General features: G+C 37.4%; 8 protein-coding genes across 9 annotated transcripts; 4 read left to right on the top strand and 4 right to left on the bottom strand.

Annotated features, from left to right (window-relative positions):
• Positions 1–9,214: 9,214 nt before the first annotated feature.
• On the bottom strand, positions 9,215–10,212 carry LOC138402316 (uncharacterized). Its single transcript, XM_069498535.1, has one exon. The coding sequence runs from the start codon at positions 10,180–10,182 to the stop codon at positions 9,394–9,396; it is 789 nt and encodes a 262-aa protein (XP_069354636.1). The 5' UTR covers positions 10,183–10,212; the 3' UTR covers positions 9,215–9,393.
• A 9,566-nt stretch (positions 10,213–19,778) lies between these two features.
• On the top strand, positions 19,779–22,326 carry LOC117982173 (prothoracicotropic hormone-like). Its single transcript, XM_034968473.2, has 4 exons — positions 19,779–20,121; positions 20,574–20,621; positions 21,774–21,890; positions 22,082–22,326. Exons 1-4 carry the CDS (start codon positions 19,825–19,827, stop codon positions 22,232–22,234), a joined length of 615 nt encoding a protein of 204 aa, XP_034824364.2. The 5' UTR covers positions 19,779–19,824; the 3' UTR covers positions 22,235–22,326.
• A 3,553-nt stretch (positions 22,327–25,879) lies between these two features.
• Positions 25,880–37,173, bottom strand: LOC117982694 (uncharacterized). 2 transcript variants are annotated; one of them, XR_011236727.1, is made up of 10 exons: positions 36,904–37,173; positions 35,204–35,295; positions 33,882–34,164; positions 33,041–33,275; positions 31,496–31,747; positions 30,726–30,873; positions 30,358–30,424; positions 29,617–29,760; positions 28,707–29,113; positions 25,880–28,674 (listed from the first exon to the last, which is right to left on the bottom strand). XR_011236727.1 is itself a non-coding variant. In XM_034969071.2 (9 exons), exons 1-9 carry the CDS (start codon positions 37,045–37,047, stop codon positions 28,877–28,879), a joined length of 1,602 nt encoding a protein of 533 aa, XP_034824962.1. In that variant the 5' UTR covers positions 37,048–37,173; the 3' UTR covers positions 25,880–28,876. The 2 variants fall into 2 exon arrangements, 1 of the variants encoding a protein (XP_034824962.1); XM_034969071.2 differs by having other exon boundaries at positions 25,880–29,113.
• A 217-nt stretch (positions 37,174–37,390) lies between these two features.
• Positions 37,391–66,200, top strand: rictor (rapamycin-insensitive companion of Tor). The gene is made up of 25 exons (XM_034969070.2): positions 37,391–37,596; positions 37,746–38,022; positions 39,043–39,174; positions 39,397–39,527; positions 40,460–40,561; positions 41,013–41,235; positions 41,623–41,776; positions 42,370–42,474; positions 43,779–43,904; positions 44,408–45,073; positions 45,533–45,721; positions 46,024–46,232; positions 46,740–47,133; positions 48,182–48,405; positions 49,206–49,398; positions 50,104–50,368; positions 51,211–51,766; positions 52,513–52,631; positions 54,020–54,110; positions 54,547–54,687; positions 55,456–55,614; positions 56,843–56,952; positions 57,480–57,881; positions 58,588–58,703; positions 59,173–66,200. Exons 1-25 carry the CDS (start codon positions 37,560–37,562, stop codon positions 59,407–59,409), a joined length of 5,358 nt encoding a protein of 1,785 aa, XP_034824961.1. The 5' UTR covers positions 37,391–37,559; the 3' UTR covers positions 59,410–66,200.
• Positions 66,201–69,006: 2,806 nt separating this feature from the next.
• Positions 69,007–70,326, top strand: LOC117982695 (uncharacterized). Its single transcript, XM_034969072.2, has one exon. It carries the CDS (start codon positions 69,140–69,142, stop codon positions 69,818–69,820), a length of 681 nt encoding a protein of 226 aa, XP_034824963.1. The 5' UTR covers positions 69,007–69,139; the 3' UTR covers positions 69,821–70,326.
• Positions 70,327–73,768: 3,442 nt separating this feature from the next.
• Positions 73,769–77,692, bottom strand: LOC117982696 (zinc finger matrin-type protein 2). Its single transcript, XM_034969073.2, has 3 exons — positions 77,441–77,692; positions 76,979–77,220; positions 73,769–74,671 (listed from the first exon to the last, which is right to left on the bottom strand). The coding sequence occupies exons 1-3, from the start codon at positions 77,553–77,555 to the stop codon at positions 74,432–74,434; spliced, it is 597 nt and encodes a 198-aa protein (XP_034824964.1). The 5' UTR covers positions 77,556–77,692; the 3' UTR covers positions 73,769–74,431.
• Positions 77,693–78,213: 521 nt separating this feature from the next.
• On the bottom strand, positions 78,214–98,949 carry LOC117982546 (keratin-associated protein 16-1-like). The gene is made up of 8 exons (XM_034968910.2): positions 98,810–98,949; positions 94,747–94,941; positions 92,705–92,902; positions 84,134–84,316; positions 83,587–83,790; positions 82,176–82,349; positions 81,228–81,448; positions 78,214–79,929 (listed from the first exon to the last, which is right to left on the bottom strand). Exons 1-8 carry the CDS (start codon positions 98,865–98,867, stop codon positions 79,810–79,812), a joined length of 1,353 nt encoding a protein of 450 aa, XP_034824801.2. The 5' UTR covers positions 98,868–98,949; the 3' UTR covers positions 78,214–79,809.
• Positions 98,950–99,961: 1,012 nt separating this feature from the next.
• On the top strand, positions 99,962–104,041 carry LOC117982545 (uncharacterized). The gene is made up of 5 exons (XM_069498591.1): positions 99,962–100,063; positions 100,371–100,990; positions 101,871–102,536; positions 103,430–103,642; positions 103,727–104,041. Exons 2-5 carry the CDS (start codon positions 100,801–100,803, stop codon positions 103,789–103,791), a joined length of 1,134 nt encoding a protein of 377 aa, XP_069354692.1. The 5' UTR covers positions 99,962–100,063; positions 100,371–100,800; the 3' UTR covers positions 103,792–104,041.
• The last annotated feature ends 40,138 nt before the right edge of the window (positions 104,042–144,179 follow it).

The following is a 144,179-nucleotide window of genomic DNA, read 5'->3' as shown; positions in this document are numbered from 1 at the left end:
GAAACGCGAGATTTATTTGTAATAGAATTTATTTAATAGGAAGATACAAAAACAAAAATACCAAACTTATTCTAGAACATAAAAATTACAAATCGAAAATATCATCTAAACCACCGCAACGAGGCAGGGTGCCCAGAACGCTGGCAGCGTTACCTCGTTGAATGGCCAGACTAATATGCTGACCTGGTAAAAGGTAAAGGTACCAGGTAACAGGTAAAATTCTGTACATTGAAGATATTTTGAAAATTTTTTTTCGAGGGCACTCTATAATCGATACTGAACCAAAAATTGTAATTTTTTTCATTTTTGTCTGTCTGTCTGTCTGTCTGTCTATCTGTCTGTCTGTCTGTCTGTCTGTCTGTCTGTCTGTCTGTCTGTCTGTATCACGGCCGCGCATCACGCTGAAACTACTGAATGGATTCCAATGAAACTTGGTACGATTTGAGGTCATACTATGAGAAAGAATATAGGATACTTTTTATCCCGAAATTCAGCATGGTTCCCGTAGGAGAGGGGATGAAAGTTAAAATGTATACTGAGTTGTAATTCATTAACGCGTAGTCCCATTTCATTCATTCTTTTTTTGTTAGAAAGGGGATATTTTAAAGATTGTTCCGTAAATATTTCAAGGTCATCGGTTTTTAACCGACTGTCAAAAAGGAGGTGGTTCTTATTTCTACATCGATTTTTTCGAGGTTTCTGGACCGATTTGCAATTTTTTTTTCAAGTCAACAAAAAAAGTTTTCGTGGTGGTCACATAAAAAATTCTGGATTCAACTCCTTAATCCTGATGCTGCAGGGTTACTGTCCGCCTGAGTTATCAAGATTCAGGAAGTGTTCATAGTGAATTCATATTGTAGGTACCAAGCAACGACTTTATTCTCAGACTTCAAGTCCCAACTCCTCAACCCTGATGATGTAGGAACCTGGTACCTGCCAGCCCTCCGGTCCCCCGTGGATTCCGCGAGACGGGATGAAAGGTCCTTAAAAAAGGATCTAGCATCCTCGCCCCACGAACCCATGGTCTCCACCCCAAAAGGCACAAATATGAAACTATTTTCTATATTCTCATATTTGCGCCTCTTGGCCCTTTCTGCCTTAGTAGCCGCCGCTCCGGCCGCCACGGAGGTCGCCTGTACGTGTGACAGCGCCAGTGTATCCACACACGTGGCATCCCACACAAGCGACCTACCTTGCTTCCACGGGACAAGAGTCATACCGTCTGGTCTCTTGCCATCGCTACGTGCCAAACCATTTGGTTCCAATACTGCAGGCACATTAGCCGTGACAAGAGACCTACGTATGACTCCGTTCAAGGAAGCATGACGGGAAAAACGACCGGCACTTTTGGCACAAGCAAGACCGTGACCATATGCGTCCACTGCCTCGCCACAATGACAAAGATGTGGCTGTTGAATCCTAGCGCCAAGCCGAAGACCAAACGCGATAGTAAGTGTAAGGTGGTCTAAAAGAGTGCCTATATGTTTCGAAGGGAGAGCTTGAAGCCAATAGCTCGATTCTCTCGTAGACACTGCGAGGAGACGCGCGCGATCTCTTGCAGAAGTTGATGAATTTATCAACTCCTGCAAAACGTCTGCACAAAGCGCGTCATCCCACCCTCTTTGAGAAAACAAAGATACCGGCTCATTACTAAGACATGCTAAATTGAAAGCTTCTCTAGCCTCTGCCAAATACGAAAGCTCTATAGAACCCAAAGATGGATTTATAATATTGCCAAAGAGCTTTAACGTACTATACGCAGAAGATAGAAAAGCTGGTAATGATACACTGCTAATTTTACGAATGCCTAAACCACCGTAGCGAACCGGGAGTGAAGCTTGTGTCCATGTCGCGCCATCAAAAGGACAATTTAGAACTTTGGAAAGTGTGTTTCTGATAATATTATCCAAATCAACCAATAAGGGAACGAATTTCCATAATGGTGAGCAACGAAGAAAATAGGTAAATTTTGGAACGAAAAGACAGTATTTAATGATAAAAAGGGCCATGTGAGAATTTATTTGGTAAAGGCGCTCCGAACAAAACGCGAGATTTGAATTTGGGCGAAATAGCTAGGTAGGTACCTACTTATGGGGAAGTTACTAGGAAAGTCTTTTATGAGAATGAAAATAAAATAATTAAGTAGAGCTAGAGACGACTTTTCATTCATCTCCTACCTACCTACCTACTGTAGTAAAAATGCGTGGAAAATGTTTTGATATGATCAGTGAAATCAGCCCTAAATGGCAGCAGGATGAACAGAAAGAGCCGTCACGTTTGCCTCTCTGTCCGCTTAATTTATAAACCACTTCTTTTTTTCTGTCTGACCTCCTGTCCTGTCTCCTGGAAATTCGTCGCGACAGTCTTACAGACGTGCTATTTTCAACAATATTGCCCAATAAGACCGCTTTTAACTAACTATAAACAGGCCTGTAAAATTTACGTGCGGCTGTCTGCATGCATTCCGTGCATTCATTATTGCTCAATTATTTTAATGGGCTAAGAGCCTGCGAGGGCCAGACCTTCGTTATTGTATAGAGGCTGAAAGTTTATCTGCGTATTGTTCCCAATAATGGAGGAATGAATAAAGTTTTTATCAGGGTGGCTTAGGGATAAAAGGTAACAAAGGGGTAAAAAATCTTATCTACGTCACTTATAAAGTGTATTTTTTTTATATTTTCTTCGAAATAGTATTAGAGATCACGTCATGCATTGCCAGACACGTAGTGTCGTAGGAGCCCCCCGTCAGACACCCTTAAATTTTAATTAATTGAATACCTACTTCTTTAGTATTTAGAAATATGTAGGTATGAAAATTTAGAATTAAGTATGTATGGTTCAGGATAGGATAGCATATATTATACCTACCTACGTGGTTTAAGCTGGAGTCAACAATTGTAACGTGTTGTAATTTTTTTTGCAATTTTGAATAATACCTAATCATAAATTAATGGTAACGTATGTACGATATAAACGCAAATAACTCTTTTTCTATTTACTTACCTCATACGGCATACCGTAGAGTCTGTGTGCAGTCTGGAACGCGCAATATGGAGATGTGGACTTTTTGTGTGTTTTTTTGTTTGAGGATTGTAACATAGCAAACTGGTGGTATTAATGTCGTCAATGTCAAGGTTACCTTCGCTGAACTGACCTACGGAACCCAAATTGCTCTTGAACTCGCTCGCACACTGGCCTCAATTGCGCCCCATCTAATGTCCCGGTTAACAACCTCTGCTGCCAAGGTGCCTGTTGTTGTTTGCAGTCTTTTGTGGCAGTCTTTTCACAATTTAATTGAAAGGACTCCATTTAAACGGACTCAAAAACCTGAGAACAAAAAACTCATTTTCGTGTCCTGCGTTTAACACTTTTTTCATCCAACTCATTTCTGGTTTCTTTAACAAAGAGAGGTCACTCACTCGGCACTCAACTAAAATAAAATAAATTCTGCATTTATTACGACAATTATTAATATAGATTAAAATTTAAAACTCCTTTGCTATATATACCTAAGTATAAGGAACACTGTACCAATATTAAGTACTTATGTAAGTACTCGTAAAATCTTTTTTATCAGTTACTACAATACAATACGTACCTACATAAATAGGTAGGTATCTATTGCAGGGGTGTACAGTTTTTTTTTGCAAAGATCGAGGGTGGTCGAAGCATGCGGGTTCTGCTTTCAGCTGCAACAGATATACTACCTATACTTAGCTAAGCATTAAAAATTTTGTTCTATAGATCATTGCAATTTGCAAAGTGCTTTATGATAGGCGGATGCGCTTAAACTTGCAGTTTGAGATATCTGCAATGTATCTCAACCAATAAAACGATATAAACGAACAAACATAAGTACACACTAACCTAATAGCTGCCAAGCACTATACTTTCCTGTAGGTGGTTAATCGGGTTAGAAGATGATTTTCTGCTGTAAATAAGTAAAATTTAAGTACCTACGTTAATTCAGTATGTTCTTACTAAATTCTCCGTATTATAAAAGTACAAAGCAAAAAGTAATTACCTTGCAATAGTAAGAACCGATGAAACGATATAAACGAACAAACATAAGTACACACTTACCTAATAGCTGCCAAACACTATATACCCTCAGGTTATTAATCGGGTAAGATGGTTATCTGCTGTAAAATAAGTAAAGTACGTTAATTCAGTATGTTCTTATTAAATTCTCCATATTATAAAAGTCCTAGACGGCTTGATCTCAAGCAATTAAGGCGACTTCGAGCAGCCAAAACAATCGATCGCTCCAAATGGCGGCTGTCTCGAATCTCGATACGCATTGCGCACACGCAAGTGAACATCTACATGTAATGTACTAGATTTTACTCTGTATTATCTTATGTACGTGTATGTACATACACTGTTCATGTATATTTTTATCTTCTTCGACTCAAGCGAGGAATAGTTTAATTTTTTAAGTCTAGACTTTCAAGTACCTAGTACCTAAATATCGTCACATGGCCATAGTAATTATAAGTATCATCATTTATCAGCCAACATAAGGTTGCACTTGTGTCTATAATTAATTCATTTATTATCCTATGTCAATGATTTATACCTATTCATGATCAACAGATGTAGCGGCAGCAATTTGAGTGCTATCATTTCGTAGCTGAGTAAAAATAACAACACAATTTACTTTTAGAAAATTCTCTTGATACACTAATCTCCACATAGTGCTACGTCCTTGCTTCAAACGATAAGAAAAGTTATTTTATATATTTTATGAAAATGTGTAATTCAAATACAAATCAGTCTGGTATTCCTTCCATAATATGATTCAACTAAATACCTATTATATAATTCAGATGCAATGAAATCTTTAATCAACGATTTTTTATTTTAATAATTCGTGCTGAGTGTGTGCTGTGGGCTCTTCTTAGACTTGGGCGCGTTTGGCACCCTCGTAGCTTTAGTTTTAAGTACATAATTAATTATCGCCACTATATATTATCATCTTACAAATAAACAATTTTGACTCTTACGAAGTGTAGCATGTTACCTATTCTAAATAAATAATTTGACTTTGACTTGACTTTGCTATCCATCAATAATTCTATGGCAAACTATATATCTTATGCTTCCAAACGTACTATATACTTACCTACAGCTGCAAAAAATACAGACTAACAATAACAACCGTATTCTGCATGTGATAACATTTGGGTTATCTCAAAATTGAGTAATTTATTAATTTAAATTGGTGCGCTATTATTAATATTGTTGGTCTTTTAAAGTAAGATAATTCCATTTCAACCGAAGTATCTCGTACAGAAAAATGTAAGTGGAAACTAGAAAAGCGCAGGTTGCTTGATGCTATCCTTATCCTAGTTTTAGTCATATTTTATGGAGTCGATAGAAGTAGCTGTAACTCATACGACTTTGACTCTATTTCGCTTGTCATGTGGCTAATAGATAAGTAGGTAATAGGATTCTGAGACCCCATTCTTCACCACAAAATATTACGCTGAAATTACAATTTATAACCATGTAAGTAGTCTGCAAAAAGAAATACCTACATATGCATCTTTAATGGAAATACGATTCTTTTTCCACACCACCAATGAGGTAAGAACCACAGGTGCGTTTTTTTTATAGAGGTATCCCCAATAGGCCTACTCCTCTACTCTGCATAATGGATACTCTTGGGCAAGAATTTAGACTAAAATTGAACTGTCCGTGTCCATGAAAAATCGGATATGGCCAAAATCGAGGGAACGTACGTAGATAATTAGGTAATGTGTCAGGAATTGTGTCACCCGGTACGGAGGCGGTGCGTTTGCACGTCGATTACCTATGACTACGAGTCGAGGGCAGTGGTTGTTGGCGAACTGGGACTGGGAGACAGAGAGACGGCATACGACGACGACGCCTACACATCGTTCTTCCGGCAACGAAGTTCAGATCATTGGGTGCTACATTTTGTTTATTATTCTTTATAAAGTTCACTACTATCTCTTAACTCTAAAAGTTTAAAAGTATTAAGTTCATAGTAAAATTATTATATTATCTATATAATGAGGACAGTTTTATCAAATACCAATGATTTGCTTTTGAAATTTTGGTTTTTTCCCTTATCGGGACAATAGAGTTGAAACATAAATTTATCCAAAATGTTGTTAATTTTTTGTCAAATCCCGATACTACTAGGTACAAAACCTCTTTTATTACCTAAGCATACAAGCGAGACCAATAATTAATCTATGTACCTAAGTATCTGTTAAAATCAATAAGTATACCTTCCAGTTAGGAAGGTAGACTTTTGGCATTTTTTGTAAAATCATTTTACATGAAAGAATCAATTGGTTTTTGACTAGAGATTAGACACTAATCCTCTTTTATGCCTATTCTATTTATTGCTTATTATTATTTATAAGTATACATCTCCTCACCTATATCTTAGATAGGAATTAGGCACACTTTACACAAATTACACTTTGCAATAATACAATAATACTTAAGTAGGTACCTATCTTTAAAAATATTGTAAACGTTACATAGCTTAGGTAGGTAAGTTTTACATTAATTTTGCATAGAAGCTTAAAAGTAAAAAATTGTAGGTATTAGTTAATTACTGTGAGGCAGTCTTTTACTCCGATAACTTTATTCGAAACAGCAAAAGGTTTTGTGTTGGCGGCCACGCACCTTTTAGCATAATCGATAAAATTATGGATAAACCTTTCACAAAAACATGCATCCACATTCACAATTTGTTCATCCATTTAACTAACATCTGTAACAGGTATATTACTTTTAAGCAGCTTTGTATTTTGATTACCTACTACATATAAAAAAATTATTACGCTATAAACTAAGGTATACATCATAAACACTTATCTTTTTGTACGTCATTTAGGCTCACAAAGCCATAATCTATCTAATGTTAGAGAATATACCTAGACAATGAATCCGGACTGGAAAGCGATATCTGCACTGAGCCCTGTCATTCGGTACGGATGACCTATCAAAAGAACTCGTGAATACCAACTACATTATCGACATTAATAAATATTCTAAAAATAATGAACATCTAAGTAGGTACTCATATATTATTATATCCCGCATTTTGTATTTAACGTGTTATTTAGGTTCATCATCATCAATCAGATGCCGCCTTCAAATTGAAGCTTGGTTTCGATGAGGAAATATGATGATGTGAGCATGCTTGTGATGCTTTCTTCTCTCGATTGGTATAGATTTCGTTCGGTTATCAAATGTACGTTAGCATAATTATATAGGTAACATTAACTTTCAGACTTTAAAACGAGGTAACCCTGACTCTTGATTCTTGACCGATTTTCCTTAGGCAACTTACATTTTCTTGTTCCTTATGCTTCTTTATCTCGATTGGTGTCGGATTCATTGTTATCAGATTCAGAGCCTAAAAACATGCTCGAAAAACATCATTGAACAGTTTTCTTTCCTAGGCGACTCTACATAATATGTTCTTGTTCCTTATGATTCCTGCTTTCAGTTATTTAATGTTGTATAATTTGTTTAGTTATCAAACGGTTTTTGGTGATTAGGTATCTACCCTAACTTAAAAATGAAATGGTTCCATTAGGCAACTCATTCGAGGCATGATGGTTCATGTGCTATGTTTCATAAACTACACCTTTTATCTGGTTCAATTGATTAGATGGGAGCAGGTCTATCAGATAGGATTGCATAGAGGCATCTTAGACTGACTTACGGCGCTTATGAAGAATAAAGACTCTACCGACGCGCGCTCAAAAAGCGGATCCTATTGAAGATGAACTGACAAGTAGGTAAGTATCTCATTAGTTAATTTTTGTTTGTAGATTGAAAATAGAATAAAACTTTAGCTACCTACCTATGGTACCATAGGAGGGTTGTTATATTATAAAAGTTCTAATAGTTGTTAAATTCTAGGTATAATAAACGATTTGAAAATATTATGATTGACTACTTATAATATTATTACCAGAGTTGCTGTTACTTTGTATCACAGTTGTCTAATTAGTGGACGTATTCGCAATGTCGGAGACGTTAAAACGTCGTTAAGTGGTCGTTATCAATAGCGGTCGAAGCTCCGGTCGCTTAGTAGATCATATATTTACATGCTCTTAGATAACCTCCGTAATGTATTACAATGATTGCAGTTTACCTTTACTGCTTTGCTTCTATGTCAGTGTTAAAAAAATAATAGGAAGTTTTATTCTACTAAAACTTCCTATTAATAAGTAGGTACTATACTTATCAATAATAGCATGAAGTTATTTATAGACGATGAAGATTACGAGAATTGGTGTGTCCAAGGTTCAGCAAACGTCCATAATATTAATATTCTAAAGCTGTTCTATGCAACCGCGATAGAAATCTCAAAGAGACAATGGCCTTAAGACATGTCTGATTCGAAACGATCTTTTGCTAATTAAAATTGGCAGTGCGTATGACGATCACGGAGTGCTTTATCCACTTATAAGCTGCACACGTGCCTGTCAATGAACTTTGTATACCATAATAATTATTATTGTCACGCGAATGGTTGTTCGCACGTGTAGCCCAACACCATCGTGTCGCTACAGGCCAACTTCCGGTACCTTACCTACTGTTTTAACTTTTAATGATTTTTGCCGATCATTAATTTAAATGCACAGTGACTAGTGAGACACTCAGAGCAGATAGAGCTATCGCTATGCTGACAATTCTTGTAACCAGTGTTTCCATATGTAAATCGAGAATTACCGTGTTCAAGGGTTAAAATTACGGTGTTTCTAGATTAAATTACGGTGGATTAGCTAAAAGAATACCGTGTAAATTACCGTGTCATTTTTAAAAGAAAAAACTTCACGAATTTGCTTTTTAATCAACTATTAATATTATTCTGAATCTGACTCTCCTAGCATAGCAATATCTTTTTCATATACGGATTTATTCATATTTGTTAAATCTCATTAGTTTTACATTTTACTCCTTCCTAATTGCTTGAATATGGACGAAAATAGATTGCTGAGATTTGATGCTTAAACCGAGAGCAAGAGAAATGTTGCCATTACGAAATATGCTTAGGTGACTGAGATTCGTACTCGTATTACGCAGTATATTATGAATTTTAACGTGATTTTGTATTACGGTGACACGGTCAAGGTAATGGCCATATTACCTTGACGGTAGATTAGGGCTGAATTACGGTGCATCTACGGTAATTACCGTGTACATGGAAACACTGCTTGTAACCTACTTAAACAGAGTCACTTATTAATTAACAGATGTATATACATATACATATCTAACTATATAGGTCTGTATTTGAAGGGGCATCGAACTTGGCTGCTTAGGCTAGTCAAGTAATTATAATTCGTACTGAATTAAATCAAACAGGGAACTAACAATAATCGATCAGATGTACTAACGGGCAAATACGAGGACATTATCGGTGCGGGCGAGGAAGTCGTCCTGCTCGGTGTGAGTGACGAAGGTGCGCGAGAGAGCCGGCGCGTCGGCCTGCACGCCGGCCGGCGGCGGTCGGCGCTCGAAGCGCTGCATGAGATCTGCTGGCACCCGTGGCAGCTGCCGGCCAGTAGTGTTCGGCGCCTGCGCGAAGCCGAGCTTGGCCAGCAAGCTCTCCCGGATCACCCGCAGGCTGTGCTCGCGCGCGTTCTCGTACGAGCGGCAGGAGGTGCAGACGACGTGCGCCGGCGGCAGCTCCTGCGGACAGGCGACGTCGGCGGCGACGGCCGCCAGCCACGCGGCGAGCAGCAGCAGGCTCGCGGGCCTGGCCCGCGGCCCGCGCGACGCGCCCAGCGCACGCGTGGTGCGGCAGAGCGGGGAGGCGGCGGGCGGCTCGGCGGAGCGACGGACGGTGCGCGACCACAGGCGGCGCGTGCGACACTGCGCCGAGCGCGCCGGCCGCCGGCCCGAGCCCGCACCCGACGCTCCGGGACCGAGCACGGCAGCCGCCCGCAGCCCCCACGCCGCCCACCCGCGACTCCCGACGTGATTCACTGCCACCACCGCCGAACGAATTCCCAAAGCACTGCACTGCACGGTGTGCACACTGCTCGCTGACTCACTCAGGGAAAATAGGAAAATGCGCGCCCAATGTCGCTCGTCGTCACACCGCGCCGCCCGCCCGCCCCAATCCGTTGCCCTTTGGTTGCTATGCATACTTAGTGCATACCCACTACAACAGGACATTTTGCCTACAGAATTATTTGTTTGCGTAGCACATAACACTGTTTGTGTACGGTTGATAATTTCACATAGCTTAAATAATAAGTATAATACGCGACATCAATCGGGGAGGGAACACCCCGTACAGCCCCCGCTCCAACCCGGTGCGGGCAAGCGCGGGTGACGTGTGGATGTGCGGGGCGTCCGCCCGCCTCATACCCCGATTGCCATCTCAACCTGTCTGTTGATTTGATTTGATTTTTTGATTGAATTGAATTTTCATCATGGTCAACCCATGAATCGCCGCGCTGCATGGCCAAGTGCAAATCAAGTGCGAATTGAACTTTACCTAATCAAATATTATGAAATGTCGCAATTTGAAGTAGGTAGGTATGCGTGGTGTGGATAGGTATAGCATGTGGTGTGTTGCGGCGCGTCGCTTGTAAACACGTGCGTAACAACGCCTGGGAACTTGTCCCACTTAGTTGACGGGGCGCGAGTGAGTGGGGGCAGGTAATTATGTTGCACCCTGTCCCTTAGTTGGTTCGTTGGTTCGTTGGTTCGTTACAGCAAGTGACCGAACAGGTGTTCGTTTGGCTTGCTGACTCGCTAATATTATGGGCTGGTTGGCGTCCCGTCCTGTGCACCCCGGTCGTGCACCTCTACCGCGACAGGTAGACCTAGCGTAGGTACTTGTCGTGACGAAGAATGGATACTGGATGGTTGTATTAAAATAAAAGACTTATTACGTGTACCAGTGCTCTAGACTGACTGACTTTATTTCGCTCAACGAGTGGTATTTATACAGAAAAATATTGAAGCGAGTTGAATATTCCCACGCCAATATGCACACTATTTTAGAACCCTCTTTTAACACTTAGTTTTACCCATAAAATAGGTTGATTTACAATACAAAAACTACAAGCTAACATAAGTGCCTTCTAAATAATTCTACACTACTTTAAGTCCAAATTCTAAGAGTAACACAATAATTCATTTAGTCAAGCAGGTAGTGGTCGCTAAGAGTCAATAATTTTAAACGTACCTACTTGAAACGCACCCTTTTTTTTACCAAATGACGAACCATGGGATTTTAATCTACGCATAGGTACGTCGTGTTCTGAATAAACTACTTACTTTAAAACTAGTCGCTAACATCCTCCCCCTTGTGCGTAGCACCAATCTTCGGATATGGCGATGCTACTATCACGACCGAATCTGGACGTCGCAGCTCTCCTCCTCCTTGATCTTCTTCGGTTTCTGTGTGAGTTGCTTCACGTCCACATGGCTGTCTCTTCTGGTCCAATAGTGCATAAGCTCCACACGTGTCTGCTTGCTTATTCAAGAACTGTGCCAGTAACACAAGATCTGCAGGTTCTTGATTTTCATGTTCATCAGCGTATTCATACCAATTGAACTTTAGGTATGTTGGTAACTTTTCGACTATTTCTCTCACCATTACTGGAGAACACAAGTACTGAGGTTTCTGTAGACCCTGAATGGCTGAGACGCAGTTGTGTATATCGCTGGCAAAGGCACAAATATCTTTTGGTGTCGCTGCTATCATAGGGAGGGCCTTTACTCTATCTAGTTCTTCCATAACAAGTGAGTCTGGTCTTCCATAGCGACGCTGAAGCGCTTTCATAACTTGGTCTGGAGTGGCATCTGAATACAAAAGGCTCTTGAAATTATTTCTTGCCTCTCCTTTTATGGCTTTTCGAAGTCTTGCCATGTTCTGCGTCGGTGTGAAAGATTTCGATGTATCATCATAGACTACTCTGAAAGCTACCCATTCGGAGCTGGTTCCATCGTAATAAGGCAGATCTTGATAATAAGATGGCAGTGGCAGTTGCACAACTGCTGTCGTGTGGCTGTCAAATGCTTCTCGTATAGCACCTGCTAAAGTTTGGACCTGGTTCGTAGACATCAGGGGCTGTTCATTCTTTACGATCCCTTGGTTTTCTTGAAAATCTTGTTCTGGGATGATATCTTTCACATCTTCCAAAGGTGACGTCTGGATCCAGTTCTGAACATGCGAAACTCTGTCGTCCTGTTCCTCATCCAAATCGTCTTCTGAAGCTCTGGTCGTTTCCACTATGAAGACTGGCAACTTTGTATTCATTATCATTCCTTGTTCATCATTTTCCCTCTTCAATTCATATTCTGAATGCATAGCTTCACTCGACTGTTCTGAGCTTTCAATCTCCGAGTGAAGCAGGGTCCCACGTTTTTCAGGAATGATGTCTTCTGTTTCTTCCAAAGTAGTTGCCTGGATACAGTTCTGAACATGAGATGTTCTATCTTGTTCTTTATCCAGACAAACTACTTTATCTTCGATTCGTAGTTTCTCAAGTCTGATACGAGCCAGATAAGCTGCTGCTTCAGCGCGCTGCAATTCTAAACGCGCCAGTTCTTCTCTTGCTTCTAAATCTCGTAATTTGGCTGCAGATCTCTTAGACCGAACTGACGTGCGGATAGAACCCCCTGATACAATCATCTTCAAGGTTCCGTTCTGGTTCTTCCGCTCAGCCATCATCTCGTCAGCGGTCCTCTGTTCTTTGAGTCTAGTCCTGTTTTCAACCATCTTCGTTACTTCTGTCGCAGTGGATCCCGAAGATTCAATGTTTGAAGTTCTTAAGATCGTGGCTATAGCTTCGATAGATGTGGTCCCTTCTGATCTGCACACATTCGCATTTTCTGTTCGTTGCGATGTCTGTTCTGCGCGTAGGGGCACACCCGTTTCCTTCTGGAACCTAGTGAGAGTCATGTCTCTAGGTCCCGGTTCGTAGCTTCACCTTCAAAAATCTTCAATTTCCAGTTCTAGGAATCCATATTCGGGAATCCGGTTCGAAGGACCATTTGTTGCGGCGCGTCGCTTGTAAACACGTGCGTAACAACGCCTGGGAACTTGTCCCACTTAGTTGACGGGGCGCGAGTGAGTGGGGGCAGGTAATTATGTTGCACCCTGTCCCTTAGTTGGTTCGTTGGTTCGTTGGTTCGTTACAGCAAGTGACCGAACAGGTGTTCGTTTGGCTTGCTGACTCGCTAATATTATGGGCTGGTTGGCGTCCCGTCCTGTGCACCCCGGTCGTGCACCTCTACCGCGACAGGTAGACCTAGCGTAGGTACTTGTCGTGACGAAGAATGGATACTGGATGGTTGTATTAAAATAAAAGACTTATTACGTGTACCAGTGCTCTAGACTGACTGACTTTATTTCGCTCAACGAGTGGTATTTATACAGGAAAATATTGAAGTGAATTGAATATTCCCACGCCAATATGCACACTATGAAGAACCCTCTTTTAACACTTAGTTTTACCCATAAAATAGGTTGATTTACAATACAAAAACTACAAGCTAACATAAGTGCCTTCTAAATAATTCTACACTACTTTAAGTCCAAATTCTAAGAGTAACACAATAATTCATTTAGTCAAGCAGGTAGTGGTCGCTAAGAGTCAATAATTTTAAACGTACCTACTTGAAACGCACCCTTTTTTTTACCAAATGACGAACCATGGGATTTTAATCTACGCATAGGTACGTCGTGTTCTGAATAAACTACTTACTTTAAAACTAGTCGCTAACATGGTGATTGTAAAGTAATGGTAATAAGCAGCGATAGCGTAGTGGTAAAGACTTTTATGGGAGCTCCTAATGCTGGGGTCCAAGCTTCGATCCTAGCGGGCACGCACCTCTAAATTTTATAATAAACTAATTTAAAAAGCCTTTGAAGCTCATTTTTTAAGGTTCCGTACCTCAAAAGGAAAAACGGAACCTTTATAGGACCACTTTGTTGTCTGTCTGTCTGTCTGTCCGTCTGTCTGTCAAGAAACCTACAGGGTACTTCCCGTTGACCTAGAATCATGAAATTTGGCAGGTAGGTAGATTTTATAGCTGACATTTGGGGAAAAATCTGAAAACCGTGAATTAGGGTTAGATCACACAGAAAAAATTAAATTGTGGTCATGAACTAATAATTAGTATTTTCAACTTTCGAAGTGAGTGACTATATCAAGTGGGGTACCTATCATATGAAAGGTCTTCACCTGAACATTCTAAAACAGATTTTTATTTAGACACTAGCTGACCCGCCCCGGCTTCGCTCGGGTGGAGTATTTCGGACTGGGAGTGTCATCGTGAAGCCGTTGCTTGATACCTAAAATATCAATTCACTATCAGAAATTCTAAAATCCCCACGATTTAGGACTTTAGTACTTTGCAGCATCAGGATTGAGGAGTTAGGGTCCGAAGTTCAATGATGTAGCCTATGATTGGTACCTAAAATAATTTTGCATCATCCGCAGTTCCTGAAACATTATAGTTTAGGAGTGCTGTACCCTACATCATCAGGGTTGAGGAGTTGGGACTTGAAGTCTGAGAATAAAGTCGTTGCTTGGTACCTACAATATGAATTCACTATGAACACTTCCTGAATCTTAATAACTCAGGCGGGCAGTAGCCCTGCAGCATCAGGATTAAGGAGTTGAATCCAGAATTTTTTATGTGACCACCACGAAAACTTTTTATGTTGATTTAAAAAAAAAAAAATTGCAAATCGGTCCAGAAACCTCGAAAAAATCGATGTTGAAAAAAAAAACCACCTCCTTTTTGACAGTCGGTTAAAAACCGATGACCTTGAAATATTTACGGAACAATCTTTAAAATATCCCCTTTCTAACAAAAAAAGAATGAATGAAATCGGACTACGCGTTAATGAATTACAACTCAGTATACATTTTAACTTTCATCCCCTCTCCTACGGGAACCATGCTGAATTTCGGGATAAAAAGTATCCTATATTCTTTCTCATAGTATGACCTCAAATCGTACCAAGTTTCATTGGAATCCGTTCAGTAGTTTCAGCGTGATGCGCGGCCGTGATACAGACAGTTTTGGGTTCAGTATGGATTATAGAGTGCCCTCGAAAAAAAAATTTCAAAATATCTTCAATGTACAGAATTTGACCTGTTACAGTTTTATTAAAAGTAGGTATATTGATATATTTAATTTAATTTAATTTAATTTAATTCTTTATTTAATAAGGCAACAAAGACCCATATTTTGTTAGTACACATGTAATGCTTAAAAAACTATGTTAGTATATTTTGTTAGTATAATGCTTAAAAACTATGTTAGTATAAACATTTTATTATTATTTTATTTTTACAACAGATATATTGATGATTGATTGATATTGATGATGATTGCGGAATTGACAACCCATTGCGCGAGCCTGACTCGCACTTGGCCGGTTTTTTGGAAAAGCATTGATGAAATAGGCAATAAGTTTTATTTTATCCAATGGCTTCATCCAAATCTTCTAAGCGAGTTAGTGAATTTCCCAGCTGAGATGAAACAGTGTGCTAGCAAAGTTTCCTGATGTAGGTATCTACCGTTTAAATTCAGACGTTCAAATATTTATTGCTTCATGTAGGTATCTAGAACAAATTGCTTCACCTGGCCGCTGTTAAAATAAACTTATTTTAAATGTAGGGAACTGCAATAAATAAAATCGGTCAAGTGCGAGTTGAATTCACATACGATGGGTTCCGTAAACAGGAAAAACACATTAAATTTTTTGTGATCTAACTACAAAAACATGGTTTTCAGATTTTTTCCTCTAGGGCACGCACTGCATCCGTGAAAATACGTTCCGAAGTAGTTTAGAACTATGTATATGTATGGTAGCTTACGCACTAACTCCGACGTCCGTCATCCAAGTTCTCTCCGACATCCGTAAAAATATCTCGGATATGTGCCTCGGATTCAAATCGGAGACAAATGACATAGATAGATATGTCTAAGATGTCCATTGAATAGGATTTCGATCAGAGATCGGATTAGTGCACAAGCGAAATCCGAGTTCGGTCCGAGTTTTTATATTCGTGTTTTCACGGACTCGGATCGGATGAGTGCGTATAACCGCTCTACTTGTATGATACTTTGCTACTGGCAAATTTCTAGGTCAACGGGAAGTGAGTACTGGGTACCCTATAAGTTTTGATTCCTTTGACGGGTCTTGACAGACACGACAGACAGACAGACCACGAGGTCTATAAGAGTTACTTTTATACCCATACGGAACCCAAAAATTAATATATATTACACTCAATTATCTCAGAAATAGGTGGTGTAAATTGATCGGGGCTTGGTTATTCTCCTTAAATAAAAAACCGGTGTGCAAGTCGGACTAGCAAACAAAGGGTTCCGTATTATCGTACCTACAAGAAATGACACTTTTTTATTTATTTTGAATTTTGTGCTAATTTGTTGTTAGGTATAGCGGCCATAGAAATTGGTACATTTTGTGTGAAAATTTCAATTACGATTCACGCCAGACGGACTAACGGACGGACGGACGGACAGCGGAGTCTTCGTAATAGAGTTCCGTTGGCACCCTTCGGGTACGGAACCTTAAAAATCGGCACAAGTATGGCAGTCGAGATAACTATCAGGGAGGGATCGCCCCGCACACCCCCGCGTTCCCCCACCTCATACCCCGATTGCCATATCAACCTCCACGGAATATAGCTGTTGCACCGCCTGCCTTGAGTGCCTCGTTGATCTAGTGTATATTAGCATGTTCGACTGCGCATGACGATTGACGAGATCCTGGATTTCCAAATTCAAATCAAAACTTCATGTAGAACTAGTGTGTCTTATGTTGCGTCCGTGACTCTACCACCCAGTTATGCAGATTCGAGTTCGATTCCAGGGTCGGGCCAAAAATGGTTAGGCACCTGTTGGATTTTTAAGAAATGCTCAGTACTAGCCCGTAGTTAGGAAGTAGGCGAAGTCACCCCCGTGCCTCGGAGAGCACGAAATGTCGTTGGCCCTGCGCCTGATCTCTCTGTGGTCGTGTAGAATTTCCATCTCATCGGGCTATGAGAGTGAGGGAATAGAGAGTTAACCTATGTTTCCACACACCCACACAGTGTTTGTACACTATGCCTTGTCTATACCTATGCCCTATGGAGATTGGCCAAGGATGGAGAATGGAACCGATGATCCGATAAAAAGCCGTGGCTAGTTACCACCCTACCGACAAAGCCGTGCCACCTAGCGATTAAGCGTTCCGGTACGGTGCCGTGTAGAAACCAAAGGGGTGTGGCTTTAATAAAAAAACTGCCATACCCCTTCCAGGTTAGCCTGCTACCATCTTAGACTGCATCATCACTTACCACTAGGTGAGATTGCAGTCAAGGGCGAACTTGTATCTGAATAAAAATAAAAATACGAGTAGGCACTTATCTACTAAAAAATATATAGGTGCTTACTCTTTATATCTACCTAATGATTTGTTTTAGGTAGGTAGGTACGCCCCGTAATTGAATAACTGGTTCAGAAGATTTGATGCTAAGATTTGAGGACTGATGGAACGTCTAACTAGACTGGAAAATATATTGTGAAGACTAATCCTTCTAGATACCTACTGGGTGTTGTATTTCTAAATCTATTCATCCCTTGTTGAAATATACACGTGGGTTACAAACAATAACGTCTTGGTCATTGTCTACGCTATTTGGCCCGAGAGTATGTGGGAAATAATGAGGTAGTGCTTGATAAAAGTTGAAAATTCCTAAGATGGTTCTTTTCCGCTGCCTGAGTACCCATAGTCCTCGACAGGTTGAGCTGGCAATCGGGGTATGAGGCATGGACACGCCCCGCACACCCGCACGTCACCCGTTTGCCCGCACCGGGTTAGCGCAGGGGCTGTGCGGGGCGTTCCCTCCCCGATAGCCATCTCATCATCATCGTCTCAGTATAGGTACATATTGTAGTCCCTCAAGCTATTCGGTTCCTAAACTTATTTGGTTGTAGTTTCCTTAGTTGAGAACCATTTATTGAGTTTTAACTATCAGCATTTATTAAGCATCGTCGTTGATCATAATCTCAATCCGTCGCCAGCCCATTACTGCGACGGGTTTGCACTCTCCTCTCAGTATGAGAGGTCTTATGGCTAGGCAAGTACAGATTGATAGACTTCACACATGTTTAAGAACATTATGAAGAACTCTCATCTCAGATGATTACCGAGATTTCCTCAAGTTTCACTTCACCGTTTAAGCAAAATCAAGCACCTCCTCATAATTTTTCTCGGCTTCTCGAGCCTCATGTGATACCTGATAAAATTATGCGGATCGGTTACTATCTTAGGGAGACATTTTCTTTCACGCTAATGGAACTATTCATGCGCCTTTCAATCAAACCTACTTCGTAATATATAAAAGGCGGGGAAATAAGCCCAGGATCACTATTAGTTTGGAAGCCGAGAAAATATTACATCATGGTAGGTGATTTTTGATCGTGAAAAGCTCAAACATCCTTCAATTATTCTTCTCATAGCTAATTATTTATTTAACTCTTCCCGGTTTTCACGTGATTTTCTTTTCTTTTTGTTATGTGCCGATTTATCGTATGTGCATACTTAGGCCCACGTGTAAGTTCCTCTACATATGATATCTAATTTAATATTTATTAATCATCATGATCAACCCATCTTTGTTCCACTATTAACCACGGGTCTATTTTAGAATTAGAAGGGTTTGGCCACAGACCACAGTCTATCCCGGCCCAGTGCGGATTGGCAGAACATTATGGAGAATTCTCAGACATGCAGGCTACTCAAGGTGAATTTTCCTTTACCGTTAGAGGAAGTAGGTAATATTGGATTGCTTTAAAACGCACATAACTCCGAAAAGTCAGAGGTGCGTGCCGAGTTCGAATCCCGGACTCCCCCGAGTGGAAGGCCGACGTAGACGACCACTAGGCTATTTTTGAAACCCCACCTAAACCCTTCTCAGTGGTGGGCTGACGATTTATTGATCATGATGACTTACTCATCAGCAAGAACGGATTTTATACGCCATGTACCTAATATAATATAATATAATATCTATGGTATACCTAATATCACTGCGATCTTTAAATTGAAGCGCACTGTATGAGCCACCGAACGCAACGTCCGACGAGCGAATTTGCAAATAAATTCAAATCGAGTCGTTTAAAAATAATTATGATCTCACGGGTCAGAGGGATAACATTTGCTGCACTTTGAAGCACATGATAACTACGAGTTGTTGATGTCCGTTTCGGTAGGTACCTACTCGCAGTTGCCATGAGCTTCAACGTAGGCTATTCGCGACAAAATTTAAAAAACCGCCCCTTTATATCTACGAACGCAACTATGTACAACAAATTGGAGAATATTGTTATTAATTAATTAGTAAATAAATTAAGTAAATTACAAAACCTGGCGTGAGCCTGGGCAAGCTTTCCCTAAAGCACGGTTTAGGTACCTATGCAAAAGTGGCAAGCGGAGGAGACGTGGCGTGGGCAATGTTTGACCAGACTTGTATGGTACCTATTGGCACGTTAGCTGACTTCCACGTATCCATACTGTGTACACTAGTATAGAATTTCTATGTATAGTAACGCACCCCGCACAGCTCCCGTGTTAACCCGGTGCGGGCGAGCGCGGATAACCTGCGGGAGTGCGGGGCGTCCGCACGCCTCATACCCCGATTGCCATCTCAATCTGGCGCGGACTATAGACACCTTGCTAATAAAATATAATAACTATTAACTTATTAAACTGGCCTTTTACAGATTAAGTTGTCTCTTGTTCTACTACCAACATGTACAGCGGCACTGCTCACCATGCAATTACTGTTGGCTCCAATCCTGGCTTTCAAGAAATCGTCCAATGTGGACGAATTTATGGTCGAGAATCAACGGACGCGCATGAGACAAAACTACGTTTTACAGAGAGCTCTGAATAACGACATGGATACGAAAAAAATAGGAATGACGTATGTAAACGACCCAAACCCTGAAGAACTACCCGCCCTTATAGTGGACTATGCTAATATGATTAGAAATGATATTATACTGCTGGACAATTCTGTTGAAACACGTACCAGGAAAAGAGGAAATATCAAAGTGGAAAAAATCAATGTGAGTTTAGAATAGGTACAAGTGAAAAATTGGAAATTTAAGAAACCGACGTCAGTCATTCCTCTTGTTTAACCGTAAATGACAGAACTTTATTTTGGTACCTACGTAATGCGAAAAATTGCTTTAAAATCGGCCCAGTAGTTTTGAGGAAAATGGGAAAAGATACAACGACCATGTAAAGAACCTCTTACTTTAAACGTGTAATGCCAAAAACATTTAAATATACTCGTAATTGGTATACAGTACAGTACGGTATGGTAAGTAGGAGCGCTCAAGGAGTCGTACGTATGAGCATTGAGCACTCACAGGATTTGAAAGATCGTATCGGGATCGTGCTTGCACATTCGTACATCCAAATTTCGTACGAACACGCATGTGAGCGCGGCCTTACTTTTAAGTAATCGTCCACATGCTTTCCTAAATTAAAAATAATGATTACTAATTTATCACAGCAGGTTGGTCCCGTAAACGAAGTACCTTGCAGATGCGAACTAGAAACGGTTAGTAGACTGAAATGTTATTTAATAATTAGCTTATTCCCGCGACTTCATCCGCGAGGATTTACATTTTTTTAAGATCACGCTGGGATTTCTCAAAATCTTTCCTGAATATACGTCGAAGGGAGTCAAGGAATACTATTTCTTCCAAACAAATCTATCAAAAATCTATCTAGATATATCTAAATATATAAAAGGAAAAGGTGACTGACTGACTGATCTATCAACGCACAGCTCAAACTACTGGACGGATCGAGCTGGGCATGCAGATAGCTATTATGACGTAGGCATCCGCTAAGAAAGGATTTTTGAAAATTCAATCCCTGAGGGTGTGAAATAGGGGTGAAATTTGTGTAGTCCACGCGGACGAAGTCGCGAGCATAAGCTAGTCTACTTATAATAAAACTGTAATTGGACGACTTCTGTACGATATACTTTGAAAATTTTAATTTGAGGAATCATTATTATCGATATAGACCCCAAAACATTTTTTTTGGAATTGTTGTCTGGCTGTCTGTAAGAGCATCACGCTAAAACTACTGAACAGATTTAAATGAAAGATATAGTGGTAGCTGATACCTACACCGGGTTAACATATAGGGTAGTTTTTATTCCGAAAAATTAGAAATTCTTCGGGATAAAGGATCAAATTTTTTATCGATTTTACTCCACAACTCCGTCAAGTTTGAACCGATTTTCACAATTCCTTTCTTTTTACAAAGGTCAGGTTGATACCATGTAAATTTGGTGAAGATTTGATGTACAGTTTCGGAAATGGAGGACGGATCTCCACAACGGGTAACAGCAAATTGATCGCAATCAGTATAATAGCTTAGGTAAAAAGTAGACTCTAAAGTTTATACTGACGAAAGTAAGGCGCAGCCTCTTTTTGGTAACAACTCAAACTAAGCCTTATATGCTTTGTAATAGCGGATCAGCCTTTGACTTGAGTCTCCTAATTCCTGCGTATTTTGTTTTAATCATGGAAATTTCAACAGGTCTCAAACTTTGCCCTCCACTTACGGCTTTGGTATTACGGTTGCAAGAACATTATGATTCACCTACACGTAATAAGATTCCCATAGAGACACAGGTTCGAATCCTGCAATTTTTAATATGTACCTATTTAAAAATTATCTATGTCTCTGTTTTTAGAAAGAACCTATGTCTCTGGACGCTGGCGCTGACCATTTCCCGAGCTCTGTTGAAACTAGAGTGTGCGATGCTAGCCTGTGTCCTAATCCATACAAATGCCATCCGCGATTACATAATGTACGTAAGTCGAACAAGTCGGGCCCAAAATTGAATTTGAGTAAAGACTAGTGTTATACCTATATAGTGTATCAATGTAAATGAATGACAACACTTATAAGCATGTTACTTAACGTGGATTTTCAGCTCACAGTAAGCAAATGTGATTCGAAAGTGTCGATATCATAATAATATTATCTAAACCTTTACAGATAACGGTATTAAAAAGAAATAGGAAGTTAATGCAAACCGATGAATTATTTGAAGAGGAGTTACCAGAAGACTTCCCAAAGCACTGGGTGGCGATTAAGAAACCCGTTATAGTTGCTTGTTTATGCCTAAGAAATTATGATGGTAGAAGCTAAAATTCAAAAATGACTTTTAACGGAAGGAAAAATATTTTAGACCTTTTATGATACTACCTACATCTCTAGTTTAATAAATTTTTCATAAAAGCAATTATTTATTGTTACGCCTAACTAAATAAAAAATAGGAGTAGATAGGCAGATATTTATTTAAATTGTTTTATTTTATAGTATTCCTTTTATATAGGAAACTAGAGGATGTCCGCGACTTCGTCCACGTGGATTTTGGAAAAATCCCGTGGAAACTCTTTGATTTTCCAGGATAAAAAGTAGCCTATGTCCTTTCCCGGGATGTAAACTAACTCGATCGTAGGTACGATGTATGTAATGAAGTAAGAAAACAAAAAGTATAAAGTTACCAATAGGAAGTATGTGCATTAATTTTATCTGCTTGACATTTTTTAAAGCTTTTTATTAGGTTGACTCGTTCGTATGTTGTCATTCCGTCGAAAATGGTTTGGCTACTTCCAATTGTTCACTTGAGTTGGAATTTTATCAACACGTGTGGTTTGGGTCAAAAAAGATGATTAGTGCCTTCCAATAAGCGTCTATGATGACGGACTGTGCAAGGTGGACATTGGAACTCTCTATGGTATGCCGTATGACAGTCGTATTAGGGCTCATTTGCTTTGTTTCATGGCATCATCATCAACCGATAGACATCCACAGCTGTACATAAGTCTCTTGTAGAAATTTCCACATGCCACTGTCTCCCTTACAAGACCTTCGCTGCAGTATCGAAAGCAGTCCTTACTATCGTAACTACAAGACAATGTGGCTTATTCCGTTGTACTACACAATCTCTAAACTAAACTAAAATGATACGTCTATATTAGAGGTGTCAAATACAGGTTCATGTGTGTATCACAATATTATCACGTGTTACAGACAAATATTTAATAATTATTAACGTTACATTATTTTGTTACAAAAAAAAAATTGCTTGAACCGTGAGGCGCAAGCAGAAAAATGGGTGCAATCGATTTTCGACCTTATTGACATACGTCAGAAAACAGCATTTTAGCAATCTATGAATTATACTGAGCAAGAATATGACAAAAAACAACTTTCTCATAACCGTCAATAAGGTCGAGATTTGCTTGCACCGATTTCACCATGAGGCGCAAGCAGATAAATGGGTGCAATCGATTTCCGACCTTATTGACATAGGGAACAACATTTTAACAATATATGAATGATACCTACTGAACAAGAATATGACAAAAAACAACTTTCTCATAACCGTCAATAAGGTCGAGAACTAGGGTATAGCTTGTATTTAACTCGATTGATTTAAATTTTAAATTTTACTCTTAATAGGTACCCAATCCATACCTTCGCGACAGGTCGAAATGGCAATCGGGGAGGGAATGCCCCGCACACCCCCTGTGCTAACCCAGTGCGGGCGAGCGAGGGTGACGTGCGGGTGTGCGGGGTGTCACCCCCGCCTCATACCCCGATTGCCATCTCAACCTGTCGCGGAATACAGTACCTAGTACCTACCTATGTATGTAAAAATAAAAACAAGTAGAACGATAAAGCAATGTCAAGTAGATACCTACAATACAATAGGTAGGTAAGTTTACCTAGTTACCTATAAAAAAATCTTTTTAGTAGGTAACTACTATATTTATTATCATACATTTCTACATATTTATTATCATACGAACTATAAAATGATGATGATGATTTCTAAAAAGAACAATACCACTTCACGTACCTAACCTATTACCTATAATACTTAAATGTATGATAATACCTACACTTTGAAAAACATTTTCTCATACGATTTATAAAATGACGCAAGTATTTCCAAAAAGAACAAATCTACTATAATAGGTATTATTAACGCGCGACACAAATCTATCACAACACAAAAATGTACCTAATCTACATTATTTTGCCTAATCTACATTACAATTATTCGCATTAAATATTTATCGACACTCAAGTTCACAAATAAATAAAACTGCATTCAAAATTTATTACGAAACAAACAAAATGATAAAAATACTAGCCGCATACTCGTATCATCACAGTCAACATGTAACAGGCCAATACCGAAAATTCAATGTAATAATTATTCACCGTCGAATCGCGACGATATTTGTATTCAGCTGTACCTACCTAATATATTTTATTCTAATATCGTCGCTCGGTCGCGCCGCGCGCGGCGTATCAAAGATCGAACGCCTGAGTTATTTTTTAGGAAGGATTTTCTCAAATTTTCACTAGGTACTTATTATATATTGTATTCAATTTTGTTTTAATCTAAAAACGAATATCTTGAATACATTTATATATTTAATAAATTTATTAGGTACATTATTTTTTGACACCTCTAGTCTATATCTAGTGCTATCCCTATCATAATGTCGCTTGCGGAAAAGGATAGCACTAGATTTAGACCTGTTGATTTAGTTTAGTTTAGAGATTGTGTACAAGAGAATCCTAACCTAAACCTAAAGAGTACCTACCTGCCAAATTTTATAATTCTTAAGGTCAACGGGAAGAATCATATAGGTATTCTTGACAGACAGGACAGACAGACAGACGGACAGATATACAGACAACAAATTGATCCTTATAGGATCACTTTGTTGGAGGGTTCCTTTTTTCCTTTTTAGGTACGGAATACTAAAAATTAACGATTAAAAAGTTAATCGCGATTAACGATTAAAATTAATCGTAATCGAAATTTTCATAATTAAGATTAATTAATTTCAATCGTTAATTGCGATTAAAATATATGATTAAATATATATCTATTGTTGTAAAAGTACAACAATTATTTCTAACCGACTTCCAAAAAAGGAGAAGGTTCTCAATTCGGCTGGCATGTTTTTTTTTCTACACCGATGTACACCGATTTTTCTGAGCTTTCTGAACCAATTTTCATAATTTTTTGTAATCGATAGAAGTTTGCGAGATGGTCCCATAAAAATTCTGGTCCAACTCTTCAACCCTGATACAGCATACCTGCTACAGCGGTGCTGCCCACCTAAATTGTGGCCATTTTTGAAAGTCCGATTATGAATTTATATTTTTGTACCGTGCAACATTTTCTATATTGTAAGTGCCAAGCTGCATCGTTCAGCTCTCAGCCTTGTAATTTTTTTGTTGTTTTAAAACTTACCTCAATCTATCAAAAATATTAATAAAATTAACGATTAATCATTATTTTTATTAATCGCAATTACGATTAAGTTAGCGATGAAGCGCGATTAGCTATGACGATTGATTTAAGTTTAAGATTAATTTAATCTAGTTAGAATTAATCAAATTAACTAATCGATTAAAAAAATAATCTAACACTGCTACAATATATACCTACCTACCTTTTTAATTTTTTTAAATTTTCATACCGGGTTTAATATAAACTGCTATGCGCCTTCCAGGTTAGCCCGCTTCGATCTTAGACCGCATCATCACTTACCACCAGGTTTACTTGTCATCTGAATAAAAAAAATTAAAATAAACCCCTCGCAATATTATGCCTTCAGCCTATCAGATCTTAATTTAATCATTCTACGATTCTCTAATTTATGATATAAACACTTTTGATAAGCATTCGCATAGACCACTATAAACTAGATTGCATAGCTAGATCGCAAGAAGTAACTAACAAATAGAAACGCACAAAGAATATTATTTAAACAAATCATTTATTTACTTTCAAAGATAAAACTATGTACTAAATGTACAATAAGTATTCAAATTAAAACTTGCATTTCGCTGTATACAAAAAAAAAATATTAACATTATCTAAAATAGTTACATCCATGACTGTAATATAAGTTTTCAGTTAGCATAAAATGAAACAAGGTAGATTTATTTATCTGTTAAATAAAACTCCTCAGTATGCAATATGCATGTCGGAGCAAAATCGTAGAATTAACACCACATAATGCTTACACACACATAAACACCTTGCTGTTTTATTGCAATGGTGGCATTTCATATTATGGCCAGACTACCTACTGGCCATATTGATAACATTAAATCATTTACGATTTAGCCACCAACGATTGTCATTTCAAAAATATAAGGCGCCCGTCCAAGATATAAATTAATAATAAAGTTATGCATAAGATATATTGTGAGGAATATGGCCCAGAACGAAATCTGAGCACCCCGACTCAATTGAGTAGTCTTACAAGGAACAACTTTAATTTTAGCGTTTAAACTATCGTGAGAGATTTCCATTATATATGTCTGCCAATCCGCACTTGGCCAGCGTGGTAGACTATGGCCAAAACCCTTCTCACTCTGAGAGGAGACCTGTGCTCTGTAGTGAGCCGGTGATGGGTTGATCATGATCATGATAATATCTCTCGCCGGGCAGCGGCGCGTCTTAGCGCGACGCGTGCGCGAACTGACTTTGAAACAGGACCCCGGATGGGTTCGAAACTTGTCGGGCTAACGTCGACTAACCACGTGAGTATAGCCGGGTGAGAGATATTATATATAACAAGTTTAATTCCCTAAATCCCCCAAAACAGACAAATCTGTATGGTACCGCCCATCCTCCCACTACTAAACATACAAGAAAATCAAGCATCCAAGCAATAAATATGTATCACCTTCAAACAACACCACACAAGTCTTCTACAACACACTCAATATATCTACATGTAGTTTTAATTGTTAGTTGTAAGAATCATTGTACTTTTAGCTTATTGAGTAATTAATTTAATTATTATAGATTTATGCAAGGAATGTCTTAGTTTAAGTTTTACTATTTAGAAGTTCTAGATTAAGCATGTTGAGTTAGCCTGTAAGTGAGTATACATTGATAGTCCTAAGTTTATATAAGTCGTCATAATTAGTTTTCTTTGTATACCGTTGGCTTCCTATAAAATAAAATAAAATAAAATAAATAATACTTCCGTTCACTCTGACACCCTCCTCGGGAGATGTACTCTACAATCCGTTCTGCATTGTAATTAGAAATTCTTTGATTTTTCGGAACAAAAGCTAGGCTATGTCTGTCTCCTGGGCGCAAAGTATTGTAGTACCAAATTTCGACAAAATCGATTACACAGATTATCCGTGAAAAGGTGGGTAGACAAAAACAATTTCGTATGTATAATATTGGTATAAGTTTGGACAAGCATTATTTAAAACTATTTAAATGTATAATACATTACCTGAAATGCCACCATTTCAAGAAGAAGAAATGTCCCGGGCGCTTTATGATGTGAAATTCTATGACCATTCTACGACATACACATAAGCTTGATGTACTAACGTTAAAGATGTCATTAATACACAAACGCTTATTTAACATGGTCCAACATTATATACAATACAGTGAACTTGAAAATGAGACAAAGGGTCTAATAGGTGCTAACTATAAAACCAAAAAAATATACACTTTTTTTAAATTATATTTTCCATTGAACAAAATAAGGTCTTGTTTCACCCTATTTCATATTATGCTCTTACGAAGATATATCCTGTATAATATGTATAGAGAAAGCAGAAAGTTTGTGTGCGTACTGTCCCCAACACATGGAGGAACGATCAGCGACTATGAAGTTGGATGATGGCGGTGACTTTGAAAGATTTTTTGTTGTTGTGCCTTATCCGGCGATCAGTCGATGGACTATGAGCAGATTGGTTGGAGGACAGGAGGAGGACTTTGAAAGATAACATGTAATAATGTAATAAAGATGTTCCTCCCTGTGTTGGGGACAGTACACAGGTAAACTTTTATAAAATAAGGAAGGTCTGGCACGCGGTGGCTCTTAGTCCAGTATTGAAACTATCCATAAATAATACAATACACACTTCTCTATCACGATTTTTTCAGTTAACTTACATAATAAATTAATACATAATATAATTTTTAAACACACTTCTATCACACTTACAGCCATTAAAGTTGGAAAACAAGGCGGTCCAGACGTAAAACATAACGAGACGTATGTGGAAACTGTGTTAATGCCCTGAGAATACGATTTTTTTTAAATTTCACACGCGGTCATTGATCCTAGCTAAGACGCTCAAAAGTCTGCAAGCGAGAACACTCGCGTCACTGCTTATAAGGAAGAGACAAACATCGGTAATTTGACGTAGCAAACCATTGCAAGTGCAAAAATTGGAAAAATCACGTTCCGTCAAGAATCACGATCTGTGAAATGTCGATGATTTACAAGTAGCAAAAATCATCATCATCATGATCAATCATCATCGTCGGTTTACTACAGAGCACGGGTCTCCTCTGAGTGAGAAGGGTTTTTGGCCAAGTGCAGATTCACAGACTTCAGACACCTTTGAAAACATCATGGAGAACTCTCAGGTATGCAGGTTTCCTCACGATGTTTTCCTTCATGGTTAAAGCAAGTGATATTTAATTGCTTAAAACGCACATAACTCCGAAAAGTTAGAGGTGCGTGCCCGGGATCGAACCCCCGACCTCCCATTAGGAGGTGGACTAGCCTAGTGGTTAGAGTTAGGAACTCTAACCATTAGGCTATCACAGCTTTTTCCAAGCAAAAATGCCCCTCTTTAATTGTAACACTATAGTCAGAGTAAAATGGACTTAAAGAACCTTGTTTTAAAGTTGACATAATAAATCGGTAGTAGGCGGCAGCAGCGGGTGCCCGCTGCCAGCATGCCTGGCTCCTCCTCACGCGTTAAGCGTTGTAGTCGGACGTGTGGTGCACGGTCTCGTGCGCGGCGGGCGCGGGCGCGTCGCTGAGCTGCGGCAGAATGTGCGCGATGGCCTCGCCCGCCTCAGAGAGCATGCCCAGCTCCTTCCGCAGGATGTCCTCCGTCACCGTGTGGATGGACTTGAACTTCAAGTTTATGCCGTGAACCTTAAATACGTGGTTGTTAAGGTTCACTTTGTAACTGAAGGCCACGCTGCACACCTGAAATTAAAACAAACCGTGAGTGTCGTGGAACACCCGACAGAAACGAACTTAAAAATAGTGTTGTGATATGATTCAATGAACCCATTCCTACAACTCTATTGTACAATGAGCTCGCACAACAATTGGTATTATATAAATACATACAGTGCGACAAGGCTACCTTGGCGCGTGGCGAAAATCGGAACTAACGTTGCCGTCAAGTGTCCCCTTTGTTCTTGTTTGAATATTCCAAGCCTTTGTTCTCCAACAGCGCCCCCCTGTCAATGTCATTCAAGTGTCAAGAGGGCCTTGTCGAACTGTACGTATGTACATATACTTTTTAAAAATAGAAAAGTGACACCCAGACTCAGAACTGTGTTAACTAGATGAGTCTGAGGTTAACTCACTTCACACTATTGGGGCGTTCACCGGTGTACATTCATTCGTGGTTCTGCAGCTGGTGCTTGGCGTCGAAGGACATTGCGCAAGTGGTTAACTATATGATACTGAGGTTGACTCACTTCACACGTATAGGGACGTTCACCGGTGTGCATTCGCTCGTGGTTCTGCAGCTGATGTTTGGCGTTGAAGGACATCGCGCAAGTGGCGCACTTGTACGGCTTGTACCCGGCGTGGATGCGCAGATGGCGGTTCAGATCACACCGCTGAAAAATAACGTACATTTTCATTAATCTCCTACATAATCTCCTTTTAAATAAAATCACAGAACAGGTCGTACTTTTACCATAAGACTTGGTAAATCCAAGGTTCTAACGACTTCACCGTAATTCGGGCTTTTACAGTAGCACATATCTATAGTAAAAACGGAAATAAACTATCAGACGTTTTCGTAAGCCGTGGCAGATAGGTGTGCACAGTCGTTTGGGATGCGACTTGCGGACCTCAAAAACATCCAGTGGGGCAGAGTTCTATCGGACGTCCGAGCGCATGAGACGCCCAAAGTTCCGTCCGATAGTTTGCACATTGCATCTATAAGACGTGGCGGTCAGCCGCATCCGATAATTTGTTTCAGCCTGCAGTTATGACTCATTGAAAGGATATTATACACAAGCTTAGTCGCTGTATTGTTGATTACGATCCTAAGTCATGCTTGCAAACTGGAGAGAGTTTATTAGTCTATGTTTAACTCAGATTTTAAATTGATTCATGGTGATATTATTTACATAATAAATTATCAAATTAACATAGCAACTGACAACTATGGGTATATTTGACTTTTAAATAAGAGAATATTTACTTACTGCGATGAATTTCTTGGAACATAAATTGCATTGAAACGGTCTTTCTCCTTTGTGAATGAGGTTATGCCTGCAATAACATTTTAAAGTACATATTTTACAAATTAAATATAAAATACTTGATATTTTTTTAACAATACCAAATGAGATAACCTAGATTCTATATCATCAATACCGATATTCCAAATAATATTAATGATATAAAGTGTGTCTGACTGTGTCCAACTTAGTTAGCAACATAATATTACCCTGCAGATGAATGCCCATATTTTTAGAATGAAAACTAAAAGGAAACAAGACAATCCTAGAGCCTGAGAGCTGAGCTGTCATATAACTATAGTTATTCAAGTTTGATTCAAATCATTAGCTACCTGACCAAAGACTTCTGCGTATAAAATCCTGCACCACAAATTTCACAAATATGATCCTTTATTCCTGAGTGCTGTTTGAGGTGAATTAACAAATTGCTTTTTTGCACAAAAGACCTTGGGCATTCAGAACAGGTGTATTTCTTCTTTTCTGCAAAATGACAACAAGTTACCAATGGCGAAACACGTTAACATAATATATAAACGCATAATAATAATATGATATTAAGCTATTTACTATGTTTTATTTTAAACTATTACATCTCTATCTATAAAAATGAATCGCTGAATGTGTTGCTAAGCGCAAATCTAGAGAACAGCTGAACTGATTTTGCTAATTCTTTTTTTATTCCTTGAAGTACGAGGATGGTTCTTACGGAGAAAAATTTAAAAAATTGCCTGATAAAGTCTAAAAACAACACTTTTCTATATTCCCATACAAAAGATTCGTAATAATACTTGAAAGTCAATTTGAATTTTAATACCATACCATAAAGTTTAAGTGTTAGTGTAGGGGTTCTGGGAAGGCAAAAGTCTAAAAACAACGCTTTTCTATTAAAGAATCGACTGCTAGGCGCTACGAAGTTCGCCGGGTCAGCTAGTTTTTTTTTAATATCAGTAATTATAATACTATCTGTTTTATTAATTGTAATTTATCAAGATATGTTCAGGAAAAATAAACGAATCAGTTTTTTTGGTAGGTAAAACTCTGTGTTACAGTTTATTAAAACTTATAATTATGTAAATATTAATCTTTAATTTATAAATAGTACCTTCATGAGTAGCCATATGATTTCCAAGAGCATAAGTCAGTATACCACAGACAGGACACACAAGCTTTTCCCTTTCCTTTGATATAGGTTTTGCGTTTTTCACTCTTCGTATATTTTCGCGTTTCATACCTCTATAATCAGATTTCGAGCCATTTCTGTTTTTGTAATTTGGATGAATCTTTAATATTGTCGCATCTTTTGGTCTCCTTAACAGAATAGCAGGGCCTTTTGCACCATTCTTCATAATCGGATCTAGAAATGTATATTTTTTTAGAGTTCCGTACCTCAAAAGGAAATACGGAACCCTTATAGGATCACTTTGTTGTCTGTCTGTCTGTCTGTCAAGAAACCTACAGGGTACTTCCCGTTGACTTCAGAATCATGACGTTCATTAGAATCATGAAATTTGGCAGGTAGGTAGATCTTATAGCTGACATTTGGGGAAAAATCTGAAAACCGCGAATTTAGGGTTAGATCACACAAAAAAAAAATTAAATTGTGGTCATGAACTAATAATAATTATTAGTTCATGACCACAATTTAATTTTTTTTTTGTGTGATCTAACCCTAAATTCGCGGTTTTCAGATTTTTCCCCAAATGTCAGCTATAAGATCTACCTACCTGCCAAATTTCATGATTCTAATGAACGTCATGATTCTGAAGTCAACGGGAAGTACCCTGTAGGTTTCTTGACAGACAGACTTATTAGTATTTTCAACTTTTGAAGTGAGTGACTATATCAAGTGGTGTATCATATGAAAGGTCTCACCTGTACATTCTAAAACAGATTTTTATTTATTTTTATGCATCATAGTTTTTGAATTATCGTGCAAAATGTCGAAAAAATACGACTGTAGTACGGAACCCTCATTGCGCGAGCCTGACTCGCACTTGGCTGGTTTTTTAAACTAAACTTGACTATAATAAAAAGAGGGATATGGGATAGTGATCAGGCAGGCCAGTTCGGGTCGGATTGCAATGCAAAAGTTCGCCTGCTATACATTTTATATGAAACTGCGTCAACTAGAAGCGAGGCGGGATGGATTACACATAGGTACATATAGTACGCGACAAGTCGATATGGCGATCGTGGAGGAAACGCCCCGCACACCCTTACAGCCGGCCCCCGTGCTAACTCGATGCGGATGCTGATACTTATATATATAATAAAATAAGCCCCCCCCAATAACATTTTATTTGTAACCACAAATTCACAGGTTTCAGATTTTCCCCTCTTATGTCTGCTATAAAACCTACCTACCTGCCAAATTTCATGATTCTAGGTCAACCTTTAGGATTCTAGTACCATGTAGGTTTCTTGACAGACGACAGACACACAGACAGACAACAATGTGATCCTATAAGGATTCCTTTTTCCTTTTGATGTATGGGACCCTAATCACACAAACTTATATGCTGTTATTTATTAGGTATGCAATTCTTAAAAAAGCAGAAGTCAAAACTCTAAACAAAGACATCCAGTATGCAAAATTTCACATTTGTGCTTGACAAGTCAGTCAGTTTTTTTTTGTAATTATACTTACAACAAGTTATAGTTGTTGATTTCTTGTCATCAATGACAATAGTACTTGACTCTCCATATGGATTTTGCTTGTATTGTTTTATGACTTTGACTTTTTTAACAATTGGTTTTTTTCCCTTAAAAACCTTTATATCGGACAGTTTTGGTTTCTTAAACTTATTTTTCGGTTTCTCTGTAGGCGGCACATAGTCATCGTCATCATCGTCATGATATACGTCATCATCTAAAAAGTCATTCTGAAATGAAAATAAGTACATTTTCATTTAATTATTGAGATATCATTGACGATAATTATTTCATTATTAGTATAATCTATTTTATGTAAATAAATAATGATTTAATCATCAGACATTTTTAGTTTTTACCTAAGTATTTAACTGTATTCAATCCAATGGTTTTTAAATCAGTAACTAACGACTTAGCCTTACCACCCTGTTCAGCTTCTAAATTTTTATCTATAACAATAAAGAGCCTAAGACTAGCTAAACATGTACCGAAGTTATGACCAGCACCCTAGGCTATCATGATGATGCCCTGTCGTCAACCGACAGATGTCCACTACGTCCACTGCTGGACATAGGTCTCTTGTAGGGACTTCCACAAGCCACAGTCTTGCGCCGCCTGAATCCAGCGGCTCCCTGCGACTCGTTTGATGTCGTCCGTCCACTTAGTGGCGGGTCTGCTAACGCTGCACTTTCCGGTGCGAGGTCGCTATTCTAGCACCTTGGGAACATCTATCGGTTTTACGAATGTATGTATGTATGTAACCTGCCCATTGCCACTTAGGCTTTGCCAATTCAAAGTTGAGCTTTAAAAAATAACTTTAACATACTTTTACTTACATCAACATCAATATTATCATTCGATTTGGAGTCAGCGGAGCCCACCTTCCTTATAACAGTATCAGCAATAACTATATCTTTAAGATCTACAACGTCAACATTCGCTGGTGGCATATTGATCCTCGATGTATCTATTTCCATTTCCCATTTCGGTTCATCCTTTATAGCCAATGGAGCAATTTCACTTTTAATGTCAGTGAATGAATCAAAGGCAATCTTTTTGGTTGCCACATTTTTACTTTTACTGTTCCTCGCACACAATTTTCTGAGCTCACGATCTGATCTGTATTAAAAGGACACAGCTAATGAATAAAACTACTATGTATTATTACTTACAATTTTTAACCATCTTAAAAAATAAAACAAGGTTTAAGACGATCAATGATTTAGGGGAGAGGTAATCCAAAATGTTGTATGTTCAAATCACAATCTGTGCTCTATTGGATAGACTAGTTAGAAAGATATAGTAGGTGGGGTCGACGCGCACCACATATGAGCATTTGTTCATATAAAAATCTGTTTCTCGTACCGCTACCGACACACGCAGTGTTTGTCTAGTTTTCATCGTGAATCGTGATCTGAGCTGCAGTACAAAACGCAAAAATATGCTGAGCGATTGTCCAGGGAAAAGGAATTTCCTTACATGAGTAAATTGAAAATCTAACGCTATTGCGAACCATAATAGTAAAATAGGTTTGTTGTACATAATTTTATCGATAGCGTTTTTTTCTTGATAAAGACTGTTATGTGATTGTATCATTATTTCAATGAAACATTTTCTATCTCATGGCTTTACAGTAAGTTTAGTACAAACTGTTACCTAAGGAGGGGGAAAGCTGCCTCCCCAACCATGGATCGAACCACTGACCCCTAAACATCTTAACCGCTAGGCCTCCTTCACCATCCTCATTCTAACATTTAATTATTCTGTGGTCATATCTATTCCTGACACAAGGAAATATTATCATATCACCAACCTACTACATAAGAGCAAGAAACTGTTAATGTTGCAACTTTATGTGGTCTATATCCAATCTGTGCTCGCTTAACATTTGTGATACAAACTGCTAAGGTATGGAATGCTCTTGGCATCTGTCTCCTGCTATGTATAACCTAAATACCTTCAAGGCAAGACTGAATAGGCATCTACTAGACAAGCATGCTCCAACCTAGGACCTCATCATTGTTTTTTATTGAGCATGATTGTCATCTAGTGCATGCCTACCTCACTATAAATAAAAAAATGATCATACTTATTGGTTAGTAGTTATTGGAAGTATACATTTTTTAAAAGAATTTTAGTCAAGTCGGTTAGTGCTTACCTTTCTGCAACGGTTTTAAGAACATATGCTTTTTCTAATGCTGTACAACATTTGTTGCAGATCTTTTCTGGTAGTCCATCATTGGCCGCCACCTGGTGACAGGATGTGAAATTATTATTTATTTATTTTTTGTTATAATTGTGTTCCCTCATTGATTAATCCTATAATGATAGTTCCCTTGTGATATTAATGTGGTGAGTTCCTAGATCCTTTCACCTACAACTCGTTCCACATACAACTCGACTAAGAGAACGAGATTTCGAGCCTTAGGGTAATTTACAGTTATTATCAGATATTACTGATAATAACACCAACTATTGTATTTAAATTATGGCTACAGTGGTAGTTAAAAACTTAAAACTGAATTCAAAAACAAAACAATGAGAGTTGAGAATGCTGAGATTGTAGTGGTATGTAGATAATTTGAAAGGCAGTTTTGAAAATAAAGGTTTTTAAGTGGAAAGTGCTTACATTTTCATCATGCAAAAATGTAATAAATAATTAAAGTTAAACGTTTTTAACACATTTTTCAAAGAATTCTAATATAGAGCTTGACAAGTCATATTTAGTGAATTAGATCGGCCTTTCAGAGAATCAGCAGTTGCAAAGTGGAAAAGGGTAAGGCTTGTTCAAAATACAGAAGCATTTGGATTAGCTGGGTATGGACTATCGAGGCTCTGTTGTACTATGAACCAGACCTCCATGCATCATATTTTTCACACAGACTTCGTTTTTCAGTACTGAAAATGTTGCTGTACGTCTTGGAGATTGACTAATGATCAGTTTAATTTTGTAGAAATAACAACTATATTACAGGTTATTGTAAAGAATTTCATGTTTTACTTTCTTAGATGTATACGCATTAGTTGTTTATTTATTTTAAAACAAGATACATTTTGAATAGGTATTACATTACTGACTATTCTGGTGCATCAAAAACCTGATCACATTAATTGTCCATGCACTGGCATTCCTTGTGTTCGCTCGTTGCATACATTATCCATACTAATATTATAAATGTGAAAGTGTGTCTGTCTGTCTGCTAGCTTTTAACAGCTTAACCGTTCAACCGATTTTGACGAAATTTGGTACAGAGGTAGCTTGCAACCCGGGGAAGGACATAGGCTACTTTTTATCCCGGAAAATTTAAGAGTTCTTACAGGATTTTCAAAAACCTAAATCCACGCGTATGAAGTCGCGGGCATCAGCTAGTTATATATATATTAATGACTATCTATTTATTTTATACGAGAGGATGCCCACAATTTTATTTACAGAGATTTGGGTTTTTAAAACTCCCAATAAGTATTAAGTTGAAATTCTGATTTTCCCGGACCGAAAAATAGCCTATGTCCATCTCTATTTGTCAAAATCTGTTAAAATGGATGGGACGTGAAAAGGAAGCAGACAGACACATTTTCGCATTTATAATATTAACTAGTATTGTTTTATAGTTTTCAAATTAGTATAGTTTTTAGATACTATACTAATTTGGAAACTATAAACAGTTAACAGACTAAATACTATAAAAGTATGAACTGATGCCACTACCTACCACTATATCTAGACGTTACAATTTAGCTGATAATTAGTAGGAAAACTAAACTAATGTACAAACCATTTGTTCGATTCCTGCCGGTTCGCAGTTTTTGATGTGTATTTAAAATTATTTAGAAACCATTTGTATTCAAATTACGTACCTTAACGTCTGCAATTGCTGTAAGCATTTCTGCATAGTTCCCAGATAATTCATATCTAAAAAGCGGGCACAGTGGTCTCTTGCTCGACAAACATATACGACAGCTCAACATAATATTATTGATACCTCTGCTAGGTTCTAACATGTTACAAACTAAAAACTTTGAGCTTATAGTGATGAATAAAATCCGTAAGTTTTTCGGAGAATAAATAATAATTGATGTTGTATAGAGAAAAGAAATTATTGGATTTCAACAATGGACACCACTACACCAAAGAGTATTATTGTACGTAAAACGTAGTGATTATATTCTCTTTGATTGTACGTAAATATTATGTACTTTGTAGTGATTTCATTATCTATAGTGATTACATACTCTTTGGTGCACTTATACATACTCTTTGGAGTCTTTGGTATCAGTTAAATCCATAGAGATTGATCATAGAGATAGAGTAGGATGTATATTATGGTATAATAAATCTGTCAAAATTGCAATGCAATGCGTCTCACGATAACAGCAACGAGCAACGAACTAAAGAAAAATCGAAATTTTCATGTCTCGAATAATAGAATTTAAAATCTAAATGTCATCCTTGCATTCTTCGGACTTATTTATGTTTTTGAATTCAGCTCGAACTGCTCCGTAAAGATGTTATAATGGCCACTTTGGAAAATAGGTTGAGTCGCAGAAAAGGTAAATAATCTTTAGTGCATCGCTTCGTAAATGTTTATGCAGTCGTGTTGTGAAATTCTAGTTTTAAAAATGTGATATTCATGTCGATACGTAAACATTGCAAGTCAATGCAGTGAACTAATTTATGCAAAGAATCAATAAAATTGCAGGTAAACATGATGGCGATACTTATAGGTTAGACACTAAAAAGTCTCCAGAAGAGAATATAATTGAAATTCTAAAAGGTCTGTATTCAAAAAAGCCTTCCCACAGTGATACTTCCACCTCTCCAACAAACAGAAATGTGCTTAATGAGAGATTAGGATTGAGATCTCAAAAAAGTAGCTCTGACAGCTACAGATGGTCTTACTTAGAGGCATTAGTCACTCTACTACATAAAGAAGACAGGAATAACCTAGGATTTACTCCAGATGAGCTGATGACTTGGTAAGTAAGATCATTTAAGTAGTAATAATATTGTGAGCCGAGTAGGGATCCTTATTTGTTCCACAATAAGCTGATTATTTTTGAGATTTACTTACCTGTTTATAAGTGTTATAATGTAAATATATTCATGGACAAACAAAATGTTTGCGACTGCGACTGACTGCTCTATGAACACACAGCTCAAACTACTGTAACGATCTGGCTAAAATTTGCCAGATAGCTGTTATGACATAGATATCTGCTGAGAAAGGATTTTTAAAATTCAACCCCTGTGTTTGGGGTTGGATTAAATAGGGGTTTGAAATTTATGTAGTCCACATGGATGACGACGTGGACATAAGCTAGTCTATCTATATTATTACTAGCTAACCCACCCCAGCTTCGCACAAGTGGAATTTTTTAAATCAGTGAGGCAGTGGGATATCCAAATAACCTGTGGACTTCTCCATTTTTGCTTAAAAGCTCAAATATTGAATTTCATGGATATAACTTGAAAAATGATCAACTTCTATAGAAACTTTCATCCTCTAAAAAAAATCCAAAAATCCTTTCTTAGTGAGTGCCTTTGTCATAAACGAAATCTATACTGTCAAAGTTTACCGTTTCTAACACTTGTTTCTAACAGTTGTTGAAACTCAGGATGGTTTCTGATATAACAATATTAATATTTAATATGTGGCATGAGCTGCTAACATAAAAGGCACTGTAAACTGAGCATTAACTAGTTTATTTATATATAAGGAGAAAAATGCTATACATAGAAAGTAACTCTGACAGAACATAGTAATTTACAGTTCAAACTGCTGGCTCTAGAAACTTGAAATTTTGCATGTCAGTTTTCTGTAGGAAGTAGACCCCCTAAAAAAAGATTTTTCAGAAATTCTGTTGAGTGAAGCTTGGCAAAATTTAGGGGTAAACACCAACCCTTGTGCAAACTTTTATTTGATGATTTTTTCATGGCGTAAAAGGACTACATGCATTGTCAGGTTTGGACTATTTTTATTTGTTATTTTATTTCAGCATCCGGATTAGTTTAATTGATGAGTCTATGGTTATAAGAGCAGCAGCGTTAAGAGTCTTGCGCTATTTAATAAAAACGGAAACGGATGTTGCCACATTCAACAATTTAAAGCTGCCTTACCTTGTAATAAGGTATTTGTATTTTTAATCATCAAAGTATTTACTGACATAATATAAAGTATTACACAAATCTCAGAATAAAGAAACTATGTGATGTACATGTTGCACTATCCTTTTCACAATATATCCAACAGGAAAGGGTAGCGCTACTTTTTTCACTTACTTTTGAACCTGCTATTAATATTGTGTACAACCAAACCAATAAGGTACCAATAATATTTAATTTAAAAAAAGGTCAATGGACTTGATGCTCCGTAATGAAGAAGAGCGCGCGCAAGCTTTGAAAGTCGTACGTCGTGTGATTGCTGTGGTGGGCGCTGTTGAACAGGGACACAGAAAACATCGAGCCGCCTTCATTGATCAAGGTATCTCTCTCTATGCATCGTTACGTCGTGTGATTGCTGTGGTGGGCACTGTTGAACAGGGATACAGAAAACATCGAGCCGCTTTCATCGATCAAGGTATCTCTCTCTATGCATCGTTACGTCGTGTGATTGCTGTGGTGGGCGCTGTTGAACAGGGACACAGAAAACATCGAGCCGCTTTCATCGATCAAAGTATCTCTCTTTATGCATCGTTACGTCGTGTGATTGCTGCGGTGGGCGCTGTTGAACAGGGACTCAGAAAACATCGAGCTGCTTTCATCGGTCAAGGTATCTCTCTCTATGCATCGTACTCCTCACTCTGAGGGTCATTAGTGAGTCACTTGATGATAGCAGTTTTCATGGGGTAATAATGTGGTGGGTTCTCAGATCCTGCTTCATCTCTTCACAACTCGACTAAGAGAACAAGATTCCGACTCTTATGTTTTACAATTTATTTCTGTTATTATCAGATGTTAGTGATAATAACCGGCACCAACAGCTTTGCCCTCTGAGGCACAGAGGAACTCCAAAGGTGCTCACCCATCCAGTTACCAACATGGGCCAATGTTGCTTAACTATATAATTTGATTGATATATATTGTCACAACTAGGCCACATGACCCTCGTGTAGCGATATCAGGCCCCTGCCTATAGAATCATCCAAATGAGATGGGATCCGATAGGCAGTCTGGCAGCGCAATAATTGACAATGCAGCAGGCGATGATTCATCGATTTAAAAAAAGTCATATAGGAGTTCAGACACACTGGGCTCTTCCCGCGCGCTGGGAAAGTTGCCTGTGAACGCCAATCTGGCTTCCAACCAATCTGCTCATAATCGGCCAACTGATCACATGATAGGACACCAATAAAAAATGATTGTGTTGTATATATACAATTTGGGTGGTACATTAAAAGTAATTGTTCATTCAAGGTCTTCTACGATGTCTCGCGGCAGTAGCCAGGGCCGGCAGCGCTGGGGATGGCAGTGGGGACAGGTTGTCCAGACCGGCCATTGCAACTCTTGCAGAGATATGTAAGTTCCAAGCATTAGATTACAATGCAAATCAAACAAACATCCATCCCACCCAACAACCATCTGCTAAAGTTTTTTATTTTATTTAAAAAACAGTAACTGTAAAATAATGTATTTATCGCAGTTCTATCGCTAATGCCAATAGCAGCGGATTCAAGGATATCTAGTTTTTAAAATGGGCTATGCCAAAAGAGAGTCGCAAAATGTAAATATTATATGTATCTAATTTGATTATAAATATTTTTTAAAAAAAAGATCATAATGCAAAAGCCCCCTGATTGTGTAAGAATAACCATTTCATCGCTATCGCAATCGTCAAGAAATTCTGCCCTTTGATTCGCTATTTACATTTTTTCACAGCCAATCAAAGGCAGAATTTTTTGAATATTGCGATAGACATGAAATTGTTATTCTTACACAATTGGGGGGCTGGTCTGTTCCCTGTTCGTAGGCGTTCTCAACCCGGATCTATTCATATCTTGCGGTGGAGTGACGGCAGTGACGCGGCAGCTGGCCGAGTGCGCCACTCCGCGGATGGCGGAGGCGCTCTGCGGGGTGCTGTTGCATACGCTCAATGACCCCAAGTCGCGAAACGCAGCGCGGATTGACCTCACGTGTCTCAACTCGCCGTATTGCGATTTCCACTTCAGACCCGCTGGAACAGATACTAATAGGTGAGTCAGAATAGCTGTTAACGAAAATTAATACTATTAAGTTATTATTATTAGAAGAATCGGTTTATTTAGTTTAATAATCTTTAATGCAAAAAATACCTCTTTAATTGCCATGAATAAAATACGTTAAAGTTTACAGCACCAGGTCATAGCCGGTATACAATACATACTTATTAGGCTAGCAATAAAAATTCATTAATTTGAAGACTATGATCATATTGACGACGACAATACGACCCTTTGCTAAAGTAACATTATTTCATTTGTGAGTGAAAGGTGTGGAAAGTGAAAGCAGGGCTTCACTCACACTTAGACTCACCATCCTGCTGCTATTCAAATGCTAATGAAGCATTTGAATAGTGGATACTAGAGATTGCTTCGCTTCAGGGATGAGCGCGAGATGCGGTTCACGTGTAGCCGGCTGGCGCTGCTGTGCGTGCTACGCAGCTGGCCGGGCTTGCTGCACTTCTGCCACCCTTGCAGCGCGGGCGGCCTGCACGCGCTGGTCGCGGCGTTGTCCCTGCCGCGGCTGGAGGTCCGAGTGAGTATACTAGGGGTAGTGCACTGTAGTGCTTCACTTCAAGGATGAGTTCGAGATGCCGCTCATGTACATCCGGCTGGCGCTGCTGTGCGTGCTGCGCAGCTCGCCGGGATTGCTTTGCTTCTGCTACCCTTACAGCGCGGGCGGCCTGCGTGCGCCGGTCGCGGCGCTTTCGCTGGACGTCCGAGTGAGTATACTAGCTTGAGTATACTAGAAGTCTTCTGCCACAGGTGATGCCTGGAGATAACATGACTGAAATCGTTAAAACTTGATCGTGTTATGTGAGATAAATAAAACAGCATATCAGAACGCAGTCCCGCAGTGCGGAAAGATCCTTACCAGCTATGTGTCTTGAGTCTGTAGTGTTTTTTTCGTTCGTTGACTTGACGCCAAAGTGCGCCGAGCTGGTCGATTCCGAAAAACTGCACCTATCTGTGGTATTGTTGTTACAACAATGCATTGTAGCCAATAGTGAGCGAGTGTCGGCCAATGAGAGGTGTTTGCGATCGTCACACCGTAACTGTCAAACTATCGCGGCAAAGCCCCAGCTTAAAGATTAAAATATTAACGTGACATTTTATTATATCTTTTAGAAAGCAATTTTGGACTTGCTGTATGAATTGGTTGGACTGCCCCAACCAGAGTGGACAGATGAAATTTCCGTTGCACTGGATGCTGTCGATCCATCTGACTTTCAAGTAAGTTTTATCAGAGGGCTTATACAAAATCCATTTTCTGTAAGCTGTAGGGCCGTGGGCGGTAGTGCGTAAGCGCACTGGTTCTATCGGAAACTGAGAGAAATACGATCCGAATTATTAGTTTCCATTTTCCTCCGACGCTCGGGGAGCATGTTAAACCGTCGCGTCGGTCCCGGTTATTATCACTAACATCTGATAATAGCTATAAAAACATAAGATTCAAAATTTCGTTCTCTTAATCGTAGCTTTAGTTTTAAGTTTGCGTAATAATTATCACCACTATATCTTACAAATCCAACAACTGACAGTCGAAAAGAGTAATTTATTACCTATTTTGAATAAATCATTTGACTTTGACTTAGTCAAGTTGTATGCGGAAAGATCTGGTGCCCACCACATTATTATCACAAGAAAACTTCTACCATTATGTGATTAATGTAAAAGAGTCACGACCCTCAGCAATGAGTAATACGACGCACAGAGAGAGAGAGAGAGAAAGATAGATCAGTAATCTGATAGAAACACAGCACCGTCCCGCGGGGTGATTACCTACCTCGCGACAGGCGTAAATCTCGCGATGATTGCTGTCAAACGTCTGGCTTGAGAGAGACAGCAATAGCCACAAAGCAAAATAAGAAGAAGAAGAAGAGAGACAGCAAATGAACTGCTGGATTGCTACTGCTGTCGCTACTGCATCGTTTTACGTAATCACCTCGCCGCTCTGCTTTAGTAGACACTTATTTTGTACAAGTTTTTTTTCGGATTGATATCGGGACAAGATATTACTGTAGTGACAAAGTTGCTCTTTGTTTTTAAGTGTAGATATTCTGTATTTTTGTCTTTGTAATATTGTAGTTAGCAATAAAGATGTCTAAATAAAAATAAAAATTTCGTTACCTGCACAATTTAAGCTGAAACTCAACTTATGGAAACAATATTTGCTAGAGAATGCAAAATTCAGAAGTGCTAAAGAAGCGTGAGATTGTTGTACAGCAAAACATCAGTGTGCGCGTTTTAAAAACATACGTGAGAGAGACAGACATAATATTAAATACAACATTTACACTAAAATTTATTTTTGTATGAACAAGTTAAAATCTATACTCCGTATCAATATTATGTAGGTCCCAGGAAAGCATTTAATACTATTTCTATCTGTGCCTAAGGGTCTATGGACTAAAAATGACAATATATTTTGATCTCTATGCTTACCGTATTGCTTGCAGAGAGAGAATAGATTTTGTCTATAAGGCTGTTAACATACTTTTAAATGTTACAATCAAATGACATGATTATTGTATTAGGATTCTTGGCGACTAAACGAAGGTTTCGTAGCGGCTGAAGGCGTTGCAATTTTACCTCACTTGAGTGCTACTGGCCCAGATATAATTGAAATCCATCTTGCACTGCTACTTCAGTGTTTCTTAGAGGTACGTTAAAAATCTTAGTGAAAATATAAAACAAACATGTAATAAAGAACAATATTCCTGGTTTCTGAGTTGATTTCTGCGTTCCACGTTCACTAATATTCTTTATATTATGTAAAAAGAAAAAGTGACTGACTGACTGACTGATCTATCAACGCACAGCTCAAACTACTGGACGGATTAGGCTGAAATTTGGCATGCAGATGGCTATTATGACAAAGGCATCCGCTAAGACAGGATTTTTCAAAATTCAACCCCTAAAGGAGTAAAATAGGGGTTTGAAATTTGTGTAGTCCACACGTACAAAGTCGCGGGCATAAGCTAGTAATCAATAAAAACAAATCAATTAATTAACGGTCATTTATTAACACTAACTTTTGTGTGTTTAACGAAATCGATCGAAAGATTACAAATTACTGTGAAAACAGTATGTTGAAATCCTTACTTATAAATTGTACATTTTTGCTATTTAAAACTTGTCTTTTATTTTGTTTATCATATTTCAGGCCGGCCTTCTGGATGGATTAGCAGAAGTAATAGTGACAAGTGACACATTTATATCGGTCAGAGCCACCGTACTGTTAGGCCAACTGTTGCATTTAATACACCTGTTCCTACCGCCTCAAATATGTAATATAACTCCCGCACTGCCCTCCCTCATATCCCAGGCGTCGGCCGGGAAGCCACAAGCTCTCGCGGCCGTCGCGGCGCTCAAACGACTGCATTCGATGTTCGAATCGCGGCCCGCGAGCAACAGCCTGTTCCTAGATCACATTCTCCAGTATTGCAGTGGTGCATTTAAATCTAAGATAGAGGATACCTCGAAGAGTCGAAAGGAGAAAGACAATAGAGCGAGTAAAGCCAAACCGATGTGCGCGTTGGACTTGCACAAAGATAACAGCATAGAGTTCTTAAATGAATCGGACACCGAATGCGAGCCGAAGCGACACAGCATCGGTTCGAGGGCCGATGTTGCGATCAGAAGAAATGTTAGTGCTCTAGTGAAAAGTACGAGTGTCGGTTCACGGACTAGTACCGCTGTGACGAAGACCGCGAAGTTCTTCAGTTTTTGGGATCGAGGGGACAGTGATAGTTTAATAAAATCTTCCCTCGTCCTACAAAATAAAGATGGCAATACTTGGAATTGGGAAATCATTAGGACTATTTTAAAGGTGAGATTTAATATCATAAAAATTAAAAACGTAGTTTCGCAGACTATTTATTGGACCTACAGTATACAGCTTTTACTACTTAGTATAAAACAATTTCCTTTATTTTTAAGCATATCCTGTATTTTTATTCTTTGTCATAGTATTCAACAATAAAGATGTTTAAAAAAAAGTCACTCCACTCCACCGTTCGCGCTTATCTCAGAAACTACTGTATGGATTTTGATACGGTTTTCAACAATGAATTGACGGATTCTTCGAGAAGGTTTAAATGTATAACTAATGGTCCGATTCTGAAAATTCATTCACTGATAGATTTTATCCCCGAGTGCTATAGGCTATACAAACGGAGTCGCGTGCAAAAGCTAGTTTGTAATATTTTCACGTCCTGTCGGATGTTTGTTTGTTTATAGTATGTTTTCGGCTCTATTTATGAGTTGTTCTATCTTTGTGTTTTTTTAGGAAACAAACAGCACGCCTTTGTTGAATTTGAACGACAGCGGACACAGAGACTGGGCTAGTCGCATTGTTAACTACTTGAAACCGTCCTCGAATAAGTATTCTCACACGGATCTATCGACCACGTGTAACGGACACTCGCCCACGCGTGCCGGATGTCAGCTAATACGTCATCTGTTACGTCACAATGATGTGAGTACGGAAGTTGAAATAGGGAATATATAAAAAGAAAAGGTGCGTGACTGACTGACTGAATGACTGACTGACTGATCTATCAACGCACAGCTCAAACTACTGGACGGATCAGGCTGAAATTTGGGATGCAGATAGCTAATATGACGTAGGCATCCGCTAAGAAAGGATTTTTGAAAATTCAACCCCTAAGGGTGTGAAACAGGGGTTTGAAATTTATGTAGTCGTAGCTTTCCACCAGACCAGACTAGAGGACAAGAACTCTTTTACAATAGTGAGAGAGCATTTGCAATTTTTTGTAGGTTGATACACAGAGGATGCTAAAAGAGCTGTTCACGGACGTGAGTCGTCAGATTGAGGCGATAGAGACGGGTCGGAAAGCGCACGAGTGTTTGTTCAGCCCGCAGCATATGTGCAACACTATGTGCCAGATGTACTTCCTCTTCATTGGGCAGTTGTGTCACTCGCACGCTGGGCTACGGCTGTTCAAACAGACCGGGCTGTATGAAAAGTAAGCTGTGACTAAATCCCTTAATAATAAATTGTTAATATTCTTTGTAAAAAAAAAAATTGCCCTGCCGGTCGGTCACAGCGTCCAGTCTACAGAAATTAGCCTCTGTAAGGGAGATATTGTACACAAGTGTATGTGCAAACACAGGCGCACTATCTCCCTCGTCCGCTGGGATGGAAATCCGACATGACCGGAGAGAGATCAGGCACAGGACCGACGCATTACCTGTTCTCCGAGGCACGGGGGTGAAACATTGCTATCATCCTAACTTTGAGCTAGTGCTGTAAATTTCATGTCGAAATACCTAGTTTTTGTGGTCGGGAATCGAACCCTAGACCTCGTCATCTGCACGTCAAACACTCTAATCACTAGACCAACAAGGCTATAATTGTTATATTGTTTACCATATGATCATTTCCTTCTAAATGCTTCCTTCACTAAGTGTTTTTCTTAGTGTAATTGAATTCTTCGTTGAAGGTTTAATGACCATTATTCTCTTGTTCACAGTCTCCTAGAACTATCTACTAAGACTCACCATAGTTGTTACGTAAAATTAGTTATATCAAGTTTAGATTATACCATGGATTCGAGTCCACGGGACGTACTTGCCAAAACACTAACATGCAATATCCTAGCCTCAAGATTGTATGCAACTCAGTTCCTAAACGTACTCCTAAGAGCCTCGCGAAAGTCTAGAGATTTGGTGAGAAAAAAGTCCAAACTCAAGAAGCATGTTGTACCAGAATACTCAAAGTTCACGCAGAGAGATGAAATTGAAGTGACTGGCGGTGTGGACATGGATACTTGGATTTTGCAAATGTTGGTCGGACAAGTCAAAGATGAGTCGAAGGCTGTTGTAAAGTGTGCTTTGAATATTCTAGAAGAAGCTTATAGCGTACCGGTTAGTAATTTTACTAGTACAGTTCTTGCAATTCACGAAGGCGAGTGGACTTTACTTGTGGTTACGTCGTATACACGAACATTGCGTAAGTGTGCGTGCACGTCCGACCAATCAGTCGCGAGTAAGCGCTAGCAAACGCACACATTTACTGTACCTTACGTATAAGTTATAACGATACGACTTACACACAAGCATGAGTCACTCGCCCTCGTGAAATGCAAGAACTATACCGTACTACCACTTTTATAAGTTACGGCAGCCTACGCAGAAATAGAGCCTCAATAGCTCAACCGGTATAGGAGTGGACTGAAAACCGAAAGGTCGACGGTTCAAATTCCGCCCTAATACTCTTTAAAAAAAAACTTATTTTGAATTGCGTGAAATCATCTTCAATGAATAAATCAGCCTGTTTGCGTCCACTGCTGGACTTAGGCCTTCCCAAGAGCACGCCACCACACACGATCCTCCGCCTTCCCCATCCATCCACTTCCCTTCATCATCATCTTGGCCATAACGTGCGTCCGTCCGCTAGTGGTTGTTGCCTACTTGCCATGTTTTGGACGCGCGAATCATTAGCGGATAGAACAAGTGTCAATTGTTCTTCTGTTTAAAATCTTAACATCAAGAAATAAGGTCTGTATTTCATTGGTGTACATTCAGTTTTAGTCGGCACGGCGTTAAGTTGCGAATTTTGGCGATAAGACTTATAAAGATGGTAATATTGTACAGTAGCCGGCAGAAAACATTGTACATTGTACATCTTTAGAAAGAGGTTTCGGCTTCGTAGGGCGTTGTCTCCGCCACTCATACCTATCTGACCTTTTAACGGCCTAACGACAGACACAACGCTCTACGAAACCACTATCTCTATCTAAAGGTTGGTGTACAATATTTTCTGCTCGGTACTGTATATGTTAATTCTCTAAGAATTTGTTAGATGTTTTCTAACTTAATTAGCTGAAATCAGTATCAGCTTGAATTCAAGCGTGTTGTTATTTTGATTCGTTTTTTTATAACTTCAAAAGTTGTTATTTTCAAATATCTGCAGATATTGTTCGAAAAGTTAATGACAATGAGGGATGCCCTCGCTCAGAGCTGTCGACTAGACAAAGCTGCCGACCCGGCTGCTTTGGACCTATCGGCGGTGGGGGACCGAGGGTACCTGCTATGGCTTGGACTAGAAGTAGCTGCCGCGGCTCAAAAAGTCGATTCTAATGCTATCACGTTTGTGAAGAAACACTTGGATTTCTGGAACAAGTCTTATAACTATAGGTAAGAAACTAAATTCACTTTGTCAATGTGACATGTCGGCAGATGTACTCTTATTATCTCACGAGAGATTGCGGAAGGATTTGGGAACCCACTGCATTATTATCCCACGAAAACTACCATTATGAATAACTAGCTTACGCCCGCGACTTCGTACCCGTGGATTTAGGTTTTTAGCAATCCAGTGGGAGTTCTTTGATTTTCCGAGATAAAAAGTAGCCTATGTCACTCTCCAGGTCTTTGACTGTGCCCATGCAAAAAATCACGTCAATCCGTTGCTCTGTTGCGACGTGATTGAAGGACAAACCAACAAACAAACACACTTTCGCATTTATAATAAGGGTACTGATGGAAAGAGTCACGACTCTCAGCAGTCAATCTGTAATGACACTAATATTATAAAGGTGGTGTGTGTTCGTGCGTGCGTGCGTGTGTGGGTGTGTTTGTGTTTGATACTCTTTCACGACAAAACTTGGAGATAGATTGGATTGGTTGGACTTTTTAAAAAATTCATGGTTACCGCGGGATTTTTTAACATATGTAATATGTAAAGACAGACGAAGTCGCGGGCACCATCTAGTCTGTCGATAAATTACCCAGCATCGTACTTCACTCTGACATTGTTGTTATTTGTTGAAAAAGACCAATAACAACGTTGCTAAGTAACCTCTTGAAAGATGACAGATTAAATTATATTATATTATTATATATAAGTTGTACATAATACGACTAGCACAGCATTTTGCTCGGAGACCCACAAAACGCGTTCTTTCTATTTTATCTATTTATTTGTGTGGCAACAGATACGTGCGGCTGGTGGAGGCGGTGGTGCACGAGGCGCTGACCCTGGCGGAGGAGTCGCGACGGCCGCGCAACGCGCGCCGCGTGGCGCGCCCGCCGCCGCACATGTACGCTGCGCTAGCGCGACCCACGCACGCCGCCCCGCCACCTTTCACCAAGGGCCTGCTTGCTGCCGTCTTGCCGGCACACTATAAGGTAAATGGTTAGAGATGGGCATTCAAAATCAAAAAATCAAAATCATTTTTTTTCGACAATGTCAATCTTATGCTACGTCTGTGACTCTATTATTGGTTCGAAATATAGATTCTACTGAGAAGAGCCAGTAAGAAACTCAACAGTTGCTTTTTTCATAAAAAGTTACTTGTGGGTAACTTAAAGCTCAGCTAGTTGTGTTCACTGAGGAATAACCTAAGTGTGTTTTTACACAATTTTTAAATGTATGTAATGGCAAATCTAAATTATTGGTACTCTTAAATAATTTTCATTTGGTATTTTTGCACTTAGAATAGTTTGCTACATTAATTTATATAGATGTGCTTCTCTTTCTAACACACAGTGATGCGATTGTTCTCGATCACACACTCTTTAGCGTCTTAGCTCGGGTTGATGATCAAGCGCGCTCGAAATTTAAAATATGAAGTGGGATTATCCATACTTAATATTATACATGCAAAAGTGTGTCTGTCTGTCTGTCTGCTTGCTTTTCACGGCTCAGCCGTTCAACCGATTTTGACGCAATTTGGTACAAAGATAGCTTGCATCCCGAGGAAGGACATAGGCTACTTTTAGCCCGGAAAATCAAAGAGTTCCCACGGGATTTTTAAAAACCTAAATCCATGCGGATGAAGTATATGATCTAGTATGTAATAATTTTCAAACTTTGTAAAATTTTGCGAACAGATTCTACAGAAAAAGAAATGTATTACGGAGCAAGAGGTCGCAGAATTGAAGGCATCATTATGGGCGGTGGGTAACACGGGCGTGACCCCGCAAGGCCTTCAACAGCTAATCAACTTAAGCAACGGTTTTCTGGAAGATTCTGTACCCGTCCATATCGTGAGTTTGGCCAGATACAGCCCAGTGTATTCGGTACGGGCGACCGCTTTCTATGTTCTGGGTCTAATTGGAAGTACTTATGACGGTGCTAACTTACTTGCGGATTTAGGTAAGTTTGGCTAGGATTAATATTTTGTATGGTAGTTAAATAATGTGTTTCTTTAAAGCCTCATTCAGATTCAGATATAACAGCGATGCGTTTTGAAAACGCTGACTTGTTAATAGATACTTTTGTACTATTAAGTATTCTGTGTGCTATTATATTATATCTGCGGAAAGAAGTTAGTATAGCGCTCTCTCTGTTACGTAATCCCATAAAGGAGATAAAAATCTCAGTGGACGTTAACCATTTTGAGTCACAAACGTGTTTCCAAAAACATTCGAAATTAGATTAGAAAACATAGTTTCGTTTGTGAATGGTTGGTGTCTCAAAATGGTTAGCGCCCACTGAGATGTTTGTCTCTATCAATTTGTATGGGATTACGTAACAGAGAGAGCACTATACTAACTTCTTTCCGCGAAAAGAGTATAGTTGCTGTCATTATGTACGCAACTATTAGGTAACGCTTATTAAAAAGCTTTCGTGCGTATATACAAACTCTGATATTGGAATTGTAATATATATTATTAGGTATATCATTGGATTTGTCTATGAAAATCAGGATAACGAACTGTTTTCAGTTTACAAGAAAATTATTTATTACATAGGTTTTATACCTTTACAACTTATTTAAACACAATTGCGATTATTATTAAGTTAATTTTATACAATTCTGCAAAAGAATAACAACTTTAATAGCGGAACTCCATTACGAACTCATTTTGAAATTTTAGTACTTTTTAATCAAACCAATGAGGCAACGGTCACCACCGCATTCGGCCGTAAATTTCGATTCTCCCTAATAATATATTATGGAATTTAATTATAATAATATATGTCTTATATTATAGGTTGGTTATGTGTCCGACATACTAGACATGACCAGTTCCCAGTAATACCCGACGACACTTTACCCGACCTGTTAACAAAAGATACAACTAACGCTTATATCACCTCGCCCGATCGACGATTTAACGCACTCGATATAGATTTGAGCGAACAGTCCGACCATACAGACCAGAGCACGGCAGAGAGCTTACACTCCGAGCATGTCAAATTAAACAGGACGATAGGTGCAATATCCGTAGACCATACGGAAAAGGATCAAGATGTGGTCGACCATAAAGTTGGGTTTATTGAACGACGCGAGGACAAGAGAAAATCTCACACACTCCCAACACAAGGATCTAGTTCACACGAGCGTTCGCTCACAGAATCTAGAACTGTCGATATACTTCGAGACTGTTCGAGTTATGAACGCGCGCCTCACCGAGTCCATATGGAGAATCGATTGGGCAGGATGAACTCCCTGGATCACGGGCGTGAAGGTCGTGTGAGGAACACCAGTGAATCCAGTACTAGTGGTGTGAGCAGTTGTGATTCTTTCCTTGGAAAATATGCTATACCGTAAGTGTTTAGTTTTTATAAATGTCTTTGTCCTATTAACTTAGGTTAAAGTACAAATAAATAAAACAGTTTGGCAGGTTAAGATGCCTCTTTCAAAGACGTCTTTCGATCGTTTAGAGCTTAGCTTAGACAGTAGTATATAAGTACACATACAGTAAGTATTATTATAGGTTTTGCTTGTACCACTAACCAACATGTTTGTCCTCGCCTGTTTCTGGGATCTGCTTAATATGCTCTTCGACGAGGAGTGTATTTTTATTGTTGCCAATAAAGAAACAAATTAAAAAAGGCGAGATAATCATTGTGATCAAATAAATCAAAATGACTTCTCACGCGCCATTCTAACTCTATGGGCAACTGTCATGTCAAAAGTACAGTTCACCTTTAAAATAAGGACTGGAAGGAAGAAAATCGCGTGGGATCTCTTTTATTTTCCTGGATAAAAATTAGCATACGTCCTTCCCCGGGATGTAAGCTAACTCTGTACCAAATTTCATCAAAATCGGTTAAACTGTTGGGCCGTGACAAGTTAGCAGACAGACAGACAGATGCACTTTCACATTTATAATATTTATCTTTGTTGTAGCTATATTCTTCTTCCTTCACAACCTCTCCCGCTAGCGAGGGTCACAGGTAGAGATCTTTTATAAAGATTAGTGCTTTCCTGTCCACTTCTTATCTTTTTAGTGTTACTATTTTTGGGTACAAATAAAATAAATAGTGCTGAAGAAAATATAATGTTTTAGTGATCGAGTGCTGAAATTGAGTCCCATACCGAGTTCGTCGAGTCTGTACGGAATGAAGAGCAGCAGCAGTTCGCACAGGCCACGCCTCCCGGAGCCGCAACGACGGACATCTACCTCGAGTAAGTTAAATTGAGTCCCATACCGAGTTCGTCGAGTCTGTACGGAATGAAGAGCAGCAGCAGTTCGCACAGGCCACGCCTCCCGGAGCCGCAACGACGGACATCTACCTCGAGTAAGTTAAATTGAGTCCCATACCGAGTTCGTCGAGTCTGTACGGAATGAAGAGCAGCAGCAGTTCGCACAGGCTACGCCTCCCGGAGCCGCAACGACGGACATCTACCTCGAGTAAGTTAAATTGAGTCCCATACCGAGTTCGTCGAGTCTGTACGGAATGAAGAGCAGCAGCAGTTCGCACAGGCCACGCCTCCCGGAGCCGCAACGACGGACATCTACCTCGAGTAAGTTAAATTGAGTCCCATACCGAGTTCGTCGAGTCTGTACGGAATGAAGAGCAGCAGCAGTTCGCACAGGCCACGCCTCCCGGAGCCGCAACGACGGACATCTACCTCGAGTAAGTTAAATTGAGTCCCATACCGAGTTCGTCGAGTCTGTACGGAATGGAGAGTAGCAGCAGTTCGCACAGGCCACGCCTCCCGGAGCCGCAACGACGGAATCTACCTCTAGTAAATTAAATTGAGTCCAATACTGAGTTTGTCGAGTCTGTACGGAATGGAGAGCAGCAGCAGTTCGCACAGGCCTCGCCTCCCGGAGCCGCAACGACGTACATCTACCTCTAGTAAATTAAATTGAGTCCAATACTGAGTTTGTCGAGTCTGTACGGAATGGAGAGCAGCAGCAGTTCGCACAGGCCACGCCTCCCGGAGCCGCAACGACGTACATCTACCTCTAGTAAATTAAATTGAGTCCCATACCGAGTTCTTCGAGTCTGTACGGAATGGAGAGCAGCAGCAGTTCGCACAGGCCACGCCTCCCGGAGCCGCAACGATAGAAATCTACCTCTAGTAAGTTAGACCGTGTTCTATTCCGTATAACGTATTTTATAGGCGCCCATGTCGACTTTTTGAAAGGTCTTTAAGGTCTTAGATCATATAAATTGGTTCATACTGAGAATGATTTTCTTTTTCTTGTCTATATTAATATGGAAGCCATTTACGGCATTGTGTATTATTTTGTAATAGGGTTTCCGAGACGGTCAAGCGGCTTGATGACAAACTTGTAATTTTGTTTGTTGCTTAAGCAGCTTGATCCGCTCGATTGCTAACTGACGCATGATTGAGCTATGCTTGATCAAGCCGGTCGCGAATACTGACCAAACGCCCGCCAAGCCGTCGCGACAAGAAATAAACAAAATCGCATCAATCGCGAGGTAGGCAAGCACACCCTTAACTCAAGCAAGTCTTCGTGCTTGCCATCAAGCTGTTTGACTGTCTCGGAAGCCCTTTATGGAATACGTAAATTGGCCTATAGGTTTTGATTTTTTTATCAGGTTACACAACACCGGATATAGGCAGTTCGCCTCCGACCCAAAAGGACATGAGTGGGTATGCCACAATACAGTCGCTAAACAAACACAGAAGGTATGTCAAAGTTAATATTGTAAATAGCCCCCAAATTGTAACCTGTTTTAAACGTGGACACTGACAAACAAAATTTTACTGTTTTCGCATCTTTTCCTTTCTAATGTAATAAGGAAAAGACAGTCAAACTTAATTTAATTTAGAACTGTCAAACCTCGCGACTTTAGGTGCCAGTCGAATAAGTCTATCGTATATACATAAAAGGAAAAACTGACAGACTGACTGACCGATCTATCAACGAACAGCTCAAACCACTGGACGGATCGGACTGAAATTTGGCATGCAGATAGCTATTATGACGTAAGCATCCGCTAAGAAAGGATTTTTGAAAATGCAACCCCTCTAAGGGGGTAAAATAGGGGTTTGAAATTTGTGTATTCCACGCGGACGAAGTCGCGAGCATTAGCTAGTTTATAATAATCCGTTTGTTTTGTAGGCCTCACTATGTATCAGAGAGTGGAGCCAGCGACATCGACGTGCTGACCTGGTTGCCGCACGACTCCAACCAACGGCCGAAGCCGTTCTCCTCCCTGCGAGACCGGGCCAAATCAACCCGAGAACGAATGACTAAGCTTAGGTATGCAAGTTGTTTATTGCATTTTTTGAAAAAAATTCTACCCCTATTAAAAACGTGAAAGTGTGTTTCTTTATTGGTTTGTCCTTTCATATACAAGGAACCAAAAGCTTAATTTGCTATAATCCGCTGAAACAGATCAAATCTCATATAGATTTGCAACATGCAGCATGCACTTCCGCAACATAACGCCTGCTTCTATACAAAATTTAAAATCGGTTTGTCCTTTATTACGTCGCAACGCAACAGATCGATGCATGGATATCTAAAGGTGACTGACTGACTGATTGACTGATATATCAACGCACAGCTCAAACTACTGGACGGATCGGGCTGAAACTTGACATGCAGATAGCTATTATGACTTAGGCATCCGCTAATAAAGTGTTTTTGAAAATGCAACCCCTCTAAGGGGGTAAAATAGGGGTTTGCAATTTGTGTATTCCATAGCGAGCATAAGCTAGTAGTAATTAAAATACCTGGAGAGTGACGAGCGTGGATTTAAGTTTTTGAAAATCCTCTGCAAACTTTAATTTTCCGGGAGGAAAAGTAGTCTGTGTCTCCGGAATGCAAACTATCTCTTTACTAAATAGACGATAACAACGTAGGAACTCTTGATTTTCCGGAATAAAAAGTAGGCTATGTCTGGCCCAAGATGCAAACTATGTTATCTGTACCTTTCGTCCGGATTGGTTAAACGGATGGTCCTTGAAAAAGTAGCAGACAGACAGAAAGATACATTCACATTACAATCGTATGTTTTTGTTACAGTCTCTTAGAATACGACTGGAAACCTCTGACGCAAGGAGAAAGTTCCCAAAGAGTTTTTACGCCAACTCGTTCAACAATTCAAGTCGCACCGTCCGGACCACGATCGCCTTACTATATAGGAATATGCTTACCGCGTAATCTTATGGAGCTTTTTCCTATGTGAGTATAAGAGTTTTCATATATTAAGGCATCTAGATTATAAACGCGACATCGCGTAGTTCTAGATTTTTTACAATACCTTAAGGACTCTTTGATTTTCTGGGATAAGAAGTAGTCTATGTCTGTCTCCAGTAGGCAAGCTAGCTTTGTACCAAATAGAGAATTTAAGTTTTTTTTTAATTCTGAGAGAACTCTTTGATTTTCCGAGACCAAAAGTAGCCTATAATCCATAGAAAATGACTCCTCACGCACCATTTTAACTCTATGGGTCAACTGTCATGTCAAAAGTACGGTTCACCTTTAAAATAAGGACTAAAATCGTACTTTTGACATAAAATTTGACACAAGGTGCCTGAAAAGTTAAATTTTACGCGTTATATATCGTTCCTTAGGACGCAAGTTATCTCTGTAGCAATTTACATCAAAATCAGTTTAACGGATGGCCGTAAATAATTAGCAGACGGACAGTATGGATGACCGCGACTTCGTCCGCGTGGAAATGGGTTTTCAATTTTTTTTGTTGATATTTTGTTTCGTGCAACAAACAACAAAATATATTTTTCCAAGATAAAAGTAGGTCTTCAGGATGTAAGCTATCGTTGTGCCGATTTTCTTTTGTAGTCCAATCTGTCAATAGTCCAATCTGAAGTTGCAACAAGCTGGTTTGTGTACGTCGTAGACGGAAGGATGAAATACACAAACCCGGCTGAGATCTGTTTATGTACAACGCGCTGTGATACGCCTCGTACTCAGATTGGACTATTGGTTTTGCGCGAACCTAAAAGTCGAAATCTCGTTCTCTTAGTAGGTATGCGGGAGGACTGGGAAGCTACTGTATTATAGCATCCCAAGAAAAATCCTATCGTTATAACTATGAATAATGGATAGGAGTCACAAACCTCAGCAATAAGATGCAGAGAGAGAGAAAAGATTGATAAACATATTATGTTTTATAATCCAGATTTCCATACTATAATATGTCTATTAGCTTTTTACGGCCCATCCGCTTTGACGATTTTAATGGGTACAATACAGAGATAGCTTGCATCTGAAAACGGACACAGGGTTTCTTTTTATCCTGTAATATCAAGAGTTGTCTGGATAGGATTGAAAAAGAAGCGAAAAAGACAATTAAAATCTAAACAGATTCACAGGCATAAATAGAGTTATGTTAGTATAAAATTATGGATGTCTTATAAATATTAATTTGTTTTAATATTTCGTATAGGGATAATGATCCCAAAGAAAGTGTAGTGGAGAGCGATAAGGGAAGTAACAGAGTGACGTCTCTGTTGGCTGACTCCACTACGCCGGACCACAGTATAGGTTTTACCAAGAGTGAGTATTGCACGCTTTCTCGTATCGATATGTAAATAGTTATAATTTATTGCTTCGTTGCTCTAGTGGTAAGCATGTTCAACTGCGGATGACGAGGTCGCGAAGTCGATTCCCGGGTATGACCAAAAATAGTTAGGTATTGGTTTTACTGTTAAGAAGTTCTCAGTACTAGCCCAGAGTTAGGAAGTTGGCGGTGTTTCAACCCCATGCATCGGAGAGTAAAGCCGTCGGTCCTGTACCTGATAATATGATATCAAAATAACAGTTATCTTTTGTGCCAATTCGATGCGCCCCACCAAGCGTACCGGAAACTAAAATTGACAGTTTGTGTCAAATGGTCCTCATGTTGAAGGTATTGATAGATTTCTAGCTATATCTGGTTTTTTCCGCGAGTAGCACTCGGGGATAATGTTGCTATATGCCGGTTAAGAGTTTTTAGACTCGGATCGGATCGGAGTTCCGGAGATTATCCACTATATCCAAACTTACGAACTTACAAAGTGTCAAACATAATTATCTTTCTTTAGGCGCTGAAATGCCTTCAGTCACATCAACACTAGGCAACATTCGTACTACGACACCGAATGCAGCAGTCGTGAGTAACGCTTCAGAAGTGAGTCGAATAGAGGCTCACCCTAGTAGAAACGTGGAAAACAAAACCGAACCTAAACAAGATCGGAGCGAGGGAGACAGTAATATAAAAATTGAAAGTGAAATAGAGTCTAAGGCAGCTTTAACAGATTCGGTTATGGATAAGAAAATAGAAGTGATAGCTAGAGATGACAGTTCGATAGTCACGAATGTGTTGAGTTCGAACCGTATGTCGGGCGTCAAAGCGGCGGTATGGAGGCACTCGGCGGCCGATTGTTTGGCGTGCGTAAGGACGCGACCGCCGTCGTCGCACGAGCTACGTGAAGCATTCTTCGCTGGTATGTTTTGTTTTATTTATTAGAAGTTATTAATCGCATTTATATCTGTTCAAACTCAAAAGATTTTTTCTCTTCTAACATTATTTTACAATTTTATTGATAGTTAATATCCAGCTGTTGAAAATAGAATTAAATAAAACATAACTTAGAGAAACGGACACAACTGTTGATACGCGAGAATTTACGCCGGGACGAACGTCATGTGTGCAGCGTGATACAATACAACTGTCAAACGCGATAGGGATGGACAAGGTGTATGACATAAAACAAAATTAAATGGAATGAAATATGTCTATGGCGTGTTTGAATACCCGTAGGGCGATTTTGTAAAACCTGCATCAATCATTATTACAATCTCGATTGTTGTGATTGGCTGAATTTGTGCTATTCTTGTTGCAACAATGCATTGTAGTCAATAGTGAGCGAACACTAACCAATCAGAGGTGATTGCAATCGTGGCATTGTAGCTGTCATTCTACCGCAATTGTGCGTGCATCCGTTATAATGCATAAATTTTGAGATCTCACTCGCCATATTTTTTGTATGTATCAACTGTTATGTTAACAGTACGGTTCACTTAAGGACTAAAATCGTACTTTTGACATGACAGTAGAGACAAACAGAGCAAATGGCGAGTGAGTTCTCAAAATATACGCACTATATATGTATTTATATACAGATTAGTAGTAGATTGTTTACTTTTCAGAGCTGGAAAGTCCGAGTAGCAGCCGAGCGTCGGGGCGCGTGAGCCCGGCCGCGGCGCCGCAGGCGCAGCTGCTGCACCACGTGCTGTTCATGTCCAACCCCATACACTTGCGACAGGTCAGTTGAACGTGCCTACAGATTTGCTCCATTTTTGACGATAGACAGACAGAACAGACGATCCACATCGCATTTTCTGTCGTTTTCATCGCGTTTTGGTCAATTCGCCAGCAGTAGATATGTTTTCCTCCCCTGAAAGAAAAAAAAAGTAAAGTTCGATAAATTCGAGTTATGCTTTTTGTGCTTCTGTTCTTTGTACTCTTTTATGTTGTGTACAATAATAGTAAATTACTGTCCAGGTCTGAAATAGAGCAATTCACGGCTGAGTAATATTAGAAGGACGAGGCGAAGGCGAATACTTCCCAAGTGATTAAAAAACAGAGGCGCCAGTCGAGTCCTTTTGAACTAAACGAGGCCGATTGCTATTTCGACAGACTTGTATAGTACTTTTCTCTCATTTGCAAAGAAGCAAAAACATACCTTATTTATGACTAAAAAATAAACTATACATTCATTCATTCTATTCCAGGCGAGATCCGCTCTCTTAACGCTAAAACAACGTCATCCAGACGTATTCCGCAGTCCGTGCGTATACTCCGACGTGTGTGCGCTAATCTCCAGAGATACGTACATGCTCTGTGCGCGGCGCTTTCTGCAAGAAATGTTCTTAGATACAAACTTTGAGTGTTTTCTCAGCGAGCCGGCGGCCATCTTGGCGCGGCACGTGCCCGTGACCACATTATCGCCGACCCTTGAAACACAATAGTATTTATGTATGCATTATGGTTCTTCTGCACTAGTCCGATTCGAATCCGAAAAAAAAATTGACGACTACCCAAAACGTAGACTTCCGTGGGTCGTGAAGCGATTGACACGCTACGGACGCGCTGCGGCTGATGCGAGTAGACTAAACACGATGAAAATATATGACGTTGGCCGCACGCAACTGACTTGGGGACTCGGAAGCGGCGCCATACATTCTCATAATGTTTAGTGTTGCCGCGTCAGTCGTGTCGCCTCTATCGCTTCGGCCGCGACCCATGGCAAATCTCGCAGTTAGACAGTGCTGTAAATATTAAATTGGAGGAGAATTTGTAATTTCTTAACTAGGTTTCGGCCCTGGCTAGTCACCACTTTACCGGCAAAAACGTGTCGCCTAGGGACTTCGTTACAGATATTGTGACTACTTCTCTTGTACACAATCTGTAAGTTAAACTGAATTGACGGGTCTAAATCTAGTGCTACCAATTTTCGCAAGGAGCGTTATGAAAGCCATAGACCCGTTATATTTTAGTTAAGCAACTCTGTATAAGAGTTAGCTATAATTCCGAATAGAAAAGAACGAGAGGTTCAATATAACAGTCACAAGACAGTTATACCTCTTCCAGGTTAGCACATTTCATCTTAGACTGCATTGTCGCACACCACCACGAAAATTTCAGATGGAGGCTAACTTGTCGAATAAAATAAATGCGGTCGAAAAAGGCAAGTATTTTCTTGGATCCGAACCTGACGCTGTTATTAGTAATTGCCGAATTCTGAAACATTTTTCCGGATTTGGATTGAACAAGTGCACAGCTCTTAATCTTGTTTGTTAAATCAAGTGTGGTCAGCAACGAAAGGTGCGGATTGTGGTTAAAATCAATCTTTAACGTTTTTATAGTAATCTAGGATTTCATATTTTATTACTGGATTATGGTGATTATAATATAATAGTAAATATTCATGATAAAGTAATAATTTTGTCCAAAACATCCAGTCAGAGAGTTTTGTTTCTGAATAATTATTGATATTTTAAGATGAAATAATTAAACGTTAAATCTTAATTTCTTCTACTTTTGCTGCTGACTGTACAGTGTGCATACCCAAATAATATTTACTTATTAAGAATTCAATAGGATTTGTGGAGGTAATTTTTTATTATAAATCAATCCAGCATAATATGGTTTTTCTTCGAAATGTAGAGTGCATTAAAAATCATAGAGAGCAGGAAGCACTTGTGTAAAAAGTTATCTTGTTAGTGATTAACTGAATATCAAAGGTATGACATACTTCTGAATTTTAGGAAATACTAGTACATAACTACATACACCAGATTGTTATTACCGTTATATGGTATCGTCGCTATATAACTTAAGGTTTTAAAGGTATAACCATATTTTGGTTAAGTAAATCTCTTTTATATTTTCTTCAATGAAAATAAAAAACGTGAACAACGGATCATAGAGATTTGATTTTGTTACAGTCTGATTTGTGTATTTATTAATGCCAATAGCTGTTGAAGATTTTTTTTGATTACACTTACACTGCTAAAGTTTCAATCAGGTGAACCGATTATTATGTCAGTGTTGCTAACATGAGCATACACAATTATAATATGATCATATTAAAACCAAATTATAAATTGAGATGAAAAGAAAATGGCCTCTTTATAATAAAACATTTCTCTCACAAGTCAGATCTTAATTTTCTTGTAAATATTAAACTTATAGTTGCTTTATTATTTATGCTGTTTTTGTGTTATATATTAAGAAAGCCGACATTGCATAATATTGCCTTAATTAATTACCTACATTCCCGAATGCAAACCACAATATTTTGCCACCCGAAATGTTATTTATTGGCAATAGCTTTAGATAATGCAAAGTATTTATTTTATGTACCCAGGATACACTATTAAAAGACAGTACAGCATTTCAATCTTTAAAACACAAATACATATTGTGAGCTATAAATCAACAATAATAATTAAATAGTGTATAAATTATGACCTATAACTACATAATAATATTATGATATGATATAATCAATAAAACTATTAGCATTTGTGGATATTTATTATATTGAAACACATACCTACTGATGTTATTAGAAGGGAATGCATAATATGGAAAGCTATCTGCCAACATGATAAGCAAGGATTGTAATCACATTTTGCTACGGCCTAATTTTGTGACGCATAAAGGGTTACATTAGGAAAGTCCTGACAAAAACCTGATTTGTACTAAAAAGTTCTGTTTTGCCAATTGTTATTAAAAACAAAGTAAGTTAAAGTAACTAAGATTTTGCATTTGTTGATTTTAAAAAGTATCATATAAGTACCGAAGTATGATTTCGTTTTTCACCGAATACTCAAAAATGATATTTTCTAAGTCCAGCGGGAATTTCGCGTGCCTAAAAATCCTGACAAATCTTAACGTCTGGTAATCCTATTCGCAGACCGATTTACATATAATTCATAAATAATCTTACGTAATATGTTTTGCAAGAAAAACAACGCAACAGACAGCTATCGCGAGTAGTATGCTCACATAAATTTTAGAGTGATCGCAAGATACTGCTCGGCTGCTTTGCGCAAAGATTAATTAATCCATGCAAATAAATAGTTGGGATTTTTAAATAAGTACATTATGAAGAGAATATTTTTTGTAAACTGTAATAAATGCAATATTATGAATGCAACATAATACACTATTAGTTATTTAACTGACCATTTTTTGTATAAAAAAAATATCGTATTTTCTGTAAAGCAATTACATTCCTTGCGTATTGTACACTATTCGTTATTGATGACGTTCAAACAGAATGCGCGGAACCTAGGCGTGTAGATTGTTCATTATCAACCACGTTAAACACTTGCTAAAATTGATTGTATTTAATGTTTATTTTAAGTAAAATAAAAGCAATTTTCAACTGCTAAATGTGAAATTGTTTTTATTTTGTCTTGAGGCATAGGTACAGCAAAAATGTATAATAATTGCCATAAACAGTGTGAACACGTCATAATATTATACATAACCCGTATGGCTTGTAAATACGTGTCGTTACATTTTTATGTGTGTACGTGTATCTTTTGATCTACTTAGCTCAGTAAAAAGAGTATTTGTTTATTAATAAATTAAAGCTTTCTTACTACAGGCTCAATAATAATTTATATTAATAAATTATTATTGAGCCTGGCTGGCACGTCTTGTTCATAATTATTTAATCTTATTTAATCTTTAGTTATAAATTCAAGTAAATAATTACAACAGTTCAGTAATCTGGCTCTTTTGATTTGTGTCTTATTGTAATGAATCACTGCCCAAACATGAACTTACTCACTGCCGTATATAGTTTTATTGACCTAGCAGCTTTTCCATATAAATGAACATAACTGAACATAAATGAACCTACATCCTAAGTTTCATAGCAGTATAAGGTAAATATGTAAGAGTCGCATTGATGTAAAATATACCAGATTTTGATCAGTCCAAGGTTCTGAAGAAACAGTGAGTAAGATTTTAGACGATACAAGCCTTTTATGATTATAAAAGATTTATTAAACAAATCTCACTAAATATGTTGTACACAAAAGTTAGTATGATTTAAAATCAAATATTTCGTTTTGCTCAAATGTTACAAGTTAATTTGTGTCTTGTATATTTTATATCAACCAAGTCATGTCACGTATGATACATTAGTTGTTTCTTTTTGTACTACTATTAACTAATAAGTGAAAGTAACTTAATTTGTTCAATAAGTGTGTATAATTTTCGTTTTACTGAATTCAATAATGATTATGTATCTTGGACCTAGTAAGTTGTTTTTGATTGTTATAATGTGAATGAGCTTTTGTTAATGAACTGACAGACTTGCGTAGTAAAAGTTAAGAATTCCTATTGTTAGAATACAGTATGAACCATTTATTCAAAGATTTAATGGTAAATATTCGCTTTATATTATTTATTGATTTTGGTAAGTCTTTACCTTCTTAAGTTTAGTTTTAGTTACTTTCTTAAGAAACTAAAGCAGACCACTATCCTACTTGGTACCTTTTTTATATGTATTTTAGATAATAGATATGATATAATAAGTAATACCAACTCTTTTGCACACATAAATAAAACTAAGTCGGGTCGCACGCAATAATTCTTCAGTCTGAGGCACTGCACCGTCGCGATGCGTAAAAACCACTGAAATAGGCATATACAAGTATGCTGGAAGAGGTGTGACATTCAAAATGGCAGCTATTTTTCCTGCCGATTTGTAGCGCCCCACTGGGCGTATCCGGAGTTAAAATTGACACTTTGTGTCAAATGGTCTTCGTGTTGACACAATGTTGACAGATGTCTCATCACTAACATTAAATTCCGGGTAAGCTCACTACTGCTACTACCAGCGCCAAAATGGCGAAAATCAAGTTGCTTCAAAAACAGGACGGCAATCGCAGGTCCAGCGTACTTGAATTAGTGGAGGTCAGTGGTTAAAGCTGACACTTGCGCACGGCTTTAATACGAGTAGCATATGTATGGCCTGAATTTGGATCGCGCGACAATGACGCCTCGTGTCGTTCTCCATACATTTCTTTACAAAACGGTGTAGACGATATGTCACGTCGGTGTTGCGTCCTCCAAATTCTATCAAATTCTAAGTTTTACAATGTGCAACAGAATTGGCATCCATACCCGCATTCTAATCTGAGTTTCTCTAACCAAGGCCGTAGTCAGAACATGGAGGATCGAGGCTGTGTAGGACTGATGGATATGTAAAAAAGGGGATACGATTTTCCTTGTTCATTTGATAAATACTTATTCGATTTTTAAATTAATGCCTATTCAGTGTTCAACGTGATGTATAGTAGATTTTTTTTCTTCTTATTTTGTTTTGTGGAGTAGAATTTTTAATTAAACAAAGGAACTTGACACAATAACCACTCGACTAAATGAATCAGTACACATTAGTGTTTATTTTATTCTATCTATAGATCATCATACTGAGTCAGTGATTCATCTCAGCCTTTTTTGAAAAAAGCTAGCAGCACAGGAAACGTCAATTTGCTTTGTTTGATTAAAAATTTGGCCATAGTTGTTTAATTAAGCTCGAGGTATTGATTTAATAATGATTCAGTTTAGCTTAAAATGCATTTATTTAAATTTATGTAGAGATGTTTCCGAAAAACCTTACGAAACCTCCTTTCTGGCTATAGCGTTGTTTAGAAATAAATAAATAACGTTTCAGCGCGGCGGGGTGATTAACTAAATCAGTGATCAACACCAAATTATAGCCATCAGGCTGATTTGACATTGCTGCATCACTGAGTGTTATTAAAATAATTTTTCGTTGAACACCTTCAATGGATTCAAAGTAAAAGTCAAAGTGGCTATCATTCGGTGATAATCACCTCTTTCGTAGTCCGTTCTAACTTGTAGTGATATATCCCACCTAACGATAAAGATGCCTCCCATATTATACATGCAGTTCATAGGTAAAAGTTACACCCATTGTGTTCAAACTATTAAAAAAAACTTGTATTTGCATTTAATTCACTTAGTTCTCTTTGCTATCGTTGTTGAACTAGAATGGAGACAGTTTATGTTGTTATTTTTATGATATTACATATGAATTCTAAGTGGTTTAATGAAAGTTTGGTGTCACTTATTTACTACACATACCGTTAAGTAACGCCGTGTTAATTTCCCAAGGTAAGAAATAGGTTAAGTTACCTTTTTCTTAAGTTCTATTTAACTATGGACTTTAAGGTTCTCAAAGATATAATGCAGTATTCATAGAAGCATGTAACCCATTATGCAGTTGTAGTTAGATTTCTCGACATCTGCATTTATATTTAATAGTGTTTAAGTTATTTCTTGTAGCTCCGACGCAAGTTTACTATAATCGGATCCGTTTGAACCGTTTGATAGCTAACCATTATACATCTGGTAACTTAGTTATTTGAAAATAGTGCGTGTGACGACGTGGACAGGAGTAAAACACACCTTGTAATAATGAAATAGTAAAATTGTTGCACATTATAACATACAGTTGGAAGTACATATGTCAAGTGCGAGTCGGACTCGCACACGAAGGGTTCCGTACCATTGTACAAGAAATAACACTTTTTGTGATGTAAACACAAATTCACGATTTTCGAATTCCCTTCTGTTAGAAGACAATGCTACTGGCCAAATTTCATGATTCTTGGTCAACGGGAAGTACCCTATAGGTTTTGATTTGCTTAACTGGTCTTAACAAACACGACAGACAGACAACGAAGTTATTCTATTTATTATTTTTGATTTTAGGTAATTTTTAACCGACCTCCAAAAAGGAGAAGGTTCTCAATTAGGTCCGTTTTTATGCTGAATGTTACTTTTTTCACAGTTTACCTGTTTAAAAAAAAGCTTTGGAGTGGATCCGATAATAGTAAATATGCGGTTGGAATGTACGTAGGTATTGCTATACCTATTTTTCAATCAGTTGTTCCGTCGTTAAGGCTAGTCTATAAGGTATACGATGCCGCGAATATTTTAAAGACAAAACATGTAAATAAGTTAATATTGAACGGTTTTTTGAAGTTGCAATATAGTGTAGATTGAATCCTTGTTCATTTATATACCTACTTTACTCACCTAAATATTGTTTGTGAATGTCATCGAATACAACCAAATAAACAATAAAGTGCCATTGAGCCGGTTCCTTAAAAGAATTACACTTATTAAATTTTCTTTATTAACATATTGTAGCAGATATTTCGCATTCATTATACAGTATATCATTATATAATTTTATACTATACATATATTTTGTTTTAGTTCTAACCCGTAATCCACTTGCTCTTTAAAATTAAGTTTCATAATTGATCTATATATTATATAAAATCCTGACTGACTGACTGACTGATATTATGAACGCACAGCCTTAACCGCTGGCCCTAGAGACTTGAAATTTGGAGGGTCTGTTCTGTAGGTGTCCACTAAGAAGAAAGGATTTTTCGAAATTCCACCCCTACGGCGGTTGCGCACTCATCCGATCCGAGTCCGTGAAAATACGTTCCTTTTTGTTTTGTATGGTAGCTCATGACATGTAGATATTTTTATATCCATATTTTCACGGATTCGGATCGGTTGAGTGCGTGATCGCTGTAATGGGGGTAAATAGGGTATAGAAGTTTGTATGAAAGTCTGTCATTAGGTACAAGCTTTTATTTAACATCCAATGTAAGTATGTAACTGTTTATTCGGGTGGAATCTTGCAACTTAATTTTAAAGCAATTATATTCAACCGATTGAGCTATACACGTTTATTTTGGGTGACATGCACGGCTAGCTATGTGACGTTTTATTCTAAATTCGACATGGCGGATCACCGAAGAGTGTGGAATAGTTATTTTCAATGCACTTGATAGTTAGTCTGAGGTATCTAATGAAAGGGCTTGCTGAGAACAACTCGAAAAATATAGTGACGTCACTCTAAATCCCATATGGCGGACTTCTAAACATGGCCAAGATATTATCTTCAACTGATTGAGCTGTAAACTTACACGTTTGGTTTGGATGACATGTAGGTATGGTTAGCTGTGTGACGTCATTCTAAATCATTATTAAGATTAATGACATTCGACAAGAAAAGATTACTATGCGCGTGTCTGGTCAGACAGAAAATTATATATATATGTATATGTTAGGTCCTTACATATTATGAAATTGGCGTTTTGTAAGGGAGGAACAAAGTCGATTTTTTTTAAATAATTAATATATTTATTTAATCAAAGTAGGTATGTGCCGTGCCTACCATTGCTATCTATGCAATTTTGCCATCTCATAGGTAGAATCTTTTCTCAATATTTCGTCCCCACGGCATTTTTAAAAACCTAAATCCACGCGGACAAAGTCGCGGGCATCAGCTAGTTCATAATATTTATGCCTACCTTAATATCAAGCTATACCAACTAACAATCAATAATTGCTATCGTCGTTTTTAGAGTTTTCACAAGATTGATTAATATAAAATACAGATATAAGTTCCGCAAATTGCTATTGCGCTGGAACCTTGTGTCTTTAACATCGATTTGACGTCATTTGACGTAGGTATATTTAAGTAAAAATCGTTAAAAATATACCATCAGCTTGAAACTTCAGTCTAGTGCTGACATCACTAAAATGGCGGCCATTTGCGGGACTTATACTAGGTAGGTAAGTATCTGATGTTTTCCAAAATAAAATATACGAATGTTTATGATAATTTTTATCGAGTGTTTTAGTAGGTATCGATAAGACCAGCCCTAACCTAAAACTCATTTAGGCTCCGCCCATACGCCATTATTAGGAACAAGCTTCAAAATTCAAATTGATGTTAAATACGAGCATGTAATAACTAGCAATGTTGTTGGTCTGTGGTAACTAGTACCATAGTAGTACATAGGTACATCTCAACATACCTACATACAATTTCTTTGGTTACGAGCTAGTATATAGTAGATAATCTATGGTTACGAGCTAATATAATCCTACTCTATGGTTACGAGTCCTCTATTATTACAGTCCGAAAAGGCTCTCTTGGCACTTGTATGACATTGACAGGGGGGCGCTGTTGGAGAACAAAGCCCGTAGATAGAGTAATAAAGGTAGATGCAGGAACGTTTGCTTTTTCATTCGCACTAAAAAGAGAGCACAGATAAAGTTACTAATGTGATAAACAGAGACGCAGCTAACCTATTTTTTGACCCTTATCGTGTAACTGTATGTATCGTGTATTTCTCATGAGTTATATTTTATTTTTTTCACATTTAAAACGTTTGTGAATTTGTAAAACGTTTAATACAAATATTGTTGATCGGTTAATACAAATAATTGACTACTAAACAATGGTAATAATGAGGAAGATTCAGGGCGAACGTTCCATTAAATTTTCATAGATGGCGCTGTGTACTGCACCCACTAAAAACGAAAAATAATACCTATATCTGTATGATTTAGCCAGAATGTCAGCATTTTCGTTGCCAACTATTCCAGCATGCTATGGTACCTAGCGTAGAACCACCCGGTATTGGGCCAGGGTGTCTCTGCAGTTTTCAACCAGCCTTGAGTTAACAACCTCAGAGGACAGAGCTGAAAGAGCTGCCTGGCTGTCCGTATGTTTTATTGACGTTGTTATTTTGCAGGATGTTTTACGTACAAATTATTATAGCGTATACCTTCGCTCGGAAATAATTTTGCGTTTTTAGTGGGTGCAGTAAACAGCGCCATCTATTCATCGTCGTCGTCGTGTTATTCATCGTTACGTCGTGCTATCGCTATCTCATACGCGGTTACACAGTACTTCAATGTAGCTTTTTTTCAATCTACGCGTAGTATCCTTTATTCTTAGTCTGATTTAATCACGGATTTAATAACTGAATCACAGGTTAATAGAGTTAACCTGTGATTCAGTTATTAAATCCGTGATTAAATCTCAAATTAGTAATGTGTCAACTGGTCAGTAATCCTAAGAATCCTACTCAGTACCCTGTATAATATTATAATACTCTTTGCTCAGTACTCTATTCACTATGCTATGAGCAAGCTATATATTCAATATACTCTGTGCTATGAGCGCAGAGTACCTACTTTTTACATGCTATGCATGGAATACATATGCTATGAGTGAAATAATTATTAATAAATCTAATTTAAGTGCACATCATTTATATAGCGTATTGATTATTATTAATTCACTTTTATTTTGTTTTTGGCATAATGAAAAATAACTCGAAGGAAGATATACTAGAAGGTTGGACTAAGGAAGAAAAGTTCGAATTGTTAGAAGCTTTACGAGAAGTTGGAACCAATAACGTTGAGCAAATTAAAGAATTAGTTTCTAATAAAACCAAGGCTGAAATAAGAGCTGCCTTAGATTTTTATAAAAACAAAGCATTGGCAACTCCCCATATAATACATAAAAAAGAAAGGAAAGTGATTCCGCCAGTGGTGCCTTTAGCAGGTTGGGCTAAATATATTATTGATACTCATGGATTAAAGGAATACGAGACGGAAACACATATTGCGTTACGCTTAATAGCCGAGCTTGAAGATAAACCTCCTTCTGCAATGACTGAGAAAATAGATTTTAGAAAGTTATACCAAATACTTGCTGAGGCATTAGAAGGCAAACCATTATCGAAAGATAATTATATTAGTTCAATCATATACAAATGTATTGTTGAAACAGCCCTCACTAGTAAGGCATTTAATAGAGGCTCTACATGTTTTAAAAATATTTTACAGGCATCGTGCAATCCAGTTGAGGAGGATGTCGATGAATTCTTAACACCAACTGAAAACATTGAATTTGCCACCCTACGAAATGTGTCTTCAAGAAAGAACTATAATCCATTAAACATCCCTTTAAATAATTTAAGATATTCAACATCAGCTTAGTTAAATACTATTGATAATTGAATTAATGTGATATTAGGTTATTCTGCCACCAGGCTAGTGAGGTTCAAATATCTTTTGTAATATGTATCATTTGCTTGAACTGCATTACTGCTTATTTAAGCAGTTGTCAGCTCTTCAAAATATTATTTATAACAAAATAAAAAAAATACAAAATACTACAATAAATGCATAGTGAATCTGCTGTATCTGCACAAATGTATTATGGTTTGGATAAGATAAATATTTACCTAACAACCATGATGTTTCAAATACTAACTTTGTGCTAAGTGACTTGATTATTGGTAGAACTGATGTCAAAGTTGTTGTAGTATCAGTAGTATTGTGTAAGACATGAAACTTTGTCAATGTTTTAGGTATTGTTTTAATATTAGGAGATTCTTACAATATTTTAACCATTAATATAACTATGAATAAAATGTTTACTAAACAATCTGTACCTACTTAAGAAGAGTTTAACCATTCAATAAATCGATTAAATAATCTTAGTGCTACTTTTACTATTCTATCCCAAAATCCAGGTTCCTCTTCCGCTGCTTGAGCTGAAGGTGTTGGGTAGTCGTCATTCTCAAAATCCTCTAGTTGACGTTTTTCCCTTGATATTGCATTGATTTTTTCTAAGTTTTCTATAAAGATGGAAACAAATGATTTATTTTTTACATAAAACAGAGCAGTACCTACATTAAATTGAAACAAAAATTATTATGTGTTTCGGTTTTTAATTTAAAAGTTAATAAATAAGTTTGAAGGCTCTATTCCGAGAATTTACCAATTTTTAGGGTTCCGTACCTCAAAAGGAAAAACGGAACCCTTATAGGATCACTTTGTTGTCTGTCTGTGCATTCTAAAACAGATTTTTATTTATTTTTATACATCATAGTTTTTGAATTATCGTGCAAAATGTCGAAAAAATACGACTGTAGTACGGAACCCTCAGTGTGCGAGCCTGACTCGCACTTGGCCGGTTTTTTTTAACTTTTTTAGTCCAAAACTTGTGAGCAAAACATTGATTAAATAGGCACCTATTTGCTATGACCAATTAAAATTCAATTGTTAGGCGCAGTGGGCGCAATGCAAATCTGCAGAACGGAGTGGACTCTGTGCAGCATCTTTTTTGATTAACAACTTAAACTCAGCTTTATTTACTTTGAGGAATTTGACAGTTGTATTTCTTTGATAATAAAACACCTTTGTTTCACTGCACTGTTATTGGTGTGCTTTAGACCGTTATTCAGCTCATTTAGATAGGTAATTAAAAACAAAATAAAATATTCTGATAACTTTACTTACTAGAGTTTTCGAATGTGACCTGAAACATTAGATTGTTTTCGATTAGAGAAAAATATTATATTGTAATGAAAATATTTAATTAAATGTCTAATATTTCAATAGGTATAGGCTAGGCATAGTATGATTTTACTCACCTGATACCCAAAACTTAATGTCACAAATAAGAATAAAGCGAGAGTTAGGAAGAAGTAAATATTATTTCGTCGCATGTCGCCGGTTTCATTTGCCACATTAGGGATTGCGTGACTTTGAACTTGCATTTTATATAGGAAGGCGTGGCCGTACCGGAAAATCATGGCTAGTAATCATTGATAGTACCAACAAAGCGAATTGTCCCTTTTTTGCTATAATTCGTTACACGTAGATGGCTACTGGTAATCAGATAAATGTGTAACTTTGTAGGTAGGTATAAGTACCACCTAGGTGCCTCCCTACCAACAGTGAGCAAACCTAATAAATTTAAAATACTGGTTTAAAAAAATTAGTTGGTAGTATAAGCCAATCCGAACTTGGCCAGCGTGGTCGACTATGGCCAAAACCCTTCTCACTCTGAGAGGACACCTGTGCTCTGTAGTGAGCTGGCGGCGATGGGTTGATCATAATGATGCAGCGATGCAGGAATAGGTAGGCCTAGGCACCTACTAGTCATCACAAATGCGCCTCTTTCTCCAAGAAAATACATTAGTGTTTCTAAGATCGGGTAAGTACCTACGTACCTACGATATTATGTTACAGGTTGTCCAACCAACCGATGCATTTTTAAAGTTTCTTTTCGTAAACGGAAACCTACCCAATTACCTACTACATACCTAGTAGGTAACTAGGTAATTGGGTAGGTAGGTAGATAGGTAGTACCTACCTACTACGAGTAGGTATCAAAAAAGGTAGTTACCTAGCTAAACTTGCAGAGTAGATGGATATTTTTGTCATTCTTAGGTGTGTGAAGTCTGTCAATCCGCACTAGACCAGCGTTGTCCACTATGATCTGAACCCTTCTCATTCTGAGAAGAGACCCATGCTCAGTAGTGGGTCGGACTAAAGATGATGTACCTCCCCTGCAATATCGGCCCTACCATACGTTGTGGTCGATCGATTTCGGACCATGGATTTTGTAATGTTTGTTTGGTTTTGTATTGTTTGTTAAAACTACTTTATTAAGCGATATTAGCTTTTAATTCAAATAATTATGGCTCATATTTAAACAAAGAGGTACAACTGGAATGAGCAAATGATAACTTCAATGTATAAAAATAACTGCAGCCCCGCGCAATACTGGAGCGAGCTGCGAGTCAAATCCGTGGTCTTTGTGTAATTTTTTAAATATTTCAACCTACAAATTTTCTTTCGTAGGTACTGAAGACGCATTGGTATGGAACGCCAATTTCAGTTTATTTTTATTTTAGAGAATTGTGCTAGCGACTGTACCTACATACTAAATGAAATGCATGTTGCGGATATGGTAGGTACCTACTAGGTGTACCGTCATACAATGATCAATGGTGACCTTTGTTATGCTTCGCGGCACACAATAGAGATGCATAAACCATAGTACTCACTGGTTCTCAATTCTGACGTATAGTACGCGACAGGTCGAGATGACAATCGGGGAGGGAACGCCCTGCACAGCCCCCGCGCTAACCCGGTGCGGGCGAGCGCGGGTGTGCGGGGCGTGTCCCCGCCTCATACGCCGATTGCCATCTCTACCTGTCGCGGACTATAGGTAATTAAGTAAATGGTAGTCGGCCACAAACAGTTCAAACAAAACCTATATAAACACAACCGACACAATATGAACTTCGTGAAATCTTTGCTCTAATATCCTTATATTGTAATCTCTCGAAATCTGCGTGTCTGTGTATACGCTTATAACTTCTTAACGCCATATTTTATCATAACAGGCAGTTATGAACTTCAGTACACCAAGCTGCAAGCAAAATGGGTTGCACCAGTCAGGATTTGTTAACATTGCAACTTGATTGCAATAATAATTATGCACTAATATTTTATCTTAAACCTTAATCATAATTCCTGATAATATGATTACCGACAATTTGTACAAGTCGGTAATCATACTCAATTTGCTTTTTTAGTGGTCAAAGTTTCTGCTGCTCTATTACCTACTAAATAGCAGTTAACTGTAGTCTATAAAGTTTTAAGCCAAAAAAAGGACATTTTCAAAAATGGATGCTTCTAAAAAATGTAAGACAAAAGTTTTAGGTCCTACGTAGTTATTAATTTGGTCCTACATAGTATTCTTTTTTAGAAAATTAGTTTTTGGGAACTTACGCATTTTTAGCGATAACTCAAAAACTACTATTTAGAAATAGGACGGGTAACTGTAAGTTGTAACATAACTTTAATTGTCTTATATGCAACTAGCCCTTAAGGTGATATCAGACAGTTCATTTTTCTTTCACTCGAAATGAAATGTCTCAACACAAAATGACTCAAAAAGACACACAAGCAAAACGAGACAACCACTTGAGTGAACATTCACTCAGAATTAAGTGTCTGATACTCAATGTGGTTTTTACCATAATTTAGAACAATTCAGGAGTACATTCTCATTCAAGACAACCGGGATCCACACCTGGGACTGGAGCTTAAATTATGTGATCGATCTAATAAAAGAAAATCATATTCTCAAATAAATCTACTATAATTTAGTTCAAAAACTTACTTTAAAACCTTTCTAATGTGGTGCACACATTTGCAAGGGCCTAATAAAGAAAGATACATTAAGTTTCACAATAATATATTGTATAGATAATTGCTGTGAGTCAATATTCTTTCATAAAATAGAGAAGAATGAAGTAGCCCTTTAAGATAGTTAAATTACTTACATAAAATATGATTACTAACGTAAAATAATAGTTGGTAAGCCTACTATGTATTTCATTTCCAAATGAACTGAGATTTATTTACATACAAATTATTATTATTAGGTATACTTACTTACATAATATATTACATAGTAGTCAAACAAAATCGTATATTACTAGTGACCCACCCCGGCTTCACACTTCATACAGCTTATTACAATTTTCGTAGGGATCTCTAATTTTTTGGAAATAAAATATAGCCTATCAAGCTTTTTACTGGTCAAGGAATTTTCAAAATCGGGTCAGTAGTTCCAGAGATTACTTCCTACAAACAAGCTTACAAACTTTGCCTTTTTATAATATTGGTATAGAGACATTTGAACTATGTAATGCACAGTCTGGTTTACCACAACAATTTTTGTAGTATAGAAAGAGCTTCACTATGTATGTAAGTTTTGATAGTGCTACTTAGAATAAATTGCTACTTTTTAGATGCACCAAAACCAGAAAAGCCCATTATTTGTGCTAGCTCTGACTGAGCAGGACCATCATCGGTATCTTCAGTGTCTTGTAGCTTGCGCTTCTTATCCCGACGTCTTTCACGACGCAGTTCCTTTAGACGAGCTTCCTCTTCTGCAGCCTCCTTTAGCCTAGTATCGAGTTCATACTCATCCTTCTTTTCTTCTAATTTTCGTTTGTTCAATGCAAATCTTGCTTTTACCTTGAAAGTATTAAATGTCATAAAGTTTAGTATTCTGAAGCAAAATAGTATTAAAGGAGGTTGCCGTTATAGGGGCCTAGTTGCGATAAGGTTTCCGCCAACCAATCTGTGCGGGTAAAATAGCCCCATATTATTTATTATCTTATAAGTTCTCACATAAAGAGACAGATATTGGAAATCTGGTTCTTTATGCAAGCACTCATTGCTTGTTAAGCAAGTTATCAAGATAATATTTTTGAGAAAGAGCAACCTGGGCTAAGAGAGCATGATCTTAAGCTACATCAGTAAAATGATTAAAATCATCAAATCTAAATAATATCTGTCCCGGCTGTACTCACGTGTTTAGTCGACGTTAGCCCAACTAGTTTCGAACCCATCCGGGATCCGGTGAGTACAGCCGGGCAGATATTATTTAGATTGGAAATCACTCACGGTAGTTTAAACGCTAAAATCATCAAATCCTTTGATAAACTTTTTAACAAATCAAGTAGTGCACAGCACAATTTAGAACAAATTTTACAAAAAGGTGTATTAATGTCAATCTCAATACTTAAAAACAGACTTGACAAAACATTAAGAACTTGAAGCACAAAAATCCATGCTAATATTATTAATTCCTAGTGGTTAGGGCATCCACATACATATACCTAGACATAGTTCAGGGGTTCGATCCCGGGTAGGCACCTCTAACTTTTCAAAGTTATGTGCGTTTTAAGTAATTAAATATCACTTGCTTTAGCGGGTGAAGGAAACCATCGTGAGGAAACCTGCATGCCAAAGAGTTCTCTATAATGTTCTCAAAGGTGTGTTAAGTCGACACTCCACGACCAATCCACACTTGGCGAGCATTGTAGACTAATACCAAAACCCTTCTCTCTGAGAGGAGACCTGTGCTCTGTAATAAGCCGGCGATGGGTTGATCATGATTATGATGAGGACTATAAATGCAAAAGTGTGTCTGTCTGTCAGTCTGTTAGTTTTTCATGGCTCAAATTTGGTACCTCTGTACCAAATTTCATCAAAGTCCCTACATATATATTTATACAGTAGCTTACATCCCGGGAATGGACATAGGATACTTTTTATCCCAGAAAATTAAAGATTTCCTACAGGATTTTAAAAAACCTAAATCCACACAGACAAAGTCGTCGGCATCATCTATTTAGTGGTAAAGATGTATTATAGCAGGAGCTGCTATTATAATTAACATCAATCTAAGTGGATAGATTATTGACTGCATGGGTCCGAATCTGATCATATTCCTGTTATGTTCACTAACATAATATTTTGATAAATATAGTTAAATTTTAAAAGCTGAAATCCTACTTTTAGTCAAGTTGTATGCATTGTAGCAAATAGTCTAGAAGCTCACAGGATAGGGTATTTTACAATTTTTTGGAGTGTTTTAATTTGATCCTAAAGTGATAATAAGCCACACCAAAAAATTTACAAAAATTTTATTCGATAGTTAAGTGCAATAAAACGCATTTAAATTTTGCATTTCTAATTTCACTGCGATAACGCTGCCCACCATCTTGTATAGTTCATGAGCCGTGATGACGTCACTTTGTCTAAAAGGAATTTTCTTAGTGAAAGAGTACATGAAGAAGTACATATTTTTTGCAATTTAAAATGATTATCTTGCCTTTTGATTTATGTGCAGTGCCGGCATGTGGGAATACCAGTGTAAAAACACCAAATAACTTGTGTAAGTAGTAAAGTAAGTAAGTGCCAACAGATAAAAGTAGGAGAAAACTTGGTTTAAAATTACCAGAATAGTATGAGAATAGTAGATAATCTATGGAGCTACCTATAAGCTTTTATGAACCGGTTTACCACTGCAATAAATTAAATATACTGTACGGGAACGGGAGTAATAATTTATTTATGAATCTGAATTGTATTATACCTACTATTTGAAATGAAAACAAAGTAAAAAAACTTAAATTAAGTCAAAAAACCAATTGGTATTTAACATTAACATTGTGAAATCACAGTCGGGATTCATCATGGTGGCTACAGCTTGTGTGTTTCGGATACCTACTTGTAGAACAGATTAAAAAAATGAAATCTTTAAAATGAATTATAAAATTCATTATATTATATAATTTTATAAACTGAAAGTAACATTTTTCGATTGCTTATAGCTAATACTATCTTGTTTATAGATTTTTGGACTTTTTCTTGCTTGGTGTAAAATACCCTATTTACCTTCTATTTTTATCTAATTTACTCTGTTATCATATTTTGTTTGATATTATTTTTGCATCCACTCTTTGTTATTATGTTAATTTATTGAAAAATCACCTGATCTAATGTACTCCTCTCAATTTTCATTGACATACCAAGATTTCTTTGGTGTTTTTTTCCATTAATATGGTCCAAGAAGTTAATGGAATCCTTAACAACGCAGTCGCATACATTGCAGTAGTAGCCCCCCGATTGTGAGGTAGGAGTGTTCTTAGTTATCACTACACTTTTACCCAATTTTGAGTCCAAATCAACTTTGTATTCACGTTGTTTCAATAGTTCTCTTTTAATGGGTGGAGCTGAAAACAGTCAAAAGGAAATATTTAAAATCATTAGATCGAAAAGGGTACACTAAGTACTTATATTACGGTAGAAACATTAAGTTTAAGACACGTAGTACCAGCAAAGACGCTCAAACGAATTTTAACTCAAGTAATTAGATGAAAAACCTCCATAGTTGCTCATTTTTTAAGTTAAAGGTAGGCAACAGTAAGATATCATGGGAAATCACTATCCTACCTTTCTTTTTTGATCTTTCCTCTTCGTCTAGCTCTGCTTTTATTCTTTCCTCTGCAATTCGTTCGAATTCATCTTTATCCCACTTTCGCCGATGGTCTTCCGGTCTCATACTCATGGTGGTTGCGTTATATCGAATTTTTATTCAATTGTTTGCTTTTAAATACACAATTTGTCTTCTTATTTTGTTTTGTGGATATCCAATTTAATAGTCACAGTAGTTAAATAGTTGATAAAATGATAAAAATATAAATAAAACCACAGACAGTAATCTGAAAATGACAATGACAACCTCACGCGCCATTTTGACATTTTGGTCCTTAGTCTGAGTTCAAAAGTTTGAGACATAGATTATCTACTATGTTTGAGACCACAGAGCACCTTGGAGTACAGATTTTAAATCTTGTTATGTGATTTCTGGCGCACATCGGAATATTTATACAGGGTTACAGGAAAATAGGAGACGATCCCGTTAAAGGGACATTAGCTATCAAACGACCCCTAAAGTGCTTATGCAAAAGTGTATCGTTTTCGATTTATTCTTTTATTTATTTATTTTTCTAAGTAACTAAAGGGGTGTTTGTTTGCCACTTTAAAAATTATAGTCTAGTTATTATCTAGCTGCAGACTTCTTCATAAATCATTCGAGTGTTTCGCTCTCTCTTCCACTCCCGGACCCTATGGCACGGCTCCTGTGCATTACTGCAGTCGATGAGTACCGTCCTAGTTAATATCGATAGTTGTTTTTTTATATCTTTATAAATGGGTGATAAAAATAAAAACACGTTTATTTTATTTGAGATTTTTTTATTACCAATAAAATTACATCATAGCATATTAAATATATAGTTAAACAAAAGAACGTACCTATATAAAACTAAAAATACAATATTAAAATTCTATGTCTGACTCATCATCATCCACATGAATGATGAACTCTTCGCATAAATGTGCTCTTCTCAATTATACTAAATAGGCTAAACATATTTGCTAATTACCCTCTTTTTATATGGGTAACTAAAAACGTAAAAACACATTGGTTTTTTAATAGGTACCTACTTAATTAGTTACCTACTTAGTTAAACACATTAGTACCCATTAGTTACCCTGCATACTTAATGAATGCAGTATGTTTACGTCGTAACCTTGATGATTCCGTTATCGATAATAGGCTACTTGACTCATATCTAATTTCGTCCAATAAATGATTATTTATTATAGTATTTTGCTTAAGACAACGAAATATATCAATAACAATTATTAAAAACGCAGGATGGATTTATAAATCCAATTTAAAAAAATACAGTTTTTATTTTTATTTGAAACTCAGGAAACGCTGTCAGCCATGATGTGACGTCATTAAATATGTAAACAAACAATTGACTAACGTAGTATCCATATATATAAAATTTCAAGTCCTCCTGACTAACTTATATATCAACGCACAGCCTAAACATCTAAACAGCTGGTCCTAGATACATGAAATTTGGTGGGTGTGTTCTTTGTAGGTAAAGAGAAGGTATCCACTAGGAAAGGATTTTTTGAAATTCCACCTCTGAGTGGGTTAAATGGGGGTTTGAAATTTATGAAGTCCACGCGGGCGAAGTCACGAGCATAAGCTAGTTTTTATATATTTCTAAAAACTCATAGTAAACGTAAAAAATTATCGTTTTCTCTTTATAAATTGAATAAGTTATTAAGTAAGACTTACAACAAAGTGATCTTTGCAAAAATAAATTTGGGTTGCAGTCGTTAGTGATATAGGATCCCTTTAAGCAAGTCTTCGCGTATTACGTATATTTATTTCACTGGGCACTCTAATCCACAACTTTCCTGTGGTCTTTATCGATGCGTTTTTACATTCTCGGATGATACAATAACGATAATTACTATATTTTTCATGTAAACTAGTATAGAAGTCATGTTTATTAAACTTTGGTAGGTTATGCTGTTGTTTACAAATGCATGACGTCAGAGCACAGATAATCTATCGGCCAAACATGGCCGACAGTGTTTTCACCTGTCTAAGAAAAATATATTTTTAAATGAAAGTTTTACGGTTTTTAGGGGGCAAAAAAATATAGTGTTAATTTTTTTGATCTAATAGGACAAATATTAACCATTTAAGACCTACTTAAAAAAAGTGTCAACTAGCCTATTCGATATATTAATCGGCCTTGCGCGCGCGCAACTAGCTCACATCCCTAGTCCGATTATGCCATGTCCGCCCGTCCGTCCTCGTTTAATCTCAGACTATTAGTGCTAGAGATCTGTAATTTGGCATGGGTACTGATGATGATAGGTATAGGTATACCTACCTATGAGGCAGAAAACACGGACGCCGGAAAGGCGTCAAAACTCACACTAGTGAACTAGGAACCACAGTTCCTTTGTATTGAACTTCTAGAAACCGCTTGCAACTTGTTGCCGTCGTGCCGCGATGCTGTCGGGTATTTTGTTTGTCCCAGCCTACATGTTTGTACATGTTGTACCTGTATGTATACATCTATATAAATTGTAAAGGCTGGGGCCTGAATCACTTCAAGGCATTTTCTAGGCAAGCTCGCTCCAACCTAGACCTCATTATCGAGTTTTATTAAGCAATAGCTGATGGCCGCGACTTCGTACGCGTGGATTTAGGTTTTTAAAAATTTCGTGGGAACTCTTTGATTTCCCGGGATAAAAAGTAGCCTATATCACTGCAGGTCTTTATCTATAACCATGCAAAAAATCACGTTGCTCCGTTGCGGCGTAATTCAAGGACAAACCAACAAACCAATAAATCAACAAACAAACACACTTTCGCATTTTTATAAATGTGTGTTTGCTTGTTGGTTAGGTATACCCGAAGGATGCCAACGGAATCCTATTGCTTACTAACAGTGGAATTCATAGTCAAGTTAGGCTTCTTTAGAGGACCATTCAAACGACATAATATGCTTTGAATGTGTCATATTCAATCTTATTACCTACAATGCATAATGCATTAAAGTTTTGTTTGATACTGCAGTCCGAATCATCCTCTAAATATGCATCTTGACTATGAATTCCGGTGTAAGCTTCCGCTCCGTCCGTTTCTGCGTCCGTCCGTCTATCTCGTATCTGGTAAACCGTACCTACTACCTAATATGTAGAGAGTTCAAATTTCTATTCGTCCGCCTTGCACTTGACCAATTTTTTGAATATTGTTGAAGAGTACGATGCGCAGACTTGCTCGCGTGTCGTCGCAGAAGAGATAAAATAAATTATAAATAAGTTGAATTTCTAACGATGCCTCTTTATCTAAATATATTTAAGGAGAAGGTGACTGACTGACTGACTGACTGACTGACTGACTGACTGACTGAATGACTGACTGACTGACTGATCTATCAACGCACAGCTCAAACTCCTGGACGGATCGGGCTGAAATTTGGCATGCAGATAGCTATTATGTCGTAGGCATCCGCTAAGAAAGGATTTTTAAAAATTCAACCCCTAAGGAGGTGAAATAGGGGTTTGAAATTTGTGAAGTCCACGCGGACGATGTCGCGAGCATAAGCTAGTTTCATTATAAAATAAATAGTAAGTCATCAGCGTCATATTTAAATTACGATGGAATTAGATTTAACACTTTAGGATAATAAGAAATAAATTTATAATTAGGACGAACAAAATACAAGGTTATAATTATTAAGGAATGACAGGAGAGATGTCAATGTCAAGTTAACATAACAATATTCAAAAACTCGATGTAGATCATAGACATTATTTTTAACTTTTCAACAAATAATAATAATTATTCACTTACATTACAGCACTTATCATATGGCACGCATTTATTTTTGTTGCTCCTCCAGAAGTTATCGATGCAGCGGCACGCCGGTCGGCATGGCACCGTGATGCCTATTCGACCCACAACTCTGCAACGACGTCCATCAGGCCACGCTCTGGAACATTGCTCTGAACAGAATGGGCTGCTAGTGACCGGACATGAGTCAAATATTTCGTTTTCACCGCACGGAATGGGAGCTGTGAAGTAATTACTTAAATTAGTTTATTACTGAAAAATAGGTAGGTACCTACTTATACTTATATACCTAATCGCAATTAGCAGAACGGTATGTAGCAGATAAGCAGGTTTTACTTATTTTTAATTTAATTTGTAACAAAAACATTTACGATAAAGAGAGAAAGAGAGTAAAAGTGGACAAGGGAAACACTTCGCTCATCCAAAAGAACAAAGACATAATTGCAAAAAACTCGAAATTGACTTTTGATGTCATAAGACAGTATCTGAAATAGATGTTCTATCCGAGGAAAAAACTGCATCCAAGGGTAGCCCCGACTGTCAAGTGAGAATATTATGTCGAGACGTCGCGACAGGGTCCGGACCTCTGAATAAATACCTACCTTTAGAAGTGCCCTATTGTCACACTTACTGTTAGAGCGAGATAGCTAAATGCATTTAAGCAAGATTTAAGCTCTTATTAGAACGTGACAAAGTGATTATGTTTTGTCAGGTTATCACCGTGGCCACTTTTTTTGTTTGCCAAAATGTATTTGTACGTGAGATTTTGGCTTTAATAAAGCCACACCCCTTTGGTTTCTACACGGCATCGTACCGGAACGCTAAATCACTTAGCGGCACGGCTTTGCCAGTAGGGCAGGTAGGGTGGTAACTAGCCACGGCCGAAGCCGCCCACCGTTTACCTTTGTTTTGGTCTACTTATTCTGATTTCTGTGGTTTCACACTTACGGCAATGACTACTCCTTATACATGTCCCATTAGCAGCTCTCAGAGAGTTAAAATCGCATTTGCAAGCCGACGCAGAGGGGTCAGGGCAGGCGGAGGGCTGGCCCGCGGGCTCGGGGCAGCAGTCGGACGTTCGGTCGGTCTGGTCTCTTTCTACTTCATTAGGTCCACAAATAGCTGTAAGTAATAAACATTGTTGTGGATACCTACTAATTTTAATTAAAAATTTAGCTATTACTATATACCTACTATGCTTAATAAGATATGGTAATATATACATATCTTTACTGAGATTGGAATTAAAACAAGAGGGCCCTGACCCACAAATTCACTGTTTTTGGATTTTCCCCCTTACGTGTGCTATAAAATCTACCTACAAATTTCATGATTCTAGGTCAACGGGAAGTACCTACCTACCCTATAGGTTTCTTGACAGACAGACAGACAAACAGACAACAAAGTGATCCTATAAGGGTTCCGTTTTTCCTTTTGAGGTACGGAACCCTAAAAAGGGGAGAGATACTATAAGTCCCGCAAACTGCTATTGCGCTGGCGCCATGTCTCATAAACACGTAAGTAGGTATATTTAAGTAAAAATATGACGTCACTAAAATGGCGGTCACGCGCATTAGCGATTTGCGAAATTTCAAAACGATAATAACACTAAGTATTTTTGTTTGCTCACAAAGAACGAGGTTACAGGTTACAGTTTCGAATTGCAGAACATTGTGCTTGTGGACTGTGAAGTTATGAACAATAAAAGCCAGTTTCCTGTAGATAAACCGATGAAACTTGCTCAATAAAAAAACCGGCCAAGTGCGAGCCATACTCGCGCATCGAGGGTTCCGTACTACAGTCGTATTTTCTCGATTACACGATAAATCAAAAACTATTTGCATAAAAATAAATAAAAATCTGTTTTAGAATGTTTTGGCAAAACCGTTTCATATGATATCCCACTTGGTACATTAATTTTACTTTGAAAATAGGACTAATTATTTGTTCATGAACTCATTTTAAATTTTTTGTGATGTAACCACAAATTAACAGTTTTCGGATTTTTCCCCTTTCCCGGAAAATCAAAGAGTTCCCACGGGCTTTTTAAAAAACCTTATTCCACGCGAACGAAGTCGCGGGCATCAGCTAGTACCTACCTATCTAATATTATGTGAAACGGGTCCGGACCAAAGAGATAATGGTCCGGTCAAAAGGAAAGATCATCAGTAGAATTAGTTCGACGGACAATCCTTCCGTTTATAAGTACGATAACGGAATCACAGGCTCTTGCGAGACGCAGACATCGCCGCGTCAAGAAATTATACTTTTTTGATGTGAAAAATGAAAATTGTATTTTCTTGGCGATACCTGCGTCTCATTGCCGCGCTTCTGCCATGTGTTCTGTTTTTTCACTTACGGCACTCATCGTAAGGCACGCATTCATTACTATCCTCGTCCCTCCAGTAGTTTTCGATGCAGCGGCACGCCGGTCGGCATATCACAGTGACTCCTATTCTGCCCACAGTTCTGCAACGCCGCCCATCAGGTGACGCATTAGAACATTGCTCTGAACAGACCGGGCAGGGATCAAACTGTTCGTTTGAACCGCACGGAATGGGAGCTGTAAAATAAGTATTTAAATTAGCTTATTGAATAAAAAATTGGTATCTATTTACTCTGCCTCGTCACTACTTAGCCAACTACTTAGGCTTGCCCCCGCCTGTCTTACATTTTCTAATATTTACGTTTATGACCTCATCAATTTCTGTTTCATAAAAAACAAAGCTTGTTTTTTGCTTTTTAGTTATTACCTTTACTATATTTTAATAGCAGTCGGGTTTTTAGTTTTTTAATTACGTAATTTTATTTCCTGCTTTTGACGGCGTAGGTAGGTATGCCGCAGTCGGGTAAAAAGTTTCTTGGGTAGGTTGATCGCTTACTTTTTTGTTTCGGTTTACACTTACGGCAATCTCTGCCCCTTATACACGTTCCATTTGCAGCTCTCAGATACAGAATATCGCATTTGCAAGCCGACGCAGAGGGGTCAGGGCAGGTGGAGGGCTGGCCCGCTGGCTCGGGGCAGCAGTCAGACGTGCAGTCTGCCTTTTCTCTTTCTACTTCATTTGGCCCACAGCTTCCACAAGTTGCTATAAGTTGTAAATATTATTGTGTTATGATACTTATGATTTATGAATATTGAATAAATGAACTATTGACATTTTAGCATTTAAACTATCTTGTGTGATTTCCATTGTAAATATAGATGCTCCAGGCTGTTACTCACGTGCTTAGCCAAGTCTACTGGTTTCGAACTCATCCGAGGTCTTTTCTCACAGGGACTCAGCTCGCAATTGCGTCGCGGTTAAAAGGTCCTCTGTGAAAAGGACCCCGGATGGGTTCGAAACTAGTCGGGCTAACATTGACTAAGCACGTGAGTACATCAGCCGGGAGAATTTATATTTACAACTAGCGGCCCTGGCGAACTTCGTTCCGCCTAACAGCCGATTCAAATTTTTTAAATTTTTCTCTCCGTAAGAACCATCCTCGTACTTCAAGGAATATTATAAAAAAAGAATTAGTGAAATGAAATCGGTTCAGCTGTTCTCGAGATTTGCGATGACCAACACATTTAGTGATTCATTTTTATATTATAGAAGATGAACTATTGACAATTTGTTTATTTTAAAAGCTTACTTAATTATAGCATCTATTTTTCTGTAAATAGTTAGGTAGGTAGGTAGGTAGGTAGGTAGGTAGGTAGGTAGGTAGGTACTTAATTGTTTTTGCCCCGAAACGACGGTAACCGAAACCCAATATATAAGTAAATATTTAAGGAAGGCCCTATTTGAAATATTTCATGGTTTTCCTTACTTTATGGGTTTCAGTTGAACAGACATACCAACCTACTTTGTTTCGCTCTGAACAGGTAGGTATATTAGATTTTATCATGCATTAATTTATTGCTTGATCTAATCTAAATATATATAAAAGGAAAAGGTGACTGACTGACTGATTGACTGACTGACCGACTGATCTATCAACGCACAGCTCAAACTACTGGACGGATCGGGCTGAAATTTGGAATGCAGATAGCTCTTATGACGTAGGCATCCGCTAAGAAAGGATTTTTGAAAATTCAACCTCTAAGGGGGTGAAATAGGGGTTTGAAATTTGTGTAGTCCACGCGGACGAAGTCGCGAGCATAAGCTAGTACATAATAAAAAACGACTTCATTTTTGGTAACATCATTAATGTTACGGTAATCGAACGGTTAATTGTTTCACAAGGTAATAAATGTCTTCTCTTTACGTGGATACTTTACCATATTAATAGGTGAATGAAATATCTACTTAAGCTACTTGCCTACTTAATATTTTATTCATTTTCGAAATTCTGTTTTATCTACATACCTACCTGGGTTTTGAAACATACGTAGGTACGTGGGAAATTAGTATACAATAGGTAACAAATAGGTAAGTAGGTAATTATTATTATTATTATCATGCAAATTTTTATGAATCATACAAATAAAAAATCGGTCAAGTGCGAGTCGGACTCGCACTCTTGTAGCATCGTACAAGAAATAACACTTCTAATTTTTTTAATTTTTATGAAGGCCATATTATTGAATTGTTTGTTGTTACAGCGCGCAGCGGCAATAGAAATAATATATACATTTTGTAAAAAATTCAACTCTACCTATTAGGTACGGTTCACGAGACACACCCCACTCACAGACAGACAGACGGATGGATGGACAGCGGAGTCTTAGTAATAGGGTCGCGTTGGAACCCTATAAACTGGTTACGCTGGGCTCGCACTTGACCGATTTTTAGGGTTCCGTACCTACCTCAAAAGGAAAAACGGAACCCTTATAGGATCACTTTGTTGTCTGTCTGTCTGCCTGTCTGTCTGTCTGTCTGTCGGTCTGTCAAAAAACCTACAGGGTACCTACTTCCCTTTTTACTTACTTTTACTACTTAACTTTTATAAAATACAAGTTTTTTTCCGGTGTTTTTTTTGTTGTGGTATCTTAGTTATCAGTACCATCACCTGTCTTCTTTTTTGCTAGCGTTCTACTTACAACCTGTATGAAAACAAGCATAGGACTTTGTCGATCGACGAGCCAGATTGCGTTGCGAATTGCAAACTACCTTTTACACCTAACACCACCACCAAAACACCAACGTTCTTACGAGCGGTTCATAATAATTGTGAAAGTGGCGCAGCCACCGCCACCTAGCAAGTCTATATGAAATACTGGATGATGTAAATTAATAAAATTAAAAACTACATAATCTTGTACGACTCGCACTTAATCAGTTTTTAAAATCCTACGAAAGGATAACCCGATTTCCGCGTGATGATCCTTTGGAGGACACTATGTGTGATTTTCTGTGAGGTCCGTTGACATCCGTAATATGTTCTCCACGAGATAAATATATTGTACCTATTACATGCTAATTCATATGGTTGGAATGGAATAGTTCAAAATACATCATGTAGGGATATGGACATGGTCTAGATACCTACGTCCTTGGGATCATCTTGTATGATGATTATGTGTATGGTAGGGTAGGTTCAATAATCCTTTTGAATCATCTTGTATACCTATGCTTGTACAAGCTAGTAACTAGGTATCTTTGAAAGCTTTGCCATAGTTTGTGTAAATATGACACAATCCTAGGTAGGTATATTGAAGCTTCAAAAGATAGATAAATAATATTTTCTTGAATACCTTTGAATAGCAATAGCTCAACGGGTAGAGGAGTGGACTGAAAACCGAAATTTCGACGGTTCAAACCCCGCCCGTTGCACTATTGTCGTACGTACTCATAGCACAAGCTTGACGCTTAGTTGGAGAGGAAAGGGGAATATTAGTCATTTAACATGGATAATATGCTAAAAAAACAGCTGACGTAGGTACTACCAAAGAAGTTGGAAGTACTACTACGTGTCGATGCGTACTACTGAAATATAGAAACATAGACGAATAGGTTATAGGTACAGGCCATTTTATCCAAGGTACAGGCCGTATACAAAATGACTTCTCACGCGCCATTTTAACTCTATGGTTCAACTGTCATTTCAAAAGTACGGTTCTCCTTTAAAATAAGGTCCAAATTCGTACTTTTGGTATGACATTTGACACAAAAAGTTTTGTTTCTGATAATAATACCTAAGTTGTTATGGACAAAATTCAAACACTTTTTAAAAAGCTCATTACTTGAAAGTTATTTAAAAAATTCGTATTAGGCTCTAAAAGCCGCACTCAGAGTCGCTAATCGTTAAAACGAGACAGAATTATGTGTGAGAGATATAGCTCTATCTCATTTTAACTAAACTTAAGTAACGATTCAGCGACTCTGAGTACGGATGTTAGTGTAAAAAAGAAAACGTATAAAATACCTTTTGTAGAGCTTATAAGGAAAATGCTTGTAGCTGCGATACATATTATTATAAAATAAAGCGTCATCTTCTTGCTTGTGCACGACTAGTAATGATAAAATTTAACTAAGTAGGTATTTTTTATTTACCAGAATTTATTATCTTTTATAGTGATCGTTTACTAGTTGGAATGTAGTATGGACATTTTTAATAGATGTTTTTATTTACACAGCAGGTGTTTTTCATCGTGACGTCATAAAGCAATAAGCTATTTAAAATTCGGTCAAAAGCGAATCAGACTCGCATACGAAGGGTTCCGTAGGTACCATCGTATACAAGAAATACCACTTTTTAATCCCACCCTATCTAGCCCACCGTGTACGGTCTACTCGTGACCTCGTGCCAGTTAATGACATACTGCGCCATCTATGATTTAGTATAGTACCTAAATTATTTGTTCAAGGACACAAGGTTTTTGTGTTGTAATATTTATTTCGGAGAATGTGCCCAAGTATTTTTCGACCTGGTTCCTCCTGCACCTTTCTACCATGGTACCACAAGGCATCGTAAAGGTTTGCAGCCTGCACCCGGCACCCGTAGGTACGTAGTCGAAATTCCAGTTGATACAAAGCGATTTGCTTCCTCATTTCTAGTTCATCTGCTAGCCGCAAAAACCTATTTCTGGCCGGTAAAAAAAAACCAGCCAAGTGCGAGTCAGGCTCGCGCAATGAGGGTTCCGTACTATGTCGTATTTATTCGACATTTTGCACGATAATTCAAAAACTGTGATGCATAAAAATAAATAATAATCTTTTATAGAATGCACAGACGAAGCCCTTTCATATGATACCCCATTTGATATATCTTATCAGTTATCTTACTTCGAAAATTGAAAACACTAATTATTAGTTCATGACCACAATTTTTTTTGTGTGTGATGTAACGACAAATTCAGGGTTTTTAGATTTTTCCCCTAATGTCCGCTATAAGACCTACCTACCTGCCAAATTTCATGATTCTAGGTCAACGGGAAGTACCCTGTAGGTTTCTTGACAGACCGACAAACAGACAGACAGACAGACAACAAAGTGATCCTATAAGGGTTTCGTTTTTCCTTTTGAGGTACGGAACCCTAAAAACAACCATGCTATAGAATTTGATTAATGATTAAATGAAGTAGAGAAGGTATGTAAGTACCTAGACCATGAGTAGACAGATATAAAAACAATAGGTAGTAGGTATGTAAGATGAAACTCTGCAATAATTCTTTGTAGTTTTTTATTCGCCATTAAATTATTCTGGAGCATCTTGCTGGTAAGGATCATTGACCGCTTTGGCTTCAGTTGCTTTAACATTTGCTGAAAAAAGAAAAATATAAATATGTATTTAATTCCAATTATACCTACAAATTAAAAAATAAAAGTACGTACTTAATTATGTACCCAAAGGTTTGTATCTGTTTATCAACTTCTGAACGGATCTAGACAGGAGACAGCTCACATGCTGGAGACGATCTTTTTGATTCGGTAAATCATCGATTAATTATTAAAAACCCAGCCAAGTGCGAGTCAGGCTCGCGCAACGAGGGTTCCATACTACAGTCGTATTTTTTCGACATTTTGCACGATAATTCAAAAACTATGATGCCTAAAAATAAATAAAATACCTACGTTTTTAGAATGCAAGACCTTTCATATGATACCCCACTTGATATATGAGTTATCTTACTTCGGAAATTGAAAATACTAGTTATTAGTTCATGAGCACAATTTAATTTTTTGTGTGATGTAACCACAATTTCATCGTTTTCAGATTTTTCCCCGAATGTCTGCTATAAGACCTACCTAGGTCTGCCAAATTTCCTGATTCTAGGTCAACGGGAAGTACCTACCCTGTAGGTTTCTTGACAGACAGAGACAACAAAGTGATCGTATAAGGTTTCCGTTTTTCCCATATATTAAACGCGTCCCATCTTAGGCCATATCATCACTTTCCATCAGGTGTGATCGTGGTCAAGCGTGCGCCTATAACGAATAAAAACAAAAAAAAAGGTACGGAACCCTAAAAACTGAAATTTACGCGGATGAAGTCGCGAGCTAGTTCTAATACTAGTGGCTAGTAGATAAGCAAATGTGTTGCATTTCAGACGACATCCTTGCTTTCTGATAGTTTAGATTTACCTTCAGAAATAGCTACCTACCTAAGTATGTATACCTACTCAGTAAATAGAGTTATTAATATTTCCTACTTACATGGTAAATAGTGAACATTAAGGGCGGTCTCTTGATCCATACGAATGTAGTTTGGCTCTCTTAATATTAACTAGCTTATTCTCGCGACTTCGTCGGCGTGGACTACACAAATTTCAAACCCTATTTTACCCCCTCAGGGGTGGAATTTTCAAAAATCCTTTCTTAGCGGATGCCTACATCATAATAGCTATCTGCATGCCAAATTTCAGCCCGATCCGTCCAGTAGTTTGAGTTGTGCGTTGATAGATCAGTCAGTCAGTCAGTCACCTTTTCCTTTTATATATTTAGATTACTTACTATAACCAATCGAATTAAATGAAATTTTGTACTACATGTTCTAGAAATTAGATCTGAGTCTGTAGTTTGCCAGATTTTCGTAAAATACTTATCTACTTACTTGGTTTTACAGCCATACTCAGAGTCGCTAATCGTTACTTAAGATAAGAGTTAAAACGAGACAGATTTAAGTGAGAGATATAGCTCTGTCTCGTTTTAACCAGTGGTGAGCGCTAGGATTTTATCCGTGGGAGGTCCCGGGGTCGAATACCTTAGGGAAAAATTTGGAATTTTATAATTTCTAATTTTTTGGTCTGGTCTAGTGAGAGGCTTGGGCCGTAGCTAGTTACTACCCTACCGCCAAAGCCATGCCGCCAAGCTATTTAGCGTTCTGGTACGATGCGTGTAGGGGGTTGAATAAAAACTGCCATACCCCTTCCAGGTTAGACCGCTTCCATCTTAGACTGCATCATCACGTATCACCAGGTATTATTGCAGTCAAGGGCTAACTGCATATGATACCCCACTAGGTATAGTAATCTTACTTTTCAAGTTGAAAATAGCAATATTTTGTTCATGAACACATTTAATTTTTTCTTGTGATGTAACCACAAACGGTTTTCAGAATTTTTCCCTCATGTCTGCTATAAAACCTACCACCCGGCCAAATTTCATGATTTTAGATCAACGGGAAGTACCCTATAGGTTTCTTGACAGACAGACAGACACAAAGTGATCTTATAAGGGTTCCTTTTTTCCCTTTGAGGTACGGAACCCTAAAAAATAAAGAAAACTTCATTGACTTCGATTGGTTAGTTAGTATTCAAATGAGAGCCAAACTACATTTTGTATGGAGCGCACTACGAAGAAACTTCTCTTAAGCTTTAGTCACACAACGCGCGAGGTCAGTGACGCGACGTGACGCGGCAATTATGACTTCTAAAACGGCTCTAAAGGTTACACCTAATAAATAGTAGTTGTTATAAAGCTCTGTATGAATTAGGTACCAGCTCACACTATGGAACCGGGCGTAGGAACTATCAGCACCCATATTATAAATACGAAAGTGTGTTTGTTTGTTGGTTTATTGGTTTGTAGGTTTGTTGGTTTGTCCTTCAATTACGTCGCAACAGAGCAATGGATCGACGTGATTTTTTGCATGGGTATAGTTAAGGACCTGGAGAGTGACGTAGGTGGACATAGGCTACTTTTTATCCCGGGAAAACAAAGGTTTCCTCCGGGATATCAAAAACCTAAATCCACGCGAACGAAGTCGCGGGCATCAGCTAGTAATATATACCTAACTCAATGGCGGTGGGTGCCTAGATTCTTTCATATACGACTCGACTAGAACAAGGCTTCGATTTTGGTTTAATAATACTGAATCAGAATATTATGTTAATGTTAATATCGGGACCGACGACGACGAGCGACGCCTCAACGTGTTGTCCGAGTCAGTAGGTACCCCAATTAGGTCACCCGTCTAGTCAATAATAGGGTATTTGACAGGTTTTAAAAAACTGTTCTACTACGTTAATCACTGATTAGGACTGCAAGAAAAAACGAAAACAAAAAATATATTTAAATATCCCGCGAAAACGCTTTTCCTGACAACCTGGCGCCTCATATTATGTCATCGGGATGTCACCTGTTTGTAAACTTTGGTTGTTGACTCTGTTGAGACTACGAGCTACGAGTTTACAAGTCGGTAGTTGACGTCATCAACCATTCGGCTAATCACAGTCGTTTACGATCACGTGACTAAAGTAGACAAGAAAATAATTTTCTTTGTCGATTTTCTCTTAAAATATCTCGTATTTTTCTTAACTGACTAAATAGTTGATTCCCGAAATTCATGTTCAATACGGATATCATCAATAGATACTATATTTTACATGCTGTCAAATACCGTAGGTATTATAATTTGACCGTTACCAGCGTGGTCCTTTGCTATGCGCTGTCAAAACTAGGCCACTCGTCTCGTACTACGTAGTAGTACTTGCAAATTCTTTGCTCGTCTCTCAATTTTCTTGTATTAGTCACAAAACGCTGACGTGAAAGACGCGCATTGTGACATCCTGCTATGCTGCTCCCATCAGGCGTTTAAATATAATCCATACTTCCATCTACATTCCACACTAATATTATTAATGCGAAAGGGTATCTGTCTGTCTGTCTGCTAGATTCTCACGGCCTTTCCGCTTAACCGTATAATGTACCTACTTACATAATTATTATGTTGTTAACGGGTAAAAGGAGTGGCGACCCTTACAATGAAATGAATGACTCGTCTGATGTCGTCCGTCCTGCGTCCACCTAGTAGGGGGTTTTCCAACGCTGCGCCTTCCGGAGCGAGGTCCCTTTCCAGCACCTTGGGACCCCAACGTCTATCGGTTTTCTGAACCATGTGCCCTCCCCACTGCCATTTCAGCTTCGCAACCTGATCTCTTCATTTCTGATTTGATGACGTAGAGAAACTCCAAGCATAGCTCTCTCCATCTCCCGCTGAGTGACTTATGAGGCCCACCGCCCATAGTTAGCGACCATGTCTCGGATCCATTGCATTGGTAGATTTGTGGTAACGGATTTGTGGTAAATACTAAGTATAGGTAAACTTACGGCATTCCTCATACGGAACACAAGCTCCATCGTTCCTCCAGTAATGGTCAATACACTTGCACTGTGGACTACAGTTCACGACTATCAATAGCCAGTAAGGACACCCTCCCAAAACAGATGCCTGGCTGCAATCATCCGATGGGCAGTACGAAGGACATGACTGGAACACTTCGTTTTGACGGGGACATTCGAAGGGAGCTGAAACATGTAACGCTTACCGTGAGTTTGCACTGATGAAACATGGAAATGAAATATAAACGTGTTGAAAACCCGTTTTTTGTTAATGGCATCGAATTGGGTTTGCATTGTCATTTAAATTGTTGAAAAGTAACTTAATTATCATCAACCTGTGAGGGTAGGTAAGGAATTGAGTGTATTATCACCGCCGTCTGCGTTTTGCTTCGATAAAAATGCATCAGACGCATGGAGCCTCATTGACAAGTGAATAAAATGGATGTGAAGCTATGAGATAACCAGGAACCCGTGGAAATTCAAGTAACTCATCAATAAAATATAAACTCATCAAAGACAGATTATACCTATGTGGCATAAAAATAATAAAAGTGAATTCAGAAAGGTATGTAGGGATATAATGTAAGATTTTTGGTTGTAATTTATTTTTATAAATTATTGAGAAAATTAAGTAAGTAGGTAGGTACCTAATGCTGTTTAAAATAACATCTAAAACTGTAAGACTAAATGAGGCAATAAGTGGAATCATACTTAATTGTTAAACTGATATACCTATAAATTATTATAACTTCATTTTGAAATTAATGTAACATAAGGTACATGTAGAGTATTTTAATATCGTCATGGTAATTTGGATTTAATTATGCTAGTTTTAACCTTTAACAGAAATTATTACAAGAAAATTGATTATCGTATACTTAATTTTTTATCGCATCAATTATTATTGTCAAAACTAGCTTATGTTCGCGACTTCGTCCGCGTGGATTACACAAATTTCAAAACCCAGTATTTTACCTCCTTAGGGGTTGCATTTTCAAAAATCCTTTCTGCGTTGATAGACCAGTCAGTCAGTAGTCAGTCACTCAGTCAGCTTTTCCTTTTATACATAGTTACTGATGAATAGTGAGTGTGTGTTTATGATAAAAAGGAAAGATATAATATAGATTTAATAATATTGTTTTAAAAGGGTGAAGATATTATGAAGGTAGGTAAGGAATTGATATGACATGAGTTGTCAAAGTAGAAATAATAAATCAGTAGAAATCAGTGCATGCCTGAGGCTCGTGTTGAATTGACACCTCCTTACTCAACCTATCACCAGCTCACTACTAAGCACGATTCTCCTTTCAGAACGAGAGGGGTTTGACCATAGTCCACCACGCTGGCCAACTGCGAATCGGTGAAGTCTTCACACACCTATTATATTTATTTAATTTATTAAGGTCAAAGTCGTGAGCATAAGCTAGTAAACTAATATGTTACTTCTGACTCGTTATGCGATTTGGCGTTGCTGTAAGCATACCGAGGATATTGTTCAATAAATCAATGATCAATAATAATAATAATATTAAGTATGGATTATGGCGGCATGATTTCGCCGGTAGCGGCTGCCCTAGCTATGACAATTTAGAAGTACCTAATTTAACATTCCGAAATTGATCCTGCTAAGGAATCGAATCAGGGCCGCAGTCTTTCTGCTAAAACCTTTATCTACTTGATTTGCATTGTTCAAAAAATAAAGTGTACCTAGCTATTCAGGATGGATGAGATATTACGTATGTTTTTGAGGTATCTTATGCATCATCCAAATTGCCTACTTATAAGTAAAATGGTACAATTTTTACGAGATATTTCACCGCGGTTAATAGCATCATCTGGTGACAGAAGGACTTGCTCATTTTTTGCCCAAAGGATCGGCCTGGCTATCCAGCAAGGAAATGCAGCCAGTATTCCTGGCGCCATTCCACGCGGGAGTGATATTTTGTACAGTAATTAAATAGCTTCATTATATAGTAATTAAATAAGTTCTATGGTACAGTAAAATTGTTTAAAAAATTATATGGACTTACGACACTCAGTTGTAGGGATGCAAGTGCCATTTTCAGACATTCTGTAATTAAAGCCGCACTTGCACTTCGCTGGTGGACAGTCCTTCGGCTTTGGGCACGACAATTTGTCCTGGTGTTCATCTTTAGGACAATAGTCGTAGGGGCAGTCTGCTGGACAGTCGTCGATTACTTCGTTTCTACCGCATGTTAACTCCGCTAAAAAACAGATTTTAAGTAATTTAAGCTTAAGTACATAATATCTATTTTACCTATTAAAAAACCGGTCAAGTGCGATTAGCAAGGAGAAGGGTTCCGTACTATCGTACAAGAATTTTTTGTGATCTAACCACAAATTCCCGTTTTTCGTATTTTCTCCTTCAGTTGTGCTTTACCTGCCTTATGATTCTAGGTCAACGGAGAGACAACGAAGTGATTCTATAAGGGTACCTTATTTCTTTGGAGATAGGTGCGAACCCTAAAAACAGTAACAGCCTTACAAATAAAAAATGTTTAAACCACGTTTATTCAGAGCATATACTAGATATTGTTATGCATAGAATATCCTAGTAATAAGCAGGTAATATTTTCTTACAAATAAACTCGGTATAGCTTCGTATTATCTATTCACTGGTTATGCCGTACAAGATGTATACAAGCCTATAAAAAAGTAAAATTTTGTCTACGGAATTCGTGTTTCTGTCAACAAGCCGTCACTTTGACGCGTAGACTGATGTCTTTGACGTTTATTATTCGTACTTAATTTGATTTTTAACCGACTTCCAATTATTGAGGAGATGGATCTCAATTCGGCCCGTTTTTTTTAATGTACCTATGTACATCGTTTTTTTTCGAGGTTTCTGGACCGATTTGCAAAATTTTTTTTTAATCAACAGGGGATGTTTTCGTAGTGGTCCCATAAAAATTTCTGGATCCAACTCCTTAATCATGATGCTGCAGGGTTACTGCCTGCTTAAGTTATCAAGACTCAGGAAGTGTTCATAGTGAATTAATGTTGTAGGTACCAAGCAACGACTTAATGCTTGCACTGCAAATCCCATCTCCTCAACCCTGATGATGTACAGCACTCCTAAACTATAATAATTCAGGAACTGCGGATGATGCAATATTATTTTTGGTGCCAAGCATAGACTACATCATTGAACTTCGGATCCCAATTCCTCAATCCTGATGCTGCAAGGTATTGAACTCTTAAGCCGTGGGGATTGGAGAACTTTTGATGGTGAATTGATATTTTAGGTATGAAGCAACGGCTTCATGATTACACTCCAAGTTTGAATTCCTCAAACCTGATGATGCATGGTACAGCACTCCTAAACTATAGAGATTCAGGAGCTGTTCCTGGTGAAATAATATTGTTAATGCCAAGCATAGACTTTGTTATTGAATTCCAAGTCCCAACTTTTCAATCCTGATGCTGCAAGGTTCTGAACTCCTAAGCCGTGTGGATTTGCAAAGTTTTGCTGGTGAATTGATATTTTAGGTACCAAGCAATGACCACTAAAAAGCTTAAAATAAAAATAAAAAATTAAAAAACCGACTTCCAAAACCACTACAAAGACTCCGTTGTCCATTGGCGAAAACATTAATTAATTGTAAGAAAAACACGCAAAAATGGCTAAAAAACAGCACTCTATGACCTGGGAAAACTTAAACTTATTAACTTGCTCTACTTGTTCTATAAATATTAGATTTCAAAATTTTAAAACACCTATGAATGTAATGTAAATACACGATTTTGAGGTTATTCCTAATTTAAACTAGGGTGCGACTAAGTTTAGCGATGGAATAGTGTTAGTATGAAGAGATACGCCGACGTTATGGTAGGTTTAGACTATTCAGAGTTTATTTGTTGACATTTCGCTTATTCTATGTATATTCTTAGTATAACATTTTATAATGGGTTTATTTGTAAGGCTGTAAGTATCTAAGTCTAGTATAAGAAAAAGATTTCTATTCTGACTGGAAATGGAATCTTCAATCATAATCGGATTAACTTAATAGAATTTATTCAGATCTTTGTTTTGTTTCCCAACAATACGTTGGGTGTAAGTTGGTATGGAGAACTCTCAGGCATGCAGGTTTCCTCACGATGTTTTTATTCACCGTTAAAGCAAGTGATATTTTAATTGCTTAAAACGCACATACCTAACTCCGAAAAGTTAGAGGTGCGTGCCCGGGATTGAACCCCCGACCCCCGACCTCCGACTAGGAGGCTGACGTCTTAACCACTACGCTATCACCGCTTATTTATTTTTTGAGAGTTCTCCATAATGTTCTCAAAGGTGTGTGAAGTTTACCAATCCGCACTTGGCCAGCGTGGTAGACTATGGCCAAAACCCTTCTAACTCTGAGAGGAAACCCGTGCTCTGTAGTGAGCCGGTTATGGGTTTATCATGATGATGATTGATGTTGGTATGTTTTGGTAAGTAACTGTTATTTCCTTATAATAATATGTTTGTTTTGGTACAACGGAAATTCCTAATCGTATTAGAAAATTCATATTATTATACCTACTCATACTTAATAGTTTATAGATGATGCCCGTGAGTTCGTCCGCGTGGATTTAAGTGTTTAAAAATCCCATGGGATCTTTTTTGTGACGAAGTTGCGGACTTACCATGCTTATTATTTCATATGGGAAAACTGCTATTTCTATGAGACGTTGGGCTTTTACTGTGTTGCGTATGCGGTATGACTAAGGGGTAGATTCCTCCTACATCAATGGATATGACAAGACGTGGTTACTACACCTTTTAAAAAAGCTGCTAAGTCTTCGCTTTTTAGGGTTCCGTACATTATTATGTTTTGGTCCAGCTTACAAGCTACTGAATCGTTGTTTTCAGTATTTGATATTTAAATACAATACCTATATGGTACATAATTTACTGAAATTTCACATTCCTAAATAGTTTAGTTTTTGAGATAGACCCCGTCATAAAAATGGTCTAAAATTGAAAACTTTTACGTACCCCCATTTCTCTATTTTTCGAGTATCTAGGTAACTACGTAGGTACTCTACAACGTACATTACAAGTAAATAGGTAGGTCCATTGAGCTCTAAACAATGATACCCCACTTGCTATGGTAAGAAAAAAAATCTTTTTCTGGCTCTTTTTCCATGGCTCTCTGAATACTTATTGAATATGTAAATTCGGTTCAACGTTCTACAGGAAATACCAAAATTTCAGGTTTGTAACTCATTTCGCCAACGAGCTAGAGACCTGTGACACGCGGATTGACAGACAAACAAACAACAGAGTGACATTAATAGGGCTCCGTAGTCCGTTTTACCCCTTTGAACGGGTACGGAACCCTAAAAGGAATCAACTGCAAGAATGCTTTCTATAAAACCTGAATTGAATCAAATTATGTAGTGCATGCAACTAGTATATAATTGAATAATATTATTATTTTTGTAACGCTAAATTGTTTTCAATAGAAAAAATTAAAATTGTACTTAGGCTTGTAAATTGAACCGCAATCTAGATTTCTTATTTAAGAGCCCTCATGCGGTCATAAAACAAGTAGGTAGGTAGGTAGGTACATAACGTTATGTATAAAAAAAAAACCTTTTTGAATAGGTGCCTGACGTAGGTACCAACCTACCCAACCTACCTTTAACTAGGAATTAACTGACTGACATATTATAATAAACCTCAAACAACTATTTAGGTCTAGAACCTGAAGATTTTGCACGTAGGTTTTCTTTATTGGTGCCTACGTAGATTCACTACCTACTTAAAAAGAATTTTCAGTTAAATTCCACTAGAGCACAGCCGGGGAGGATGAAACGCAGATTTTATATTACATGGTTATGGAAATATTTAAGCCTATGAAGTAATCACCACAATATACCTAGGTATGATCTTTAAGTCTAAGTTCTAACGCACAAGAAATTAGAATAGATACCTACCTACCTACGTTTAATTTTGATAAATAGTTAGGTATCTACCTACTTACGATAAGATGGTATGTACCTAGCTGTGGTAGGTACCTAGGTACCATAGGTTTATAATATTAGATATTGTCTAAAAAGTAATCATAACAAAAACAAATATCTCACCTGCTATAGCAGAACTAACTACAAGTGATAAAACACTAATAATGTGTGTGCACGTCATTATGAGGCAAAATGTTCATACAGAGTGACTTCTTGATTGATGCTGCATGAAACAAATTAGTATGCTTCAGCGAAGATGTGATTTTATATACTATATTTTATTGATTTCTTACTGGTTTTGCCTTTTGCCTTTTAAAGCGCCATCTAGTATAAGCCGTTGGTACTGTTATGTAAACAAGGAAAATTATTTTGCTGAGAAAGAAGCTTCCCAACTTAGGTAATAGGTAGGTACTTAACGTGGTTCTATTATAATACGCTAGATGCGGTTAAATACCTAAAAGTAAAATATTATAATATTATGCACAAAGACTTTAATTTCATCGCAATAGCATTGGGTACGTACCTACCTACTGTTAACTACATTAAAAAAATATCTTACGCATTAGGTACACCTATAAGATCCTACGTATACTAATTAGTTTTTGCTTAAAAGTAGACAATATACTGTAGGTACCTACTATCTAAATTATTACAAATAACTAGCTGTTGTCCGAAGTTCCATCCTCTTTTTACCCGACTGCGGCGAAGCCCAAAGGACGGTTCTGTGTTTGACCTGTATGTAGGTATGTATGCCCGTTCCTATGTCCGCTTGTAACTATTGAACGGTTGAACTGATTTTGATAAATGATGCGTCATTAAATTATTTTGATGGCGCGAGTGTCACTCACTACGGAGCTAAAATTCTTAAAAATACAAAATGGCTGATCTTATGGCGCTTTTATGTGCGCTGAAAAAAAATTTTTTTTCGACCCTCGAGTGGGTATCGAAATAATATATACATATTATACTTAATTTATAGGTATCTATGTTTGAAAACATTTGGAGTGAAAAACCAGTTGGAACTGGTGGAAAATGCCCGTTCCTATGTCCGTTCGTAACTACTCGATTTCTTATAAACTGGGTTCATAAATTTACTAGGTACATATAACTAGGTACCCACTTGTAATTATTTTACTTACGTAGTGTTGATTTCAACCCTACATTTGCGCAAACATTGAATTTCAGGCAATGATGTATAGGTGCTTACTCCTTCAAACAATAGAGAATGTGTGAACAGCTTTTCGGTTTTGTTTGCTTTTTACGAATTTATAATGACATGCCTCTCTTTGTAGCGTTTAGAATAGGATGAATTGAATTCGCGGTGGACGACAATGAATAATTTTAAGTTTTGTGTTGTTTTATGTTTTCATACTGTTGGTAAGTACTTAGTTAGCTAATTGTCTGAATTTTATATTTTCTAATTGTGCTTGTGTGTGGGCATAAAATTAAAAAAAATATACTTTCGAATTTTACTTATTTTTACAAGTTGCTCTTCTTATATGAATCCATATTTCATGCTAATTATTATATTATACTTACATTATTGATTAATCTGTTTAAAATACGTAGGTATTCATTTTTTTTCTTACTTTAAATATTTTACCAGTGTAAATAGGTAAATACTTTTTAAAAACCATTTAGATACTTAAGTACATATTTCTAAAATAAAATAAAAAAATTTCAGTATCGACGCCTGGTCCAAATAATGGACGAAATGTGCTTTATCAACAGCCCACAGAGAATATTGTCTTCCAAACAAATAGTGGAACTTCTAGTGGCGACCGTCCTGTCCAAAATCCAGCAGGAACAATACTAACGCGTACTTTGCTACAAGATTTGAACGGGGAGCATAGTAAAAACTTCCATAATGAAGGATTAGCCCGTGGTTCATATCAAACAAGTAAACCTGAAGACAATATCCAGTTTGCACCTGAGAGTGGGAACCTTAAACAAACAAATTCAATGTACAATAAGCAGGAAAACTCTCATGGACCAGAACCTAGTGAATCTTTACCAATTACAAGACATAATGTGAATAGGAATTTACTTAGAGTTGACAGACGAAATACCACTATGCCAAATACTTACAAAAGTGTGAATATTTAAATTCAAACATGAAAGTAACCAATTATAATTATCATAGTCAACCGAGCATTAAACAACAACCCTTGAATCCAGAAAAAGAAACCAGGTTAGACTTACAAGGAAAATCTTTGGAGAATATAAATTCATTAACAAGCACTTCACTGGGAAGTCCTCCGGAGCGACAATTGCCCTCAGTAACAAATTTGAAATTGGATGAAGGTATGAGTAAACCTGGAGTTCTAGCACAATTTTCCTAAACCAGTTTTCAAAATCCAACAGCTGAAATTTTGTATAAGATGAAAATAGCACGGTCATATAAGATATTCCAGGCATAGTACCTAATCAACAATTTTTAGATTCGTAACAAGGAGTGTTAGTTGTGAATAGATAAGAGATTGCAATAATTTGCAGTTGACAAGATACTGTGATTTTAAACCACTACGTCAATGTTTTAAACTGACTGTCGCGACTTGTTGTCTTTTGTTGTCGTTTTTCTAAAAATATAAAATGAAAAGCTGACTGGCTGAATGACTAACTGACTGATCTATCAACGCACATGTCTAACTACTGGACGGAGCGAGCTGAAATTTGACATGCAGATAGATACTATGACTTAAACATCCGCTAAGAAAGGATTTTTGCAAATTCAACCCCTAAGAGCGATTACGCACTTATCCGATCTGAATCCGTGAAAATACGGATAAGTATGAAAAATATCTACGTCTTGTCATAAGCTACCATACAAATAGTTTTATGACTACTTTGGAACGTATTTTCACGGACTCAGATTGGATGAGTGCGTAACCGCCCTAAGGGGGTAAAATAGGGGTTTGAAATTTGTGTAGTCCACGCGGAAGAAATCCCAGGCATAAGCTAGTAAAGAGCATAAATAGAGAGCTGATACTTTAGTACTTTACTAAAATTTGAATCTAATCTATGAGTAGGTAAAACTAGCTATTTTAATTTTATCCTACATTTATTCATGCTGATGAATTAGTTTGATGATATTTATCTGATTAATCAGTTTTCATTAGGAGACACATTATTCTTGAATTCTTGGGATAGGTATCTTGTTGTAATGATGATGACTTTTTTTCAGATAAGTTTAATTCTTTACCAAAACGCGTTATAAATAAAGCAAAAGAACTGTACAGTCTTCACGCATCTGCTAAAAATTTAAAACGGTACATGGTAGTACACACTGACGGAACAGTTGAGCATATTGATAACTTGGAGATGATTGCTGACAAGTATCCTAATTATATTACGATCGAATCTACGGATTTAGAAAAATATGCTCAAACAAATAAAAAAAAAATGCCTGCATCGATATTTGAAAACCAATCAGGTGTTTCATCTACAAATGCACATCATTCAGCAGTTCCATTAACTAAACAAAAAGCGAAAGATTTTTTTCCGGAAAAATCAAAAAATAAAGATGCAGTTGTAATAAAACCTAATCAAAATGCAGAATTGTCTGAACACTCCCCTGTAAAAGAAACGATATCAAGAGTACCACTCAAAGCGTTTTCATCAGATAGCACACCGAAGCAAGATCTAACAAAAAAGATACCTACTCAAACGCACATGCCACAGGAAAACTCAGAGAACAATGATTTAAGCAGACCTTTGCAAAATATTACAACTGTTCCGCCAAAAGAGATAAATTTTAAGGACGAAGATAAAAATAATAATAAAACTCCATCTAGTTGGATCCCAATAAATAGTAAGGAAGATGAAACAGACAATAATAATATCGCATCATGTTAGTATAAAATATCAAATATTTTAATGTTCCTAATTCTGTGATAAAAGATACCTACTTGCTAATAAAGCAAATTTTAGCATACAAATATTTTGTCAGCATTGCCAATAATGAGTAAGTAGTAAATAATTAAGTATTATGGTGTAGCTATCCTTTGATGTTTAAATTTTTTAATTTGTTTAAGTCTCCCTTGATGTTATATATTTTAGGCATCTAGTATTTTAGATTATATACATGTTAAAACGATGATCGTAGGATTATAGTCAGATCTATATTTGCACCTGGATAGGTTTTAGCAGGATAGTATTTGAAATCTAGTATTGTTTATCACATGATCTATTCGGTTACGTATTACGTTATTAGTAGATGTTTAGCACCACTCTCAGAAGTCCGAGTTCCTGGTGTCCCAAACACCAGGAACAGACTTCTGCTATCTACTATTCACAATAAATAAATTGCATATCTCTACTGAATGTGTTGCTGATCGCAAATCTCGAGAACAGCTGAACCGATTTCGCAAATTCTTTTTTCATAATATTCCTTGAAGTACGGAGATGGTTCTTACAGAGAGAAAAATTTAAAAAAACTCCTGAAAAAGAATCGACTGTTAGGCGATACGAAGTTCGCCGGGGCAGCTTGTTACTTATAATTATTATATAAAAAAATACACCTTGCACTAATTATTATTGATTTGCTTTCTAGCAAAGGCCCCTGAGGAGAAAAACTACGACCGTAAAACACGTTTCACGGTCATGGATTTTCTCTTCCATTGTATTAATTCTACTGATGCCCTCATGTCGATTTCCCTCTTTCGGATTGGCCCTTTTACTATTTCCCGCTCTTGGATATTTATTTTTACCATGGTTTAATGTTAGCCCTTTATTAACTTACAGGCTCGCCAGACTCTCCAATTTCGGAAAACATTGACTATTCTGGGGTTTGGTTTCAAGATAGAAACTTTTGGGATAAACTGCAAAATGGCACACATAATATCCTTTACTTTTTCTTTGTCCCACCGTCGCCACAGGTAAAAAAGGAGACCAAGATTACAATATACCCTAATGGCACTCAAGTTGAAGAAATAACCGAAATAGTTGATGATGAAGGTAATAAATTTGTAATATTGAACTGTTTTTGTTTTTTTTTTAACTTTTTAGTACTTCAAATATCTTTTTTGTTTAATGTTACAGACGGAATTCCTCAAGCATTGAAGACAACGAAAGTAATGCACGCAATGGAAGACACAAACACGTAACTTTACAAACACGTCTTCGGTTTAAGTATACCTACTATAGTCTCAAAACTCATATTTATTTATTTTATGCAAAATCAGTCAATTTTTAACTTTTTACGATAAAAAACGATATTTATAAGAATATTAAGAACCAAAGTAAACTAGGTTCAAGATAACACTCCTACAATCACAATGAAATAAATTGAATAAGTATAAGTAGGTAAGTAGATATAGTTTGTCGATATTTTATAAGAAAATTATAATTAAATAATTTACATAGTATGTACATTTTTAATGCAATACAATTGACTCTCAAAATACCTATGTCTAAATTGTGAATCCACCTATATGAATATAGTTACATCATTCATTCATGATAATCCATACTAATATTACAAATGCGAAAGTGTGAATGTCTGTCTGTCAGTCTGTACCTTTTCAACCAATTTTGACGAAATTTTCTAGGCACAAAGATAGTTTGCATCCCGGACATAGGCTTCTTTTTAGCCCAGAAAATCAACGAGCTTCCATGGGATTTTTAAAAACTTTAAATTGACGTATACGAAGTCGCGGGCATCATCTAGGTAGGTATACTTATAATGAGAATCTTTAATAAAAATCATCAGATAAAAAATACATTATAAGCCACATATAAATTAGATTAAATACTTAGGTAAAAATACACGCTTGAATAAAATACGTTACCAAGGTTTCCGGATAAATTACAAGGCTCACGCTCGTTGAATAGATATTTGAGGTAACAAGACGTGGGTGAGCTCCGTCCTCAAACAGTCACGTCATGAGATAATCGGAAGCTTTTTGCGAGAGTATTAGCCGCGGGTTCGCTTTTGCCATTCGACATACCGGAATTAGAAAATGGTACCTACGTAAGAAATATTAAGTAGGTATAATACGTTTTCTTGCGGCTTATTTTCTGTAAGTACCTACCTACAATTCGTATATCTGTTTATTGGAAAATGCCAACCTCACCGTAGAAAGTATATTTTGTAGATTGGGTTTTTTAATTCTTACGATTGAAGGATTGGGTGTGCCTACATTTAGTGAAATACCAATTTTTTCTAAATCAATGTGGAATTACTTCCATATTTGCTTAACCACGTTTGATTTAGAAAATAATGAAAATAAATGTCTGCATTCTGAGTTCAGTGCCTAAAATTAAAGATATTGTGGCTACTACACTACATCATACCTATGACTCAAATAGTAAAAAACAGATTTCCTAGGTAACCGCTATTGCCTAAAGTTTCTAATTGCCTAGAGATTATTATGCTACGAAAACAACTAGTAGCCCTATTTCTACAACAACAGCTATAATAGTAGGTAATAATAATAATTAGTACCTACCTACTCTCTCGTGAGTCGTGATTATAATAAATCTGTCATAAAATAAAAAGAGGAACAGAGCACTGCAAGACGGAAAACATCTCGCATTTATAGAATAGAAGTAGAACATGCCAGTAAAATGTCTTTTAGACCATTGCATTGTTGGATGAAAATGTAGCTTTTGTATTTAGCATTGTCGAGTACTTAGTTCCTATTTTTTATTATTAGCTTTTGGCCTGCGCTACAATTTCATCAGTGTTCTTTGATATGAACATATGATATGCAGTAGGTACTTATCAAATTTATTATAATCACGAAACATAGAAGTACTCATTTATTGAAGCGGTTTTATAAAATTACCATGTGTTCCATAGTGTCATTTGCATGCAAAGTTGATCAATAAGAATGATTTCACAGCTAATTGATTATAAGAAGCACGACTGGTACACCAGCTTCGGTAAGCAAATTTTCGGACATCGCTACTCAACAAAACTCTTTATTCGAAGCAATCAATGATGCAGTTTTGAGTTTTAAGTATCCAGCGTAGACGAATAATATTTGGATACCGTTTTGTCGCGCGGAAACAATTATTTAGAGCCTCAATAGCTCAACCGGTAGAGGAGTGGACTGAAAACCGAAAGGTCGACGGTTCAAACCCCGCCCGTTGCACTATTGTCGTACCTACTCCTAGCACAAGCCTGACGCTTAATTGGAGAGGAAAGGGGAATATTAGTCATTTAACATGACTAATATTCTTTAAAAAAAAAAAAAATAAAATAAATAAAATAAATAAATATTAAATTCCAATGAAATATTATAAGTCTAGAACACAGACAGTAGTCTTCAGTTTCGTCTTCGTGTGATCATGTTTCATTGATGTTTCACGAAATGTTCCATTAAGTATTCGAATATTTTAATTAAAGCTGAATGCATATTTTTGTTTGATATTAAATTCGTGCTATATTCAAAAGGAAAAAAATGTTTAGCGTTTATAGTTGCAGAGTGGTTGCAGATTACAAAAGAAATTTGAAACAAAGGTTTTCCGTGATGTGTCCGCTTTTACCATAAAGTGAGGTTTTTTGAGATCGTTAAGCTTTGATAAAACGCGAGAGAGGTTTCCTTTACCTCTAAGAACTCTTATGTAAAGCGCTCAAATCGGTTTTTCCCGACTACGAGAGCGATGTCTTTGGCAGTCTTGTATTCGCCAGTTGATCGGTTTCCACTTAATAGCTCTACTCAGTAGATTTTGATTATTTTAGCATTTAAACTACCGTGAGTGATTTCCATTCCGCGGCGCGAACGCGAACGGACTCCCTTGAAAAAGGACCCCGTATGGGTTCTAAACTAGTCGGGCTAACGTCGACTACACACGTGAGTACAGCCGGGACAGAGATTTTGATTAACTGTCAGGTTGGTCCATAACGCGAAAATATTTTATTAGTATCTCCAGGGCTGGAACTCCTCAACAGACTACACAAATCACTCTCATTCTGTGCTATATTTTGGTAAATACTTGTGCTATTAGTGGGCCGATAATAGGTTGATCATGATGATGATGAAGCGTACCTATAGGAGGCTTCACTATTCTGCATCTTCTGCTGTAATCGATTCGGCAGTAAAATCTTACCAACTTATTAAAAACTATCAACAAGCTTTTTTAAACGATAAAAAAAGTGAAAAGGAAAAAGTTAGAGCACATACGTAACGAAAAATACAGTTAGGTGCTTAAGCACATCTTGTTTTTAATGACACATCTTTTGAGTTGGCTGAGGAGTGCGTCTAGATCCTACAAGTAGAAGAAATCTCGACAAAACATGTTAAAGAGCAAACGCTTCAAACATTTATCTTTGTTTTTTTATCTCCAGCCCTCATTAATTTTTAATTTAGGATGCCTTGTTTTTTCTTGAAGGGCTTTTAAAATCTGCATTTGCTACTTGCCTGTGATTATACTTTATGAAAAGGGGTAGGATTTATACTGAAATCTCAATCTGATGCTGCTACCCGGACAGTCTGGAGACTACCCAACTTCACGACAACTTACAACATAAAGGTGTCGTGTTTGATTTGTTCGCGATGAGTAGTTAGCTACACATTTCATAGGTTTATATTTTTCATTTACTGGTACCTACTTCTAAGTTCTAACTTCGAACATAATATCAGAAGGCAAGGAGCAAATACGAAACTTACCTACCTCCTTGATGTAATGCATGACCTTTAAACTTGAAAGTAGGTATTACGAACTAGTTTTCAACAGCATTTAACGTGATTTAACGTTATGTCGTTGTAACTCTGTCAAAGCGGTATAACTACCTTTGGTCAAAAGGAGTTAGTTCACTTTACAACAGTTTACTAGTAAAAGTTAGTGCATTTCACCAAATGTTCTTAGAGATTTTGAGATCAAATTAATTACTATCCTAAATTCATGAATATCCTGCCACTGTTATCATGAGCGTAGCATCATAGTTCTCTAATGATGGTAAGTATATTCAGGAGATTTATTGTCTCACAGAATCAATAAATGCCGCACGTGTCAAACTTTTAGTTCCAAGGAGTTTTCTTGCTTCAGGATTTATGTAATTTCGCTAATGCGTCGCCAAGATAACTTGTTTTCTAGTAAGTATAGTAAGCAACATTTTTACTGTAATTATAAGCAACAGATATCACCCATTAGGAGGTTTACAATAGTCTTTTTAATGCTAACCACCATGCACCATAATTTGTAAGCGACCGAACCGAACTCATGAATAGGTACACATATTATGTATTCTTGTATATTTATACACGTCTTATAACATTGAAAATACGTACTGTTTGGCAATGGACATCGGATATTCATCATATTTTTATCAATTTTAATTAAAATTTCGCCAATAAAAATATGTTTGTAGCAGCTTTGCGTTCGTATTTACAGTGGACCATATTTTGTCGATTGCGGTTCGAATAGGCAAAATAAATAAGCGCAATCGATAGACGCTGACGTCGATTTGCCTCTAGCGTGCGATTAAATCAAATGGTAGTGTAGTATATGTTCGAAAAATCGTTCGTCGTTTGCTATGACCTCCTCGGTTTTTTTGCTTTATTTCAGAGGCTAGTATCCAATAAGTAAGTTCTAATCCCTACCAGGTTTTTTTTTTTTTTTTTTTTGTATGTTTCGCTGGCAATCCTCCGACATGGTTATCGGAGACTTTGTATAGCTTAACACGGCATTTTTTTTTTTTTACCTTTTTCTTTTATATTGTCATGAAACAGGTTCTTTTTTTTGTACTGTGATCATGATTTTTAAGCTAATAATAGCCTTACGTTTTTTAACTTATTCTATTCAGACTTATATTTATATGCATATGTAACATATTATTCCAATAATATATTATATACATAATTTCTTACATTTTCTATTTATATATCTTATTTTAAATTAACTTTAATTATGGCTTCAAATATTAATTAGCTACTATCTTGACTTATTTCTATCTAATGTTTTATTTACTACACATGTACAAAATTTTAAAAACCTTTTTCTTATTTCACTATTCATAATAATTTCAGGGATCGACTGCAGAGTTAAATTTACTTTTATTATTTGCTGTAGGTCTTCCCGTGCTCTTCCGTATCTGGGGCATTCCACAATGGCATGCAGAGCAGTTTCCTCTTGGTCTGGGTCACAGACACATGACGGGCTATCCTTACATTTAAACTTGTAAAGATAGGCGGCAAAACCTCCATGTCCCGTCATTGCCTGAACCAAAATCGGTGTTAGGTTTATTTCCCTTACGAATTTGTACGCCAGTTCTACTGTGGGGAAATACACTTTAGTTATGCTTGCAGTTTCGCCTTCTATATATTTTTGGTTCCATCGATTTATAGTCTCCTTCCTTATGACTTTTTTTATATATGATACTGGGCATTTGTCATAGTCAGCTTGTGTTCTTGATTCGTTTGCTGCCTCCTTTGCTAACATGTCTGCTCTCTCGTTGCCCGGCACCCCTACGTGGGCTCGTATCCAGAATAATTTTACCAGTTTACCTATTTCTTCTAATTTTATTAAATTATTTTTGATAGCAAAGCCTAATGGATGAAAAACTTGCATGTTTTTAAGCAATTCTAGTGAGGATCTCGAATCACTGAATATATTCACCTGGTTTCCGGTCGTTTTAAAGGCATATTCTGTTGCCTGAAAGAGCGCGTACAGCTCTGCCTGAAAAACTGTACAATAAGCCTCGAGACGAAACTTTTTTTTGTGCGTTTCTTCCCTATCTTCCCAACAGGTCAGAGCTGCACCCACTTCATCATCTGTCTTGCTTCCATCGGTGAATATATTCAGTCCGGTTATTCCATTCGCAGCTACTGTCAGCTCTTCCATATCTTCTAAACAAGAAAATTCTATATTCGGCTCTTTGGCGGGGTGAGGAGCAAGAAGAAAGCAGACTCTATTTTCAATTTCCTTATTAGCTAACATCGACGGTGGTCTCCCTCTTTTCGCCTCGTAAAGCTGCGCAGCTTCTCTGACTCTTGCATCCAATGGAATGAGTCCGGCCAGAACCACTGCTGCGTTATAAGACACTGTGCGATAGGATTTACATATTTTTTGTGCGAATCCTCTTTGCACAGTACGTAATTTCTTTTGCGTTGTAATTTTTTCTGCAGCCGGCGCCCATGTGCTGGATGAGTACATTATTGTTGGTTCAATTACTGCTTTGTATATCGTTCTGATAATTTCCGGATTCAGTCCCCACTGTGTTTTTGCTGTCCGAGCTAATGGCGTATAGATATTTATGGCTTTCTTACAAATGTTTTGGATATGACTATTAAATGTTAATTTATGATCAATCGTAAGTCCGAGTATTTTTATTTCGTTATTTCGTTATTTATACACGTCTTATAACATTGAAAATACGTACTGTTTGGCAATGGACATCGGATATTCATCATATTTTTATCAATTTTAATTAAAATTTCGCCAATATAAATATGTTTGTAGCAGCTTTGCGTTCGTATTTACAGTGGACCATTTGTCGATTGCGGTTCGAATAGGCAAAATAAATAAGCGCAATCGATAGACGCTGACGTCGATTTGCCTCTAGCGTGCGATTAAATCAAATGGTAGTGTAGTATATGTTCGAAAAATCGTTCGTCGTTTGCTATGACCTCCTCGGTTTTTTTGCTTTATTTCAGAGGCTAGTATCCAATAAGTAAGTTCTGCCACTACCTAAATACGCATAGTACGGGACAGGTCGAGATGGATGTCGATAAGGCTGGGGGGGGGGGGGGGGGGGAAAGTCCCTCACACCCGCACCTCATCCACGCTGTTTCGCGCCGGGTTAACGCGGGTGTACGGGGCGTCCCCACCTCGAATGTCATCTTTTACTACTGCTAGGTACTCTCTACTCTGATCTGGCATTTCGCCAGTATCTACCTACACTGTGACGTCATATAAATAATGTCAATGCGGCTTAGGAATGTAGCTGGATGAGGATTGAGGAAGGCTGAGAACCGGAACGGGTGACGCCTATTAGGGATGGCCTTTGTCCAACAGTGGACATCTGATGATGAACTGACGAAGATAATCATGAAGATATACCTAAAACATTCCTAGCAAAGTGTTTATTTTTATTTTGTATGCTGAACATAATGATGTACAGGTATGTATAAAGTACCGATACTTGTAATTATATTTTAAAAATGTTACAAGCTTTTTCGAAGTCGTTTGATAAGTCAGTGTAAGTACCTACTATGTCTCAATGGATTATATACATCAAATATCTACATCTAAATATATAAGAGCAAAAGCTGACTGACTGAATGACTGACTGACTGACTGACTGATCTATCACCGCACAGCTCAAACTACTGGACGGATCCGGCTGAAATTTGGCATGCAGGTAGCTATTATGACTTAGACGTCCGCTAAGAAAGGATTTTTGCAAATTCAACCCCTAAGGGGGTAAAATAGGGGTTCGAAATTTGTGTAGTCCACGCGGATGAAGTCGCGGGCTTAAGCTAGTTACCTTATAAAAGAGTATGTAAATGTAAGTCACGAATCACGATACATTTACGGTCGGAAAAAACGATCAAGGTTTGTAGTGGTAGGTATAGGTACCTACCTATATTTTACATAACATTTTACACGTAGCTCTACGATACTTTTGCAACGCGTTGACTGGCGAGCCAATTCCGTAGACGACCCTCTACAGGACCGTAACGATTCCTTGTAGTCACTGTGGGTATTTCAACATAAGACCTACGTAACTAAGGGCCTGGTATAGGGCGATTGTGACCTCAATCCGTACGATACGTTGTCTCATATACATGTAAAGGTTTTACTAGGTACTAAAAGCATTTCAAATCTTATTTATGTTATAGGGTTCCGTGCCCAAAGGGTGCCAACGAGACTCTATTAGTACGCCTTCGCTATCCGTCCGTCTGTCTATCAGCGGGCTGTATCTCATGTACCGTTATAGGTAGAGAGTTGAAATTTTCAGTGTGTAAGTATTTCTAATGCCACGTTCACTTTCACTTCAACAACAATTAATAAAAAACCAAAATGGCGAATTTCAAAATGGCTGCCTTGCAAATCCCCTTTACCCTTCGTGTGGGAGTCAGACTCGCACTTGACGGGTTTTTAATAAAATTAAAACAGATAGAGAACCTAATTTTTTGGAAGTAGGCTAAAAACAGAAAGGTGCTATTTGGAAAGGAGAATATTAAAAGTAATAGAGCCGATTGCAATAAGCTTATATTGACTTGGCAGTAGATCCATCGCTAACTGTTAGCACAGCAAATGAAGGCGATTAAATCGTTAGCATAATAAGAGCCCTATTACGTGGGTACTATTGGAATATTTTCGGCCTTCTGTGTAAACAAAATATCGAAGGCAATATACATCTTGGAAAGTAATAAGCCCATTTGTTTTTATTTGATGGCTTTGTTGCCTTGCAGGTGTATAACAAGAATACTACCTATAGTATGCGACAGGTTGAAATGGCAATAATGGGAGGGAACGCCCCGCACACCCGCACAGCCCCCGCGCTAACTCGGTGCGTGCGAGCACGGGTGACTTGCGGGTGTCCGGGGTGTCCCCCAGCCCTCATACCCCGATTGCCTTTTATCTCCCAAAGCCACCATAATCCAAACAAACATTCAAACAAACATTCCTCCCAGTGTTGGGGACAATGCGCAGATAAACTTTCAGCTTTCATAAACTAACGAAAGTCCGGGACACGCTGGCTCTTAGTCCATACGAATCAAATTGAATAATTGCATTACTTATTCATAATTTATTTTCGAGGTGTAAGAAAGTCTCTTGAGACTTCGTAGCTGGAAAAGGTACATTTGTATTGCGGTAGGTATTTGTAGGCTATTTGTATGTAGGTGTGTGTAAAAATTTATTTATTTTATACAGCTGATTTATACCATACTTATGTAAATAGCTGATATTATTTTTAAAAACTCATTTCAGACTCATTTTCCAGCATTGCAACTTTCAAAGTTGGAAAAATAAGTAGCTGAAAAATAAAAGAACAAAATGAAACAGCCAGAGATATGGAATATTAAATTGAAAGTAATTTGTCTCGGCTGCTTATCATCATTAAGTCAGAGGATAATGTGATATGAGAAAGCTATACGAGCGTTCGCGTTTGTACGCCAGATGAAAATAAGACCGTTAACCGACAAACCAATTACGCACGCCCATCCTCGGTATTGACGTAACGATTCTCCGTAGCCATTGTGGCGGATTTACTTTAGGGTTCTCACTCAATTTTAGTTTTATAGCACATCGACGTGACAAAAGGTCCGATGTTTTCTTTTACAAAAGCTAAGAAAGATATAGTTGCCATGAATTTGCCTTAAGGTGACGCAGGACGCTCGACCGAAATTGGCAGCGCACGTTTGCTTTTCACTTGACATTGTATGAGAAAGTTGAGAGGCACGATGATTTTCACCGAAATCTAGCGCGCGAAAAGGGTTTAGGAAAAGTATTTTTGAGAAAAAACTGCTGAATTTATGTTTGCAAAGTAAAGTTATTTCAACTAATGAATAAATAAACTACGTCTAATGATAAATTGTTTTAGAATTTTCATATCCCTAATCTTATTTATTTACGCCCAAAGTTGTCATTAATTTAGTGTTAAAATAGGAATCTTTTGAGCCTCGTAACTTTTAAATCAATATTTTTTTCAATGTTTTATATATCAATAAACCTAGATAATGACGAGATAAATCGATATAATTCTTAGTTTTGTGCGTACAATATCGAATATTGTTGTAATTTCCCTCCTACGTTTGTATGAAGAAAGCAACGAACTGAGTCCCCTTAAACGTCTATTTTATTTTATTCTTTTGTTTTCGACTGATGTTTATAAAAACTACATATGGACTCGTTTCTAACGGACTAACAGCCCGTGAGTGCCAGACCTTCGTTATTTTATAAAAGTTGAAAGTTGTCCCCAACAATTGTACATTCTAAAGCAGATTTTTATTTATTTTATGCTAAACAGTTTTTGATTTACCGTAGATACAAAATGTCGAAAAAATACGGATAAATACTGTTGTACGGAACCCTCGGTGCGCAGGTCTGACTCGCACTTGGCCAGTTTTTTTCTTTGAAGATACGGAACCCTAAACTAATATTAAATTAATATTAGTAGTTAATATAAGCAGTGGAAAGTGACTTGCTTGTTAAGTTTACATGCTAAATTGTCTCTGAGGACGTTGAAGTTGTGTAAGCTAATTAGGTAACCGGCCAATCTTGTTATCGTGCTTGACAGAGGCAAAGGGAATAGTTCTGAGTACATTATTGTAGTTGCGTTTTAGTTTAACCTAGTAGGTCTAAGTTTTCGCAATTAACCGACTTCTTCAAATTCCATAATTTTGTACAATTTGACCACTCAATTTCTAACAGCGAACTCGTAACTTTATCGTAAAAATCGTTTTCGGAAGGAACGGCATTTTGAACCCGGTGGTGGTAGTAGATTCTCTTGGTGATTCAAAAATATTTTAAAAATTCCTTAAATAAAAAATCTTTCTGTTCCATACTAATATTATAAATACCAAAGTGTGTCTCTCTGTATGTCTGCTAGTGGGATGCAGTACGTTGTACGTAGTAGGTACGTTGAGAAATAGCTTGCAACCCAGAGATGGATGTACTTATACCGCAAAATCAAAGAGTTCCCATTGGATTTCTAAAATACCGAAACTTACGGGGACGAGGTTGTAGTCATCATCTAGTCCATACTTAATATTATAAATGCGAAAGTGTGTCTGTCTGTCTGCTAGCTTTTCACGGCTCAACGGTTCAACCGATTTTGACGAAATTTGGTACAGAGATAGCTTGCATCCCGGGGAAGGACATAGGCTACTTTTTATCCCGAACAATTGAAGAGTTCCCACAGGATTTTTAAAAACCTAAATCCACGCGGACGAAGTCACGGGCATCATCTAGTTACAAATAAACTAGAAATTATTAAAACTACTTACTCCGTAAAAGGTTTTCTTAAGCTACGTTACATGCCTTACATACAGTTGTCATGTTTTGGTAGAAGCTACATCTAAAGCGAAACTGATGTACCTACCTACTTCGCACCCCCTCGTACATATTTCAGACTCCAAGTTGTTTTATGTAAGTCGCTATGCTGAGACCAACCACGATTTACGAAGCATCCACGTACAGTAAATCTTTGTAAAGATAACGAGCCACAGACTACAGTTAATTTATTAAAATATTCTCCTTACTAATTTTCTTCCCTGGATACGGGTAAATAAATGAATATGGAAAGTTCAGCCACAAAATTCCGCTCTATTTATCGCGTATACATAACTACAGTAATTGAGGTAGATGTACGTACGAATGTATTTTTGAACAGTAAATTATTCAGTAATTATGGGCATTCATACTAGGCAACCAGCGTCTCTAGCGGAAATTGAATACTAGTCTTGCGTTAATTAATACTTTTCTGAATCAACGGTTAGCATTCTGTACAATACTTCTGTCGACGAATGTCTAGTGCCTGGAAAGTATGTATTATATGTAAACAGTAAAGTGTGTAAAACGGTTAGAGTTAATCTTCAGGTTCCCAATACGATATGATAAATACAATAATGTTAATTCCCTATGTGATAGAATACAATACACGAACTTTAATAGATATGCCGGTAACAAGTTTATTATTGAAAACTTTACAAGACTAGAGACGGGAGCTTTGGTTGGTTTATTAAGGTTTAGCCATCATTTGGAATAGTTGAGTATCGATATGAAGATGCCCTACCTAGTATCTTTGTTTGCAGTAGGTATAGGTAGGTACGTGCATCTGGTAGTTTGTAGTTTGGTAATTAATGAGATCTCCTACAAAAGGCTCATACCTGAAAACAGTAGATAACATACTTTGACACGTCATACTCGTAGGTCGAACCTTTCGAGAATTTCTTGCCTTTGAATTTGTAGAGGAAAAGAAACCTACAATAATAGGACAACCAATATCTTTGATGTAACGTTATCCTGTAAAGAAAACAGAGGGGTCTCATATTGATTCTGGGGAGTATAGGCGAGAGCGATCATTTTCCATCCTTTATTCTATATAGCCTCGTATATAAAAGAAAAAACGATTCGAATTGTTTATCGATTCTATTGAGCTTCTATGTAGTACCTACCGTTATAAGCACATAACCATTCTGCTTGAGTACAAGCGTATTATGAGAGCATGAGAATGCCTGATATCGTTCTCAAAGCTTATTATCCCCGCAACAAAGCGCGACACTCGTATTATAAGGCGTTTTCAATATCAGAATAATATTACCGCATTGAAGCTGCATTATGCGGCAGTATTAACGTTTAATATAATACTAATTATTTAGGTAAGGAGGTGGTTATGTGTGTACATAGAATAGAATCTGTAGCTAAGTCAATGTATGTATGTATGTATATACTTTATTGCACCACAGAAACACAAATGACAGGTTACAAAAAGAAATCTTAATAAGTAGGTACAAAAAGGCGGTCTTATCGCTAAATAGCGATCTCTTCCAGACAACCTTAACGCTAGGGAAAAAACGTACAAATGGACAATGGGAGGTGGTGTAAAATAAACCTAAATGTTAGTAATTTAATTTTATTTTATTTATTATAGGAAAATCAACAGCGAAATAATACAATAAGTTTCTTAAGTGCTTATGGCCAATTACAGATTTTCTCGAAAAGATTAACAATTTGTAAGAGTGAGTTAAAATTTACTAAAGTTACTATTACGATTTTCTCACTTGAGTGTTGATATGTTGTAAAGCGAAACCAAGCACAAAATAAAATTTTATTACCGCAGCTTTCCCCTTGAGATTTAACCTGTCCGCCGCTCGTTAATGGCTTTGGATGATCCTTCGTCACCGTCGCAAGTGCTCTAAAGCTCGCGTATTGCTATAGGCACCTATATAAGATGTAGGTAAGCATCCAATATGTAAGTAGGTTACTTATCATGGAATTATAGACGACTAGCTAATGCCTGCGCCAGGATTTACGTTTTTAAAAATCACGTGGGAACTCTTTAATTTTCTAGGATAAAAAGTAGCTTATGTCACTCTCCAGGTCTTTGACTATACTCATGCAAAAAATCACGCTGATCCGTTGCTCCGTTGCAACGTGATTGAAGGACAAACCAACAAATCAACAATAGGAGTAGCTAGTGATATTGATCACGACATTCGTTGAAGGCGACCTAGATTGTGATTTTTGGTAGGTCAACGCTATAAGTTTTGTGCCGGTACTATTATAGCACGCGACAGGTCGAGATGGCAATCGGTGTATGAGGCGGGGGGACGCCCTGCACACCCGCACGTCACCCGCGCTCGCCAGCACCGGCTTAGCGCGGGGGCTGTGCTGGTGTGCGAGGCATTCCCTCCCCGATTGCCATCTCGACCTAACGCGTACTTCTATGGCAACATTTTTCCCGCTGTGGCACAGCTGCTGTGGTGTGGTTGTGGCACGTCTGAAAAGTCCCTCAGTCGTAATATAAAACATACTTTCGTTTTAATTATATAAAACATACTTTTGTTTTAATTAGGTTAGGTACATATTAAAATGATAACAAAAGCGTATTTGCTCGGCGTAACCTGATTAAATTACACCCTATTATTATAATATTCCGAAATAAAAGCGAGAATACAATTTAGCTTTTCCCCAGCCGGCTAACTTAACAACCGCGAGGTAATACTGAAATTGAGGCTTTGGAAATTCAACTCGTCGGAACCGAATTCCGAGCTAACAGTGGTACGTCCTTCACATTTCAGTTTCATTCAATTTCTCTATTAAGTTTTCTTTAATACATGATCGAGAAAATATACTTACCTACTTGTTATTTATTTTGTTAGATACTGACGGAATGGTTTTGGAACATTTTTATTTGTAGGTATATACCTACTCATTATTATAAGTAAAAATAGCCATCCCAGTTTTACACGGGTGGCTTTAAGAATAAAATTTGAGGTAGGTAGGTACTTACCTACTTTCTCTGAGAGAATAAAAACTTAAAACTTAACTTTTAAAACTTTTATTTAAGCTTTATTTTTATATTTAGACATATCCGTTCAGCAATTTACGAGATTTGAAAGCGAAATTTCAAAGAAACAAACAATTCCTTCGATTCCTTGGCATTTAAATGTTATCTTATTCCACTCTTTTCAAAAACACTAATAAAACGAATTTGCAATCTGCGTCTAAATTTGCTAAACTGAACTTCTAAACTTCTGAGAAATATTGTACACCGGGCAGGTATTGTTTTATCCGCAACCTATACGTAGCCTTGTGACACCTTAGGTAAGTATCATAAATTACCTTTGGGAGCAAGCATCGCCGTATGAGACGATGCTCGGATGGCTTTCTCGTGTCTACCAACGACAGACACGTACACTTAATTTAGGTTTACTTAATTGTTTAGATTAATTTGTAAATATTAAAATAAGTAAACCTCTTTCATACCCCCAGGATTGGTAACTGAACCTTATTTATATTTCGTGTATCAAATCAAAAGATCTACTCTACAAACTAGGGCTGTGTTTCATATAACCTTAGGCTCACTATTGGCTGCTACTATGTTTTCAGTGATCGCTTATTTTCAGCAGCTGATTTGGGAGTTTTTTAGTAGCTTAGACTTACATCAAGACGCTCGAAGGCATATAAAGGGAATCCAAATGGAATTGTATGAGAATTTCATAGTTTCCGTAGAAAATACGTTATAGCTGCTAGAGGTTCAGGTAATATAGGTCTTGAAACCAAAACAAAAGACAAATAAAATTAAACCTGTCTTTGGTACTTAAGCCCAATACAAAGTGTTGTTTTACTGTTATACCTAGATACTTAAAACTTATTTGGGATACGTGGTTCCCGAATTAATTAGTAGCGGCCAACTTGTGATCTCGGCCCCTTGACTTCGAGTTTCTCGTTGAAGTAACTTCGGGATGGAAGACGACATGCTAGGTAGACCATGTTTTAATCACAACTCTGTCATCAAACATTTTCAATGTTACATTACTAAAATCAAAGAGTTCCCACGGGATTTTATAGAACTTAAAGCCACGCGAATGAAGTCGCGGGTATCATCTAGTATCATAATAATATTAATTACAATTCGTATATTAGATAAATAACTAGTAAAATTAATAATGGACACTTCAGCAAAAAAAATATTTGATGTAATAAATCGAAAACAGCAATTTTGAAATTATATTCAATAATCGAATACAAATTATAGATAGTAGGTAGGTAAGTATATTTTCTTTAGAAATTATATGAACTGAATCGGGTAACGATAAACTAGAAAGAGCAGCTTTATATTTTAATTTTAATTAAAATTTTAGCATTTAAACAACGGGCGCTACGGGCAGCGGCACGTGCGTCCCGCAGTCAAAACCGCGGCGCGTGCGCGAACGGACTCCCTTGAAAAAGGACCCCGTATGGGTTCGAAACTAGTCGGGCTAACGTCGACTACACACGTGAGTACAGCCGGGACAGATATTAATTAAAATTGTGAAAACGCATAATAAAAAGGAAATCAGAGTCTGCATATTGTAACTTAGCAGAAGAATCATAAATGAGCTCTCCTGAAGAATAAAGAACAACACAACTTGATCAACGAGGTACAAAACTTAGCCATAAGAAGTTAGAGGTATTCGTTGAGAAATCACCTTTTTAAAAAGAAATGTTCCCCTTTTTCCTAACAATGAAAGGTATACCTAAATACTACTAAGTACACTGAGCTAAAGTAGAATTTGCTTAGGTTTTTTTAAACTTAAAACAATATAATTTAATAACTTTTCAAATAAAACCTGAAGTTTCATGGTACCAAAGTTTTTTTAATAAATTAAACGAAGTAATAATTATTCGCCTTTCTTGACATAACAAAAACCGCGTAGGTACTTAAGATAAAACTGTAGGCAGAGAGTTACTAGAGATTACATGCGTGTTCTAGTAGTATAGACATTACTAGAACAGCCAGATTGTCCCGCAAACTGGACCAATCTGGTGTTCAAGTTCACGAATCGTCTTTTCTGTCATTCGATTTTGCGCTGGACCTGCTTTTTTACTGTCAGTCAAGTCGTTATCTATTGACCGCAATTATATATTTCTATATTGTGTTCGGTTTCTATGCGTTCACGCATCGTTCATCCGATTGAGTTGAAAATTTGTAAAATAACAACTTCACGCAAAATATGATACTAAGTATAAGCACTTGCGTGAAGTTGAGGTGTCTAATATAAGAGCATAAACGTGCACGCGAGTCGCAAATTGCAAGAGGCATTATATTAGTTTCCAGCTTACATAATATTTTTAATCAATCGATGGAAGCGCTTTTTTGACAGCTGATGTAGAGGTTTGCATGCACAGTCGTCTAACCCAGTCTCTGCATTTTTCGGTTCAGTGTATATGCTGCGCCGTAACTTATGTGGTAGCGTGTCGTATAGTTTCATAATACTTTATTTTTTTTATCTTTTTATAAAGCATATTAGCCATGTTAAATGACTAATATCCCCCTTTCCTCTCCAATTAAGCGTCAGGCTTGTGCTAGGAGTAGGTACGACAATAGTGCAACAGGCGGGGTTTGAACCGTCGACCTTTCGGTTTTCAGTCCACTCCTATACCGCTTGAGCTATTGAGGCTCTAAATTACTGGGTTTGACTCACTTTGTTCTTGATCCAGTCTGGTGGGAGGCTTCAGCCATGGCTAGTTACCACTTTACCGACAAGGCCGCATTGGCAAGCGATTTAGCGTTCCGGTACGATGCCGCGTAGAAACCGATTAGGGGTATAGGCTTAGGAGACTGCTTTACCTGTTCCAAGTTTAACTGTATAAAAAATTCTAACTTAGACTGCAATATCACTTACCGCCAGATGATATCGTTGTCAAGGAGTAACTTTTCCATACTAATATTATAAATGCGAAAGTGTGTCTGTCTGTCTGTGTATCTGTCTGTCTGTCTGTCTGTCTGCTAGCCTTTCACGGTCCATCCGTTCAACCGATTTTGATGAAATTTAGTACAAATATAGCTTGAATCCCGGGCGGCTACTTTTTATCCCGGAAAATCAAAGAGTTCCCACGGGATTTTTAAAAACCTAAATCCACGCGGACGAAGTCGTGGGCATCATCTAGTTTCGGAATAAAAATAAAAATAAGTTCTCAACTAGGTGCTTACTGATTGTTTAAAACGAGTAATTCCTCCTAACGCTAGCCCTGAAATCAATTAAGAAACTTAAGTTAACATGTAATTTTTTATATTTTTATTAACCTGCTGTATGCGCTGCGTCGGTATCAAAGCTTTTACAAGCTCGCTCGTAACTCGGGAACATTTTAAATGATATGATGCGAACTTGGGGTGGTATAAATTTACGCTGTTTTATTTCGACGTAAAGGGTCTGTGTTTGTGAGCTCGTATTCAGAAGAATAATATGAACTACCATTCATAAGCCGCGTCTATAGTCTACTCTATACCAATAAAAAAATTGCTTTGTGTGTTGTGTTTAGCGAAAATAATTATGTCGAATTAACAAACGTCACGTGTCTCCTTCACAATTTTAACACTCGCATTAAATTTGGAAATAGGAACATACGTTTGAGGCCCTGATCAAGTTTCATGGTCATCTAGACTTTCTCCAAAATAATAAACAATTAAATTAATGGGCTACTTGACTCATATCTAATTTCGTCCAATAAATCATTATTTATTATAGTATTTTGCTTAAGACAACGAAATATATCAATAACAATTATTAAAAACGCAGGATGGATATATAAATTCAATTTTAAAAAATACAGTTTTTATTTTTATTTGAAACGCAGAAAACGCTGTCAGCCATGATGTGACGTCATTAAATATGTAAACAAAGAAATTTCATCCCTATGTCACGCGGGGACTAACGTAGTATCCATAATAATATATATAAAATTTAGAGTCCTGACTAACTTATATATCAACGCACAGCCTAAACATCTAAACAGCTGGTCCTAGATACATGAAATTTGGTGGGTGTGTTCTTTGTAGGTAAAGAGAAGGTATCCACTAGGAAAGAATTTTTTGAAATTCCACCCCTGGGTGGGTTAAATGGAGGTTTGAAATTTATGAAGTCACATGCAGTTGTTTACAAATGCATGACGTCAGAGCACAGATAATCTATCGGCCAAACATGGCCGACAGTGTTTTCACCTGTCTAAGAAAAAAATATTTTTAAATGAAAGTTTTACGGTTTTTAGGGCGCAAAAAAATATAGTGTTAATTTTTTTGATATAATAGCACAAATATTAACCCTTTAAGACCAACTTTAAAAAAGTGTCAAGTAGCCTATTGAGACGAAATATCCTCGGGCCGCACACTAAAGATGGACGCATATTTTTCAAGACGTTTTTCCAACAAATCGGTTTTTCGCTTTTGACCATTAAGGGGACTCACTTCAGTGCTTTCTTCATACAGTACATACAGTAGGAGGGAAAATACAACAATATTCGATATTGTACGCACAAAAATAAGAATTATATCGATTTATCTCGTCTTTATCTAGGTTCATAGATACATAAAACATTGAAAAAAATATTCATTTAAAAGTTACGAGCCTCAAAAGATCCCTATTTTAACACTAAATTTATGACAAACTTTGGGCGTAAATAAATAAGATTAGGTATATGAAAATTCTAAAAAAAATTATCATTAGACATAGTTTATTTATTCATTAGTTGAAATAACTTTACTTTGCAAACATAAATTCAGTAGTTTTTTCTCAAAAATACTTTTCCTAAACCCCTTTCGCGCGCTTGATTTCGGTGAAAATCATCGTGCCTCTCAGCTTTCTCATACAATGTCAAGTGAAAAGCAAACATGTTACCCACGTGCGCTGCCAACTTCGGTCGAGCGTCCTGCGTCACCTTAAGTAAGTATTTCATTTTACGAAATCTCAGCGACGATTTTGAGAACGCGATCAAAACGGCTTCTAAACTCATAAAAGGGTCATAAAGTAGAAAATTCGACGTCAACGCGAGTATATAATTATTTAATCTTAACAATTTCTACAGTAAAGTTTTACGACACTCTTTATGGGCGATACCATTGTGAACATATTACTAGAGTTTATTTTTTATATCTATATTTTATATTTTTGTTTGATGTAAAATTTGAATACTCGTACATGTTAGTTATAGGTATAAGGTAGTTACGCGCACAACAGACGGAAACGTTTAAGTGCGGAAACCAGCCCAGAGCGAAGAAGATGTTAGTTATAGCTACCTATATAGATATACTAGCTTATGCCCGCGTCTTCATCCGCATGGATAGATCAGTCAGTCAGTCACCTTTCCCCTTAGATAAGAATTATTTATAGGGATCTGTATCTCAAAAGGAAAAATGGAACCCCTATAGGATCACTTTGTTGTCTGTCTGTCTGTCAAGAAATCTATAGGGTACCTACTTCCCGTTGACCTAGAATCATGAAAGGTAGGTAGGTAGGTCTTATAGCTCATGTAAGGGGGAAAATCCGAAAACCGTGAATTTGTGGTTACATCGCAAAACAAATTAAAATGTGTTCATGAACAAATAATGAGTATTTTCAACTTTCAAAGTAAGATTAATATACCAAGGGAGGTATCACATGAAAGGGCTTTATCTGTACGTTTGAAAACGTTTTGATTTTTATTTATTTTTATGCATTATAAAATTTTACATGATGAATCAAAGAGATTTATCATTTCGAAAAAATTACGACTGTAGTACGGAACTCTCCGTGCGCGAGTGTCACTCGCACTTGGCCGGTTTTTTTAGGTTGAGAAAAGAATAATTTTAGGAACATGTTGTAAGGAAATCCAGGCAAAACTCAGGGTTATTATAAAAAAAATACTATAAGTCCTTACAAAAGAGATATAGCACATAATAATATTTTGTCTAAAATGAATTCTTGTTCTCACTTCTCACATCTCACATATTGACTAGCCAAGTTTTAATATAGCTGCTATACAATACAGTTAGCTAAACAACATATACTTAATTTTTATGACTGACGTATTAATAATAGATTGAAGATTCCAGAAAAATAAGTAAGTTTTCTATAACTTCAATATAATAATATGAGAATGTTCTAAGTAAGTACTCATGATTTGACTGTCTTTGGGAGCTGAAGGGCGTAGACTGTAGAGCATTTCAACTTACTTGAGAGGCTCCACTTACGTAATTGAATTAATAAACCTCACCCGAGAGCTCATCATAACACCCCTCGAGTGGCTCGTGAGATATGTATGCAGGTACCTATGTAGGGATACCCACATAAATCTAGTTATCTCTAGGTAGGTACGTACCTACCTATATAATTTTCAGTGCCTTTGTAATAGAATCAAAATAGATTCAGTACGTTCTTCTCAGCATATATAACTTGAATTTATATTAATAAAAATACTTATTAAGTATTTATTAAAAATTCTAATTTAGTTCAAAGCAAAAATTATTCAAAATTTTCTTTGGCAATGTGACGAAGCTTAGTCTTTAGCCATTCATATTCATAAGCAGAACTTGCGATCTTTGTTGCAGGTAAATATTATTCGTGGATGTAGATGACCCGACGTAGATGTTTAGAAACACTTTATAATGTAGCGCTATCATATTATAACATTACTAACTTATGCCCGCGACTTAGTCCGCGTGGACTAAAAAATTTCAAACACCTATTTTACCCCTTAGGGGTTGACTTTCAAAAATGCTTTCTTACCAGATGTCTACGTAATAATATCTATCTGCATGCCTTTCAGCCCGATCCGTCCAGTAGTTTGAGCTGTGCGTTGATAGATTAGTTCAATCATCAACTTCAAGATCACGTCATGGTAATGCTAATATTAAGGCTAAGCGTATGCTGCGACCTGCGACACAGGCGACATGGTTCAGTGCAGGACAGAGCAGATTTTGTAATGCATGAACATACTGAGAGCTGCGTAGGAATCTTGATAACTTAGGCGGGCAGTAACCCTGCAGCATCAGGATTGAGGAGTTGGATTCAGAAATTTAAATAGGAACACCACCTTAACATCCTCTGCAGATTAAAAAAAAAATTGCAAATCGGTCCAAAATCGATGTACATACATTTAAAAAAAAGTCGAAAAAAAATTTGGCATGCAGATAGCTATTATGACGTAAGCATCCGCCAAGAAAAGATTTTTGAAAATTCAACCCCTAAGGGAGTGAAATAAGGGCTTAAAGTTTGTGTAGTCCACGCGGGTGAAGTCGCAAGCATAAGCTAGTCTATATATAAATATAAAAGGAAAAGCTGACTGACTGACTGACGTACTGACTGTTCTACGCACAGCTCAAACAACTGGACGGATCGGGCTGAAATTTGGCACGAAGATAGCTAGACAGATGACGTAGACATCCGCTAATAAAGGATTTTTGAAAATTCAACATCATTGTAAAACAGGGGTTGAAGTTTGTGTAGTCCACGCTAGTCCTATGCCCTGTTTATCAAACGTTACAAGTCTTGTATTACAAGCGTTTCTCTTGTAAATTTGGGCATTTTTACAAGAATGCGTTTATCAAAACTACACTTGTAAACTACAAGCTACAAGTAATATCACTTGTAATACAAGTGTTTTTCACACTTGTATTTGTGGTTTTGTTCATCAAAAATGCCTTTGTAACTTGTAGCTTGTAACTTGTAACGAAAAAGTTCTAGAGCCTCCGTTGACTCTTAATTTATTTTACAAGTTACATGCAAGTATGATATTGTATAAAAGAATAATTAAATTATCTAGTACCTAGTAGTAAATAGGTAAAATAACTATAAAATAATTCAAAGGTGTAATTTTATTAAACTTATCAATGCTGCTCTTTTTAAATTTGACCAAAATGTGTCTCATGTACATACAAGTATGCTGGCATAATATTTTTCGGCAGATACAAGTCCAAGCGACTGACATAGCAATAGTATCTCTTTCCACTCTGCTGTTTTTTGGTCTTTAGATAATTTATCAGTAAATGCGCCAAATAAAATATCTTTTTGTCACGAATTACTTAATTGAAGAATAATTGTAACTTTCGAATCAGATTTCGCCATTTTTTGCAGTGTAATTCGAATAGCGAAAATTTTTAAAGTCTATCTATTTTTCCAAATTTTAAGTCTAACCTTAATTCACGAAAAATAATGTAATATTTTTAATTTAAACTTTTTGTGTAGGTACTTCCTGTTGATGTACCGAAATAGAATAAATAAAAGTAGGTAGGTAAATAAAATAAGAAGTAACAGGTTTTACAAATAGGTTATTTAACACAAAGTTAAATTATTTGAAAAAAATAAATTATTTTTAAAAATAACTTGACTAGTTATGGTACCGTAATTTCTATTTTATCGACATTTATTACGGTTGAAAAATTATTTTGCAATTTAGCAAAAATAAAGTGTTCTAAATTAAAAATACAAGTTCTACAAGTCTTGTAAAATCCTACAAGTCTTGTGAAATTATTTGATAAACAAAACAAGAGTTTGTAAAAAAGTTCTTGTAACTTGTAACTTGTGAGCTTGTAGACTTGTAATGTTTGATAAACAGGGCACTAGTCATCGAATAAAATGTTTGTGACACATACATACCTATCACCTGCCTATCACAAACGTTCTTTGAGTTCAAATGACAAATATCAATGTAAGAATCCTAAATTTTATACTAAAAAATCTTTCTATAATGACTAGAATTTAAAACCTTTTACGCACTATAAAAATGTTACCCAAGTTGCCTAAGTGTCGAATTTTTTTAATTTAGACGTATAAAATGTATATACTTTTTTTACGTAATATAAATTCAACATCATTGGTAGGTATCAAATATCATAAAAAGATAAAATACCTTTGATGTACAGTAGTGCTAGAGTTATTTCTTTCACAATTTCACGATTTTCATGAAGTAAAAGTATGTTTGGGAAATGCGAAAAGTTCCGCTAAAGTTGAACTAGTTTCACTAAATGAAGCCGGCCCGCTGCAAGCTACGAGTTTTGCAGCTCGTTTTTCTTGTTGTTCGAATTGTTTGTGGTTCTGTACAATTGTGTTCTACTGTTGTCGTGTTACGCAATGTAGGATTATTTATTGGACTACATTAAATCTTAGAAGTCGATTGGTAGGTATTCAAATAATTATTCTGACCATATTATATTATCATCATCATCATCATCATCAGCCTGTGGACAGCCACTGTTGGACATAGGACTTCCCTAAAGAGCGCCACCACACCCGGTCCTCAGCCTTTCTCATCCAGCCACTTCCCGCCAGCCTCTTTATATCGTCGGTCGGTCCATCGTGCTGGAGAGCGTCCCACAGTAAGCTTGCTTATACGCGTGTCCACTCAAGTACTTTCCGGCTCCAACGGCTATCGCCTCTACGACAAGCATGACCTGCCCACTGCCACTTCAGTTTGATAATAGTTTGAGCTATTTCAGTGACTTTGGCTCTCCTACGGATCTCCTCATTTTAGATCTTATCCCTCAGGGAAACTCCTAACATAGCGCTCTCCATAGCATGCTGAGCGACTTTGAATTTGTAAACAAGACTGTTTGTCACTGTCCACGTTTCAGCACCATATCTAGGTGAGGACGCGAAGGACTGTTTTTGGACTTTCGTCTTCAGGTACTGAGGAATTGATGATGAGAAGACTTGACTAAATTTCCCAAAAGTAGCCCAACCTAGTCGAATTCGTCTGTTGTCCTCGTCGAAATTTCTTCTACCTAATTGAATTATTTGGCCAAGGTAATTGTATTGCAAAACAATTTCGATGCCAACATTTTTGACGCTAATCGGTGGCCACCGATTAGCGTCAAATTAATAGCGTCCTAATTACCTTTGTTTTTCCCAAGTTTATCCCGAGACCGACACGTCTGAAAGCGTGGCTTAGGCTACTCAGCATCTCCTCGAGATCTTGCGGAGCTTTTGCTAAAATAACCACGTTATCAGTGAACCGTAGGTGTAAGGTGTACCTACTCGTCATTTATGTTAAGTCCTGGTCCTTTCTAGTCCAGTGTTTTGAAGACGTCTTCCAGTGCACTAATAAACAATTTTGGAGATATTACGTCCCCCTGTGTAACGCCCGTTCGTCCCTTCTTTGACCATATAATATAATTTTATAATTCTATTACTTAAGTAGGTATAATAAATGTAAATAGGTAAAAAGTGTAGAAAAAGTTATACCGATAGATACTGAAGTGATTCCATGATCTATTTTTCTTTCGACTACAGAGCGCTAAAAACCAATGCGCTAAAAATTTTATGCGCTGCACAATAGTTGTTGTAATATATTACGTTTCCCTGCAGATATACCACAATCACCTCACCACTTTGGCAAAACTATTGCTGGGCACAAAGTTGTGAGCACAGCGATTTGCTGCACTCGCATACAAGCAGCTGCCAACACAGCGACCACCGTATCGTGCCATTCTTAGTAATATGTGGCTGAGATTTAACCACGAAGTTGAAAATTTTGCAAGACCATACACAGTTCACACACCACCACTACCTGGCGACATTTAAGTCCTCTGTAGTTGTAGTGTGGTCCGTCAGAACAGACACTGTCTACTCAGCACTGATGGTAGGCAGGCTGAATGACGCACTGCGGATTAAATCACATTTTACAATCATGTCCATAGCGAGTTTTTGCGGCCTAAAGTTAACTGGGAGCTTTCTATGAAATTAGTTTTCCTCCTGACGTGGAGTAATATGAAATCAAAGTTTTTTAATATTCTCAGTAACTTGAGAATCGAATTGGCTTGGTCACAATCACAACCAGAGGAATTTTAGAAACGCAAGCACAAGTGACATTAAGCAGTTATCTCTCCTTTTTTAGGCTTCCGTATCTCAAAAGGAAAAAAGAAACCACTTTGATGTCTGTTTGTCTGTCTGTCGGTCTGGCGTATTTGTCAAGAAATCCTATAGGGTACTTCCCGTTGACCTAGAATCACGAAATTTAGCAAGTCCAAAAAGTGTCCAGGAAAAATCTGAAAACCGTGAAATTGTGGATGAACAAATAATGAGTATTATTTTCAATTTCCAAAGTAAACTATATTAAGTGAGGTATCATATGAAAAGGCTTTACCTGTGCATTCTAAAACAGATTTTTATTTATTTTTATGCATCATAGTTTCTGAATTATCGTGCAAAATGTCGAAAAAATACGACTGTACGGAACCCTCGTTGCGCAAGCCTGACTCGCACTTGGCAGGTTTTATTGATTCTACTACCTAAGGGGGTTAAATAAGGGACGAAAGTTTGTATGAAAGTCCGTCATTTTCAAGTTATTTGCATTAAAATTGGTATTTGGGTCGGTCACAAATGAAGAAATACGTGTTTCAGCATTTTTGGAAATTCAACCCCCACCTCGATTTTCTAAATTCCACCCGAGCCAAGCCGGAGCGGGTCATCCAGACCGAAGCTATGATGGTCCGAAAATTCGACGAAACGCTTCAGAAAAGGTAGGTAGTGCCCCGTCCTTTAGTTTGGCTCATCTTGGAGGGGGCACAAGAGTGCCTCCCGATACCAATGATCTACATTTTATGTTTTTCTGAAAGAGCACATTTTTTCTTATAAATTATCATAAAAATGAACCAAAAGAGATAAATTCTTTGAACCTTTATCAATCGTTTTAATTTATGAAACGTCGCGTCCGTCGTGAGATATCATCCTTTGTTTAAGTTCTATATTTTTCGTAGACCTGTTTCAGACGTGGCATCTCCAATGTCCCTTCTCTTTTTCGTTTGATTGCACTTGGATAAAAGTAGTCTGGAAGACAGCCGTGAAATGAATTTTCAAGCCTATTTTATGAAAATGTTTTGTTTAATTCTCATTCTTTAAGTTTTTGTTTTGAAGTTTTTTATACTCATTAAGGGCACATTGACGCTGGATTTTCCACTGCTTATTTGAAGGTAGGTATGCTCTATACCCATTGTTGAGCTACATACTATGCTACTACATCCGATTATAAAGTACATAAATTATAATATTGTGTATGATAAAAAGCATGACTGGTGAGAAAAGATGACTGACTTACTCACTAATCTATCAACGCATGCAGATAGCTATTATGACGTAGACTTCTACTAAGAAGGGGTTTTTAAAAATACAACCCTTAAGCGGGTAAAATAGGGGTTAGAAGTATGTGTAGTCCATGCGGACGAATTCACGGGCATTGTAAATAAATCTGAATCTATGTTGTAGGAAATGTTCTGCACTATAAACTATAATATTATGATGACTAATGCTCTAGTAAAATGGGTACCTCTATACATATTTGTATAGCGAAAAAATTGCTGCAATATTCGACGAGATGCGTAATCTTTATGGCAAAGCCTGCCTTGCCTATTCACAGATCACGGGAGCTGTTGCAAATAACCGTGCCCTTTTATGCGGTTCTGCATCCATGCTCCATCGAGGAGTGCTAATACCTACCGTTGGTAGCTATTTTAAAAATCCCCCTTTAAAACGTCGGAAGCTAACATGTCACACATAGGTACCTACTACACAATATAATATGTACTGCGCATATTGTAAAAAATTGGTTTAGCATTTTTTCGGTAAGCACAGTATTCTAAAATACATAACTGCGTTTGTTTAGCTTTAGTAGTCGCCGAACTGGTCACCTGCAGCACACACGTAGGTAACTAGTCATACGTTTACTTAGGTATAGGTACTTTGTTTAGTTTAAGCTTGGTAAAGACGAACTAAATCCCTAAAATTCTTTACTGTTTAGGTATCTAGTTATTAGGTGTTTCGTGTCACGCTTTTATAGGATAGCCTTTGAATTTTTTTTTAGAAATACACTAATTACTGAGTTACTTTTTGTATTTTGAATTTCCTTTGTCAGCGTCTAATTGCTACTATCGCCTAAGCGATCGCCTATTATTAGCAGTTTCACGCGCGCTGCAAACAGTTTGATTTTTAGCAGCTTAGATAACGTCCTCCACTACGCACGGGCCGGGCGTCTGAACGCAAGCATATAAGCATATTTAAGCATTTCATAGCCCGACCACCTTGTTATGAAGTTATGGCTGCTAAAAAGGATTGCTAAGGTTAATGTCCATAGGAGTCGGTGATAGTAGTGGTATGTACCTCCTAGGAAGTCTTTGCGAATGGAAGCATATAAGTTGGTTTTGCTTTTGCACCGCTTCAGCGAACATTGCATAGCGTTAAGTCAAAAATCAAGTTAAGTTTCAGACTATGTCAGCAATTAGTATTTCATAGTTAGTAGACGGCATTCGGATGCGGGAAGATAATTGGATTCCATAATTCTGTTCTGAATCAACTGTATGACGCAATGTACGTTTCGACAATTTTAGACGTACGTAAAACGTGTTTACCTGTGACATTGTCTTGTTCACTTTATTTTTCTGGAAGATATTATATTTAGGAAATTCATATATATTTTATTTTATTTTCTTGTTCACAGAATATTAAAATACATACAATAAAGTACACAAACCGCCATCCTCTAGAAACTGTAGAAGTTTAGGTGAGGGTGGCGAGTTCGCGTTATACTTATTAAAGTAAAGGTTCGTACGCACCTGAGCGGCGCGGCGCGGCGCTTCAGTGAGCTTCACGTCGCGGCACAGAGCTTTAAAATATCATTTCTATCATTTTGTATGGCGCATATCGCACTAGAGCGGCGCGGCGCGGCGCTTCACCGCGCGTTGCCGCGCGGCACGGCTGGAGAGAATATTTTGAAGCGCACTGAAGCGACGCGTAGTGCAGTGACGCTAGTGCGACATACCCAGCGGCGCGGCGCGGCGCTTCAGTATGCGTACGTCGCTCGAATAAGATACACGCGCATCTTGTTAGGTATTTAAAGTACAGGCAAGAATCGGCAAGATAGACCTCAAAATAAATAACGTAGGTTTAATTTTTGACACATGACGTGTTCCTCATGCTCTTAGAAGTATATCCTCAAAGGTCCCAACCCCTAGGATGTCGGCTTCCCCCCTTCCCAGTGTCTAAATGTATAAATGTCTCTCCGAGCGTTATGAGAAAACATCAATGGTAAAAATAATCCTGATTAAATAACTATAATATATTATGTACATATTATACCTACCTACTTCATCTAGGTAGAATTAATAGTTTCGGAAATATGCCTACCTATTGTTGTACTTGTATTTATATTATACTAGCTTATGCCCGCGACGTCGTCCGCGTGGACTACACAAATCTCGAACCCCTATTTTACCCCCTTAGGGGTTGAATTTTCATAAATCCCTTTTTAGCGGATGTCTACGTCATATTAGCTAGTTAGCTAGCCAGCATGCCAAATTTCAGCCCGATCCGTCAAGTAGTTTGAGCTGTGCGTTGATAGATCAGTCAGTCAGTCACCTTTTTCTTTTATATAGGTATTTAGATATAATATGTACCTGTGTTTACCTGCCTATTTTATATATTCTATTGCACATAAAACAAAGACATTTTGCGAAAATGCTTTTTCTAATGTAATTTCCACAGAACCTAAGGGACTAGCTGATGCCCGCAACTTCGTTCGCGTAGATGTAGGTTTTTTAAAAATCCCGTGGAAACTTTTTGATTTTCGGGATAAAACTAGCCTATGTGTAGGTACACATAGGCTACTTTTATCCTACAGGGTATAATCTATCTCAGGTATATAGGTACTAGTAGGTAATTCCCGGAAATGTGCTCACCTATAGAAAAATCTAAATCCACGCGGACGAAGTCGCAGGCATCATCTAGTTGCATTTTTTTTTAGATTTTTAATCCCGTGTGAACTCTTTGATTTTCCGGGATAAAAAGTTGCCTACCTCTGTCAATTCCCGGAATGCAAGCTACCTCTGGTCCAAACTTCATATAAATGGGCCTTTAACAATCCTGTGGAAATTCTTTCATTTTCCAGGATAAAAAGTAGCCTGTCCTTCCCCGGGATGTAATTCAACTTTGTACCAAATTTCATCAAATTCGGTTAAGCTGTTGAGCCGTGAAAAGCTAGTAGATAGACAGACAAATACACTTTTGCGTTGATAATAATATAAGTATGGATATGCATAAATATTTTTTTATAATTTCCATAAAAACTATCATCATCTTCATCATCATCAACCGATAGATATGTCCACTGCTGGACATAGGTTTCTTGTAGGATTATATTACCGACCTGTGTGGTATACCTATTGTTTCTAATGTAATTTCCACAAAAACTATTAGGCAATAGCATATAGAATTTTGTCTTCGACATTCTGAAGTAAATGTGAAATGGTACAGAGTCATTAAGAAGGCGAGGAAACAAAATGTGATATCCTTCTTGATAGCGTGACTTTGGTATGTCAGCAATCCATTTCTTCTTCTTTTTTAGGGTTCCGTACCTCAAAAGGAAAAACGGAACTCTTATAGGATCACTTTGTTGTCTGTCTGTCTGTCTGTCTGTCTGTCTGTCTGTCTGTCTGTCCGTCTGTCTGTCAAGAAACCTACAGGGTACTTCCCGTTGACCTAGAATCATGAAATTTGGCAGGTAGGTAGATCTTATAGCTGACATTTGGGGAAAAATCTGAAAACCGTGAATTTAGGGTTAGATCACACAAAAAAAATTAAATTGTGGTCATGAACTAATAATTAGTATTTTCAACTTTCGAAGTGAGTGACTATACCAAGTGGGGTATCATATGAAAGGTCTTCACCTGTACATTCTAAAACAGATTTTTATTTATTTTTATGCATCATAGTTTTTGAATTATCGAAATCATACGACTGTAGTACGGAACCCTCATTGCGCGAGCCTGACTCGCACTTGGCCGGTTTTTTCTCTTCGATAATTCGTTCTTCTTCTGCACAACAAAGAAATAATAATCAAATCCTCTTCACTGTCGCTCATCTTGCGACGTTGTTGCTCGTACGCGAACGGGTGTAAAAGTGACGCGCAAGTGACGCGAGCTGCCGCGTACTGAAGTTGTAGTGCGGTAGGCACCGTCGAGCGGCCTGAGGTGAAGCGTTCTGCAGTCGGACTGAAGCGCCGCGCCGCGCCGCTCAGGTGCGTACGAACCTTAAATAATATACATTATAATAACAAGGTCGGTACCTACTGCAGCATCCCCTATAAACTAATATATTACAAACTAAGCTAAATATATAAAAGGAAAGGGTGACTGACTGACTGAATGACTGACTAACTGACCGACTGACTGACTGACTGACTGACTGACTGATCTATCAACGCACAGCTCAAACTACTGGACGGATCGGGCTGAAATTTGGCATGCAGATAGCTATTATGACGTAGGCATCCGCTAAGAAAGGATTTTTGAAAATTCAACCCCTAAGGGTGTGAAATAGGGGTTTGAAATTTGTGAAGTCCACGCGGACGAAGTCGCGAGCATAAGCTAGTCTATTATAAAACAAAATAGCATTTATGAATATTATTTCCCCAAAAGCCCCATTTCCCTAAATTAGTGTAGTTTAGAGAATACGGTCTGCTAGGGAGCTGGATCACATTTTGATCAAATTATTACCTACCAATAATATTTAAAAAAAATGTACTTACTTATTAATCAATACGACTGATAGTAACTTTTACAGCTGGTGAAATAGTATTTATCCATTTAAATGAATAAAGGGGCATAAAATTATATCTAAATTACGCGACTGGTCGAGATTTCAGGTCAGGTTTCTTTTTATTGCGTAGAGGTACTGTACTTTTAACTTCTTGCGTACATGGCAATGTCACTCCCTCGTTTAATCAAATATTGGATCTGTATTTGAGGGACCCTATTATGTAAGACGTATGTGAGGTTTTTGCTGTGACAATATTGGATGTCAACGTTCATAAATATTTATTAAACCTTTCAGATTGACCGACAGGATTTGTACGACCCATAGGTACGATCCTTACGACCATGATCCTATATTAGAATTTTATGATGATTTTTTATTTTAGTTCAGTGCTACTTTTTATGTATATTTTTTGTACGGTGTCTTTTTTCAGTTTAAAGGCTCAAAGGCATTCGAAGAAGTCCTCATGAAAAACATACTGTTCACTTATACACAGATTATAGCTATACAAACCTATTATACCACAGAGTGCATCATATTATAAATATAATAATTTTCATCTATACCTATCTATATATCTAAATATATAAAATAAAAAGCTGACTGATTCACTGACTGACTGATCTATCAACGCACAGCTAAAACTAAAGACGGATTGGGTTGAAATTTGGCATGCAGGTAGCAGTGGCGTGCACAGGGTTTGAAGCCAGGGTAGGCATTAGTTAGGTAGGAACCTGTTTACTGGCAGATCATAATGAAAAATATGGTCATAATGATAAATAGCTTACAACTGGGGTAAGCAGTGCATTTATGCCTCTATGACCTGCACGCTACTGGCAGGTAGCTATTATGACGTAGGCATCCGCTAAGAAAGGATTTTTGACAATTCAACCTATAAAGGGGTAAAATAGGGGTTTAAAATTTGTATAGTCCACGCGGATGAAGTTGCGGGAACAAGCTTGTTTGTTTGTGTATATGAAATATATTATATAATACTAGATGATTCACGCTATTTAGTCCACGTGAATTTAGGCTTTTTAAAATGCCGTGTGAACTCTTTTATTTTCTGGGATAAAATGTAACCTACTGCTTCCCGGATGAAAGATATCCCTTCGTCAAAATTGATTAAACGGATGGGCCGTAAAAAGATAACAGATAAACGGACATTTTTGCTAGTTATAAGTAGGTAACGTTGATATGGATTTATTATGAATTTTTTATTTTATTTGATAGCTAAAATCTTGAGAATTGTCATACTAACCGCAACCGGTGGTCACAAAAGTGGTAAACAGAAGAGGAGTTGTGCTTTTAGCCCTATGGCAAATTGGCACTGGTCCTGCTTTTACACTGTGGGTAATTATTAAACGCATTATGTATTAGCTCTGCCTCTCTTTAGTTTATGTGTAAAATTTAACGGCTAAAAAATAATACCTAAGTAAGTACTTGCTTCTTTCTAGGATAGATGCAAGGTTAGATTAAGTGATTTTTTACTCAAGACAAGAATTTTAAAAAGTAGACATAGTAATAACTCCATTTTGATTTTTCTCTAACATATTTCTTTTGTGAGTAAGTACTATAAGAAAATTTACTTCAGAGCTGGCCTCTTAAAAAGATCGCTTATTTTATACCTTGTTTGTTAAATGAAGAGGGTGAATTTTTACGAGATCATAACGAAATTCTTGTATAGAACAGACCCTTCGTACTACCTAATCGAGTTAACTTTTGTGTTGAAATTTTTTAATAAAATCCTGTTGGGTAGTAGCCCTGTCAAATTACTATTCTACTACTAGATAAAAATTTGTACGAATTTCCGGAACACCACTATAAATGAAATGTGAAAGCCCCCATCAATCGATCCGACATTTGCAAAAAAGTATTCAAAGTTAAAGATCGCAAACAAGGGAGCCAAACGGTAAGTTTTTTAAAAAATCACGTCGATTCGTTGCACCCCTCACACCACCCTATCCGCCTTCTCCACTCCTGTCTCGCTGGCGAGAATAGAAAGTTTAGAATAGAATAGAATTTTCGAAGGAGTGCGTGGTATTTTCGTGAACGGAGTTCAATCATGTAGTCGTAGTTTGGTACAATGGTAAATGGTACAATATCAATTCACAATCAAGACTCCGCGTTAATGAATTATACCTCAGTATACATTTTAACTTTCATCCCCTTTCCTAAGGGAACCATGCTGAATTTCGGAATACAAAGTATGCTATGTCCTTCCTCGTAGTATGAACTCAAATCATACCAAGTTTCATTTGAATTAATTCAGTAGTTTCGGCGTGATGCGCGGCCGTGATACAGATAAACATACAGACAGACAACAATGAAAAAATTACAGTTTTGGGTTCTGTATCGATTATAGAGTGCCCTCAAAATTTTTTTTTAATTATCATCAGTGTACAGAATTGGACCTGTTACAGTTTTATTATAAGTAGGTATAGATATGTTGTGTTAGAAATGGGTCAAAATACGAGTAGATATTTATGCTACAAATATTTTTCTGTTAGCCATTGTGCCTATTGTTTAGCGTCTATATTAGGTCGCTAAAACGAATCGTTGCCCCCATAATTTACAATGAAACTACGTATAATACGCGACAGGTCGAGATAGCAAGTGGGTTGGGGACGCACTCACACCCGCACAGCCTCCGCGCTAAGCGTCACCCCGACTTATAAACCGATTGCCACCTCGACCTGTCGCGTACTATAGGTACATAATCACAAAGTCGCGGCGAGGAAGCTATTCTTATTAGGTACCTACTTACATAATAATATTACATTATGTGATTTGATTCCTCTCTAGTGGGCGCAAGGCTGTACACTAATAAATTAAACGCGTAGGCTGAGCCATGATTAACAACCGTTAATAATTCTTTTATGTATTCTGAATTCTGAATATGTGAGGATGTATTAATATAAGGATTCAAGATGACTGCATTACATATATACATACATACTCTATTGGCAAAACTGCCAAATAGACACCAATATTACCTACTCACTTTGCAACAACCTACTAATTAGGTATGACTTCATTTTGTACTTATAAAAATATATTATTATGCATTGTAGAGTAAATATGTAGAAGTTGTTCGTAGAGTAGATACCTGACCTGGCTCTATCTTTTAGCTAGTCTATTTAATAATATAAGTACATAAATAGATCCTGTAACGTAATAATATGATATGCTCTTACCGTTAAATACAAGCACGACCTTTAAATAGATTTTGATGGATGATGAAACCACAGTGACATTCTTACGAAGCATCATCAATCTTATGTCTTTCCGAAGGAGTGATTAATGCTATCGGGTATAAAAGGAAGCTGCGCAGAAAAAAAAGCGAGTAACAAAAAAAAGTTGAACTATTAAAATTTAACCACAGAAAGTTAAACTTTAGAATGATAAGGTTCGGTCATAAGTTGCAAAAGCAACATGTTCATCTATTTCAAACTATTACAAAATGTAATATAAGTCAAGTAAATAAAAGCTTATAATAAGTAAGCGTGATACCACCAATTTTGATGATATTTGGTACAGAGTTAGCTTATATCCCGGGGAAAGAGATAGGCTACTTTTTATCTCGGAAAATTAAAGAGTTCCTACGGTATTTTAAAAACCTAAACCCACGAGAACAAAGTCACGGGTATCATCTGGTAATATAATAGCCTCTTACTGAGCCTTCACAAAAATTTCCTACTTATAAGTTAAGCGAAGTAAAAATTTTCAATTTACTTAAATGGTTCATGTTCTTTTCCAGTTAAACGACGAAAATTCGCATTTCACAAGCGTTTATTCTGTTCTCAATTTAACACACTTGCCGTGGTATAAAAGGGTTCGTACTTAATTAATAATTTCGGCATGAGCGTAATGAGCGGTTGGAACTTGAAGTTGGTGCTTATAAATTGATCTATTATTGTAATTAGAGAGGGCATTATTCGCCTTCCCTCCCATCGTGGTCGTTTATTTCTACCAAATATGTTTTTCGTTGGAAAAATATTTAATCTTCATATAAATAATTCAATAATAGCTTTTTCCTGCAATTGCTTGTCTTAGTCGCAGTTAGTAAACTTATTTTCTAGACCAATAGGTTTCCGCTCTACCTACTTTAATATCTGAATCAGTAGTATATTTTTATACTGTATATGTCTGTATGCGACATAATACCTTTCTAAATAACTTTTGCAAGAACATAATAAAATACGAAATTTTACCCATATCTTTAGCAACGTTTTCGAGAAATCAATTATTCATAAATCTAAATATATAAAAAGAAAAGGTGACTGACTGACTGACTGACTGACTGACTGACTGATCTATCAACGCACAGCTCAAACTACTGGACGGATCGGGCTGAAATTTGGCATACAGATAGCTACTATGACGTAGGCATCCGCTAAGAAAGGATTTTTGAAAATTCAATCCCTAAGGGGGTAAAATAGGGGTTTGAAATTTGTGTAGTCCACGCGGACGAAGTCGCGAGCATTAGCTAGTAAAAAATAAAATAAAAATCTTTTTTATTCGAATAAACTTTTACAAGTACTTACGAATAGTCGGATGCATCTACCACTGGTTCGGAATGCCTTTCCTACCGAGAAGAACCAGCAAGAAACTCGGCGGTTGCTCTTTTCAAATATTTGATATAGGTACAAGATTATGCCATGTATAAAATAGTATTTGCAGTCTTGTGCGTTGCTGGAACGAGCTGCAGGTCAAATCCACGCTCTTTTATCATTTAGATAATCTTCAATGTGTAATATGCTTTTTCAGGAGCATATATCCATACTAATATTATAAATGCGAAACTGTGTCTGTCTGTCTGTCTGCTAGCTTTTCACGGCCCATCCGTTTAACCGATTTTGACGAAATTTGGTACAGAGATAGCTTGCATCCCGGGGAAGGTAAAAAAGTAGCCTATGTGGCTACTTTTTTGCCCGGAAAATAAAAGAGTTCCCACGGGAAAATTAAAAATCAAAACTCACGCGGACGAAGTCGCGGGTATCACCTAGTTTTTAATAGATTTTTTAAACTTGTACAAAGGTAAGTCCAAAATAGTTTGCGGGATTTTATTATAAAAGGTAATACCCATACCCACAAATTACTTTTGGACTTTCCTGAGGCGGAAGGCAGGAGCTGCAAGCTTGTCTCTGTTTATATACAACATAATATTACCCACCTATATACAAAAATTGCTCGCTAAAAGTAAACAAACACAAACATAAAACTTTATTTAAATACAAAAGTTCATCGAAATCATTAGAGCAATTTCGAAGAAACCAGTAGTTACATTTTTTAGATATACGAGTATAAGTACTAACATCCAAGCTTAGGGGAAAAACTTGGAGGATACCCAATACTGGGAAGAATGGTGCTCGTACACGAGGAGGTCTATTCCAACAATAAATAAATAAAGGATAACAAAGAAGAATCATAACACTAACATTATAAATGCGAAAGTGTGTCTATCTGTCTATCTGCTGGCTTTTCACAATTTTTGACACAATTCGGCACGGAGATAGGCTTTCATCACGGGGACGGACATGTGCTACATTTTTTCCCAGAAAGTCAAAGAGTCCCGTGGGATTTTTCAATACCTAAATCCACGCGGATGAAGTCGCGGGCATCATCTAGTTCCATATAAATATTACGCAAGTAGGTAGTACATTTTATTTCGTTATTCACGACATGGAACTAACGTTATCTAGGTAAATGTCACTGAATATCTCTTTTAACTATTTTCGTATTGGGAAACGGAAACACGATTAAGGCCGAACTTGGTGAAGCGAAACTAATTTACGCTCGCACCTTTGAGAAGAGACAAGGAGAGAGAGACAACTTTATCTGTGTCTACTTAGACAAAGTTACAAAGGGAAAAATAATTTCTATCGTTCGGTCTTTCTTCGAGTCTTTCTTTAAAGCTGTTATTTATAATGATAGTGAGTATTGACACTATTTGAAATATGGATCGCTTATGTATTTTATTTGTATCAAATTGTGTGAAGGTCTTATGAACATGAACATAATAGTTATTATCATAATAATAATATTTTCCTAAACCTTTAAACGCTCCGCTCAGCCCCCGCGCTAACCCGGTGTGAGCTAGCGCGGATGACGTGCCACGTGTGCCATCTCAACCTGTCGCGGACTATACTTACCTTTCATTTATGGTGATTTTTTTCCAATATGTAGGTGCAGTCGTTCCGGAGATTATTCCGGAGTTCGTTCGGCAGATTCCATCGACACACAAACTCACTTTACACTTTATACTTAGAATAAATGAAGTAGGTAAACGTACTACAGGCACCTTCCTACTTTTTACTTAGGTGGTTCCAAACTTAACTGAGCCATCTGTATTTATAACGTAACTATAAAGTTTTATTATACTACAGTAAAAAACTGAGTTTAAAGTTTTTCATTTAAACTAAATAAAACTGGTCAAGTACGAGTCAGATTAGTACACGAAGAGCTCCGTACAATCGTACAATTTTTGAAATTTTATTTTTTTGGTATTAGGTACTCGGTCTTCTACACGGACATCGTCTCATTGGCGGTTAACTACAACCGGCTACGCAAATTCGCGCACCATTGGCACAAGAGGCGAAGCTGCTCGCCCCAAGGGGACAGAAAACAATGGCGGACAGGAGAAGACAGAAAATAATTTCTTGGGAGTCAAGGAGGCGCCCCGGGAAAACGCCAAGAGCAAGTACCGAACAGGCGCCCTCCTGCGATTCGGCCTATATAACCGAGAGATTGGTGAGGCCATGGGAGGTGGAGGTGTCCCTGGTTCACGTGATACAGCCCGCTGATAAACAGACAGACGTACAGACGGACGGACAGCGGAGGCTTTGTTATAGGGCTCCGTTGGCACCCATCGGGTACGGAACCCTAAAAAAAAGAATTTAAAAAATACAAAGTTATTGCTGAATTTTTACAGCGATTTCTAGCACCATATTTCACTCGAAATAGCACGTTGGTAAGGGTTAAGAGCTTTAAATCTATAAAATAGCTCCGCAGGATATAAATTATTATTATTTTATATGTTACGCAGAAAAATGAGCAGAAATAATCTAGCCCATCCATATAAAAGTACTGCTCGGTACAATAACGTCAGCTGCTCACGAGCGGTGGGTATTTTCTAGAACCCATGAGAGATATGAACAGCAATAAATTAAAAGAACAAAGCTGTGTTTTGCGCGATGGAGGGATTTGTTTTTATCGTCGCTTTATTTATCTACTAGCTGATGCCCGTGACTTCGTCTGCGTGGATTTAGGTTTTGAAAGTCCAATGGGAGCTCTTTGATTTTCCGGGATAAATGTAGCCTGTGTCACTCTCCAAGACTTTATTAACTATTTCCATGTAAAAAATCACGCCAATCCGTTGCTCTGTTGCGGCGTGATTGAAGGACAAACCAATAAACCAGCAAACAAACATATTTATGATATGGGTGGTGATATACCAGCATTTAATTTTTGAATTTTGTTTAAACATTTAGGTTTACCTCTAATTATTGTAATACGGCGAATATTTATCCTTGAGTTGTGCAGTGTGCTCAATCAATGTAGACCGTATTAGAAGTACATATAAATAATGTACTTAGTTCTAGGTTTACTTCATTATTATCATTACTCAATCTATTTACTTAATTGATTGATTGACACAATATGTACCTATGCAACATAGTATAGTGATACGAGTATAACACCATTGTGAACAGTGCAGATACAATTACTCCCTAGGCCCTCATTATCGTGATAATGTATGCTTTTGTTAGTAATATGTGATTATCGGGTCTATTGGTGAATTTACATACGTACCTATGTGTTTCCATAAAGGCTGTTAACACGTATCTATTAAAAGAACTACAGCGCCCGGCAGGAAATATTGTACATCGACTTTTAGAAAGAGATAGCTGTTTGTAGAGGTCTGTCTCTGTCGTTGAGACCGACAAAACGTCACATAGGTATGAGTGACAGAGACAACGCTCTACGAAGCAAAAATCTCTTTCTAAAGGTCGATGTACAATATTTCCTGCCAGCTTTTTACTGTATTTAGGCTTAGCATGAACAACTATTAGCTGCGAATTATGATTGCAGACGAGCATGAAAAAGGTATAAGTAGTTAAAAAAGTAGTACCTATGTAGTTATAGAGGCTGTCACAAATCGTGATTAGGCGAGTGAAAAAACTAAAGAAGTATATTAAAATTTATGAAATGCCTAAATAGAAGTAGTGTTTGAGGCAGTTGTAGAAAAAGTTGTTCTTTGTTCTCATAATATCATAGGGCTTGTGGTAGAAATCTTTTAAAACTTAAAAGTAATAAATTGTGCTTGCGCGTGTCCTTACAATATTAATGGTTTTGGTGCAAAGTGAAATAAAATGTTTTCTTTGTTGATCTAGTTTGTTATACTTACCATAATAATCATATTGTATCCATTAATGAATGAGTACATTAAACAAAACCTAGTACCTATTATATCGAAAGTTCAAAGAGCAAATCATCAAGTTTTACTTTCAACATACGTGGTCATAGCTGGGAAATAAGCCTCACATTTCTTACAGTTCTAATACAAGACTTTTCACGAACAGTAAACACGGACACCTACGTCATAGCGAGCTAACAATGATGCTGCCTCAGCTAAGCTCGTGATTAGTACTCATAGCAGGCACATAAGCTACACTCGTATGACGCGTTTAATCAGAAATGCAAGCGTCATAGAGATTTACAAAATTTTACTGTTACCTCTGATTAAATCTGGACTAAAAAGTGGAGAATAAAGCTAAATGAATCAAAGTCAGTTCATATAGATTTCACAAATAAAACAAAAAAGTATCACGCTGTCTTCATAAACGACCAAAAAATCTCCTACGTGGATACAGCTAAATACCTTGGTATGATACTTGATGTGAAATTGCGCTGGAAAGCTCATGTCAAGAAAAAAAGGAAAGAACTTGATATAAAGTATAAACAGATGTATTGGCTACTAGGTAGATATTCCTCGCTGTCAATACACAACAAGATTCTTTTGTACAGACAAGTCCTGATGCCCATTTGGACTTATGGCATACAGCTGTGGGGCTGTACCAAAAAAAGTAACATCCAAATCATCCAACGGTTTCAAAACAAAGTACTCAGGAATATTGTAAATGCACCCTGGTACATCAGAAATGATGATATTCATAGGGACCTTCAAATTGAATACGTCCATAAAGTTATCACCAAATCTGCCAAAGCCCACGACTATAGGCTTCACCACCACGTCAACGTTGAAGCAATCCAGCTGCTTGACGTAACGGAGACAGTGAGAAGACTAAAAAAGAACCAAACCTTTTGAGTTAGTGTATAGTGATTAGTGATAGTGTACATAGTGTAAGTGCTGAAAGAACACGTGAACAAAGTGTCATATCTCAAATCAAGAAAGACTAAGATGCGTCAGTGGACAATTTCTTAGTATATAAGATAATTTATAAGTTTAGGTTAAAATAAAATTACTTATTAGTCATACATTAGGCTAGATCGTAATATAATTGAGTAGCTAATTGGCACTCAACAATAAGGAAAAAAAAAAAAAAACCTCTGATTAAATGCAAATGCTCGTACTTATATATATTTTGATCTACTTTCAGATATATTTCAGTTAAGTATGACATAATATCATAAAAAGCTGCCGTTAGAATATTACTTATATGTGCGGAAAATAAACCTCTAACTCAGTGTGTAAGAGCCATATTCCTGTTAAGTTAATTAAGTATCTACAGGCTACAGCCCCTTTTACGACGTCTTTATTTTATCACACCAGAAATGTGACGCAATAGTTTTCCTTTATTTTAGTCGAGTATATTTTTATTTTAGTCAAGTTCTGGTATTTTACACGTACCTAAGTCTTATTCTCTATGTAAAACTAAAAGATTACTTAAGTGTAAAAAGTAAGTTTAAGATATAGGTGTGTAATAAGTGTAAGATTTTTTTGAAAATTGTACTGAAAATGTACTACTTCTTGATCAAATACGACAAATCGAATTATCAATCATGGAACTTCTCCACTTCGCAAACGTCTGAGT

This window comes from Maniola hyperantus, chromosome 5 (assembly GCF_902806685.2).
Source record: "Maniola hyperantus chromosome 5, iAphHyp1.2, whole genome shotgun sequence".
Lineage (NCBI taxonomy): Eukaryota > Metazoa > Arthropoda > Insecta > Lepidoptera > Nymphalidae > Maniola > Maniola hyperantus.
Note: the sequence above shows the minus strand (reverse complement) of the source record. Positions and strands in the feature narration are given on the sequence as shown.

What these genes read in the sequence shown, in the direction of transcription:
- LOC138402316 (XM_069498535.1), bottom strand. Translation starts at nt 10,182, where the DNA reads ATGTCCTGTTGTAGTGGGTATGCACTAAGTATGCATAGCAACCAAAGG.
- LOC117982173 (XM_034968473.2), top strand. Translation starts at nt 19,825, where the DNA reads ATGCAATTACTGTTGGCTCCAATCCTGGCTTTCAAGAAATCGTCCAAT. An exon ending in GCAGATGCGAACTAGAAACG is followed by an intron (nt 20,622 to 21,773) that starts GTTAGTAGACTG and finishes CTCTGTTTTTAG; the next exon opens with AAAGAACCTATGTCTCTGGA. An exon ending in GCCATCCGCGATTACATAAT is followed by an intron (nt 21,891 to 22,081) that starts GTACGTAAGTCG and finishes AAACCTTTACAG; the next exon opens with ATAACGGTATTAAAAAGAAA.
- LOC117982694 (XM_034969071.2), bottom strand. Translation starts at nt 37,047, where the DNA reads ATGTTAGAACCTAGCAGAGGTATCAATAATATTATGTTGAGCTGTCGT. An exon ending in ATCAACAACTATAACTTGTT is followed by an intron (nt 31,748 to 33,040) that starts GTAAGTATAATT and finishes ATACATTTCTAG; the next exon opens with ATCCGATTATGAAGAATGGT. An exon ending in GTTCCAAGAAATTCATCGCA is followed by an intron (nt 29,761 to 30,357) that starts GTAAGTAAATAT and finishes GTTATTTTTCAG; the next exon opens with CGGTGTGATCTGAACCGCCA.
- rictor (XM_034969070.2), top strand. Translation starts at nt 37,560, where the DNA reads ATGGCCACTTTGGAAAATAGGTTGAGTCGCAGAAAAG. An exon ending in CTGCCTTACCTTGTAATAAG is followed by an intron (nt 39,175 to 39,396) that starts GTATTTGTATTT and finishes ATTTAAAAAAAG; the next exon opens with GTCAATGGACTTGATGCTCC. An exon ending in GAACGAATGACTAAGCTTAG is followed by an intron (nt 54,688 to 55,455) that starts GTATGCAAGTTG and finishes TTTTTGTTACAG; the next exon opens with TCTCTTAGAATACGACTGGA.
- LOC117982695 (XM_034969072.2), top strand. Translation starts at nt 69,140, where the DNA reads ATGAAAAATAACTCGAAGGAAGATATACTAGAAGGTTGGACTAAGGAA.
- LOC117982696 (XM_034969073.2), bottom strand. Translation starts at nt 77,555, where the DNA reads ATGAGTATGAGACCGGAAGACCATCGGCGAAAGTGGGATAAAGATGAA. An exon ending in GGAAAGATCAAAAAAGAAAG is followed by an intron (nt 77,221 to 77,440) that starts GTAGGATAGTGA and finishes GACTGTTTTCAG; the next exon opens with CTCCACCCATTAAAAGAGAA. An exon ending in AGAGGAGTACATTAGATCAG is followed by an intron (nt 74,672 to 76,978) that starts GTGATTTTTCAA and finishes AATACTTTCAAG; the next exon opens with GTAAAAGCAAGATTTGCATT.
- LOC117982546 (XM_034968910.2), bottom strand. Translation starts at nt 98,867, where the DNA reads ATGACGTGCACACACATTATTAGTGTTTTATCACTTGTAGTTAGTTCT. An exon ending in TATAAGGGGCAGAGATTGCC is followed by an intron (nt 83,791 to 84,133) that starts GTAAGTGTAAAC and finishes CTTATTTTACAG; the next exon opens with CTCCCATTCCGTGCGGTTCA. An exon ending in TATAAGGAGTAGTCATTGCC is followed by an intron (nt 81,449 to 82,175) that starts GTAAGTGTGAAA and finishes ATTACTTCACAG; the next exon opens with CTCCCATTCCGTGCGGTGAA.
- LOC117982545 (XM_069498591.1), top strand. Translation starts at nt 100,801, where the DNA reads ATGAAAGTAACCAATTATAATTATCATAGTCAACCGAGCATTAAACAA. An exon ending in AAATTTGAAATTGGATGAAG is followed by an intron (nt 100,991 to 101,870) that starts GTATGAGTAAAC and finishes ACTTTTTTTCAG; the next exon opens with ATAAGTTTAATTCTTTACCA. An exon ending in CAATAATAATATCGCATCAT is followed by an intron (nt 102,537 to 103,429) that starts GTTAGTATAAAA and finishes ATTAACTTACAG; the next exon opens with GCTCGCCAGACTCTCCAATT.